Source organism: Bidens hawaiensis, unplaced genomic scaffold, assembly GCF_021521415.1.
Source record: "Bidens hawaiensis isolate Kalapana, Puna unplaced genomic scaffold, B.hawaiensis_p1.1 tig00011541_1, whole genome shotgun sequence".
Taxonomy (NCBI): Eukaryota; Viridiplantae; Streptophyta; class Magnoliopsida; order Asterales; family Asteraceae; genus Bidens; species Bidens hawaiensis.
This window is the reverse complement of record NW_027491903.1, coordinates 577329-721507: the sequence shown is the minus strand read 5'-3', so window position 1 is coordinate 721507 and position 144179 is coordinate 577329. Positions and strand designations below refer to the sequence as shown.

At 38.4% G+C, this 144179-nt stretch overlaps 5 protein-coding genes and 1 non-coding gene across 8 annotated transcripts; 4 read left to right on the top strand and 2 right to left on the bottom strand.

The window, feature by feature from the left end:
* Positions 1 to 62089: 62089 nt before the first annotated feature.
* LOC143538259 (MA3 DOMAIN-CONTAINING TRANSLATION REGULATORY FACTOR 3-like) lies at positions 62090 to 70312 on the top strand. Its single transcript, XM_077031857.1, has 4 exons — positions 62090 to 62277; positions 62337 to 62560; positions 68153 to 68247; positions 68337 to 70312. Exons 2-4 carry the CDS (start codon positions 62353 to 62355, stop codon positions 70107 to 70109), a joined length of 2076 nt encoding a protein of 691 aa, XP_076887972.1. The 5' UTR covers positions 62090 to 62277; positions 62337 to 62352; the 3' UTR covers positions 70110 to 70312.
* A 3070-nt stretch (positions 70313 to 73382) lies between these two features.
* LOC143538258 (protein PLASTID TRANSCRIPTIONALLY ACTIVE 10-like) lies at positions 73383 to 78314 on the top strand. The gene is made up of 12 exons (XM_077031856.1): positions 73383 to 74100; positions 74611 to 74670; positions 74765 to 74794; positions 75022 to 75095; positions 75205 to 75286; positions 75369 to 75442; positions 75566 to 75632; positions 76037 to 76129; positions 76216 to 76392; positions 76476 to 76526; positions 76688 to 76842; positions 77786 to 78314. Exons 1-12 carry the CDS (start codon positions 73387 to 73389, stop codon positions 78174 to 78176), a joined length of 1968 nt encoding a protein of 655 aa, XP_076887971.1. The 5' UTR covers positions 73383 to 73386; the 3' UTR covers positions 78177 to 78314.
* Positions 78315 to 82265: 3951 nt separating this feature from the next.
* LOC143538260 (U5 spliceosomal RNA) lies at positions 82266 to 82381 on the top strand. Its single transcript, XR_013136216.1, has one exon. It is a non-coding gene; the product is annotated as a U5 spliceosomal RNA (small nuclear RNA).
* Positions 82382 to 84687: 2306 nt separating this feature from the next.
* LOC143538257 (argininosuccinate synthase, chloroplastic-like) lies at positions 84688 to 90629 on the bottom strand. Of its 2 annotated transcripts, XM_077031853.1 has the most exons (9): positions 90520 to 90629; positions 90321 to 90416; positions 89551 to 89692; positions 89367 to 89415; positions 89091 to 89273; positions 88953 to 89027; positions 86352 to 86537; positions 85452 to 85540; positions 84688 to 85333 (listed from the first exon to the last, which is right to left on the bottom strand). In XM_077031853.1, exons 1-9 carry the CDS (start codon positions 90581 to 90583, stop codon positions 84772 to 84774), a joined length of 1446 nt encoding a protein of 481 aa, XP_076887968.1. In that variant the 5' UTR covers positions 90584 to 90629; the 3' UTR covers positions 84688 to 84771. The 2 variants fall into 2 exon arrangements, with proteins under 2 accessions (XP_076887968.1, XP_076887969.1); XM_077031854.1 differs by lacking the exon at positions 90321 to 90416 and having other exon boundaries at positions 90520 to 90612.
* A 9981-nt stretch (positions 90630 to 100610) lies between these two features.
* LOC143538255 (uncharacterized) lies at positions 100611 to 130510 on the bottom strand. Of its 2 annotated transcripts, XM_077031852.1 has the most exons (29): positions 130291 to 130510; positions 130042 to 130204; positions 128646 to 128755; positions 128436 to 128546; positions 128136 to 128279; positions 127762 to 128049; positions 127555 to 127679; positions 127356 to 127477; positions 127171 to 127262; positions 126888 to 127086; positions 126726 to 126792; positions 122978 to 123126; positions 122800 to 122870; positions 122552 to 122725; positions 122322 to 122393; positions 122118 to 122216; positions 121948 to 122037; positions 121758 to 121833; positions 121575 to 121668; positions 121426 to 121495; positions 121159 to 121338; positions 120903 to 121025; positions 119954 to 120037; positions 119693 to 119877; positions 110691 to 110829; positions 110529 to 110588; positions 101032 to 101136; positions 100823 to 100945; positions 100697 to 100715 (listed from the first exon to the last, which is right to left on the bottom strand). In XM_077031852.1, the coding sequence occupies exons 1-28, from the start codon at positions 130408 to 130410 to the stop codon at positions 100832 to 100834; spliced, it is 3426 nt and encodes a 1141-aa protein (XP_076887967.1). In that variant the 5' UTR covers positions 130411 to 130510; the 3' UTR covers positions 100697 to 100715; positions 100823 to 100831. The 2 variants fall into 2 exon arrangements, with proteins under 2 accessions (XP_076887966.1, XP_076887967.1); XM_077031851.1 differs by having other exon boundaries at positions 100611 to 100945.
* A 4736-nt stretch (positions 130511 to 135246) lies between these two features.
* Positions 135247 to 139001, top strand: LOC143538254 (SNF1-related protein kinase regulatory subunit gamma-1-like). Its single transcript, XM_077031850.1, has 6 exons — positions 135247 to 135461; positions 136479 to 136651; positions 136759 to 136944; positions 137310 to 137585; positions 137669 to 137829; positions 138566 to 139001. Exons 1-6 carry the CDS (start codon positions 135290 to 135292, stop codon positions 138861 to 138863), a joined length of 1266 nt encoding a protein of 421 aa, XP_076887965.1. The 5' UTR covers positions 135247 to 135289; the 3' UTR covers positions 138864 to 139001.
* The last annotated feature ends 5178 nt before the right edge of the window (positions 139002 to 144179 follow it).

Here is a 144179-nt window from a genome sequence, read left to right as displayed (position 1 = left end):
ACGTTTAAAGTTTGTGTAGAACGTTTAAACATGAACCTTTATTCGGAGCTCAATTGAATGTATTATTCTCCTATTTCATTATCGAGCTCATGATTCTAAAGCCTCTTACACGTCAATTCCATTGATTAAATCATCAATTTTTTTATCAATTTGAAGATCATTGATATTCATTGACGTTTTATTTCAATCTTGGTTTTTGACTTTTGAGATTTCTTACTTTAAGCTGTGATTAGAGTTTAAGATAAATCGACGAGTTCTGAATTTGGATCAGAGTCGATTTGTAATCGATGAATTTGATCGTGAACTACCGTTAGGTTTTTAATAAGAGTGTTGAAAGAGATTTTTTTTTGTTTTTCCTTTTTTTAATGATTCATAATCCAAGTGGTTAGAAAGGAGATACTTAAAGTATTTAATTCTAAAGGAGGTATTGGATTCAAGTGTCACAAGATGATTGATATAAATAATAGATAACGACGGCAATGTTTTAAATCGTCGCCGACACCGCATCACGCGAGCTCCTACTAGTATGTATGTATGTATGTATGTATGTATGTATGTTTGTATGTATTGAACCAACCGGTACCCACCTGTTATAAGCGTAATTGCGTAGACAACTCAAAATAATATCAAGAAAATTATTAATATTATTATTAGAGAGGATCACAGGTGTTTCCCAACCGGATCTACAAAGGAGTATCTCGTAACACGAGGGTGCGGAATCCCCACGTATACGATACGAGTGTCGAGACGATTAACACGTTGAATCTATATAAACACACGAGGATATATGATAATACTTGTTATATTGCAAGGCGTAATAGCCAAAGAAACAAACATGTGATTCAGAGAATCACCCAAAACCAATCGTTCCAAAGTCTTTCAAAAACAGCCGAAGTTAAGAGTTTATAAAACTCGACAACTTCGCCTAACATACTAGGCGAAGTTGTCTTAACTTTGATGACTTCAAGTTCGCTTAAACAAGATGAACATATAAGAACACGTTTAATACAAACGAACAATATAAACGATTACAGACACAAATAAACACGAGATGCTGAACTACTGGCATTATGCACCAACAGACTCTCCCTTGGCAGTAGCTTCATATCTCTATCTTCTTTCTCGTGTCTTGTAATCCAAAAATCTTGTACCAATCGTCTTCAAGCATGAACGCCCTGTCTTACACATACAGAGACCACCCTCTGGTACTTCTTAGCTTCATCCTTCCACGCAGGAATATAGAAATCTTCTTATCATTAAGTACCTGCAAATCAGCTTGAGACAAATTAACCAAGTGCATGGGATCATACACTCTCAGGATCTCTTGTTCATCCTCATCTTCCATAACAGCTTCAGCAGTCTGGCAGTCAACGTACCACCAATTGATACCCTTTAACACTTCCTTGGGCATCAACTTCATCGGAACCTCTTTTACGCATCGAATCGGCTTGTTTTTCATCACCATCCAAGGCTTACCATCAGCCCTCATGCCTCGTTCCTTGCCTTCCACCAACTTCCCTTTCTGAGGCTTCAACAACTCAAATCTTTTCTCTTTCACACTTTCTTTCCACACAATCTTCCCGACCCATCTCGCAAAGTTATCATCACTTCGATTAATCAATCTCAAATGTGTCAAATCTTTCACCTCACACTCAGGCAAGGTGTTGAGCGATCTCAAAGCCTTCTTAAAGTACTGAACCCCATCATATCGCTTTATCACAAACAATTTGACCAAGATCTCTGTTAAATAGTTTAAGAAAAACCCAGGAGGCGAAGTTAGGTTAACTTCGCCCTACAGGTAACATCTCCCATCAGTTAACTTCGCCCGTTATATAACTTGTAAACAAACTTCTTAAAGTTGACCAATGGTCAACTTCGCCTTAAACTTCGCCCAAAAAGATTTAAACTTAACGATCAAAGAACCAAGTAACCAAAAGTTTAAGAGTTTAAACCATAATACAAAATACATAACAAAAATTTGAATAATAGAATAAACGGGATTAAATTTCAGTCTTGACGAAAACCTGCATGTTTTAGAAAAGATCCGAACAGGAATTATACTAATCAAGAGGCTGTCCCACATATCCATGTTCGGCGGTATTATGACATAGAGAAACAGGTTGTAGGCAGGTATAAAACTTAGTATGGTTTTCATCGCTTCTGGGATATGGATTAAGTTCAATTAAGCTCAAAATTTAGATGGACCATCACTTGAGAGATTGTGATGCCTCCTATCTATTCTCAAGGCGTATTAAGCTCAAAATTAAAATTGACGAATATTATTCTACATGCTGGAAAATGACAAATTATAAAAATTGATAAGATTTAAAATAAAATATTAATGGATTTAAAGGATTTTTAATAAACGCTATGTAGTTTAAGTAGGGGTGTTCATGGTTTGGTTTCAAAATTTGACAAACCGAACTGTGGTCGATGTTTGATGATCGTGTCGTACCGATCATGCAAAAACCTAATTTTACATATAGACAGGGTAAGTCAGGTATCGAATCCAGAGGATCATGTGGTCAGTGTCATACGTGTGTTCGTTTATCTAAATATATTTAGAAAACAATTATAAAGAAACACTTATGAAGTTGTGTCGAGTGCTGATCACACTAGCAGGTTTTGTTTGGAAGCAACAAACATTTTTTTTTCGAACGGAAGCAATAAAAACTTAAAAGAGTTTAACAATTAACAAGAACATAATCACACCTAGGGTTCAAGCATGCAACTAAAACAGTAATCTCATGTAAACATAACAGATTAATTGTCAAATATCATATCAGATTGACTAACTAGGAAACCTTAGGCATCAATAATCGCTAACACACGACACCGGTTATCAAGCAGTCCCTGTCAGTGTGACTCAACTAATGGCAATTGTATGCTTCATCATATTCAAACTAGTCAAAACAACTCTATAAGAAATTATCATAGCAACTGGCAAACTAATCATTCTGATCAAAATAAACCTAAACCGACTGAGTGCACAGCAATACCAAACATCAATACTCATAGATTAATCATAAACAATTACAATTAGTTTGTTCATTAGCACATGTGAAAGTACAAAAAAAACTTACAATACTCTACATTCCGGGAATGACTCGGGATGAATCAGCCGCTCATGATCTTCGATTAGTCTTCGGCTATTGATTCAGGATGATAAACCATGTGCCCCGAGGTGATTGGAGGTGATCTGGGGCTCCTGGAATCGCCCCTTTTCGTACCCCAGACGGCTGGAAGTGAATTTCTTGATTAGGGTTCGTAAAATATAACATATAGGATAAAACTCGTTTTTTCCCGTTTTTTATGTCCATCGCGATACGCGATGGACATAAGCCCATCTCGTTGCGTATCGTGACCTAAGATAACAAAATATTCAGATTCCTCTCGTCGAGAAACCAAAAATTCATATATATATTATGGGTCCCGTAACTGATTTTCTAGCCCAGGATATGGATGAGTAGAGGTGGCAATGGGAGTGGGATTTGGGTGATGGGTCAGGATAGGTATGGATCAGGATGGATATGGGGTCAGGATGGATTTTTAAAATAGAGTGTTAGGATGGATATGGTCAAGATAGGTAAAACTAACCCAAATTGACTCAAGTGAAGGTTGACAAAAAAGGGTTTTAAAAACCCCTCAAAAAAATATTCAAAAAAACTATTAGAAAAATAATAACTCAAAATATAAATACAAAAGGGAAAATGTAAAATAACTAAAATGTTTACCCCATCATCCTTCATAAAAAAAAAAAAAAAAAAAAAAAACTTTTTGTACCGGTTCAGGTTCTAGTTTTTCGGGGTTTTTTCGGTTCGGTTTTGTTTTTTTTCATTTCGGTCGGTTTCTATATCTGCTCGGCTTCAATGATTTCGATTTCTCGTTTTTTTTTGTTTCAGTGTGTTTTGTTTTAGTCAGTTTTTTCGGTTTCATTTCGTCTTTTTGTTTCGTTTCGTAACATTTGTTTTATTTTGGTCGGCTACGTTTCAGTTTTTTAGTTTCGTTTTGTTAAGCTTTTTGATTGCATTTCGCTTTATTTTTGTTTCGTTTTGGTAAGTTTTTCAGTTTCAATTCGGTTTTTTGTTTCGTTTAGGTCGTTTTTCTATTTCGGTTCAGTTTCGTTTCATTTTTTTTTTGTTTCGCTTTGGTCGGTTCGGTGTTTTTGATTCGTTTTGGTCCAGTTTTTAAATTGCATTTAGTTTTTTTTTTATGTTTCCTTTTGGTCAGTTTTTCAGTTTGAATTCAGTTTTTTTGTTTCATTTTGGTCGTTTTTCTATTTCGGTTCAGTTTCGTTTCGGTTTTTTTGTTTTGGTCAGGTTTAAGTTGCATTTCGCTTTTTTTTTTGTTTCGTTTTGGTAGTTTTTCTATTTCGGTTTAGTTTTGCTTTGATTTTTTTGTTTTGTTTCGATCGATTCGGTGTTTTTGTTTCGTTTTGGTCGGTTCGGTGTTTTTGTTTTGTTTTGGTCCGCTTTTCAGTTGCATTTCGTTTTTTTTGTTTTGTTTTGGTCAACTTTTCGGTTTCATTTCTGTTTTTTTGTTTCGTTTTGGTCATTTTTCTATTCCGATTCAGTTTTGTTTCGGTTTGGTCGATTCGGTGTTTTTGTTTAGTTTTGGTTAGCTTTTCGGTTGCATTTCACCTTTTTTGTTTCGTTTTGGTCAGTTTTTCGGTTTCATTTCCGTTTTTTGTGTTTCGTTTTGGTCGTTTTTCTATTTCGGTTCAGTTTCGTTTTTGTTTTGTTTTAGTCAGTTCGGGGGTTTTGTTTCGTTTTGATCGTTTTTTGAGTTTCGGATGAGTTTTGTTTCGCACGTGATAGTTTGGGTATTTTGAATTAGATAAATTTTGGATAACTTGGGTATTTTGTTTTGACCCATTTTAACCTATAAATGGAACTCACTTGTATATTTCCAACCCATCCTGACCCACTTGAAGAATTTTTATGATCCATCCTAACCCATTTTACTTTTAAAGTTTATCCATCTTGACCCAAAACAATCCATTTGGGTTGGGTTTGCCACCCTTAAAGATGAGCATGGTACCGTACCGCTACCGACCGGTGCCGGTACCGAAAATACCGATCTCGAAAATCGGAAATTCTTGGTACCGGTACCGGGATGTTACCTGTACCGAGGGTAAAAAATCGGGAAATTAACTCCAAATCAAAAGAAGTGAAAAAGAAATATTATTATTTATTATGTCATCAAACATTCACTTTTAAATTAAAGATTTTTCTCTTAAACTGAATTGGAGACAACTAGTTTAATTTTTGGTCTAAATAAAAAATCTTGTTCTCATATACAAAATAATTGCATCGTTTAAATATGTTTCTATTTACAACATGCTCAATAAAAAGGCGCTCGAAATAGCCGTGTTTGATATATATATATAACTAACTAAACACCACGATATTAGACATTAAAAACACACCATTTTATCCATTTATCAATCATCACATACAGCTAATTCTAATAATCAAATAAATATAGAAGTCTTATCTTTTACAATTACACCATCAACAAAAATCAAACCAAACCTAAATTTGATGCCCAAAAATTAAAACTGATATTGATTTCATTCTTAAATTGATTGATGTGATGTAAGTTTGGTTCAAGCATTTTATCAAACAGCTTGTGTGCGCAAGAAGTTATTATTAGATTAATAGTCAGTCGGTTTGAACAAGTAAGCAATCTAATCTACCGAAAGTAAATTGAATTGAACCAAACTAAACAATAATAATAAGAGCATGAATTCCTTCCTAATTCGTTGACACATTGATTTGTAATTTAATCGAAGAATAAACAAAAATCCCTAATTCATTCACAAACCCTAACAACAGAACAATAGACCGAAATTGAGCACAATTTATTTGGGTGAAAATATAAAATAATATTATTATACAACCGAATGCAATTTTGTGAGAAAATGACAAATTGTGACGAATATTATTCTAGATGCTAGAAAATGACAAATTATGAAAATTGATAAGATTTAAAATAAAATACAAATGGATTTAAAGGATTTTTCATAATTGTTTTGTATTTTAATACGGTCCTAATAGGGACACCCTGCACCCCCTATACGCCCCGTTAAAGGGCTATACGGGGGCCTATATGTTCTGTATTAGGCTATATGGGGCATAATTGAGAGGCCTATATGCCTCATATAGCTCTATACGAGACGTATTGGTGGGTTTTCTTTAGCAAAAATGGGCGGTGTCCTTAGAAAACCCTTTTTAATAAGAGTGTTGAAAGAGATTTTTTTTTTGTTTTTCTTTTTTTTTAATGATTCATAATCCAAGTGGTTAGAAATGAGATACTTAAAGTACTTAATTCTAAAAGAGGTATTGGATTCAAGTGTCACAAGATAATTGATATAAATAACATATAACGACGGCAATGTTTTAAATCATCGCCGACACCGCATCACGCGGACTCCTACTAGTATGTATGTATGTATGTATGTATGTATGTATGTATGTATGTATAGCCTAATACATACATAGTCTGAATGTTTAAGTTTCATAGTCTTCTAACGGTTAAGTGATAACCACAAGTCTGAATGTTTAAAAGTCGACATCTTAATGATTACTCTTAAACATTCAGACTTAAGACTACCCTTTAACCATTAAAATTTTATGAATCATTAAAAAATAAATAGTCTCTTAATGACTATTAAGAGGCTACCAAACAGCCCATAGACTAGACATATAACATTTAATGATTTCTTTTTGAACTTCTTATTAAATTACAACTTTCTATCATATCATAACCACTTATTATATATTCATTATTGTTACATAATTATCAAAAGTAATAGTTATATTTGCATTAATATACTCATTAAAAGGTTTGTTTTTTTCTATTCGAAATATAATAAATAAAGAAAATAATATACAAAATTTGACTATTTAAATGAATCAAGCATAACTAATTCTCAAAGAATAATCATTTTACTTTTGTTTGAGCATACACAATATGTCTAAGTCTACATACTCTTGCTTGGTGCTACTCGTTATTGTTATTGGGGGTTTGTTACTAGTCCTCTTGCTACTTTTTTTTACCATATCATCACGCAAACCAAAACGTGTATCGTTTACTTATCTTGTTAGTGTTTGTTTTTATTTGTTTTCAGCTGGAGTCTCAATGGTGGAATGTGGAACATGCTTGGAGCACCTAGTTGTTGGGCAAGATTGTGTTGGTGCAAGATGTCAGTAGTTCAGTGTCAAGTGTCTGTAATCGTGTTAGTTAGATTTATGTTTTGTATGTAAGCGAAGTTGCTAACAAGTTCGCTGATATGGGCGAACTTGTTAGACAAGCGAAGTTAGGGACAACTTCGCCTGAACATGCCAGGCGAAGTTGTCGCCTATATATACTGTTAGGTTACGGCTTGATTAAGAAATTCCAGTTAACAAGTTATTCATTCAGTTTACGAGAATCAGAGAGTCCTGTATTAGTGATAATCGTATCACGTGTTTACGGTTGAAATACAACGTGTGATTGATTATCGTATCGTGTGTTAGCTCGTATCGTTTTCTATACTCGTAACGTCTTACGTAGGGATTCCGCACCTACGTAGAACGAGATATCTCGTGTAGATCCGGCTGGGAACCTACAATTGGTATCAGAGCTTTTTGCTCGTGATTGTGGTTCGGGATTATCAAGCGGGTGTAGAAATCGTTCCGTTCGACTATTCGCGGGACGAGTTTACTGTGTTTTTGTGTCCTACTCACCTCCTGCAATCATAATCAACCCTTTACACCGTCACAACCCTCGCAAAATCCAGAAATCAAACCTGCAAAAACCATCGTGTTCATCAGGCGAAGTTGCCGTCACTGTTAGTAGGGTTTCAGCGAAGATATAAGGTTAAGCGAAGTTATCCACAACTTCGCCTACCTTCTCAAGTTCGCTTATCTCAAGAGAAGTTACCCACAACTTCGCCTACCTCACAAGTTCGCTTACCTTAAGCGAAGTTATTCACAACTTCGCCAAATCAGGCGAATTTAAGAAAGTGAGCGAAGTTCATAATCAGCGAAGTTCTGACTTAAGCGAAGTTATCCACAACTTCGCCTACAGTACTGTTAAGAAGAAAATTTTTATTTTTCGGGTTTCTTTGTGTTTCGTAAAAGATGACTTCAATAAACATTACGGAACTGGTGAAGATGGAAGTGGAAGCGGGTTCAGCTACTAAGGCCCCAAAGATGCTGAAAGGAACCGACTTTGTGGCATGGAAGGATCGGTTTGAACAATATGTCAAGTACCAAGATGCTAAAATGTGGGTGTGTATACAAGATGGCTACATTCCACCAACTGCTGAATATGAGGGTCGTGATCAGATTAAGAAATACAGCAAGATGGAAGAAGAAGAGAAGAAAATGTATGAGGCCGAAAGCAAAGCTCATGCAGCAATTACAATGGCTCTTCCACAAGAGATTCTGCACACCTTCAGAAAGTATAAAACTGCCAGAGAGCTTTGGGAAGCGCTTGAAAACCGGTTTGAGGGGAATGTGGGGATTCGTGCATCAAAGATTAAACTTCTTAAAACCCAGTTCTCGGTCTTCAAGTATCTGAAGAATGAATCAGTTGATGATATCATCACTAGATATTATCATCTGATGACAGAACTCAGCAATTATTCTATTACTTACAAAGAAGATGAGATTGTTGAAAAGCTTCTTGATGCTCTCCCACCGAAATGGGAGATGTACACCGTGTTGATGAGAGAAGACAAAGACTTTGCCGACTATGATTTGGAAACGGCAGTAAACAAGCTACGAACTTTTGAACTAAACATGGTTCGAAAAGAGACACCTACTGATCAGGTTCAAGATCCAGGAATGTATGGTGCAAAGGTCAACTCAAGTTCAAGTTCGAAGTCTGATTCGTCTGCTTACTACTCAAAGGGAGAGTCGGGCGCTAGCTCAACACATGACGGTCATGTATCTCTCAACATGAATGGTGATGTGTGCTTTGTAGCTGGTGGATCTAATGCTTCTAGCCCTCAAGCAACCAAGAGTAGTTTTTCCTCAGGTGTTTCAAACAACAACTACTCGAAAATGCCCATGAGTGTTAAATTTGCTGAACAGCAGTTTGCTCTCTACGCATCTTTCATTGCTTCGTATGAAAATTACATCAAGGGTAAGATTGTTGATTCTGCAACTTTGGATGAAGATTATGATCAGATCGATGCTGATGATCTGGAAGAGATGGATCTGCAGTGGCAGATGGCGATGATTGTGAGAAGGGTTAAGCGGTTTATGAAGAAGACTGGTAGGAAGTTTGTTGGTGAGAGACCAGGGTTTGACAAGTCGAAGGTTAGGTGTTACAACTGCCAACAGAATGGCCATTTTGCAAAGGAGTGCACAAATGAACGTGTAGAGCGCAGTCAAAACAGGTCTACACAAAAGAGCGGGGGTGTCAATGATAATAGAGCCATGATATCCATACAAAATGGAGAGTACAACTGGAATCTGCATGCTGAAGAAGTGTTCGAACAGGCCAATTTGGCAAACATCGAGACTGCAGATAGTGAGAAAGTGACTGGCGAAAATGAAGCTTACATGGCAGAAGCTCAAAATGAAGCTAACATGGCAGATGTGAAAGACCAGCTCTCCGAGGTAAGTACCAAAATTCACTGTACTAAATGTGAAAATCTGTCTGAACAACTGAAAACTATAACTGATCAGTTTGTTAGTTTGGATGCTGAATTTAAAACGTTAAAAGAAGATCATCATTTCACTAAAGCTAGAGAAAATAGTTATAAAGTAAAAATAAAAGCTAGTGAAAAAGATATTAGAAGTCTGAAAGCAAATTTAGCTGAAAAAATACAAGTTATTGATCTTAGCTATGAAGTCTTAGAAGAGAAAACCAAACTAATAGCTGAAAGGGATAAACAGATAGCTGATCACCAGGTGAAAGTGGTGGAACTGAACAGGAAACTTGAGAAATTTAGAAATTCCTCCGCTATACTTGATCACCTCATTAGTGATCAAGGTTCCCCAGTTAAAAGGGGAGGAATTGGCTATCATGAAGTTCCACCACCTTACAATCATAATTACACTTATGATCCTAGTAATCAGAAATCTGTCGATGTTGATTTTGGTCAGACAGTTCCGGTTAAGGTTACTATTAAAGAACCAGAAGTTAGTAAAGGCGAAACAAGTAAGCCTGTTTCGAGTGTGAAAATTTTTGTGCCTAGTCCTGTCTCATCTAACTCGGACAAGTCTTCCGAGTCGAGTGAGACAAAAGAAGAGGCAGTGTTACCAAAAAGTGGGGAGAAATATAAAACAACTGAAATGAAATCTCCACTAAACCCGTATGTCCCACCTTATGTGAGACAAACGGGCAGTAATACAGCCTCAACATCTAAAACAACTATGGAAAAGAAAGTTGAACACAGGAGTTGTTTCAGATGTAATCAATTAGGACACCTAATTGCTGATTGCCCTCTGAAGCAGAGATTCAGAGGTGTGAGGCCTTCAAAATCTGAGAAAAGAACTAACAGTAATCAATTTAATAGTAAAAATGAAAACCCATCAAAATTCAGAAATTGGACTAATCAAGGTTTTCGAAGAGATAGGTCTCAGTTTTTCACTGCTAACAACCAAACCATAAGTAATAATTCATTTAATTCAAGACGGTTTGGATGGTCTCATAGTCAATCTCCAAGAAGGTTTCCGTTCAGGACTTACAGAAATTATTCTAATGCTAACTTTGGACAGCCAAGGTACGGGATGTATCGACCCACGACCAAGAGGTCTTGGGTCCCCAGATTTTAACCCTCTGCTTTAATCGTGCAGGAACAGTTGAACAGGGCTGCAAACAATCTATGGGTTGTGGATAGCGGCTGTTCCCGGCACATGACGGGTAACAAGAATTTGTTACACGAATGGAAACCTGTTCAAGGAGGAAGAGTGAGTTTCGCTGGAGAGAGCGGTGGAAGGATCACAGGAATTGGGACTGTGACGAATGGAAAGATGACTTTAGAGAAAGTGAACTTTGTTGAAGAATTGAAGCACAATCTGCTGAGTGTTTCGCAGATCTGTGACAAGGATTACACTGTGCATTTTACCAAGAATGAGGCGATTGTGTTGTATCATGGTTTTAAGATACCAGAGAATTGGATTGTTATGAAGGCTCCAAGAGAGAAGAATACGTATATCTTGGACATGAGGTCTACTGAATTGGCCACAGAAGAATCGTGTCTTTTGTCGAAAGCGACTGATTCGGAGTCCGAATTATGGCATAGGAGAATGGGGCATATTCATCTTCGGAAGATGAACTACATTGTCAAGAATGGGTTGGTGTTGGGTGTTCCCTTGAAGAATTTCGACTTCGAAGATCAATGCTTATCATGCAAGAAGGGAAAGCAACACAAGAAATCCCATCACACCAAGAAGGTTAACTCTATAGTTAGTACCCTAGACCTACTTCACATGGATCTCTTCGGTCCCGTGAATGTAAAAAGTCTAGGAGGAACATCTTACTGCTTGGTGATCACTGATGATTTCTCTCGATATTCTTGGGTATATTTTCTGAAGTCAAAGGATGAAACGGTTCAGATGGTAAAGAATTTGATTACCAAGGTTGAGAATATCATGGGAAAAAGGGTTAAGTACATCAGAAGTGACAATGGGACTGAGTTCAAGAACTATGAGATGGAGATCTTCTGCTTACAGAAAGGGATTGAACACCAGTACAGCGCTCCGTATACACCGCAACAAAATGGAGTAGCTGAGAGGAAGAACAGAACTTTAATTGAAGGAGCCAGAACCATGCTGGCTGATTCGAAACTTCCCGTGGTGTTCTGGGCTGAAGCAGTTGCAACAGCCTGTTATATCCTTAATAGAGTGTTAACTGTTAAAAGATTAAATAAAACCTGTTATGAACTTATGCATGGGAGAAAGCCCAACTTGAGTGGTCTTGAACCATTCGGGTCCCCGTGTTCGATATTAAAGACCAATTCTAAATTTGGTGAAGTAGCCGACGAAGGAATCTTAGTCGGATACGTTGTTGGGACTCCCAACAGACGGGTCTTTAATACATCAACCAGCAAGGTTGAGGTGGTGTGTAACACTGATATCACAAGTTACAAATCACCAAAGCCAAGCACGGGACCCGCCGCGGTTTTCGACTATGATAGACTTTTTAAATCTTTAACATGCCTTATTTGGATTTTGCAGAAGTTGAGGAAAGAATTGCTACGAAGATGATATGTGATGAGGAAGACACTTTGGTACAACGACCACAGTATGATGAATGTCAGCCTTCCTCGTCAAATGCTGTCAATACCCCTGCTGCCTCTACTGAAGAGGAATTCATCAATCCGTTTCACTCTCAACATCAATCACCCATTGATGAGCTATCTTCGAACTTGGAAAATAATCTGAATGTCAGTTCGGTTCTGACTACGAGAATTCACAAAAATCACCCTCTGGAAAATGTGATAGGTGATCTGTCCGATGGTGTACAAACAAGACAAAGCTTGAATGAGCACACCTGTGTTTACACAAGCATTAAAGAATCAGGCATAATCAACGAATGCTTGTACACCTGCTTTATCAGCCAGATTGAACCAAAGAACTATCAAATGGCTCTCAAGGACAGCTCGTGGGTCGAAGCCATGCAAGAAGAATTAGCCCAGTTTAAGAAGATGGAGGTATGGAACTTGGTTGCAAAACCAAAGGATGTGCATGCGATTGGCACAAAATGGGTCTTCAAATGCAAGAGAGATGAGAAAGAGATTGTTATCAGGAACAAGGCGAGGCTGGTTGTTAAAGGCTTTAATCAGCAAGAGGGGATTGATTACAATGAGGTGTTTGCTCCTGTGGCAAGATTGGAAGCCATTCGGCTGTTTTTGACATTTGCTGCTCATAAGGAGATGATGGTTTTTCAGTTGGATGTGAAGAGTGCGTTCCTAAATGGTAAAGTCGATGAGGTTGTGTACGTTGAGCAACCTCCGGGTTTTCCTGACCCTGACTTTCCCGATCACGTGTACATGCTAAGTAAAGCGCTGTATGGACTACATCAGGCACCTCGTGCCTGGTACTCAACGTTATCCGATTACTTGCTTGAGAATGAGTTTGAAAGAGGTAAGATTGATAGCACATTGTTCTTCAAGAGAAAAGGGAGCGACTTTCTACTGGTGCAAGTCTACGTGGACGACATTATCTTTGCTGCATCAAAGGTCGCCATGTGTCAGGAGTTTGAGGCCGTCATGAAGAAGAGATTTGAAATGAGTTCTATGGGTGAACTAACTTTCTTTTTAGGACTGCAGGTTGATCAGAAGAAAGATGGTATGTTCATTCATCAGACGAAGTATGTCCATGATGTTCTCAAACATTTCAAGATGGAGGACAGCACTCCATACGATACTCCAGTCTGCTTCAACCACAAATTGGGTGCTGAGTCAGACAACGATGCAGACGTGGACCCAACCCAATATCGGGCTATAATAGGTTCTTTAATGTACTTAACTGCTTCTAGGCCTGATATAATGTTTGCTGTTTGTCTTTGTGCTCGCTTTCAGGCAAACCCAAAGGAATCTCACTTGAAGGGTGCGAAGAGAATATTGCGCTATCTCAAAGGCAAACCTAAGTTGGGGTTGTGGTACACAAGAGGAGGAGACTAGGATCTGGTCGCCTACACAGATTCTGATTATGGAGGGTGCAATCAGAGTCGGAAGTCAACGACAGGAGGATGTCAGTTTCTAGGTGGCAGATTAGTGTCGTGGCAATGCAAGAAGCAGACCTCAGTCGCAATTTCAACCTGTAAAGCAGAATACATGGCAGCATCCAACTGCTGCTCCCAGGTTCTTTGGATTCAACAACAGTTGCGCGATTATGGTCTGAATTTTACTCTTACTCCTATTTGCATTGATAACACTGCTGCTATCTCAGTAACTAACAATCCCGTTAAGCACAGTAAAACTAAACACATTGACATATGTCATCATTTTATATGGGATTGTGCTGAGAAGAAACTGATTGAACTCGAAAAGGTTGATACGCTAGATAATTTCGCTGACTTGTTTACAAAAGCGTTTGACAAAACTAGATTTCAAAACCTTGTTGAGCTGAATGGGATGATCAATCCCGAGTAACCATGCTTTATGTTTGATTAAAAAAATATATAAAAAAAAAAAAACGTCACTATCGCTTAGAAATATGTCGGTTGCCTTAGTTTGAAGGACATATCTTCGGATTTGTTTGGTCCTCATTACTACTTGTAGAATATGAGGATAGCCATTGACCAGATAACTGAAAGTGACCGGGGCGGTTTATGATTTGTTTTCATCCTTTCGCTGAAAATTAGTCGATCATACTTAGTTAGAAGGACACATACTTGTATGTGGTCGGTCCAGCTGATCCATTGGATCTTCGGGACAGCCGTTTACCTGAAAACTTCAATGTGATCGGGGCGATTGAAGTTAAAATTATTTCCGGGAGATGAAATTATTTTTCAAGTCTACTACTTCGTAAGAAGTACCTTTGCTATGTTTAATAGAAAATTGATCCAACCTTGAAAAGTGATAGATATACTGATTCTGTGTTCTTAACTAGTGAAGTTATTAGGCCTAAAAGACTTTAAAACAGTCATTGTATGTCATGGTAGCTTTTTATGGTGCGTAAAAGTAGAAGTGATACTAACTAAATCTACTCGATTTTACGTGGAAACTCCTTAAGAGTTGTGCATGTCTTCATATATATCTTTCCGAATGATAGGCAGAAAAGCGATTACCAGTCATACACGAACCCATGAGTGTTCTGATTCCCGTGAAGATAGCGTGTCAAGACACTGCAGTGATCCAGATTCGGGACTTGCAGTTGTATACTACTCTAAAGTTGTGTAAATATTAAAAAAAAAATGTGTGAGTTATTGAGACATTCTAGAGTTCATAATAATGATACTTATCAATAAAAATGCAACATAGAGTACGGGAAGAAGAGTCTGAAGATCGAAGAGTACTTACTAATTAATCAGACACTACGGGTCGAGGTCAACTCGGGGTGACTTGGGGAAAGCCGAATACGCTTTGAGAATAGATAGGAGACATCATAATCTCTGAGTTGTTGCCCACTTAAGTTTTGAGCTTAATTGAACTTAACCCGTATCACATAAACGATGAAAACCATTCTAAGTTATTTACCTGGTTACAACCTGTATCTTTATGTCATAATACAGCTGAACACGGATCTGTGTGATAGTCACGTAATTAGTATGATTCATGTTCGGATCTTTTCTAAAACATGGTAGTCCCTGTCGAGACTGAAATTTGATCCCGTATACTTTATAGTTAAAATATTTTTCTACTTTTGTAGTTGTATGATTTTATACCTGGTTACTTGGTCTTGATCGTATCATTTAACGCTTTAAAGGATGTTTTAAAACTTAATTGCAAATTGTTCAAATTATGGGGTTTGTTTTGAAAATTTTAATATCAGCGAAGTTCTGCATAACTTCGCCTGATAGGCGAAGTTATCCATAACTTCGCCGGTACATCTGTGACCCTATATAAAGAAGTTTTAAAGGTTAGACTTCATTATTTCTCAAATACAGCGAACTTACTCTCTATCAACCCTAAGCGAAGTTAACGATCGATCATCTGTGTTAACTTTCTTTTGATTCAATCCGATTCCAAGGTGTGTAGGGTTCTTTTATCGTATAATCTCTGTCTATTAAGGTTAATCATCGGTCGTTTCGACTCGATTAACGACCTCGTTCTTTCGAACCTTAAACACCCGATTTCAAACTTGTTATTACGTTGTAGTAATTTACTTGAACGTCTAAAACTTCATAAAATCATGTGTTACGGAGTCCTCGATCTCCAATTTCATCATCTACACGTCGTTCGATAAACCTAACTGTTGCCGATTCGAATTCGGCGAAGTTACAGTTTAGGCGAAGTTATCCGTAACTTCGCCTGAGGTTTAACTTCGCCAGATAATATATTTTGAAACAGTTTAGGAGGCGATGTTGTGGTTAGGCGAAGTTCTCATTAACTTCGCCTGGACCATTTTACTTAACAGTTATCAGACGAAGTTCAAGTTGAAGCGAAGTTGTTTCCCAACTTCGCCCCACCTTTAACTTCGCCTATACAGAATAGATCACAACTTCGCTCATGGTAACAGGCGAACTTGTGATTTGCTTGACGTTTATCTAACTTAGCCTGTTTGTTGCAGATATGGCTGCTGTAGCGGGAGCAGGTGGTGCAGGCGGTGATGACGGAGGTGATAACCAAAGACAGTTCTTCCCGGGTCACAACATGTATATAACATTAGACCCGGAGGCGAGCGGAGTTGATGATTTCCGCGAAATCATCACGTTTCTATTACGCTCGCGTATATTCCACGCGATCACTACAACACTGCCGATATCCTTGCCCAACATTGAGGATTTTTGGCAGACCGTGGAATATGACTATAAAGTCGAGCCCCCGGTGATGCGCGCAACAGTCAACAATCAGATTGTTCAGTTTTCTTCTGAACAAATCCGGGCGGCTTTACGGTTTGGAAATGAGACAAGGGATGACCCGACAGAGTTTGTGGCTCCTTTCCGTGATGGAGCGTTTTTGAGGATGGGATACTCTGGTCCCTTGGGGGATACGCAGAGAAGGAAAGGGTTTTTGTTTGACCAGTGGCGCTTTCTCATGCATGTCATGATTGTATGCATGTCAGGGAGAAAGGCTGGCACTGATGGCATGGGCGCGACCATGCAGTCGGCGATGACTGCTCTGACTTACAACAAGCGATACAGCTTTAGTCAGATGGTCTTCTATGAGATTGATCGTCAGAGAAGGGCGATGGCGCGTGAGAGATTCATCATGTATCCAAGATTCCTACAAATGATCTTGAATCATGTTGCTCCAACGCTACCTCAGCGCCGTCCGATCAGATATGTTGAAAGTGTGAATAAACGGATCTTCGCCCAATGTAGATCTTCGAGTGCGAGGAGCAAACCTGAGCTCCGTCCTCGCCATACTCCACTGTTTGGGTACTTAATCAACCCAGGGTATGTGCCTGCTCGTGGGGACGAGTTTCGGGACCCGGCACCACAACAGGCAGGATCACCTCAAGTTATACCTGCTGCACCTGTTGTGTCACCGGAGGAGAACGTGGACCTTGATGCTGAGTTTGGAGGTCAAGGCTACTTTGATATGGAACGGGTGGACCCTGGAGAGTATGTGCAAGTCTCGGTTGAGAGGGTGTCGACAGTGAATGTTACTAGGACAGCTGCTACGGTGGCTGGTTCTGATGATGAAGTGGCTGAGGCAAGAAGGATTATGGTAACTCGAGAAAGACTACATGGGAAGAGAAAGAGAACTGATGTTGACAGCGAGTCAGACTATGAGGAAGAGGTACAACAGTTAATACGCAGATCAAGAAGGGAACGGATAGGTGCAGGATCGGGAGCCGGTGAGAGCTCGAGGGTGGTACGTTTCACCCCACCCGCACTATCCGGTATGACAATGGTTCCCTCTTAAAAATCTCTATATACAAAAAGGCGTGTTGTCATATTTAACACCTGCAGCGAAGCGAGCGTTTGGTGCAAGTTAATGAAAATTTAATCACTTATGAAATTACTCTTCAATCCTTTAGGGATGCAAAAGGTTTATCTGTTCTAAAACTAATTATTGGCTCTTAATTCATATATATCAATTCCATTATTGTTTCAATCAATATGCCACTAAATTCAAGTCCATCAATTTTAAATTGCAATCAAAGTCACAAGGATTCAATTATAATCAATACGCCATCAATTGAATTCAACGATTATAATAAATAATCAAATGAGTGATCAACTTTTTGGAGGTGCTTAACAGACTCAATTGAAACTTATTTTAAGGATGGGCATTTGCTCCATCAAATCTTCGGTTTTTCTTTCGTTATCTTCTACGAAGACAATCCATATATGAATTTAGAGTATAATGAGCATATATACATTACATAATGAATTGTGTAATTTTGCATGCTACCAGTTGCTTGTTTTATTTATATTTTTTTATTTAGTGTAGAGGGAATACTTTAAGCAATAAAAGATTGAGCAATTTCGTCAACTTCTAAAAGAAAGATCAGTCATGGTGTAAATGTTGTGTTATATAAAAAATAATTTATTAAAATTTGGAATGGTGTCACTTTGAATTGATTGTTTTGCTGAGATTGATGAGTACTTTGAGGATGTTAGATATGAAAGAATCATCATCTTAAATGCTTATTGGAATTTCATATGGAGAATTAAGACGTTGTTAAATTAATGACCACCGTAGCCATGACGACACAATTTTACTAAAAAAATTTGTGTTTGCATGTGCGTTGCACTTGCACCAAAAATAGAATTTTAGTGAGTTTTTTTAAATAATATAAATGTTAATATTTTTTTTAATAATTATTGCATGGTGCAGATGGGGAAACTAGTCTATTTTCTTCATTCATCAAGTTAGTTCATTCTTTTAGATTATGGTTATGTGATATAATATAAGTCAACTTGAAATCTTACATGTTTGATCTATTTCATTTTTTTTTTAATCTTGCATGTCCTTTTACCCAATTTGTCACAGTTTACTATTAATGTGGATTTTGCATACATGAATTTATCATGTCTATGTATGCGTTACTAAGATTCAGCAAAACCTACATACTAAAAAAAGACTTGTAGAAAATCTATGCAGATGGGATCCTTACAAAAATTTCTTTTCTTGATGCATGTTTAGACTTTCAACTTTGCCAAATGTATTTATTTATTCTGGTCATTCTCAACAATTAGAAAAAAAAATGCATAACCATATCAATTTGGATTTTGTTTAATTTTTTACAAAGTGATTTGGGTATTGTTAATTTATATTGACATACTTATGGGTTCATTATTCAAATTCTTATTTCCTACATGAATATTCTTTAATTCATGTCTATTTGATGCTTGTTTTATTTAGTTGCTAAATTTCATAAATGAGGTTTCTTTTTTATGTTTTGTAGACTTATAACATATATGATGAATAATTATTTGATACATATCGAGACACGTTATGTTGCATTGGGTGGTGGGAGTCATACCACTCCCATCGACATTCCACAAACACTTTTTATCTTTTTTTTCACACTCTCACTCATCCACATCAGCGTCACGTCATAACATCCTACAACTTTTCCAATCCCCCCACAACTCATGGAATCATCCAACAAACAATCAACCCTTTTCATCTTTCAACCATTTTTTTTCATTTAATTTAGTTAACTAAATTATTTTTAAATTAAAAAACATAAATATAAAATTAAAATAAAACATATTAATTTTTTAAGTTATAAAAACTTGAAAAAATAATCAATTAGAAATCAATATGGGTATTTTTAGAAAACATATTGGGCTTTTTTTAGAAAAAATGTTGGCCTATGAGTTTTTAAAAAGAAACTCTAAAACAAAACAAAGTGTCGTCATCATATGTAGCTCCACTTCTCCCCCGTCCTCCGTGGTAGTCCACCATCACCACCACAACCACTGATCCACCATGCTTTGCCACCATTAAACACCACAACAACCAAGCCAGTTATGTTTTTTTAGATAAAAAACAAGAATAAAAAGAAAAAGGAGGAAATCATCGACAAGAAGAGCGGCAATGCTCACTGTGCCGGGATGTTTTTGGGTGGTCGCGATAGAGACGACACAGTGATCCAACTGGTCCAAGCCTGTCCTAAATATGCTCCACTTCCTCTCCGTGCACCCTTATACAATTACCTAAGTAGCATAAATTGTAAGCATGTCTACACTTTTTCTTTCACACACAATCAAAAGTGGCGAGCCTGCTTTTACTTATCTCTCATTGGTGGTTGTGGTCGTATTGCCCTTACTGAACTCAGCTTAAACATAATAGCTAATTATTCTTGTCTGATTAATCATGTCTATAAGAATAGAAAAATGAGAGATGCTTCTATGTGAAAGTATCCATCAAATCATGTCCATAAGAATGAAGAAATGAGAGAAAGATATTATAGAGAAAGAGAATGAAAATTGAAACATACGATATGAAGTACGTATGATATGATAGAGAGAATGATAACCTAGATAAAGAGAATGAGAGAGCTTTTGTCATTTCATATCTAATCATTATTCATTAACATTTTATATTAAAAGTTTTTAGTCTTACGTCCTATTGTTTTCTTCATAAGCCTCTCCAAGTCGATATGATATCACAACTGAAATCAATAGTAGCAACCACCAAATACGACGTAACATTACCTTGGAAAGAGTGGCGTCAACTGCTATCCACAACATATTTTGAAAAACAACACTCTTCAAGTCCTTTAGTTAAGACTAACCAAAAATTGTTGTTGATACGCAGGCATGATTCATATGTTTATCCGATTAATGGTAACGTGCACACAAATACCATTCAACACAAAAAGGGAATATGTAAGAACGACTTCCATGTGGTCCAATGGAACTCTATATCAACTTGCATTGTACTTCATCGTTTCAGAGGCTTGGTATGTGTTTACAAAGGTCGTTATTAACTTTCACACGATAATGGAAAAGGTTAAAGAGATAGCCTTCCTTCCTATTCCATCAAAATCAAATTTTAGGGCCCAGTTGGGAAACGTTAACAACTCCTTGCACATGCACCTAACTCATGGAAGCCGGAACATATCATACAACCTATAGTCACTGCTCTGTTATAAGTGAATCCCCATGGTTACAACCCCTACAAACCTATCAATATACTTGCACTTGTGGATCCTCATTACCCATTACGTTACAAACATAAAACTGTTTTTTATGGCTGGCACAACAAAACTGCATGAGATTGCGGTTGTCACCAAAAAATTAGGACATGCCTACCATATGAATTGGTTTACCATTGAAAAGGGGGGCAATTTTTACGAAGACCGTTATCTCTCGCTATTTCAGTATGTTAATGTCGTATGGTTTTCTTAATTTTTATCTCATTCCTACTTGTCAGTTTGTAATACCCCAAATAATAACTTTTTATTTCTACAAGTTAAGTACCAATCACTTTATAACATCATATATCCAATATCTGCATACGTCGGTATGCATGTGCACAATCAATCATGTATGCCTACCACTTATGTTAGGAGAGTTTATAAATTATAAGGTGAGATTTTTTGTTGATTAAAATCACAAAACATATAAACTTACTTTATTAAAAAATATTTCACAAAACATGATTTAACCCCTGCACAAAAAACATCTAACAAACCATATGCACATGTGGCAGCGCGTATGCACTAATAACCTGTTACACACCACACCGAACACTACAAAACAATGCGAGAGGATTATTGTGCAGACTCGCGGCAACGCGCGGGCACTTCTGTTAGTAAACTATTAAATTGTATACTTATGTAGTTATGTTTTGAGGTTGGTGTTTTAATTTACAAAATAATTGGTGGAAAACTCCATGCACACTACAGATGATCGTTGTTAAATAAAATTTATATGAAAACATAAATAAAAACTTCATCCGCGCTTTGTGCACTACATAGAAGAAAATACATAGTGATCTAAAATAGTGTAAAACCATGTCCTATACGAGTTTATAATAAACTAGTATTTTCAACCCCCCCCCCCCCCTCCCCGAGTTGTGGCGGGACTGTGAAACCGTAACAAAAGAAACTAACTACGTCCAAACGTTACCACTAAGTGTGTTGTTGGTTAACATTAGCGAAGTTACAAATCGATGACCAACCAAAGCAAATATGCTTACGAACTTTGATTAAAACTTATCCGAACCGTCAGTTGAGCATTCCAACAACTTATGAGCATACCAAACGTGACCGAAGATAAAAATCTAAAATATATGACGTAATCGGTTAATTGAGTAGATTAATAAGTAAGTTAATTAAAAGTAATAAAAAATAAAAAAAAGGTAATAAAATAAATCAAAAAGTAAATAATAATAATAATAATAATAATAATAATAATAATAATAATAATAATAATCAAAGGATTGTTAGTAAGATGAAAAGCATAAAAAGTTGTATCATATGCATACTAAATTGTGAGAAAATGTTTGCTAATTGTCGTATTTATAGACTTTAAAACTTCATAGACAAAATATCAAGTAAGCACAATGTATAAGACATTAATGGGCAACAATGTGGGCCGCGTACGGAATACCTAACGTTACTTAGTTAACCGTTCAAAAAAAATGGGCAAAACATTAAAGAAGCACAATTTACATGATCTTAATGCATAGCATAGTTGCTATTTGTAATACCTAGTAATGTGACCTCCGTCTTTGAGAATGATATAAAAAATTTAGGCCTCGTGCGAGATAAATTTCAGGTCTCCTCATAATATAAACTCATCAATTATATATCAAAAAACCACAATACGAATACAATTGTTATAAATAAACAAAACAAAATTAGTGTATCTGGAACTCAAAACGAATTTTGAGGCTCTCCTAGCGTTTTGGGAAGCTAAGCTATAGATCAAGTCTTCCATAACTTCTAATATTTCGTTTTCATTATATATCATTGCCTATCCATTAAGTTGATCTTGGGACCTTGTCGATTGTAAATAAGAATTTAACAACTTTAATTTTAAAGAAGCAAATCACCCTCCCCCCCCTGTAGGTTCCCAGCCGGATCTACACAGGTTTATCTCGTAATACGTAGGTGCGGAATCCCTACGTAACACGATACGAGCGTAAGATGTATAATACGTTAAACCGAAACACGAACACACGTTACAATACTAAAAAGACACGTTGTATTGCAACACTTCAACACGTGATATCAAATCACAAATACACGTTCTGGAATCACACCTTCAAAACAAGCCGTATGCTAACCATATATAGGCTTCGACAACTTCGCCTAACAGACTAGGCGAAGTTGTCTTTAACTTCGCTTGTCCACAAGTTCGCTTACATCAGACGAACTTGTGTGACAACTTATCTAAACACAACACAAACAATCTAACTCGATTACAGACACATACAAAACACTAGATACTGAACTACTGACATCATGCACCAACAAACTCCCCCTTGGCAGTAGCTTCATATCTCTATCTTCATTCACGTGTCTAGTAATCCCAAAATCTCGTGTCACTAGTCTTCAAGCATGAACGCCTTCTCTAACACAAACAGAAACCACTCTCTGATGTTTCTTGGCTTCATCTTTCCATGCAGGAATATAGAATATCTTTTTCTCGTTTAGCACCTGCAGGTCAGCTTGAGACAGATTCACCAAGTGCATCGGATTATACACTCTCAGGACTTCTTGTTCATCTTCATCTTCCATAACCGCTTCAGTTGTTTGGCTATCAACATACCACCACTTTAGATTCTTTAAGACATCCTTGGGCATTGGTTTCATCTGCACTTCTTTCAAACACCGAATCGGCTTATACTTCATTACCATCCAAGGTTTGCCATCAGCTCGCATTCCTCTTTCCTTATCTTCAACAAGCTTTCCTTTCTGCGGCCTTAACAACTCAAACTTTTTCTCTTTTATACTTTCTTTCCACACAATCTTCCCAATAATCCTGGCCATATTATCATCACTTCTATTAATCAACCCCAACTTAGCCAAATCCTTCACCTCACACTCAGGCAAGGAATTCAAAGATCTCAACAATCTCTTAAAGTATTTAATCCCATCAAAATGTTTAATCACAAATAATCTCAACTTCTCATCATACAACCAGCATATAATACCCTTCTTCGACTCATCATACCCTTTGATATTGTAACTTTTCTTGAACATGGTCGGAACCGCTGGCTTCTTAGCCTTTACAAACCACTGAGCGTAGCCTTCTTTCCATCTCGGCTGCTCTTCCCATTCAGACTCAACACTTTCCATATCTTGACCCACATTTGCCTTATCAACGTCTGGGATATCGTGTTCAACACTGTCATCAACAATCTCTCCCTCTTCAGTCAATCACGATCTATTCTCTTATCTTCTCAATCTCCTCACAGGTAACACATCGTCATCACCCACAACATCATCATCCACCATTTCCTCATCATCCACTACCACAACATCTTCACCCCCTTGGCCACCTGCTGTACCAGTTGACTCCCCCTGAGATGTGGAAGTCCCAAGAGTTTGTTCAGTTCTTGGCAACTCACCACCTGCACCTTTCGATGCATTGGGATCATCGTCTCTATCATGACTTTTCTTCGTTCTCAACTCATCGCCCTTGCAGCTCGTCTCCCTCTGAGATGCTAAGAACTGCTTTAAAGCATCAAAAAGTTTACCGTGGTCAACCAGGAGGGACGATTGGATCTGATTTTCTGCAACTAGGCGCTGGATAGCTTGAGTCTGGATAAGATTGATTCTTGACTGTTCTGCCACCACCCTCTCAAGAGCTGCTATCCTTTCAGAATCAGATAATGTAGCATCAAAATCAAACCGCATATGAGAAATGTCTTGAGCATACGGTGGAGGAATTCCCAGACTAGCCGGAATATTAGAAGCAGGCTGAAAAGTAACCGCGGGTGGTATTGTGACAGATAACCCCGCAGTAGCTACTAATGTCGACTCAACAAATCTTGCAACAACCTCCGATGGAGTAAGAGTAGGAAGTGGCAAGGAGACTATCTCTGGAGCCGAAAATTGAAATGTGGTAGGTGGAATGCCAAATGATGAGGATGTAGTTATCACGGGAGCACTTGAGATGATCGGACCTGTCACAGTCATCGACGCATGAACCATAGTCAACCCAGATAAAGCGGGTGGAGAAAAACTTACCACCCTCGAGCTTTCACCAGCTCCCGAACCCTCACCGGTTCTGACCCTTTTCGATCGTCGTATCAACCGGTCTAACTCCTCCTCGAAGTCAGATTCACTATAATCCGAGTCTTTCTTTCTTTTTCCATGTATTCTTTCCTGGGTGACTAGAATCTGTCGAGCTTCAGCAACATCATCAGCGGAGGAGTCAGAGTCGGTTCTCTCAGAATCAGCTACAGACGTAGCTACCATCGATACATTTACACCAGACACCTCTGCTACTGAGACTTGAACCTCTGCAGCAGGATCAACTCGCTCCATATCAAAGAACCCTTGGCCACCAAAAGCAGCTTCAAGATCTACCTGTTCCTCCGGAGCCACAACAGGAGCAGCAGGTAATGCTTGCTGTACCACAGGTGGTGGTTGAGGAACATCAGCCTGTTGCGGTGCCAGGTCCCGGAATTCATCACCAAGAGGAGCAACATAAGCAGGGTTTATCAAATAACCAAATAATGGAGTATGCCTCGAACGAAGCTCTGGTTTACTGCGAGCACTCGACGACCTGCATTGCGCAAAGATCCTCTTGCTTACGCTCTCAACATAACGAATGGGACGGCGTTGAGGTAGCGTAGGAGCTACATGATTCAAGATCATCTGTAAGAATCTTGGGTACATCAAGAATCTTTCACGAGCGACCACGCGTCTCTGACGATCGATTTCATAGAACACCATCTGACTGAAGCTGTAAGGCTTGTTGTAAGTCAGAGCTGTCATGGCAGATTGCATCGTCGCTCCCATACCGTCAGTACCAGCTTTACGACCCGACATGCACACAATCATCACGTGCATCAGAAAACGCCAGTGATCCAGTAAGAACCCTTTTCTCCTTTGTGTGTCACCCAATGGACCCGAATAGCCCATTCGTAAAAATGCACCATCTCTGAATGGAGCAGAGAAGTCTGTAGGATCATCTCTAGTTTCAATCCCGAACTGCAAGGCGACCCTTATCTGATCAGATGAGAACTGCACCACCTAATTTTTCACTGTGGCGCGCATAACCGGAGGCTCAACTCTACAGTCATACTCTACCGTTTGCCAGAAATCTTCAATGTTCGGTAGAGAGATGGGTAGAGTTGTTGTAATAGCGTGGAAAATACGTGAGCGAACAAGGAAGGAGATGATCTCGTGATAATCATCGACACCACTAGCATCCGGATCCAACGTGATGTACATGTTGTGACCCGGAAAGAATTGTCGGTTGTTATCACCTTCGTCACCACCAGCTCCCGCTACAGCAGCCATATCCTGCACAACAAACGGTCTAAGTTAGAATATCGATAAAGCAGATCATAACTTCGCCTTTTACCATGAGCGAAGTTATGATAACTTCAAATGTGCAGGCAAAGTTAAACATATGGTGAAGTTGAGTACAACTTCGCCTTGACCTTAACTTCGCCTGATAACAAAATAAAACCTTTAAGTTAACAGGATAAGCAGTAGGCGAAGTTAAGTATAAGGCGAAGTTGAGGATAACTTCGCCTAATCCTAACTTCGCCCCTGAACAACTTAGAATAATTAATTAATTAAAACGCTGGCGAAGTTATGCCTAGGGAGAAGTTGAGAACAACTTCGCCTAAGGCTAACTTCGCCTGAATCTGAAACGGCATAGTAACACAGGTCTGATCAAGGTTTGATCAGAGAATTGGTGATTGATAAGATAAAAGGATGTTACTATGACGATCTAGACGATCAAATTAGTTATGAACACATTAGAAAGAGATTGGTTATCGGGTGTTTAAAGGTTTGTGTAACGATTCCGGCAAAATTAGGTATACCCTAACCGGTATATACTATTTATGTGCTATTTAATAATGAATATGTGAATTATGATGCGTTTATACGAGTATGTATGATTCATAGTACGAATTATACTCGATTATACAGTTAATCGTATTGGAAATACGATTAACCGATTAACGGTTATTGAAGCCCGAACGAATCGAGGATACATTATAGACGAGATATATGATATTTAGTAATGTTTACGAAGTATTAAAGCTTCGGGATAAGTGAATTAAAGCACAGAAAAAGAATTTCGATTTAATGGTACGCCGGTACGTTAAACGAAACCTTTAATACCAAACCGAGCAAGAGACGATCGATCAAGCCGAAAAAGATGCGTAATTATTAATAATATGATGTTTTAAGTCAATGAAAGTCATGGTTTAAGTTTTTGAAGTTTTTAAATCGGTTTTATATAAATTTCATTTTTAAGCCGAAAAACGACCGTTTTAACCTCGTTTTAAGCCGAATTAAACGTTTAACCGAAAAACGAACTGAGCCAGATTATCCAAAACATTATCCAGATTACGGAAATCTGAATGAATGGCCAAGAATGGAGAGGTGGGTCCCACCCCACCCCTTTACCCACACCGATCGGACCTAGGGGTGTTACCCCAAGGTCTTATTTCTTTTTTTCATCAAAGCATTCCAACTTTCATCAATCCTCTCAAGCTCTTAACCTAAAAACCGAGAATTCTAGCAAGAACAACGAGGTAAAGATCGTGTTATGTACGTGTTTATCTTCGTTTCTCGAGTTTAATTACAAGAAAATGAGGTTTCAAGTGAAAAAAGGGTGAAAACCCGAGATGAAACCGATTCTTGCATGATCAAGTGATGTATACGGGTTATACAAGGGATCTTGGTCCAAGAAAGGATTTAAACGAACCAAAAACGAATTTTTACGGTTAAATCTTTGTTTTTATATCATAACCGAAACCATGAAAGAAATGGCTTGATTGTGGGTGTAACTTGCTTGGTGTGGTGTTATTGTGCTTTTAGGTGTTGTATCTAGTTGTTAGCAAAGGCTAGAAAGCGAGATTCTTGCGATTTGAAGCTAGAAACACAAGGTAGTTCGGTTTTTGTATGGTTTATGAATTTTGGAAAGATTGTGATACGTGTAGAGTTAGGTCATGAAATTTTACAGAGGTGTTAGATATATGAAAATATGAGTTCTGTGAATTTTTGGTAATTTTTGGACAAAGGATGAATATTTGGTGAATTTAATGCTCGGTTTTGGCCAAAAATGGTGAAAAATAGTTAAATATAATGAAAAATTCTAGAAAATTTCAGATAAGCTTTTTATAACATGTATAAGTCACACACAAAATTTTAGGTCCATTGGAGAAGTCTAAGTAGGATTTTTGGTAAAACGAGTTCTAGGGTTTTCTAGCTCGGTTTTAGTGAAAACGGCATTTAAAAAGGGATTTTGGTTCTGGAAAACTTACAGGGGACTATGGAGATGGCAGGGGTCATCCAGGAAAAATTTGGGATTTTTCTAAGAACGTTTGGTATTTACGACATATTTAGTGTTTAAATGGTGTTTAAAAATAGATAAATAAATGTTAAATATAAAAATTAATTCTGGAAATATTTTTATAAAATTCCCCACTATCAAAAAGTTATTTGTGCAAAATTTCAAGATCCGAGACTAAACGGATAATTATTTGTGCTAAAAAGAAGATAAAAACAAACTTTTAAAGCTTAAAACGCGTAAACCGGTAAAGTTCGCATAAGCGAGCTGACTGGTGTATAAAAACCCTAAAAATGAACTCTTTTTATATAATTGAGTTAATCAAGTAAAAATAAATCATCCGAAAATAATTCGGATGATTTGAGTAATTTTTACCCGATTTAACAGTTTCCGGTGCATTAAAGACGGAAACGGGTCTCGTGGCCAATCGGGGCGTCTAAACCGAGCTCTAAATTCATGGCTTTAATTAAATTGTCGGTCAACCACTATTTCCGGGTCGTGTGTGACTAGACTCATTTTTGAAACGTAAAAACAGATAACCGTGCTAGGCACGCAAAACAAACTATTAGTAATTTTGACTGTTGAACTCTAAACGATATCACAATCTGAGTCCTGAGAAGTGTTTCTGGGTTAACATTGCCCCCGGAATGGTTACAGTACGGGGTTAACAGTGTCCCAAGATGTACCGGTTAACACGGTTAAAGTTATGTTAATAGTGATTGTATAGTAACGAACTTAGGGAATCGTATTACAGATCCGGACTATTAGCTGGTGTACTGTGATACCTAATTGCCTACGATAAGGTGAGTTTCACGAGCCCCTTTTTCTGAATTGTTTTCAAATATTTTCCCGGGGCGGAAAGCATGTTACTATTGAAATGATTAAATACATACTGAACGCATGGATTTGCGTGTATTTATAAATATTTGATTGTACGGGAATCGTATGGAATGGGTACATTACTGGGTTAACTGTGTCCCCAGATGTCTTTGGAAGTGTTACTGGGTTAACTGTGTCCCCAGATGTCTTTGGAAGTGTTTCTGGGTTAACGTTGCCCCCAGAATGAGTACAGTACTGGGTTAACAGTGTCCCCAGATAATATTATATTATGATATGGATTTATCATGGTTTATTCAAATTGTGAAACTCACCAACTATTCGTAGTTGACCCGTTTTCTTTACATGCTTTCTAGGTACTCCCAAACTGGAATAAGTGCTACATGCTTGATGATGCGTGCTTTTGTGGAAGCTTAGTGATCATGTTGTATTAATATGTTAATGTACTATTGGTAAAACTTATGTGATGTCGCCTAGACGATAACTAAACTCGGAACAATGTAATATGATGTGAATTAATGTAGTGGTGTTTTCTTTATAAGCAATGCTGTTGATATCAGACGTGTCTGTTGCATCCCGTTTACGTTTCCGCTGCGGTTTCGGGGTGTTACAGTTTGCATGAACGAGGTCACAACTCGGACCAAAACGACATCAGATTAACAACATTGACAAGAATTATAAGTTATACCGAGCCTACACACCTTTAACACGGATTGAAAACAACTAATATCAAGGATTGATTCGAGGGTTAAGTTCGCCGTGAGTTAATTGAGGATAAGTTCGCTGGGTTTGTGAGAAATGTAAAAGGTTTGACTAAGTTGACCTTTATATAGGTTTGAATATACACAGGCGAAGTTAAGGTAAACTTCGCTTACCCTTAACTTCGCCCCAAGACAACTTCGCTTACTATTAAACTTCGCTTAGTATTAAACTTACAAAACAGGCCCTTATAAATTTGAACAAAATGCAACTGTCTTTTAAAAACTTCCGTCAAAGATGTAAACGTGACAATCAAAGAACCAAGTAACCAAGTTTTAAGCCATAAAACGAAATATGCAATGAAAATTTTAGAAATTAAGTAAAGCGGGATCAAATTTCAGTCTTGACGGGGATCAACATGTTTTAGAAAAGATCCGAACAGGAATCATACTAATTAAATGGCTGTCACATAGATCCATGTTCAGCGGTATTATGACATACAGAAACAGGTTGTAAGAAGGTATTCAACTTAGTATGGTTTTCATCGCTTCTGTGATACGGATTAGGTTCAATTAAGATCACATGAGAGATTGTGATGCCTCCTATCTATTCTCAAAGCGTATTTGGCTTTCCCCAAGTCACCCCGAGTTGACCTCGACCCGTAGTGTCTGATTAAACAGTAAGTACATATCGATTTTTAGTGTCTCCTTCCCGTTCTCTTTCTTGCCTATTGATTGATAAGTATAACAATATAAGTTTCAGAAGGCTTAACAACCAATTTTTTTTTTAATTTTTTAATACTAAAGATATTAATACAGCTTCAAATAGTAGACGACTGCAAGTCCCAAATCTGGATCACTGCAGGTGCTTGACACACTATCTTCTCGGTAATCAGAACACTCACGGGCTCGTGTATGACTGGGTAATCACTTTTCTGCCTATCATTCGGAAAGATGTATATGGAGACATGCACAACTCTGAATGAGTCTCCACTTTAAGTCGAGGAGATTTAGTTAGTATCACTTCTACTTTTACGCACCATAGAAAGCTACCATGACATACAATGGCCGTTCTAGAGTCTTTTAGGCCTAATAACTTCACTAGTTAAGCTCACAGAAATAGTATTTCTATCACTTTCCAAGGTTGGATCAATTTTATTTTAAACATTGTATTGAAACTTCCTATAAAGTTATAGACTTGAAAAATTATATCATCTTCCAAAAAAAATGTTAAATTCTATCGCCCCGATCAAGTCGAAGTCTTCAGGTAAACGGCTATCCTGAAGATCCAATGGATCAGCTGGACCGACCACATACGAGTATGTGTCCTTCTAACTAAGTATAAACGACTATTTTTCACCGAAAGAATAAAAACACATCTTAAACCGCCCCGGTCACTTTCAGTCATCTGGTTAATGGCTATCCTCATAATCTACTAGTAGAAGTAAGGACCAAACATATCCGAAGATATGTCCTTCAAACTATAGCAACCGACATAATTTTAAGCGATAAAGGTTTATTTTATTTTATTTTATTTTTTTCATAGAAACGAAAAACATGGTTACTCGGGATTGATCATCCCATTAAGCTCAATAAGATTTTGAAAATGAGTTCGGTCAAACGCTTTAGTAAAAAGATCGGCGAAATTATCCAACGAATCAACCTTTTCTAGCACTATTAATTTCTTCTCAGCACAATCCCATATAAAATGATGACGAATGTCAATGTGTTTAGTTTTACTGTGTTTGACGGGATTGTTAGTTACTGAGATTGTGGCAGAGTTATCAATGCAAATAGGAGTTTGAGTGAAATTCAGACCGTAATCGCGCAAATGCTGTTGTATCCAAAGAACCTGGGAGCAGCAGTTTGATGCTGCCATGTACTCTGCTTCACAGGTGGAAATGGCTACTGAGGTCTGCTTCTTGCACTGCCATGACACCAATCTTCCTCCCAGAAACTGACATCCAGCGGTTGTCGACTTCCTGTTCTGATTGCAACCTCCATAGTCAGAATCCGTGTAAGCTACCAAATCCAGTTCTCCCCCTTTCGTGTACCACAATCCCAACTTAGGCTTGCCTTTGAGATACCGCAATATTCTCTTCACTCCCTTCATGTGAGATTCCTTTGGGCTTGCCTGAAAACGAGCACAAAGACAAAATGCAAACATAATATCAGGTCTAGATGCAGTTAAATACATTAAAGAACCTATGATTGCTCGATATTGGGTGGGGTCCATGTCTTCATCACTGTCTGATTCAGCTCCCAGTTTGTGGTTGACGCAAACTGGAGTATCAAATGGGGTGCTATCTTCCATCTTGAAGCATTTGAGCACATCATGGACATATTTTGCTTGATGAATAAACATCACATCTTTCTTCTGATCTACCTGCAAACCCAAAATGAAATTTAATTCGCCCATTGCGCTCATTTCAAACCTCTTTTTCATGACTTCTTCAAATTCCTGACACATGGCGACTTTTGATGCAGCAAAAATGATGTCGTCCACATAAACTTGCACTAGTAGAAAATCTCCCCCTTTTCTCTTGACAAACAGCGTGCTGTCGATCTTTCCTCTTTCGAACCCATTCTCAAGCAAGTAATCAGACAAGGTTGCGTATCAGGCACGAGGGGCCTAATGTAGCCCATATAACGCTTTACTCAGTTTGTACACATGATCAGGAAAAATCAGGGTCAGGGAAACCCGGAGGTTGTTCAACGTACACCACCTCATCGACTTTACCATTAAGAAAGGCACTTTTCACATCTAACTAGAACACCTTCATCTCATTGTGTGCAGCAAATGCCAAAACTAGTCTAATTGCCTCCAATCTTGCCACAGGAGCAAACACTTCATTGTAGTCGATTCCTTCTTGCTGATTAAACCCTTTTACGACCAGCCTCGCCTTATTCCTTATAATTATCCCTTTCTCATCTCTCTTACATATAAAAACCCACTTTGTGCCAATAGCATGTACATTCTTCGGTTTTGAAACTAATTTCCATACTTCCATCTTTTCGAACTGTGTTAACTCTTCTTGCATGGCTTCAACCCACGAGCTATCCTTTAGAGCCATTTGATAGTTCTTTGGTTCAATCTGGCTGATGAAGCAGGTGTACAAGCATTCATTTAGGATACCCGTTTCTTTAATGCTTGCGTAAACACAGGTGTGCTCATTCAAACTTCTTCTTGTTTGAACACCGTCAGACAAATCACCTATCACATTCTCCAACGGGTGATTTTTGTGAATTCCAGTAGTCGGAACTGGACCGACCTCCAGATTGTTTTCTAAGTTCGAAGACAGTTCATCTATGGGTGATTGATGTTGAGAGTGAAATGGATTGTAGAATTCTTCTTCAGTCGGGGCCGCTGAAGTATCAACAGCACTTGACGAAGAAGGTTGACTTTCATCGTATCGCGGACGTTACACAACATTTTCCTCCTCGTCATACAGAAACTGTGAAGCAATTTTCTCATCAACTCCTGCAAAATCCAAGTAAGGCATATTAAAAGATTTGAAAAGTTTATCATAGTCGAAAGCTTCAGCGGGTCCCATGCTAGGCTTTGGTGAATGTAGCTTGTAATGTCCGTGTTACATACCACCTCAACCTTGCTGTTCGATAAATTAAAGACTCTTCTGTTGGGAGTACCAACAACATATCCGACCAAAATAACTTCGTCGGCTTTCTCACCAAATTTTGAGTTTGTCTTTAATATCGTACATGGGGACCCGAAAGGTTCGAGACCATTCAAGTTTGGCTTTCTACCATGCATAAGTTCATAACAAGTTTTATTCAATCTTTTAACAGTTAAAACACGATTAAGAATATAACAGGCTGTGGCAATAGCTTCAGCCCAGAACACCACGGGAAGTTTAGCATCAGCCAGCATGGTTCTTGCTCCTTTGATTAGCGTTCTATTCTTCCTCTCAGCTACCCCATTTTGTTGCGGAGTATACGGGGCGCTGTACTGGTGGTCTATCCCTTTATTTAAGCAGAACATCTCCATCTGGTAATTCTTGAACTCTGTACCATTATCACTCCTGATGTACTTAACCTTTCTCCCAACAATGTTTTCAACCTTGGTAATCAAGTTAATTACCAACTGAACCATCTCATCTTTTACCTTCAGAAAGTATACCCAAGAGTATCGAGAGTAATCATCGGTTACTACCAAGCAGTATGACGTCCCGCCTAGACTCTTTACATTCACGGGACCAAAGAGATCCATGTGAAGTAGGTCTAGTGTACTGACGATTGAGTTAACCTTCTTGGAGTGATGAGGTTTCTTGTGTTGCTTTCCCTTCTTGCACGACAAGCATTGATCTTCAAAGTTAAAATTCTTCAAGGGAACACCAAGCACCAGCCCATTTTTGACAATGTAATTCATTTTACGAAGATGTATATGTCCCATTCTTCGGTGCCATAACTCGGACTCGGACTCAGTTGCCTTCGACAGAAGACATGACTCTTCTGATGTCATCTCAGTTGACCTCATATCCATTACATACGTGTTCTTTTCTCTTGGAGCTCTCATCACCACCCATGCCTCTGGTATCTTGAAACCAGGATAAAGGACGATTGCCTCGTTTTTAGTAAAATGCACTGTGTAGTCTTTGTCACAAATCTGAGATACACTCAACAAGTTATGCCTAAATTCTTCAACAAAGTTCACCTTTTCCAACTTCATTTTTCCATTTGTTACTGTTCCAATACCAGTGATTCTACCTCCACTCTCTCCAGCGAAACTAACCCTACCTCCTTGAACAGGTTTCCATTCATGTAACAAATTCTTGTTACCAGTCATGTGCCGGGAACAGCCACTGTCCACAACCCACAGATTATTTACTGCCCTGTTCAACTGTTCCTGCACAGTTAGAGAAAAAGATTAAAATCTAGGGACCCAAGACCTACTGGTCTTGGGTCGATTAAATCTGTGAAACGGCATCCCGTACTTTGGTTGACCAAAGGCAGTTTGAGGATGATTCATGTAAGGTCTGAAAGGGAACCTTCTTGAGGATTGACTATGAGGCCATCCAAACCTTAGTGAATTAATTGAATTATAATTGTTGGTTTGGTTGTTAACTGGGAAAAACTGAGATCACTTTCTTTGAAATCTTGGATTAGTCCAATGTCTGACCTTTGGTGTGTACGTATTCTTACTAGCATAATAATTACCATTCGTTTTATACTCAGTTTTCGGAGGACTCATACCTCTAAATTTTCTCTGATTTAGAGGACAATCGGCAATAAGGTGTCCTACTTGATTGCATCTGAAATAGCTTCTGTGTTCAACTTTCGTCTCAACAGTTGTTTCAGATGTTGAGGTTGCATTACCACCCGTTTGTCTAACATATGGTGGGACAAACGGATTTAGGGAAGAATTCTTTTCGTTTGGCTTATATTCCTCCCCTCGTTTCAGTAACACTACCTCTTCTCTTATCAACTTCAGGTTCTTCAGTTGAAATTTTGACTGGAACTGTCTGACTAATCTCAACATCAGCAGATTTCTGATTACTAGGATTGTAAGTATAGTTATTGTTATACGGTGGTGGAACTTCAGAAAATCCAATTCCCCCTTTGTTAACTGGGGACCGTTGAACACTTATGATGTGATCAAGCATTACTAAGGAATTTCTAAATTGTTCAATTTTTCTGTTTAGTTCCACCACTTTTACCTGGTAATCAGCTATCTGTTTATCTCTTTCAGCAATTAGTTTGGTTTTTTCTTCTAACACTTCATAACTAAGATCAATTACTTAAATTTTATCAGCTTCTGATATCTTTTTCACTAGCTTTTATTTTTACCGAGTAACTGTTTTCTCTAGTTTTAGTGTAGTGGTGATCTTCTTTTAACGTTTTAAATTGTGTGTCCAAACTAACAAACTGATCAGTTACTGTTTTCAATTGTTCAGACAGATTCTCACATTGCATACAATGAAGTTCAGAACTTACCTCAGAGAGCTGATCGTTCACTTCTGCCATATATGCTTGATTTTCTCCCGTCTCTCTCTCTCGCTCCCTCCAGTTTCGATGTTGACCAAATTAGCCTGTTCGAACACTTTCTCAACTTGCAGATTCCAGTTGTATCCACCATTCTGTCTAGATACCATAGCCCTGTTCTCACTACCTCCCCCATTCTGTTGTGCAGGCCTGTTCTGACTGCGTTCGACTCTCTCATTTGTACATTCCTTGGCAAAATGACCATTTTGTTGACAGTTGTAAAAAAAGTAGCATGCTAACTACTATCAAAAAATTCAAGGCGTAACTTCATTCATCCTTTGGGCTTTATGTGCTCTCATTCCTTCATACTCTTTTCCTATAATTAATTAAAAAAATATATATATGTAAGTACACTTATACAAGTACAGTATTAAAAAAGTCAAATCTAAAATTTAGAACATAAATTAAATATTTACCTCATCATCATCATCATCATCATCATAGTCATACTCAACTGTTTGACAATATGTTTCGGTTTCTTTTGAACAAGTTGCAATATTTATCAAAAAATACAAATTAATTAATACATAAAAGTTCTAAAATTACTATAGATTTAAGAAAATGAGTTACCTCTTATTTCATTTAGCAACCAACTTTGAGCACACATCAACGCTTCCAATGTACTTGGATGAAGGCGACTACGATGAGGAGTTACCAATCTACCACTTGTGCTAAAAGAAGACTCGGAAGCAACAGTTGTTATTGGGATTGCTAATATATCTCGAGATATCCTTTGAAGTATTGGGTACTTCAAACCACTTGTTTTCCACCAAACTAGTATATCAAGATCCATGCTTGGTGGGCAAACTTTCTCTTCAAGATAATGATCAAGCTCCAATATAATGCCTCCGATGATATTCAAATGCAAGTTTTAAGTGTAAGTATAACAATTGAAAAAATATATACATATACAATAATACAAAATGTGGTAAAAAAGTAATACCCAATGTGTTTTCCTCAGCCACATATGATGAATAGTCATCAAACAATCCACTTTCACTCTTATCGTTATTTGAAGTTGACTTCGTATAATCATGGTTCTTTGCTTTATCACAACCTTTTGTTTTATAGTCTTCAAATAGTTAATATATAAAGTTTTTGTGCTTCTCAATTTCAGCTTCCGCGCCTTCCTTAGAACCATAGAGTTTTGGAAAAGAAAACTTCATAATCGTCAACTTGTAATGGGGATCTAAAATGGCCGCCACTCCCATAAACCCATGAATAATTGACCAATATTTCTCATACTTTATAATCATCTTATTGGCCATCTCTTTTATCACTTTCTCATCATCTCGGCTCCATTTGTCTAGCAAAAATTTTATATCATATACAGATTTGAAAAATATATTTGCCGTGGGATATTTTATGCTAGAAAACAACTCAGTCACTTCATGAAACACTTTCAACTTTTGACAAATATTGTTAGCTAACTCCCAGTCTTTCTCAGATGGCAAACTATTATATTGAGTTTCACGTTGCTTAAGACATTTGAAAACATCCTTGTAGATAACAGCAACGCTCAACATCAGGTATGTTGAATTCCAACGGGTTTTGCAATCAAGAGGCAACTTTTTTGATGATGAAATTGCTAAATGACGAGTTGCAGCTTCAAACTTTTCAACTCGTTTAGGTGTTGCTGTCCAAAAACTAACACTATCCCTAATCTTCTCTATCCCATTAGCAATAATTGACAACCCGTCTTGGACAATTAAATTCAGAATGTGCGCACAACATCGCATCTGAAATAACCCCCCCCCCCCAAAAAAAAAAAGAAGAAGATCACTCAAAGATAGTTTGTCTAGTAACAAGTTAATCAACAAATTATTTGTTGTGCAGTTGTCAACCGTTATTGTTGATACTTTTCTATCTCTATTCCAATCACATAAAGACTCGTATAAAACATTAGCAAGAACTTCAGCAGTATGAGGACAAGGAACATAAATGAACCTAGTTAATCAAAGTGTAAATTTTAAACATTAATTACCAACTAGTTGACCAAAGTATAGAAATAAATACACCATTGTACCTCATTATTCGACTTTGCATCTCTCAATTATCGTCGATGAAATGAGTAGTAATCGCCATAAAACCTTTCTTTTGATTGCTTGATGTCCACATGTCCGTGGTAATTGCGACTCTACTTGCATTCTTCTCCAAAATCCTTTAATAAATATCTGTTAGTATAAACATAACATAATAACTATTTCAATAAAAAAATACATAACTCATTGTCTTCTGTTTTTCATAATCAAAAATCTTTATTATGTCACTTTTAAGGGTATTTCGCGAAGGAACCTAAAAAAAGGTTGAAGACCCCTCACAAACTTTCTAAACCCATGGTGCTCGACAATAGAAAGTGGATACTCATGCACAATTACCATCTCAGCGAGATCTTTTCTTGACTTATCACCATCAAAATTATAACAAGAGATATCTTAATGACCTGATGTGTTTGTTTGACTGGTAGATAACACTTGTTGGCGTATGTCCTTATTTTTTCGTTTAATGCATTTATTCATATGTAAAAGTAAATGGTTCGTTCCATTTGTGCTCTTCGCTCCTAATTTGCTTTGCAATAATTGCACTCCACCTTTTGCTCGCCATTGACCACCATCTTTGTGAAATGCTGCCATGCTGGTGAAGTTAATTTTCTTTTTCTTCCGACGGCTTCTTCACCTTCTTCATGAGCTTGTTGATCTTGTTCTTGAGATTGATTTGTGTTTGTTTGTTGATCGTCTTGCATGTGTTGATTACTATCATCAATTGTTTGTGTAGAACTATCACAGCCTATAACTTCTTCCCCATCCATATCCGATGCAACTGCAACTCGCAGACTATCTTAGATGATATTTTTAGCCCAACACTGAAATTATATTATTAGATCAAACTTAAACTTTCAAAATCCAAACATAGTCATTACCTTGAATATAAACAATGTGTTAAAAAAATAATAAAAACAAAAAACTGAACTGATGAAGAAAAAAATTTAAACTAGTTAGAAAGATGAATACTATATATGTACCACAAAAAAAAGGCTAAAAAACCAAAAAAGTGAACACTAATTTGTTCTGCATGATAGAAGCAACGAATAATTCTTGATTCAAATATTAACTATATGTAGATACAATAATAGAAACCATGAAGCATTGCATAAGGTATTAACCAAACAAGAATATTGAATATGTATTGATGTCTCAACGTACCGAACAGTCGAACACCGAAGTTTTCCTCTATATTTGATGTGTGATGGCTGATTGTGTAGAGGAAGTCGTCAAGAAGAAGAGAGAAAATAAAGAGGAGGTTGGTTGAGTGGAGGACTGGACGACGGTGGACGGCGTTTGGGTTTAGAAACATAGAAGATTCGAGGCTGTGATTTTTGATAGACACAAAGATGGTTGGAGGCTTGGAGCGGTATTTTGAGAATTGAAAGGCACATTTAGGAAACTCAAAAGTCTTCCTTTTCTATTAATTTTAATAAATATGGTAATTACAATTTGCATTAAAGTAATTATATAATATCTATATAAAACACACACACACGTATATATATATATAATGTCGGGTATATAATCGAGTAAATGGGTTTATGTTATCAAGTAATCGGGTCGGGTATTCGGGTATATTAGAAATCCCAAACCCGTCCCAAACCCGCGAAAAATTTTAAAACTAATACCAAACCCGTCCCAAACCCTAATGGGTCGGGTATTACCCGTCCCAATTATGTCGGGTTTCGGGTTTTCCCATCGGGTTCGGGTTTCACTGCCATCCCTACTTCTAATCAAGAAAATTCCTCCAAGATGGGGAAATTTTCTGAAAAGTAGAATCCCAGAGCTTTCAGAATCAAGGTATCACAATTTATTATTTTACTAGATACTGTATATAGAAAATCTCTTGCAGGTACCTACTTGAGATGAATTGAAGATCCAGAAATACAAGAAGTGTTTAAAGACTTCCACGAAGGTGACTGTGGTAAGCATACAAGGGGCAGAGCACTATTTTCTAGAATACTTAGGACATGTTACTTCTGGACAACAATGAAAAATGATTCTATGGAGTACTCAAGGAAATATGATGCTTGTCAAAGACACGACAATATTATGTATCCTATCTCTTCTTCATGGCCTTTCATTAAATGGGGAATGGATATTGTAGGCAAGCTACCCAAAACACCAGGTGGAAAAGTCTTCCTACTTGCCATGACGGATTACTTCTCAAAAGGGATCGAAGCAGAAACATTTGTTCAAGTCCGTGAAAGGGAAGTTATATCCTTGATGTGCTGTAAAACACACTTACTTTCCGTACCTTTTTATCATGTTTTAAGTGCTTAATAGTATAATAAATAACAGTTATGGCTTGTTTTTACATGATCTTTCAAAGTTTAATAATTGTTATACGTTATGAGTATTACAAAAGAAAAGGTCCGGGTTTTTGAAGACAAAAGAAGCCTTTATGATCAAGTTTGAAGACTACAACTCAAAGCCCGACCCAAGCCTTTCATGTATTATTATTATTATATAATATATCATAAAAATAAAAAAAAACCCTAACAAGTGGGCAGCCCCTATCCCGATCGGAATTTAACAAGGAAGAAAAAATCAGTTTGGATAGTTGGGTATTGTGGTCGGCTATGAGGGTTTAGTGAGTTGACTCCTTTAAGGAAACACGCAAGACTAAGTTGTGTGGCTGTAGAAACTCACGTGGGCAGATAGTATAATATTAAAAACTCAACCAAAACCCTTATAACCTGGTCCGATCGGACAACCCCATTGCAAAGGGAAAAATTGTTTTTTTGTAATTGTTGAGCCAAGAGGATGAAGAAGATTGTTAAGGACAACATGGTACAACAGCTCGGGGTATTTTTCATCAATAAACTCAGCCATATAGTTGAGTATTGCATCCATAAACTTTGTGTTCTTGTTCAAGATTGATAACTTGTTGATTTGATCTTTTAACTTGAATTGTTTTGCAATTAAATTGAAGTTGAATTGTGCTTGATTGATATTGATTATTGAATGAGTTTAATTATGTTTTGGTTGAGTTTTATGACGTTTACATTAAGTATTTGCTGTTGTCCAAAAATCATGTTAGGCTAAACTTGTAAGTTCTACCTAGGTTAGACGGATATTGTTAGGTTTTAGTGAGTTTTATGGATTGTTGATCATCATGACTTGATTTGTTAATGAAAGTTTGGTTTAATATTGAATTAGGTTGTGTTTAGTGGCTGTGTTTTTATTAATTATACTCATATACCTCTTGCTTTGATTGATTGAATCAGTTTTGATTGATTTTAGCTTGTTTGAACTCTTTACTTTGTGTTTAGATATTGTTTGCGGGGTGTACAACCGTAGGGTTTAAGTGGGTATGTTAATTGATTAGATTCAGTGGGTAAGCACCTTCTTAAAGACTGAGAGGTGATAGGAAGTAAGGTCGTCTCATAGCTTTTACTTGTTAGAATTAGGATCACGCGAGAGCGGGTTCGGTTCTTCTCGGGTTTGGGTTTGTGAGCGGTTAGTTGATCTAGTTTAAGTTAAACCAAATTGCTCCTCTATCCTTGGTGCCGTAGTATTCGTTTCTATTAGGGTCGTGTGTCGGTGAGTCCGAGAGGAGAGTCGACATTAGAACACTTTAGCAACTCGTTTCCCGGTTTGTTCTTAAAATCAATTAAGTGTAATTTAGAGTTTGTTGTTGAAACCGAGAGGTGATCTAGCTTTCTTGAGTAAACCTTAGTTGTGTCATCCTTAGATACCGGTGTCGTGAGATTCTTCAATCCATTAGCTTATTATACCTTCAATATGATTCTTACCTAGGTAGACGTTTTCTCCAATTGCAGTTAAGTTTCTGAATTTCGTTAATTGTTAAGTTAAGTGTAGTTAATTAATTTAGTTAAAGTAAGTTAGGCCAAGTAGTTAATTATTAAAAATCATTAAAAAAATATCATTCTTAGGAAGGTCTTGTCTAGGGTTTAGTGATCATAAGCGTTTTCACGTGTCCTTGTGTTCGATACTAGGACTTCCTTAGTTCTATACTACTTAAGATCGGTACACTTGCCGGTTGTGTGTGGATTCATTAGGAGTTTCGTTTAATAAATTTAAAGCTTAGTTGTGAGTTACTTAAAAAGAGCATTCATTAGACAGACATCAAGTTTTTGGCGTTGTTGTCGGGAACACGGTTTGAGGCGTATTGAGAATGACTCGAGTTAGGGACTTTCCTATTGTATTCTGTATTTATATTTAGATTAGATTAGTTATTTTAATTAGTTTAGTTTATTTTAAGTTTATTTTTATCTTTATTATTATTGTTATTCTTAACTATTTTATCTATTTTTATCTGGTGCCCGTGATCCATTTCTTTTGAGTGTTCTTTACAGGAAAAATGTTCATATTACAAGTTGGAGAACCATGGTGCAAAATTTGTGGTGGAAATCATTTGGTGCATGATGCTTATGAGAGGAGAAATATTGAAGTCGAGGCACAGAAAGCTCCATGGGAATCACTTTTAGCAAAGCCTCCTTCATACCGATTTGCATATGATCAAATGGGGAACTTTTTAGGGTATAAAGATTTGTCAGGGAATATATTAGAGCCCGCCCCAGAATTGGAAGCAATAATGGATGATGTATTGTTTGCTATTAGAAATGGTTTGGAATATATTCCACCTTTGAATCCACCTTTGTTTGAAACCCTGAGTGAGATTGAAGATACCGTAATGGAGGAGCAGAGAGTAGAGGAGTATGTTCTCTCTTGGGAGGAAGAATTTAAGGATGAGTTTGGTGAAGAGTTGATGGACTTTGCCATTACGGATGAAGGCGAGTTTGACCCACTTGGTGATCTAAAGCTGCTTGAAGATTTAATATATAACGAGCCAAGTGTGGGGATCGAGAAGGAGCTTTGTAAGGAGAGCCATGAAGTAGTTAGTGATTCGGTCATTCCGACACTTCACATCGATTGTGAAAAACCAAAACACGAACCGTGCTCAATATCCATTCGGGACGTGTTAAGGTTTAAAATTTGGCTAAAAGAATTAGAAGGAGGATTTCTGGGCGAAGAAATTGTAGTGTGATGAAGAGATTGACTTCCCCGTTTCACTTCATTGAACCATTTTTGGGGGAATTCAAGAGTTGGTGGGCCGAGTTTAATTCATATGGTCGGGCCCATGAGAGTTGTGCAATTGGTTTCTTCCCGACCAATTGTAAAAGGAGAGTGTTGAGGAGTATCGATAGGAAGAAGATAAAGGAGAAGCCTCCTGATTGAGGTTTCGGGAGCGAGTCTGGCTGAAGACTATTCAATAAACTTAGCGCTTCCCGGGAGGCAACCAGGTAATATCTTTCATTATGTTAAGTTTTGTCTTTTCCTTGTCTCACATTGAGGACAATGTGAAATTTAAGTATGGGGATGGGGAACTGACGTTTTCATTTTTAAGAAAAACAAAAGAATATTGAAAATCTTGGGAGTTAATATTTTTGAAAAAATATACTTTCGCTGAAAATTATGTCGGTTACTCAAGTTTGACGGACATATTCTTGGATATGTTTGGTCCTGTTATCTACCTGTAGGCATACGGGATAGCCATTGACCCGAAAACTGAAAGTGACTGGAGCGACAGAATTTGAAAAAAAAAATAAAAAGTTTTAAAGAGAAAATGTCCATTGAAAATTTTTTTTTCTTCTACGTTAAGCAGGAAATGATATTATTACCGTTGTGTTAACGAACTCTCGAACTTTTGAAAAATATAATATAATAATAAAAGAAGAGATGATTTACATATCTGATTTGGGATGTGTCGGTAGGCCCAACTAGCTTTGATAGCCCTCTTTAGCAGATTTTATATTTCTAATAACTTGAAAAATGGTGAAACCGAATTTCGATGCTTAGGGAGGATTACCATAATCTAAAAACTTTGAGATGATAATACTTAGATGCACTCAAACCAGCAAACCACCACATGTCCATCTTTTTACGAGACTAGAAATAGTTATATATTTTAGGGTGATATAAAAAAAGATTGAAAAAAAGAAGTATGTGTTGAAAGTTATGTGTATTATCGAATATAAATACTTATATAATATATATATAGGTGACCAAGACAAGAGATTCTAAACGAGTTGTTCAATTATGCGAAGGTTACCATCTAAAATCAAGAATCCACTCCATTTTAACATTGATAACTAATATTTGGACATGTGATAAACTTGCCATAGCAATATATGATAGATAGCTCCTTAAACCTTAAGTGAGCATCTTTGGCACTAAGGAGATAGTATGCGCATTTTAAAGTCCACCATTTCCAAATGTCATACCATCTCAATGATGTCAATTTAAGTTGGCAAGTAGTTTCGTAAAGTAGAAAGATTAGGATTGACTTCGATTTCTCAAATACCAATTCAAACAACTTCGGGTGGTTGTAGTTCATCACACAACCTCCCCTTGGTTGATTTATGTAGGTTATAGTTACACATTCCGTTACCATATGGTTTCTTTAACTAATTTGATATCCTAAGCAAAGCCATTTTCGGATTACCAAGGTTTAGAAAAATACACCATAACTTATATCTCATCATTTCTAAGTACAATATAAGGATCCATGTTTCGATAATGTATCAAAGTATTTCTATCTTTCAAGAACATGAATCGATCATGAACGATTGCCAATGAAATTGACAACCACCAACTTTGAATTAGTGATTTAAGATGGTGAAACATTTCTCATCAAAAGATAATTGTAATATAACCATGTACTTTACTAGACTACATCACATGTCTTGATTAATTATCAAGTAAAACAAAGCTTCTTCATAGATTTTAGATGGTAAAAGGAGTTTAGCTCATAATGAACATGATGATAAACATTAAGATGATTAATAATAACAAATACATGATTAAACTTGGAACAATCTAACCAAATGTAGATGAATCTTTCTTCTTAATGATGGTAATGATGGTTTGATGATGATTATTAGTGGTGATGATCTCCAAGCCTACAAACTCTTCACTAGATCTTCAAAGTGAGTGTTAGTGTGTGTTTTTATTAGTGAAAACCGGAGAGAATTCTTTTCAAGGCACACCAAATGAGTGCAACATGAGCCACTATTTATAGGCAATCTGGATGGTGAGGCACGGCCCCGTGCTTGATGAGCACGTCTCGTGCATTTTTATGACATGTGCCAGATTCGTTTTGTCTTTTCTGTGAGGTGGCAATGGCCCCGTGGTTGGTAGGCACGGCCCCGTGTTTTTTAGTGACATGTGCTCAATTCTTCTTTGTCTTTTCTGTACTCTCGTCCACGGCCCCGTGCATGATGAGCACGGCCCCGTGCTTTTACTTCCACATTTTGTCTTTTCTTGTGTCAGAAGCATGGGGCGTGTTTCTTGAGGCATGGGGGCATGTTTCTTTGTTTTCTTGTGTTTTCTTCTGTTTTTCTTCGTCTTTTTGCTTGTTTCTTCGTTTGGGGCTTGGATTCACCTGAAATTATGTTTTATTATGATAAGTAGCCTTTTATGCTATGTTATTAGATAGAAATTGCAGCTTTTAGAAATTATTTGATGCCGAAAATATGCATATTTCTATGTACATCAAACATCCCCACACTTGAACATTGCTTGTCCTCAAGCAATCTTCTTATAAATATCCTCTAAAAACAGCAAAGTTAGATTATAGCTATTCCTTAAGTGAGCTCCAAGAAGATGAAACAAAATAACCAATCTTTATGTTAGTGATAAATAGGAGAGAACTTTTGTTTTTATGAGCTTCCGTTTATGCAAAACGTCACGTTCTCACAATGTTCACTCACACTCGGTTTTATATCTTATCATACATGTGATGTATGTATGTGAACACTCTTAGACAAAATGCGACTTGTGATAAATAAGCTTGTAATCAAATCTCCACCTTTTGAAGGGTTGGATAGATCAGAAGGTAAAAAGGGTTTCGGTTTAGTGTGAGTAGGAATTGGTATTTTGTGGCGGTTCAAGGGTTAATGAGGATGGTAAATACAACTTCCACTGATTGTCGGGAGTTTTGAGATGTCTTCAATGGTTAGCTTCTTTTCTTCGAGTTTTTTTTTATATACCTAATGACTCTTTTAAAGTCAGATCGTCAAGACCAGTTTTATCGAGGATGTGGATCAATTCTTCCTCAATCCTGTTCTGAATATAACTTCCAACTCTAATGGATCATTCGTCTTTGAGCCTAATAGCCCCCACCCTCATTAGTTCGGTATATTCATGCTAAGACTGAGTTTGACTTTTTCTACATCTTCCTTTGTGGGACCAGTTTCCGCAACCTAAGCATCGTTCATATCTTTTTGCTCTTCTCTTCATTGCGTTCTTGGAAATTCCACAGAATGGTGGCCTTTGTTCGTTTTGGCGCCACTTTTTCCTCACCTCATTGCTAAAGAGAAAAATTATCTTCCTAAGTTCTGGAGGCAACCTAGGTTTTGCGAAGTGTGTGCAGCAAAGGAAATTGAAATCGAAAGAATGCATTTCCAGTTCTTTAGGGTCTGCCGGTAAAAGACCAGTGTTGTATTTTACTGGTGAAAATGAATAAAGTTATCGGGTTTTTAGGGTTTTGTAATTTGGTAGTGGGTTTGTGTAAATATTACCTTCTTCCTTATACAACGCTTCGTGTGGTCTTGAAATGAATAATTACGACAAGTTCTAAATCACACGAAACATATGACTCACTCAAAGCTTCCGAAAAAAATATATTTATATGGCAAGAGGTTTATCTCACAGTAACGGAGGAATTGGGTATTAACGCCATATTTTGCATAAACTTATTCTCAATATTACAAAACTTCTTCTTACTTTTTCACTTTTATGTAATGATTGGTTATTTGCAAAAAAATTCTTGTTTTTCTCTTTAGGTTTTTAAGTAATCTTTGTTTACTGCAAAAATATTTGTTTTAGAAAATTTTTATAATTAGTTGGACAATCAATTGGTCAAGTAATTCCCCTCCCCACACTTGAATCTCACATTGTCCTCAATGTGACAAGATTCATGAAAATATAAAAATTATAATTGAGTATCTTTGGTAAAAATGGAGAGTTACTTCCCTACGGGTTAACGAAATTTCGACAGAGCGTCCCCTGTTTTTCGTCTGTTTTCCTGTTTTTGTACCTGTATAATATAAAACTGCAAACATTCACAAACAACCAAGCATAAACTGCTGAAAATTGGCTATAGAATCATCCATCCCTTGCCCTATCGGGCTAAATTAGTACCTAGCATAATGTCTTTGGCACCCACGGCCATAAAAATCTCCAAACCAACATAAAATCAAACAAACAAGTGCGACGAAAAATAAATTGTTCAAAACACACATAATAAATTCATAAAATACTACCAACCAATGCTCGTGCCCGACCTACCAGTGCCGCCAGTCATCAGTTACCCGTGTCCGGGTCAAATGGTCCCCACTGCCTGTCCATGCGATAGCCCAAACGATCAATCTCTCGCTTCGTCTCTGCATATTCGGCTGCTCGTTGTGCATCTGAGGCAGCCATCTGCTCTGTAATCCTGTTAAATGAGGTGGTAGTGTAAGCTGAGAATTAATCAATAAGTCCATATATACCCTCGAAAGAGTATCGGCTATCGTGTGATGAACTGGGGCCGGCCCTGGATGAAGATGGGCCTCCTCTCTGATGGTAATTTCGGCGGCGTTGTTGTCTGGGTGGTGATTGTCGTCTCTCATGCACATCCTGTATCATCATCTCTAACGGGTCTTCTGGGTCCCAAACTTGATTGTTCTTATCACAAAATCTCCACACACCCGGGCTGATTTGCTGAATCATCTGCATGCTTTTACAGTAATCGAGGTTGAGAGCTATCGGGTCTAGGCTTGGAGTTCCTTCTGTGTCTGCACCATAAGCCCTGTAGAGGTTGTAGATCCAGGGACCACCGAAGATCGGGGTATTTCCTCGGGCAGTAGCATTTTACATGAAAAGTTTGCAAAATAGCATAGTGGTATTGCATGGTAGTTCGTTTTTCATGTAGTACAATGCCCAAAGATCCCTCAGGTTGACAACCCCTTCAATCTGTCCTCGAGCTGTGACGGTATGACTCAGCAAACGGTGGATGTACCTCATGAGCGGGTCACGCAATGTTGTGCTTTTTGAAACGCTCGGTCTATACGTTGTTATTCCATAACTCAACTGTTCCCAAGCTTCTTCCCTTATGGCACCTGCTTCAGCTTCATCATCATCACCTTCATCTGTAAATGTTGTTTTAGCCTCGAACCAGATATCTGTGTCAGTTTCCTCGGTCGTGTAAATTCCCAAATCAACTCCCAGTTGGGGTGACAGAAGTTGTATGCCAAATACCCCCACATCAGAACTCGATTGCCTTGTTATCCCACATGTCAAACTTTTTCTTCTTTATGTTGAACGAGGCCAGGAATTCTTTTGTAAGTTCCGTCACTGAATCCCCTGTCTGGTTAAAAACCCGTCTCCAAGGTCCCTTCACAATGTTCTGATAGCGGTCTCATTGGTTGACGTGTCTTAGGGTTTCTTCACATGCATGGAAGTGGGCTTCTGGATATCTGTTGTTGAGATAAGTTAATCTTTCGTTTGCCAATCGGTCCTTTGTCTTATGGTTTACGAAGACTAGGCATGCATGAACTTCTTCTCCATACTCGGCCATCTGCAATTTACACTCAATTTAGTCAAAAATCATGAAAATTTGCAATTTTGCTGAAACAGAGAGCAAAGCACGGCGGCGTGCTTTCAGAAGCATGGCCCCGTGTTGCTGCTTCTGGTTCAGTTTCCTTTGATGTTTGACATTTGGTTGACCACGACTCGTGTTGTTTTGGGTACGACTCGTGTTTTTAATATCGATTTCTAACTTACTCAGACTCGAACCCTCGTTTCTAACCGATTATATCAATTGGGTTTAATGGTGTGTCGGGTATTTATGCTAACACCCAAAACCCGAATTGTTTCTTTCAATTAAACCCTAACCATCAAACATTTACCAATCTATTCATCATATGCAAGAAAATTAACCCATACCCCTTTCGGGTTTTGACCCGATTTGGTCGATTTGAGCGATTTTTGGGTTAGACTAAACCTAAAATGACGAATTTGGACAATGCAATTGTTAAATTAACATACCTTAGGTTTAGAATCGAATATTTGATGAAGAAATTAGCAAAATATTTGAAGGTCGGCGGTTTTCGGTTCAGAATGTAGTGATATTAGGGTTGGAGGTTGGAGAAAGTTATTTTATTAAGTTAAAACTCGTAACTGCTCTGTGACCAAAAACACGGCCCCGTGCTTTTAGAAGCACGGTACCATGCTGCTTAGTGCAGACAGTACTGTTTTTAAATTTTGTTTATTTGTTGAACTGGTTAGCTGGTTTGTTTTTAACTGAGTTTTTATTATTATATTAACATGGTAGTTAAAAATCCTAGATTTCATTAAAACATAAAACTAAAGACATAATTAAAGATAGATGAAATGAAAAGTACAACAACAATTCTCGGGTCCTAACACATAGTATTAGCGGGAACAACTTAAACACGAAACGAAGTCATAACTTCAACGGCCACCACTCTCGAACAAGTCCTGGATGTGTGGTGGTGCTCGTTTAGCTTCCAAAAGTTCGTCAAGCTTCTTGTTGAGCGTAACGATTTCTCGGTTGAAGTCACATCTTTGTGGTGGCCATCCACAACATGGAAGTTCTCGAACCTAAGCAGGTCGACTTTGTTAATTAACTCGACTACTCGAGCCTCGGTTTGCATGTTGCTTTCAACTTGATCTCTTACGATGCATTGGAGTCTCATGATTTCCTCCTCACGAAAGGAAGATTCATGTTGTTTCCCCTTCTTCAGTGGCCTCCATTCAACCCGTTTTCCTTCCATTTAGGTAGTTTGTGTTTGGTGTGAATAGAATAGTGAATTTATGTATGCATTATATAGAGACTGGAAAGTTGAACACGGCCCCGTGCTTTCAAAAACACGGCCTCGTGCTGCTAGAGGAATAAATGTTTCTGAGTCAGAGAATTGTACGGAGTCAGCGCGTATCATGCTGAAGATTCTGAGGTGACCACGGCCTCGTGCTTAGGAAAGCACGGCCCGTGCTTTTTGTCACAGTGAATTTTCTTTTAATTTTCAACACGATTCAAGATCCGGAATTTTTAGAATGACGTTTATTGTGATAATTAGGAAGTTTGGTCATCTAAAAATTACTTTTCATTAAATAAAGATCCTAGAACAATTACGGGATAAGCCCGGGTTTCCTAAGAAAAGGAAATAATCGGGTTAAGCCCGAAGTCCTAACACATTGTGCTTAATGCACTTGTTTACACATGAAAACGGAAAGTTAAGTTTCCTAGAATTCCCCGAAAGGCTCTCCTCCTCCGAATGGTCCTGGTGGTGGAAAATACGTGAATCCGAGAACTTGAAACTGGAGTTGCTCGTTGATGTCTTGGAGTTCCATTTTCATGTTTTCCACTGATTCGGTGAGTTGTACGAGACGCATCTCCGCAAGGAGATTTATTTCGGTGAGTTCTTTCACGAGTTCATGAAGTTTCAAGAGAAGCTCGTTTTTGGACACATGGATGTCGGGAAACGGGGATTGCTTCACTCATCTCAGTTAGCATGCTGAATTATCAGAGGTTTTTGGTTTTGGTTTTGGTTTGTGCAAGGAATGAAATGACACAAGGTGCCTTTTAAAACCAAACAGGAAACCGAGCACGGTACCGTGTCTTTGGAAGCACGGCCCCGTGTTTTTGCTCTGACAATTCTGTTACAAACCAGTCTGACTGAGATTTTTGCAGCGTAGATGCCGGCCCGCATTTTTAGGCACGGGACCGTGCTTTTGAAAGCACGCCCCCGTGGTTTTCTAAAATTAATTTTTTTTTTAACAAATATTTACAGGGCCTAGTTTTGTAAAGGTCTGGGCCAGACCTTGTTTCCTTAATTTCTTAGTTAAAAAGTTTGGAGGGTTAATACCTCCAACACTTCTTTAAGTGGACCTTCGATGTATGGTTTTAATCGATGTCCATTCACTTTGAACTTCTGGCCGTTTGAATTTGAAATTTCGATTGTCCCATAGTCAAAAACTGATTCGACTACGTATAGACCTGTCCACGGGATTTCTGTTTTGCTGGGAAAAGACGTAAACGAGCGTAGTATAACAGTACATGATCGCCAGTTTGAAAATTTTTGTTTCCTTTTAAATGAGCATCGTGTATGCGTTTAGTCTTTTCCTTGTAGAACCAGGAATTTTCGTAGGCCATTGTTCTCAGTTCCTCGAGCTCACGAATTTGGTCTTCCCGGTTTGCTCCGGCGGACGTTAGATCAAAATTCACTGCTCTGAGGGCCCAATAGGCTTGTGTTTTAATTCTACTGGTAGATGACACGCCTTCCCGTAAACGAGCTTGAAGGGTGTCGTTCCTATGGGAGTTTTGTAGGCCGTCCTGAGGGCCCACGATGTGTCATCGAACTTTTCTGCCCATTTTTTGCGATTCATCCCTACACTTCTTTCCAAAATTCTCTTAATTCCTCGATTCGAGACCTCTACCTGCCCATTGGTCTGAGGGTGATATGGTGTTGCCAGTCGGTGATGGACCCCATACCGTGCTAAGACCTCTCCATCAGGGTGTTACAAAGTGGGTACCTCTGTAGCTGATTAGGGCTTTCGGAGTACCGAATCTCGAAAATAACTCTTTCAGAAATCGTATAACTACTCGAGCATCGTTAGTGGGAAGAGCTTGTGCTTCTACCCATTTAGACACGTAGTCGACTGCTACAAGGATGTATTTATTTCCGAATGAGTTAGGAAACGGCCCCATGAAAGCTATTCCCCATACATCAAAGATTTCACAAATTTGAATGCCCTTTTGAGCCATCTCATTTTTTGATGAGATGTTCCCGGCTCTTTGACAAGCATCGCATGCTTAGATCAAAGTATGTGTATCCTTATATATAGTGGGCCAGAAAAATCCTGCATCAAACACTTTCCTGACCGTGGTGGCGGTACCATGGTGTCCTCCTGTTGGTCCTTCATGGCAGTGTTTGAGAATGTCAAAGGCTTCCTTGCCTACTACGCACCTACGAATGACTTGATCCGCACCTATTCTAAATATGTATGGATCTTCCCATAAGTAAAACTTAAGATCGGAGAAGAATTTCTTCCGCTGTTGGTGGCTAAGCCCTTTTCTAAGGATCCTACAAGCTAAGTAGTTTGCGAAGTCGGCATACCAAGGACTTTCATCTTTTTCTTCTATGACTCCTTGAATGCGCAGAGGATTTCATATGGAAAATTATCATTGATACTTTCTTCGTGAAGTTCTTCGGGAGTTGGACAATCTAAACGTGAAAGATGGTCTGCGGCTACATTCTCTGCTCCCTTTTTGTCCTTAACCTCGATGTCGAATTCTTGGAGTAGTAGGATCCATCGGATGAGTCTGGGTATGGCATCTTGTTTGTTGAATAGGTAACGTATTGCTGCATGATCGATGTAAACTATGGTTTCGGAAAGAACTATGTATGATCTAAATTTTTCAAAGGAAAATACTACTACTAGTAACTATTTTTCTGTTGTGGTGTAATTCTCTTTTGCATCGTTAAGAGTTTTACTGGCATAGTAAATTGGGTGAAAGTGCTTTTCTTTGCGTTGTCCGAGTACGGCTCCAACTGCAAAGTCACTTGCATCGCACATGATTTCGAATGGAAGGTTCCAATCGGGTGTAGCAATCGGTGCGTTGACAAGTTCGTTTTTTAATATGTTGAATGATTCAACACATTCTTCAGAAAAGACGAATGGTGCGTCTTTCTTCAGAAGTTTGGTCATAGGTCTAGCAATTTTGGAGAAGTCTTTTATGAAGCGGCGGTAGAATCCTGCGTGTCCTGGAAAACTTCTAATGGCCTTGACTGAAGTTGGCAGCGAAAGTTTGGATATGGTTTCTATTTTGGCCCTATCAACTTCTAGTCCGTCCTGAGAAATCTTGTGACTAAGAACAATGCATTCCTTTACCATAAAGTGGCATTTTTCCCAGTTGAGCACTAGATTTGCTTCTTCGCACCTAGCTAACATTTTGTCTAGGTTTTTCAGGCAATGATCGAAGGAGTCTCCAAAGACTGAGAAGTCGTCCATGAAGAATTCCATAGAGTTTTCGATCATTTCATGAAAGATGGCCACCATGCAACGCTGGAAGGTGGCTGGAGCATTACATAGTCCAAATGGCATTCTTCGGTAGGCGAAGGTTCCGTATGGACATGTAAAAGTGGTTTTCTCCTGATCTTCAGGAGCAATGGGAATCTGAAAGTATCCGGAAAATTCATCAAGAAAACAGTAGAACATTTTTCCAAATAATCGTTCGAGCATTTGGTCTATGAAATGAAGTGGGAAATGATCTTTTCTTGTGGTGTCATTAAGCTTTCGGTAGTCGATGCAAACTCGCCAGCCTGTGATGGTTCTCATTGGTATTAGCTCGTCCTTCTCGTTCATTACGACTGTCATTCCTCCCTTCTTGGGTACTACTTGAACGGGACTAACCCAAGGTGAATCCGAGATCGGGTAGATTAATCCGGCATCAAGCAGTTTGATTACTTCCTTCTTCACCACATCTTGCATGTTGGGATTGAGACGTCTTTGATGTTTGACCACGGGTTTGTATTCCTCCTTCATGAGGATTTTGTGAAAGAAGGACTGATGCCCTTGATATCCATGATCTTCCATACGATAGCCTTCTTATGGTTTTTAAGAACCTTAAGAAGTTCGTCTTTCTCTTCTTTAGAAAAGTTAGATGAAATAATTACTGGAAGTTGAGAATCTTTTTCTAGAAAGGCGTATTCGAGATGTTTTAGTAGTTCTTTTAATTCTAAGGCTGGTGGTTCTTCGATTGATGGTTTTGATTTTTCATTATTTTCACTGATTTCGTATATCATTTCTGATTCTTTGTGGTAGTTATCATTGAAATTTTCGTTCTCTAAAATGGGTTTGTTGAGTGTTTTATCTAAGACTTGTGTTTCTAAGGGAGTGTTGATGGAGGAATCTCGCATATATCAACTTACGATGGAGTCTATGATGTCAACACAATATAAGGTGTCATCGTGCTGTTGCGGATATTGCATAGATTTTCCTATGTCAAAAGTGATTGCCTCGTCATTGATCCTGAGAGTGAGTTTACCGATGCAAACATCAATGATAGCCTTTGAGGTGGCTAAAAAGGGTCTTCCTAAAGTTAGAGGTACGCTTTTGTCTTCCTCCATGTCTAGAATCACAAAATCTACTGGGAAAACAAACTTGTCAATTTTGACAAGCATGTTTTCAACAACGCCCCGAGGATATTTAATGGATCGGTCAGCTAACTGAATGCTCATGCGGGTGGGCTTTGGTTCTCTTATCCCTAGTTTGCAAAAACCGCATAAGGCATTAAATTAATACTAGCTCCTAGGTCAGCCAAGGCATTGCTAACAGATAAATTTCCTATAACACAAGGGATAGTAAAGCTCCCTGGATCGGTCATCTTTTTCGGTAGCTTGCTTTGGAGGACAGCTGAACATTCTTCACTTAGGGTGACATGCGAGAGCTCCTCCAGCTTCCTTTTGTTTGTTAGCACTTCTTTGAGAAACTTGGCATATTTTGGCATCTGAGCAATAGCCTCGACAAAAGGGACGTTGATATGGAGTTGTTTAAAGAGTTCTAGAAACTTCCCATACTGGGCTTCCAATCGCTCCTGCTTCAGTCTTTCAGGGTATGGAATAGGCGAAACATAGGTTCGGAATGGCTCCTTAGGCTGTACTGTGCTTGTTGGGGTCAGCCTTTCCTGCGTTTCGTCAGGAGACTTTTTCTCCATAACCGGTTCTGAAGTTGGTGAGACAACAGTGGTTGTACCGCTCCTGAGTGTAACGGCGTTAGCTGTTGCATTCGGGTTGGTGATTGTGTTGCTTGGAAGAGTGCCAGGTGGTCTTTCGGATAATTGTCGGGCAATTTGTCCGATTTGGGTTTCTAGGTTCTGAAGTGATGCTTGTTGACTTTTGAGATCGGCTTCATGTTTTAATAATACTCCGCTGATATCAACAGCTCTTGAGTCGGCTTTCTTTTCTGCTTCATTTGTTTTGGTCATCAGTTGGATTAACATTTCTTTGATCTTAGAGTAGCTTGGGTTTTGATGGCTACTAGAACTTTGATCTTGAAATTGAGGTTTAGGCTGGAAGGGTTGATTCATTGGTCTTTTTTCGAATCCAGATAAAGGTTGAGTGTTACCTTCGTCTTTCCAGCTGAAATTCGGGTGGTTTCTCCATCCTGGATTGTAGTTATTGCTGAAAGCGTTGTTCTGTCGAGCGATGAAATCGACTTCTTCCATGGCCATAAAGACTTGTTTACAGTCACTTGTCTTATGATTTCCCCACAAGTGTCACAGGTGAGTCTGGTTTTTGATAGCTCGGCTTGAAGTTGTTCGAATTTTTTAGAAAGGGCTTCAAGTTGTGCTGTGACATGAGTGTTGGAATCAACGTGGTGTATTCCTTTATGGGTAGGTGTAGATCTTGGTGGGTTGTAAGAGAAACTTTTCTTTGCGGCCTTCTCCAGGACTTCAAATGCTCCGTTAGGTGATTTGGATCCCAGGTCTCCACCAGCGATCTGGCCGATGGCCTGTTTGTTTTGACTGGATTGTGCGTCAAAGAAAGTTTGAACTTGTAACCATACGCTCAGTCCATGATGTGGGCATCTTCTCAGAAGACTTTAGTATCTTTCCCATGCTGCGTGTAACGATTCACCATCATCAGTCCGGAATCCGGTAATGCTGGCTCGGTATTTGGCAGTTTTATCGGGCGGAAAATATTTGAAGAGAAACTGTTCAACCATCTGGTCCCAAGTGGTGATGGAACCAGAAGAAAGAGATTCTATCCATTCTAGGGCTTGGCCCCTTAGAGAGAAAGGAAAGAGTTTAAGATTGATTTGATCTTCTGAACAGTTTTGGATTTTAAAGGTTCCGCGGATTCGTATAAATCGAGATATGTGAGAAAGAGGGTCTTCGTCGAGGAGACCATGAAATTGACCTGAATTTTCCACCATATGAATGGTGCTAGATTTTATTTCGAAATTTTCGGTGATTTCGGGTGGAGCCACTCCATTGCCGTAGCCTTCGAGAGATGGCTTGGCGTACTGACTCATGTTCGGCTCATTGTTCTGGGCTGCCATCATTTCTTCGGTTTGATTTTCTCCTGATGTAGTGGCGTCTACTGATTCGTCTTTGATTGCTTCGGCCGTTTCTGTTGTCCGTTTACGTGCTCATCGACGAAAGAGTCATTACGGTTCAGAAATTGGAGAAACAAGCTCAGGCTCAAAAGTAAAGGACATACATGGGACTAAATCAAAATTAAACACTAAAGTAAAAGTTAGCTAAAGTTAGTCTAAGTTAAAGTATAAGTTAGGCTAAGCTATTTTAAACTAAACTAAGGTCTAGGTTAACTAAGCTAAAGTAAGGTAAGGTAAATAAAGGTAAAAAGTAGGCTAGCCGTAAAATTATATATTTTAGTATTTAATAAAATAAAATATAAGTTAAAAATTTTGTACAGTTATAAACAATGATTAAATTAAGATCGTTCTTAGAAACGTACCGTGTCCCCGGCAACGGCGCCAAAAACTTGATGCGTGTGCGCGTATAGTAGTAAAATATAAAAGGATTGAATGATTTGTTTTTGCACAAGATCATGTTTTAAATTTATAAAAGTGATTTCTACAAAGACTAAACACACACAAAATAGGCAAGTGTACCTATCGTATATGGAGAATAGTATTGGTAAGAACCAAGTATCGATCCGTGGACACAAATGTTTCTAATGATAAATCGTTGTTTACTTCAATCGGAGGTTTTGTATTTTCTGTGAGGTGGCAAGGCCCCGTGGTTGGTAGGCACGGCCCCGTGTTTTTTAGTGACATGTGCTCAATTCTTCTTTGTCTTTTCTGTACTCTCGTCCACAGCCCCGTGCATGATAAGCACGGCCCCGTGCTTTTGCTTCCAGATTTTGTCTTTTCTTGTGTCAGAAGCATGGGGGCGTGTTTCTTGAGGCATGGGGGCGTGTTTCTTTGTTTTCTTGTGTTTTTTTCTGTTTTTCTTCGTCTTTTTGCTTGTTTCTTCTTTTGGGGCTTGGTTTCACCTAAAATTATGTTTTATTATGATAAGTAGCCTTTTATGCTATGTTATTAGATAGAAATTGCAGTTTTTAGAAATTATTTGATGCCGAAAAGATGTATATTTCTATGTACATCAGGCTTGATAGGTTAGTAGCTGTGTTTAAGTGGACAACAATACCGGCAATCACGGTCAATATGTCGAGCTGTTTCTTGTGATTTAATAATGATAAATAATCTGGGAGTTTGTTGTTTTTCACTTGGTTATGATCATGTGTAGTTTCCCTTTTCAGGGATGAAAAAGTCTTAAGTGTGGGGATGTTTGATGTGCTGTAAAACACACTTACTTTCCGTACCTTTTTATCATGTTTTAAGTGCTTAATAGTATAATAAATAATAGTTATGGCTTGTTTTTATATGATCTTACAAAGTTTAATAATTGTTGTAGGTCATGAGTTTTACAAGAGAAAAGGTTCGGGTTTATGAAGACAAAAGAAGCCTTTATGATCAAGTTTGAAGACTACAACTCAAAGCCCGACCCAAGCCCACAAGAACCAAGCCTTTCATGTATTATTATATAATATATCATAAAAATAAAAAAAACCCAAACAAGTGGGCAGCCCCTATCCCGATCGGAATTTAACAAGGAAGAAAAAATCAGTTTGGATAGTTGGGTATTGTGGTTGGCTAGGAGGGTTTAGTGAGTTGTCTCCTTTAAGGAAACACACAAGACTAAGTTGTGTGGCTGTAAAAACTAATGTGAGCAGCTAAAAGAAAATAGTATAATATTAAAAACTCAACCAAAACCCTTACAACCTGGTCCGATCAGACAACCCCATTGCAAAGGGAAAAATTGTTTTTTATTTGTAATTGTTGAGCCAAGAGGAAGAAGAGGATTGTTAAGGACAACTTGGTACAACAGCTCGGGGTATTTTTCATCAATAAACTCAGCCATATACTTGAGTATTACGCCCATAAACTTTGTGTTCTTGTTCAAGATTCATAACTTGTTGATTTGATCTTTTAACTTGAATTGTTTTGCAATTAAATTGAAGATTGAGTTGTGCTTGATTGATATTGATTATTGAATGAGTTTAATTATGTTTTGGTTGAGTTTTATGATGTTTACATTAAGTAATTGTTGTTGTCCAAAAATCATGTTAGGCTAAACTTGTTAGTTCTACCTAGGTTAGATGAATATTGTTAGGTTTTAGTGAGTTTTATGTATTGTTGATCATCATGACTTGATTTTTTAATGAAAGTTTGGTTTAATATTGAATTAGGTTGTGTTTAGTGGCTGTGTTTTTATTAATTATACTCATATACCTCTTGCTTTGATTGATTGAATCAGTTTTGATTGATTTTAGCTTGTTTGAACTCTTTACTTTGTGTTTAGAGATTATTTGCGGGGTGTACAACCATGGGGTTTAAGTGGGTATGTTAATTGATTAGATTCAGTGGGGTTTAAGTAGGCACCTTCTTAGAGACCGAGAGGTGATAGGAAGTAAGGTCGTCTCATAGCTTTTACTTGTTAGGATTAGGATCGCGCGAGAGCGGGTTCGGTTCTTGTCGGGTTTGGATTTGTGAGCAATTAGTTGATCTAGTTTAAGTTAAACCAAATTGTTCCTCTATCCTTGGTTGCGTAGTATTCGTTTCCATTAGGGTCGTGTGTCGGTGAGTCCGAGAGGAGAGTCGACATTAGAACACTTTAGCAACTCGTTTCCCGGTTTGTTTTTAAAATCAAGTGTAAGTTAGAGTTTGTTGGTGAAACCGAGAGGTGATCTAGCTTTCTTGAGTGAACCTTAGTTGTGTCATCCTTAGATAGCGGTGTCGTGAGATTCTTCAATCTATTAGCTTATTATACCTTCAATATGATTCTTACCTAGGTAGACGTTTTCTCCAATTGCAGTTAAGTTTCTGAATTCCGTTAAGTGTTTCATTAAGTCTTGTTAAGTTAAGTGTAGTTATTTAATTTAGTTAAAGTAAATTAGGCCAAGTAGTTAATTATTAAAAATCATTTAAAAAAAATATCATTCTTAGGAAGGTCTTGTCTAGGGTTTAGTGATCATAAGTGTTTTCACGTGTCCTTGTGTTCGATACTCGGACTTCCTTAGTTCTATACTACTTAAGATCGGTACACTTGCCGGTTGTGTGTGGATTCATTAGGAGTTTCGTTTAATAAATTTGAAGCTTAGTTGTGAGTTACTTAAAAAGAGCATTCATTAGACACACATCAATCCTTTATCAAAAGAAATATTATAACTAGATTTGGTATCCCGTCTGAAATTATTTGTGATAATAGATCCTAGTTTATTAGGAAAAAACTACTAACTTTTGTGACAGTTGGGGTATAAAGATGATCACTTCTACATCACTCCATCCACAAGCTAATGGTCAAGCATGGTCAAGTAACAAAATCATCATCAACAACTTGAAGAAGAAACTAGGATCCAAGAAAGGCAAGTGGACTGAGGAACTTCCTTACGTTCTTTGGGCTGATAGAACAACACTCAAGAATGCAACTGGTCAAACACCCTTCTCATTGGTGTTTGGAGCAGAAGTTGTGATTCCTACAGAGATGGTGGTTCCTAGTGCCAGAATAAGCATCTGTGATCCTCAGGCAAACAACGAAAGTCTTATCCAGGATCTAGACACTGTTGATGAGATCATAGACTTAGCAAAGATTAGAATGGCTGCATATCAACAAAGGATGGCTGGGGCATATAACAAGAACATCATAATTCGAAGATTTCAAGAAGGAGATTTGGTCCTAAGGAAGGTTTTCCAAAATACAACTAATCCTGCAGAGGGAAAGTTAGCACCCAAGTAGGAAGGGCCCTACTTGATCGAGTCAGAAGCAGGAAAATGGGCATACCACCTACTTACAATGAAATGTGATCGACTACCAAGAGCCTGGAATGTCATTCATCTTAAAAAGTACTTCATGTAATCATGATCAAGGATCCTTAAAAGATCAAAGATCCCTAAAGTTGGTACAATCTTATCTTATTATTCCTTTCGGATTTTCATTACTAATTACTAACAGAAGGAAATAATATTCTTAGCATTCACTTTTGTCAAGCTTTAAGTTTATGTAGACAATGCAGATTTCAATAGAGAATACAATGGTTAAGGGTTTGGCCACCTCTCTCCCACATTTAAGGTATAATCTCAATGACTATACCTTCTAAGGTTTTAAGGTTTTCACCTTTCTTACGAATTAGAGTTTTGACACTCCCGCCTATAGCGCATGCTATCCAAAGTATAGTTCAAGGCAATGAGACCGATATACGCTTAGTGGCTAGCAATTTCATTGATTTCGGCTATATGGAGGATCCTAAAAAAATAATGGTAGATGTACCATATAAAAGGTTTCTAACATTTTCATGTTAGCTAAGGTTTTGGCGGTTTCACGTCACTTACGTTTGGGCTAGATCCCAGTTTGGGCCAGACCCCCAGTTTAACATCCGTATCTTTGGGCTTGACCCCAGTTTCCTTAAGTTTAACATTCATATCTTTGGGCTTATCCCTAGTTTGTTGGGCTTGTCCCCAGATTTTTGGGCTTGTCCCCAGTTTCTTGGGCTTGACCCTAGTTCATATGATTATTTGACTTAAAATCCTAAAATATTTGCATCAGGTATCTACAAGCGTTGTGAAAGTATTTATGGTAACTTAGGTCTAATCAGACCTTATGGTATGATCTTTACTTATCAAGTTGTATTCATTCAAATTATACCTTTGGAAATCATTATATTCAAGGATCCAAGATCTTAATTTATTTTTGAAAGGATAATTATCTTTAAAACTTAAAAAAAAAAAAAAAAAAAAAAAAAAAAAAAAAAAAACTAGACTATAACAACTATGTTTTCATAATGATAAACAATCAGCAAATAGATAAAAGATTAGAGTTATTATTAAGTCACCATGATTTACCAAAAACATTAACCCGGATTTCACCATTTAAACATGGACCCTCCACCCATGTTTAACAGGTGTTACTAGATGTTCATGATTTGCAGTGAGAATAAGATGTGTTGGATATATAGCCTGAAGGGAAGTTCTCAAGAAAACTCTATAGATACATGATAATTATATCTAGCTTGTCAAATATCATCTATTTTTGCAGGAAGTTTGAATTCGAGGGCAAAACTGTGATTTTATCACAACCGCCGTTTTGGGGGGCAATTGTTACGGCACGGAAATTTGACAATGCGGATAAATTATCCTAGCATATGTTCTGGATCAGCTATCCTTAGCATGTGTTCCTGATCCTTTTAGGATCAAGGATCCTTAGTACTTATTATATACTAACAATTGTTCTTTGTGTTATATTGATATTTTGGCCGACACAACGGATAAAGACTAAGTCTACCCTACTATTTCATAGTCCAAGAGGGTTAGCACGTGGTCAAATGCATGCAACTGCTCCATGGAGGAAGTGGCATAAAAATAGAACTTATTATTATATTATTTTTGTATTTAATGAGCCTTGATCACCTAGGTTAACACATTACTCACGACCTACATTCATTATCATTGTAACTTTAGCAACACACACAACACATCCGATTTACATCTTTTTCACTGTAATTCCAACAATATGCACAAACTTAGTAATCATTGTATTCACTGATCAAAGCTTCAAACCTTATAACCTTATTTTCTTGATTAATATTGTGGTGATAGACGATTTGTCATCACACGGGGTTTTTGTGTCGGCGATCATCAACCGATCAAGGGTTTTTCCTCATAACAAATCCTTATGTTCATCCTTATTTCGTTTACTTAATTACCATTATTGTTCAAGCACTCTACCTCACAAAACCATATTTGATTACATTATCCTTAAACCGCTTTGCCCCATCAGGTTTATCCAAATATTACTCAACTTAAATTTCTTTTCCTTCTTATATGTTTTATAAAAATGTGATTAAAAGTATTCAAGTTATATATACATTTAAAATAATTAAACAAACGTGAGTCAGGCTCGATATGAAGTTCGAGTCAAGCTAGAGCTATCCCTAGCTTGGCGTGCTAACAACTTTAAATATTGTTTTCCGCTACATCGTGCGGGCACCTGACCAATATTATATTATTATATTATATTCTTTTTACAATTTATTATTTTTACTTTTTTTACCAACATGTGTATTCACATAATATAACCTAGTATGTTCATATTGTAAAATCAAGGGCATTTTCGACTTTTCACAGAAACCCTAGATTGGTTGAACCTTTTGTTTAACAAATTAGCCATCATCTCATCACAAGACCAATGAGGACGGTGGTGTACGGTACACCCCACATGAGCCCACCCGCCACGTGTAATGTGGCTAATAGACGGTGACGTGTCGACATAACCGTATGTACTTCCTCTCCATCCATCCTCATCCATTTCCATTTTATTATTAGCCTTTCTTTCTTTCTCATAATATTATTATTATTATTATTATTATTATCATATCAAATCAATCAACACACACAGTCACCGTCTAGTAGTAACTGTGTGTTCTTGTTCTTACCATTTTCAACTCGATTTCAGACCAATTTGAACCCTGTTTCCGATTAATAATAATCGTCTGTCTTGGCTCGATATCCGGGCCAAGAACAGAGGTAATCAGTTCCATCTTCAAATTCGGTGATCCGGGTATCAAAGAGAGGTAATCAATTGATCTGGGTTTCAATTTAATTTGGGTTTTATTGAGTTTTGTGAATTTAGGGTTTTGTGAGTGGAAATGGCGGCGCCACTTGAGGGGTTTTTGACAGATGAACAGAGGGAGATGTTGAAGACTGCAGCAGCTGCTCAGAGCACGGAGGCGTTGTTGTCGCCGTCGCGGCTGATGGCTGAGCATCAGATTAAAGCTCCGGCTGGCGAACGGGTTGGGATTGCGGTCAGGCATGTGCGCCGATCGCATTCGGGCAAGTTCGGTAGGGTCAAGAAAGGTGTGTATGTGGTTTTGTTACTATTTGGAGTATGGTTTTAGGTATTTTAATTTGTCTAGTCTTTTTGAAAGATGTAAACGTTTTCCCCTTCCTTCATTCACAATAATATATTACAATATATACAGCAAGGAATCCCTTATTTTAGGGATAAATATCAACCTTTCAAATAATAAGATAAACATATTATTTATCAGAGCCTTAGGGTTCTGTCCTATTTCTGTCTCTTCTTCTCGTTCTCGTCCTACCCCGGGGATGTTTGTACATATATATAATTGGCTTCGACCGCCGGTGTAGATTACGATCTACCGCCGCCATAGACTAAGGGTCTACGATCTATCTTTGGTCGCCGCTTTTTATCTAACACTGACACACCTACCGACAAAAGTAAAAGCCACTGCTTCCTCATGCGTCGCCAACTATCCGGTTCTATGTTTCGGTTCCGAGCGTAACGCATGTGTTACCACGTTTTAAATCCGGAGAACCACTTTTGATTTTGAATTATTGGTTTTTTTTTTTTCCTTTTTTATTTAGTTTTTGTTTCATTATTTTACATGGTATTAGAGCCTTAGGGTTCTGGCCTGTTTCTTTTTCTTCTTGTTCTTCTCCTGCCCCGGGGACGTTTGTACATACGTAATATATTACTTTCTGGTTGGTGTTCTATCTCAGATTTACGCGCCTACGGGCCATAGTAACCGACACCGATGCCGCCGGTTTTCTTCCCATTCAATTCCAAGTCACAAATTGCTTCGGCAACCAGCGATTTCTTTTATTTTCACTATTTTTATTTTGCTTTCTCTAGTTTTCTTTTGTTTTGATCAAGATATAAGTGGCCTACGGGAAACAATTTTTAAATAATCTATTGATCTTTAGCTTTCTTTTTCTTTGTATATCTAGTTTTTTTTTCCATTCACTTAGATTCTTTTCCTTCGTAATTTTCTAGCCATTTTTTTCCATCATTAATTTCATTAAAAAAAAGTAGTTTTTATTTATTATTATGTTGTCGTTGTGCTGTAAAGTCGTTGCTTCGGCCGACTCAGTTTTAGCTCCTGCAGTTGCAGTCGAAGCTCAAATCATCATGCCTATCAGCTGCCTGACTACGGTCAAGACGCTGCCGATCTTCTTAGATCCTACAACCGATCTAGCTCCTGTTCTACGTGACAATCGATCGTGTATCTACACAAGCTTTGCGCTCCAGTCTGAGCGTCTGATTTCCTACCGCTCTGACTGCGGGGGAATATTAGAGAATATTATAGAATATATTATTAGAGTTTTAGTAAAATAGTGTTACCATAGTTAGGAGATTGTATTTGATTTGGTTTCCTTGTATTTATCTCAATTGTACTCCTATATATAGTTGATCAATAATAAATTACACATGACGGGGTTTTTATTTTTGTGAACCGTTGGTACCACGCCCGTGGTGCCTGTTTTAACCCGTATAAAGATTTCGTTAATCGGCAGACATGATCAGGATATTGTGGGTTACGAAAACCCATGGGCTGATACATATACACCGTTTCATTCAAATTGCCATGTAAGAATGCATTTGTCACATCGAGCTAGTGTATGGACCATGACTGGGTCAAGGCTAGTGATAAGACGGTGCGTATGGTTGCCGGTTTAACCACCGGGCTGAAGGTTTCACCACAGTCTACCCCCATTTGCTGGTTTCTTCCGTCACATACCAGCCTCGCTTTATACCTTTCTAGAGAACCGTCCGATTTAAACTTGTGACGGAATAGCCACATGCTTCGTATTATGTTCATATCGTGTGTACGCGGAACCAATTCCCACGTCTTATTCTTAATAAGTGCATCAAATTCAACAGTCATTGCATGGCGCCATTCCGTTATGGACAAGGCAACGGTAGGATTGCGGGGAATGGGTACGGGTGAGATAGTATTGAGATTAAAAGTTTGTCTCGGTTTGGATATGCCGTCCATCGACCGGGTTCTGATGGTTCGGCTCGAGGTGGGTGGTGCCGAGGGAGTGGGGGCTGTTTTGTTTTGCGTTTGTGAAGTGGGTTCGGGCTGAGGGGTGGTGATTTGAGACGGAACAGTGGTTTGGGCAGGCTGTTGAGATTGGGCCACTGGCTGTTTGGGTCGTCTCGAGTAGGTAATAGTGGTAGGCTGGTGAGTTGTGTTGGGAGGGGTACCGGGGACAGGTGTTGGTGGTGTAGGGTGCTGGTTAGGAGTAGGATGGGAATTTGGGTTTGGATCAATATGAGGCCAGTGAGAGATATGAATTGGATCGGTAAGGAAAGTATAAGTTTGTAGTTTCGGTTGGTTAATATTGCAGAATGGGAAAACGTGTTCGTCAAATCTTACATGACGACAGATGATTATTTTATTATTAGAGAGATCTAGGCATTTGTACCCACGATGTTGAGTAGGGTACCCGAGAAAAACACTCGGTTTGGATCAGTGTTGTAGTTTGTGTGTCGGTGTTAGGTGATATAGAAGTTGGGTGGGGGTTTGATTGTTGATTGTTTTGGAAGGTAGGATATTCATTAAATATGTTGCAACCTCTAGCACGTGATGCCAAAGGTTGTTGGGTAGACTGGCTTGGGCTAGAATGGTGCGAATGATGTTGTTTAAAGACCGAATTTTACGTTCAGCCTTCCCATTTTGTGAGGATGTGTAGGGGCAAGAAAATCGGAAGAGCATTCCGTGTTTTTGGCAGAATGCTTGAAAGGGACTATTGGAGTATTCCTTTCCGTTATCGCATTGTATTTGTTTTACTGATCGTTCAAATTGGGTTTGGATTAATTTGTAAAGTTGTTTGAAAACATCAAGGACGTGAGATTTATGAGAAAGAGGAAAAGTCCATAAAAAATTAAATTGGTGAAATCATCGATAAATAGTATGTAATATCGATGTCCATCGGTACTTATAATTGGGGATGTCCACAAGTCACTATGTAATAAATCAAAAGGCATAAAAGTAGAAGTAGTAGAATTAGTAAAGGGAAGTCTAATACTTTTACCAAAAACACATGACTGACAGAGTTTAACGTTTGACTTATTACAAGAAATATGATTGGAATTTTTGAGTGACTGTAAAGACTCAGGACCCGGATGACCTAATCGTTGATGCCACACGTCTCGCGAGATTGCAGCAAACGAAGATGGTGAGCGGATCTTGGATAGTATCTCCGGCGTCAAAGGATAGAGGTCCCCGGTGCTATTGCTGCGGAGGATACACACCTTGGTCTTGAGATCCTTCACAAGAAAACCATAAGGGTCAAATTTAATAGAAACTTGATTTTCGGTTGTAAGGCGACGAACCGACAATAAGTTTTTAATTATGTGTGGGGCTAGCAGAACGTTATTAAGTTTAAGTGGCGGAAAGGGTGGTGGTAAGGTTTGATTGCCATGTCCAGTTACCGGTATGGTAAATACCGTCGCCTAAAACTATGTTTCGTGAGATACCCTTATTAGAAAAAGACGAAAAATTACCTGGGTTATTTGTCATATGGTTTGAAGCGCCGGTGTCCATGAACCAGGGCTGCTCCGGAGGGTGGAGCGACATAGTGTAGAGAGCCTGGTCAATATCTGTAGGTGTGTACCCCATGGGGTATGCTTGTGTCGGCCTCGGGCCTAGAATACCTTGTCTTGTGTTCTGTTGGGGCTGCTTGTTTGAGGTCGGATAGGGGCAGAGGGTGAAGTGGCCCAGGCCTGCCAGTTTGTATGGGCTTGAGTTGTGTTGGGCCAATGACCCAAGAAGGGAGCCCAAGGAGCATAGTATCCAGGTTGTTGCTGGACTTGTTGTCCATGGCCTCTTCCAGTGTAACCTCGGCCGCGACCGCGGCTACGTTTGCGTGTCCTACCACGTCCACGTTCACTAGATGCATCAGCGCGGCTGGTAGAGGAGTCGGAGAGATATGTATCTGGTTTTGAGGAAGCCGCAAGGGCCTGACCGGCCTGTGTTGCGGACTGGAGTGACATGGCCTCCCGTTCCGACTCTTCTTGACATAGCTTTGAACGGACGATATTGAAATCTGGGAGCGGCTCTGTGTTCCGAATAATGGCGGCGATGGTGTGATATTGTTCAGTTAGCCCCCCAAGCAGCTTTAGGACTAGTTGAGTGTGAGTAAGCGGGACATCAACGTTTGCGAGGCGGTCGGCGAGCACTTTAACCTCTTGGCAATAAGAAGCCATATCCTTGAACGATTCCAAACGTGTATTAGTAAGTTTGGATTGTAGATGAAGAGCACGAGAGCTCTTGTTGTCTTGGAACAGGTTCTCTAGGGCGACCCATGCATCATGCGCCGTTGCGTTCTTCTTCATGATTGTTTGGATTAGGTCGTGTGAGATCGTCCCGTAAATCCATTGTAAAACAATGGCGTCAATCCGTCTCCATTGTTCCTGATCTGTGGCAGCACCTACAGCAGCCTTGTCTTTTTCGGTGGAAGTAGAAGATTGTGTGGCCGGACGTGGAGCAAGGTGATCGTCTACAAGATAGGCCGTGCAATGGATCCGGAAGAGTTCGGACCATGTGTTGTATTGAGCATCTTCGTTGTTGAGGGTAATGGGGACGAAGTGTTTAATGTTGGACACCGTTATGGCTGGATGGAGTTTGGCCTCCATGTTCAAAGGATTAAGGGAGACTGAAGGGATACGAGAAGAACACAGAAGGAGGGGCCGATTGTAGAAGAATCGGCTAGGGTTAGGAGAGGGGATAGGATCTTAGGCTATTGATACCATGAAAGATGTAAACGTTTTCCCCTTCCTTCATTCACAATAATAGATTACAATATATACAGCAAGGAATCCCTTATTTTAGGGATAAATATCAACCTTTCAAATAATAAGATAAACATATGTCTTCTAAACTAATCGGGATTCTATTACTTTTTTAAGTAATTTTAGAGTTGATGTTGTAGATGACTGAATATAGTTGAAACAGTAGGTGCTGCCCTTTGAACTTATGTTTTCCTGCTTTGTTTCTGCATACAGCTTTTGATAAATGTGTGCTTTGGTTTTGGAACTTGTGCAATTACATTTGGATGATTGGTTAATTATTAGGAGTATCTTTCTGTCTAGTTAATGTTTTAAGTGGTTTATTCAGTCTGCAACTTTCGAGTCAGTTATGGGTTGTTTGTTATAATTGTTTTTTTAATACATGAGAAGTTGAAACCAGATTATGGTATTTGGATGAGGGGTGATAATGTTGTCATGAAGATGTTGATTTAAAATGTGTTTTAAGCTTTATGTTTGTATGAATGGCAGTAATGTGTTTCAAGATTACAGTCTAAACTTATTTCCAAACTTAATCCTGTGAAATTATGGTGTTTATTTGGTATCATACAAGTACAACCTTTGAGAAAGATTATATATCATTGCTTCATATGTAGACCTTGATGACCGGTGATGTGTTTAGGCTTGTATCATGTTAATAAGAACATAATGCTTAATAGGAAGAATAAAATAGACTGTATACAGGTATACTGTTATTCAATTATGTCTTCTTGCCTCTTTATCAAAGTCTTCAGTCTTCACATCCCACTTTACGTTTGAGTCTGTTTTTTACTCTTTTTATGGTTTCATCTTTATCTTTAAATGCTTATATTATACTTCAAACTTGAAATCAGATGGTGGTGGTGGTAAGGGTACATGGGGAAAACTGCTTGACACTGATGGTGATACTCGTATCGACCGCAATGACCCAAATTACGATAGTGGCGAGGTATTAATTTTCATCACCAAATCCAATTCATGTTTTGAATTGTTTTTATAGTACCCATATTTGTTGTTATATGTTTCTTGAAATTTCAGGAGCCATATCAACTTGTGGGGTCCACTGTTTCCGATCCGTTAGACGAATACAAGCGAAAAGTAGCTTCCATCATTGATGAATACTTCACCACTGGTGATGTGGACTTAGCAGCATCTGAACTCAGGGAACTCGGGTCAACTGAATACCATTCGTACTTCATTAAGAGACTTGTATCAATGGCAATGGACCGACACAACAAAGAAAAAGAAATGGCTTCGGTTCTTCTTTCAGCTTTGTATTCTGATGTCATCAGCTCTACACAAATCAAGCAAGGTTTTTTTATGCTTCTAGAATCTGCAGATGACCTGGCAGTTGACATACTTGACACGGTTGAGATTCTTGCTTTGTTTGTTACTCGCGCGGTTGTTGATGATATCCTTCCACCAGCTTTTGTAACCCGAGCCAAGAAATCGTTACAAGAATCATCGAAAGGGTTTCAAGTTCTTCAAACCGCTGAAAAAAGTTATCTTTCGGCCCCACATCACGCAGAGCTAGTCGAGCGGCGATGGGGTGGTACCACCCACGTCACGGTGGAGGAAGTCAAGAAACGGATTTCTGACCTGTTAAGAGAATATGCAGAAAATGGTGACACGTCAGAAGCGTGTAGGTGTATCCGCCAGCTAGGCGTTGCATTCTTTCATCACGAAGTTGTCAAACGCGCCCTTGTTTTGGCTATGGAGAATCGTGCAGCCGAGCCACTTATTTTAAAGCTGCTAAAAGAAGCATCGGAAGAAGGCTTAATCAGCTCGAGTCAAATGGTCAAAGGGTTTAACCGTTTACGTGACAGCCTTGATGACCTGGCGCTTGATATCCCATCTGCCAAGTCGTCATTCGAGTCGTTAGTCGAATTTGCAGTTACCGACAACTGGCTTGATCCGTCATTTGTGAACCCACATGGAGACGGTGTGGTTACCGAGGCTGAAACTGATGTAAAACTGAAACGTTACAAAGAAGATATCGTGAGCATAATACACGAGTATTTTCTATCGGATGACATACCTGAACTTATCAGGAGTTTAGAGGATCTCGGGTCACCTGAATACAACCCGATTTTTCTAAAAAAGTTAATCACACTTGCGATGGATAGAAAAAACAGGGAGAAGGAAATGGCGTCTGTCTTACTCTCGGCGCTCCACATCGAAATCTTTTCGACTCAGGACATCGTGGATGGCTTTACCCTCCTTCTCGAATCCGCAGACGACACCGCTCTAGACATACTCGACGCATCAAACGAGCTCGCACTTTTCCTCGCACGAGCCGTGATCGACGACGTTCTGGCTCCGTTGAAATTGGAAGAAATCGGGAGCCGGTTGGAACCGAACTGTAACGGGAGTGAGACGGTTCACGTGGCTCAGTCGCTTATAGGCGCGCGTCACGCGGGTGAGAGGCTGCTAAGGTGTTGGGGCGGCGGGACCGGGTGGGCGGTGGAGGATGCGAAGGACAAGATAGTGAAATTGCTTGAAGAGTATGCAACCGGGGGCGTGGTTGGTGAAGCGTGTAGGTGTATACGTGATCTCGGGATGCCGTTTTTTAACCATGAGGTGGTTAAGAAGGCTTTGGTGATGGCAATGGAGAAGAAGAATGAGAGGATGTTGGACTTGTTGCAGGAGTGTTACAGTGAAGGGCTGATTACTACTAATCAGATGACTAAAGGGTTTGGTAGGGTGAAAGATGGGCTTGATGACCTGGCACTTGATATTCCGGATGCTGAGGATAAGTTTAAGGCTTATTATGAGCATGCTGTGGTCAGAGGATGGCTGGTTCCTGTGTGAAGATTTTAAGAGGTGCACATGAATGAATGAAATGGTTGGTTTATATGTTTTCATGGATTTGTTTGTTTACTTACGTTACTACTGCCAGATGTATAAAAATGGTTGTTTTTAAAACCTAGTTTAGTATGGTGGGAAGACTGGATCTTGATACACTACTGTTCTCTGTTACTCATTTTCTTAGTTACTTTTTCTCATATTATATCCTTTGTGGTGTTATGACTGTGGGTTGACAATTTAGCCTTTTATGTGTTATTTTTTTGTACATGTACGCATGAATCATATTACATTTTAATACATACTTAAAAACGGAAAAAAAAAAATTGGTTCAAGGCAGTTGCAATGTTAAAACTGTTGATATGGCTGACCCATGACCCGTTTTCTTGAAGTAAGTTGTGGTTCCTTAAACTAAAAAGGCAGATTTATTCGTTTTAAGTCCGTCTATGTTGTTGCACAATACTCTGATTTTGACCTCAAAAGTCAAACTATCATCAAAGTTGACCTTAAAAGTCAAAATGCGTCATGGAGTCTTGTTCTTGTCAAACAAATATATTTAAGTTTTGTGGGTCATCTATGTTATTTTTGAATTAGATAAACGTCTCAAGGGTGGATTGCATATTTCAATAAACCTTGTAATTGTAAAAAGTGGTTGAATCTCATATTTAAATAAACCCGTAATCGTAAAAATTGTGTTTCATATTCCAATAAACCCTGTAATCGTAAAAAGGAGTTGAATTTCATATTTCAATAATCCTCATAATCGTAAAAAACTGAGGTGACTTATTGTATACTTTCGGTTGTATTTGTATAAAAATCATAATAGTAAGTTTTTGCAATCATTAAGTAAGCATTCAGTTGTATTTGTATGAAAATCACAATAGTACCAAGTTTTTGTGGTGTCATCAAGTAAGCATTGCCTTGCCAAACCATATCAAAATTGATTGCCATGAGTAGGGTTTAACATAAAAGTGGAACGACGGAGTGACTAGTTAGGTCATTTTGCATAAAAATGTTTAATGGAACGAATAGTAGGGAGTTAAGGTTATTATTAGTGCTAATGAACTAGGCATGTGTCACTAAAGACACATGTTATTTATGCGGACTAAATAGATATTTGATTAATCCTAACTAATTTGAAAGTTTTTGAAATCCATATCCGAATTCGAATTAGTTATTTAGATTGGTTTATTTGGATTTCAGTTTCGATTTTTCTCACCCCTACAACCCATGAAATTAGACGCTCTTAACAAAATAACTTAAGCTAACATGTTCAATAACTTTGTGTTCACTTTGTCTAGTCTCAATTGAATAAACAAACAAGCATGAATTCAATATCATGAGATTAGGTCTAGTCTAGGATTTAATGTACACAACCCATTAACGAACTCATCTTCAAAAAAATCAACTAAACACATCAAAAGGATGGATTTTATACCTCTATGGTTGATCCAAACAACCACGAACAACACCCTCAGGCAACCACGCAAATGATTACAATGGGTTTGATTGAATCTTCACGGTTGATCACACCAACCACACGCTGATCATAGCGATTCTTAAAAACCAAACCCATCTCCCACCGTCGATCCCAACAACCGTGTAAAGCGACCGCTGACACTTCAAATTGAAAAGTCCATAATTTGCTAAAACAATATTTTATTCAATCTCATTCAAATCTTAGAGCATTCCCAACCGACCCCTAAATATTTGTGAGATGACTAGGATTAATAGTGGTTGTGAGTGGGGTATAGAGAACAATTTAGGGTATATTTGGTTGAAGGTAATATAATGAAGAGACAATGGAACGAGAGAATGAATGAAATGGAAAAGAAAATGAAATGGGTTATTACCATTCTTTTGTCTTGTTTGGTTAACCTATGAGAATGAAATGAATTATTACTTTATGTTGTTTTGTATCCAAAAAAAACTGTAATAATGAAATATAATAAAAAAAACTCATATCTCAAAATAATTTTTTTTATGAAAAAAAAACTGCAATGGCGACGGTGGTGGTGGCTTCGGCAGCGAAAATAGTGGTGATGGTGGTGGTCAGGCGGCAAGGGCGGTGGTTGTGGTGGTGGGGGATGGTAGACAATGATTGCGGTGGTTACGCGACGATGGTAGCAATGGCGGTAGTGATGGTGGTAAGGTGGTGGTGGCGGTCAAGTGGTGATGGTGTTATAGAGAAAGTAAGGTGAATGAGAAATGAAATGAAAAAAAAAAAAGAGAGAGAAGGAGGGTATGAATGAATGATTTTGATGGAATTGGATTCCATGTGTAATAGACGATTTTATTCAATTGAGCAACAAAACACCATTTTTTTCATTTCAACAGAATGAATCATTCCATTCCACATGTCATTCATACATACCAAACGCTACGCTATCTTGGTGTTTTTTTGGTAAATCTGAGAAGTTTATTTGCCCTATTTATTTTTTAATATTTGTTGAAATTGATTGTGAGTAGAGGAGAACAAAAATTGTAAATAAAACCGTAGAGATATACGTAGTATTTATTATTGTAATTATCGAGATTGAGACCTAAGACTAAAACGGATCGAATCATGTTAATAATCTTTTAATTTAGGCTTTCTCTAATCATACACCCAATTTGCTATCTACACACCCTGCTCTACCTATACTACTCGTATAGCTTATACGAGTAGTATAGATGTCAGCTTTATGTCAGATGCCGTTGACCATATAATACGAGAAGGTTTATACGAGTAGTATAGGTCATACGAGATTATTTGAATTCTCATATAACATGACAGATTCCTACTTTCTGCCATGACACATTTTTTGAGACTGCCTATACGACCATGTCCCATATGAGTTACACGAACTGTACGAGATAAATTTGTAGATAAGTGGTATTAATTTGTATGACGTTGATGAGGTATGTGTTAACTACCGGCGTCATATGGCTCATGAATTATATAAGTGGCGCGTGGAACCCGACCTTGTTTAGCGTTTGTTGTATTGACATCATATTGTAGTACCTCTATAGGCTATACCAGTCGTAAAGAGGGTGTATGAGGATTATACGAGTAGTATAGGCTATACTACTCGTATGGATACCAGCAATGTCTCGTATAATAATTTGGTCAAACACCTTTTTCGAAAAGCTGGTAGTTGTCAGTGTACGAATATCTATACGACTCGTATAAACTATATGAGTTCTATTAATTATTTATTCCTACCTCTTAAGACACTGGGACTACATTAAGTATATAAAACCAATAACTTTATCCACTCCACAGTCACACTGCAACTCCAGAATGCAAAGCCTCTTAAACCCTCATCCAATCTCCTTCCTACCACCCAAACTCCCTCTTAAACCCTTATTATCACAATCCAAATCCCAGACTCCACAACCCTTCAATTTCACCACCCTCAAAGCCTTCTCCACCGACGAATTCCCAGTCGACGAAGACTTCATCCAGAAATTCGGCCCCAAAGACGTCGAAACCGAAGACCAAGCTCGCCGCCGCAACTGGGTCGAAGGCGGCTGGGCCCCATGGGAGGAAATCCTCACCCCCGAAGCAGATTTCGCCCGAAAGTCACTCAACGAAGGCGAGGAGGTCGAGTTACAGAACCCCGATACAATTGAGGCCTTCAAGATGCTGCGCCCGAGCTACCGGCGCAAGAAAATGGAGGAATTGGGGCTAACGGAAGACGAGTTTTACGCCAAACAGTTTGAGTTTAAAGGGGAGATACCCGACCCGTTGCGGACGGTGTGGGCCGGGCCGATGGTGGTGCGGCATGTGGCCCCGAGGGACTGGCCGCCGAGGGGGTGGGAGGTGGACCTGGAGGAGTTGGAGTTTATTAGGGAGGCTCATATGTTTAATGAGAAGGTGGAGCTTGATCAGGTGTTGAATGAGGCTCGAAAGGATACTGATGGGTTGTGTTTGGATAGGTATAAGGTGTTTTTGAAGCAGTATAATGAATGGGTTGAGGCGAATAGAGATAGATTGGAGGAAGAGTCTTATAAGGTTTAGTTTTAACACTCTGGTTATTGTATCGGTTTTGGTAGGGGTGTGCACGGTTTGGTTTGGGTCGGTTTTGGGCTAAAAACGGAACCAAAAACCGAAACTTTGGTTTTTGAATCTTTGAAGACCGTTCTGTTTCAATTTGTCGGTTTTCTGTTTGGGTTTGGTTCAGTTTCGGTTTTTATGGTTTTGCCGCCATTTGAGCTTGAAAGTTTTGGGCTGAAAATAAAATTTGGCCCAAAATAATGAATTTGGTTATTTTACATTTGTGCTAAAATAATTGGGTTACATATTTATTGATTTATTATAAATTACTTAAAATAAAAAGTAAAAATAAATAATGTTTTGGTAGTTTTAATAATATGTTTGAAATTATAGAGTATTAGATTTGTTCTAAAACTTGAAATGTGGTTAAGTTTAAGCATGATTATCTGGTGATTTGACTTTGATATTATATCAAGTGATTTATGTTTATATGTACTAATAATAATGTTATTGATAATATGTATGCAGTATGATCAAGACTATTTCCCTGGTAGGAGGAAAAGAGGGAAAGATTATAAAGAAGGAATGGTAGGATTGATTGTTCTCTTTTGATTTGTATAATGCAATTTATATAGTTTATTTATATAGTGTTCTTACTTATCTTACCTTTTATTTTTTGCAGTATGAGCTACCATTTTACTACCCGGGACAAGTAAGTGCTTTACACATAATTTTTTTTTAGGATTTATATCTCAAATATTTGTTGTGGAAGATATTTAATATAAATTATTTTGCATTCCTCCATTGCAATTTATGTTTTGGTTTGTGAATAAAGAGACATGTTTAATTATATAAGTTTTCTTATATCAAAATGTGATTCATGTTACACAAACATAAAATATTTCATATAAAGAAGTTAATTTGGAATTTATTATGCAGATTTGTGTTGGTAAAGTGACTACTGTGCATCTTTATCAAGGTGCATTTGTTGACATTGGAGGTGTACATGATGGGTAAACATCCTCTTCCAAATCTTATTTTAGCAATTTTAAAATTTAGTTATATTTTAGTTAGTTATGAAATTCCAAAGAGAAGATAAACTTTAAGCTCTGGCTATTTCAGGTGGGTCCCCATCAAACGTAACGATTGGTTTTGGATCCGACATCATATAAAAGTCGGTATGCATGTAATTGTTGAGATTCTGGTGAGTTTTAAGTTAATCGTTTAATTGCATTTGAAAATACAGTATTATGCATTTGTTTTCAACCTTAATTTCTTTTTTGCAGGCAAAGCGAGATCCTTACCGTTACCGATTTCCTATTGAGATGCGCTTCGTTGACCCCAATATTGACCACCTTATGTATGTTTAAACTCTTTTGTTCAACTTTATATTGTTATAATAGTTAGAGGTGATGTCATTTTTAACTAAAAGCGATATCAAATTTTTTTAATATGTGATGTCACTCTATTCTTTTACTTGCAGTTTCAAGAGATTTGACTACCCACCAATTTTCCATCGCGAGGAAGATACTAATATGGATGAGTTGCGTGTAAGTATTATTGGGAAAAAATATTGATTTTTAATTATTTTGTAGGAAGAAAATCATGAAATAGTAAAATCATGTTGTCAACTTTCAATATTGTTTCATTAAAGTCGCTCAAACTTTGTTTAAGCTCTAGAACCACTCAAGTTTCTACATTGTTTCTTTATTTATACAAGGTTAAACAGAGTGATCTAAAAAGAACAATTCTGAAACTTGATTACTATTTATTGAATTATTTTTATTTCAGAGTTACATGTTACTTCCGTCTTCCGATTATACTAGAAATTAATAATCACTAAACAATTACCAAGTTCTATAACTGTTCCATTTATGTTACTTAGTTATTAGGTAATATTAAGAAGCTTGATTTTTTGAAATGTTGTGGTAAACACCCTGTTTGATAATCTCAGCGTGATTGTCGAAGACCGCCTATTTCTATAGATGATCCAGGAATCAAGGTGGAGGAGGAACCGCTAGTATGTAATCACCCTTACGTTAATACGGTAATCCTCTCAGTCAGTCTCTTCTAGAACAGAGATTTTATATTTATTTCGTGAAATAAAAATAGTTATATAATTTTGGTTTGCAGTTATGGCAAATACATGTTGCTGAACAAATGATTATGGATGATATGGAGATTAATCCAGATAAATACAAGGGTAAAAAGCTATCAGAGTTAACTGATGAGGTGGAATTTGATGAAGAAAACAGTGTTCAATATACAGAAGATTATTATAAGGAGAGTTTGCTGCCCAAAACAATTATGGTGAGTAACCTTTTTGCTCTATCCACTTTGCTTGCTAAATTTTCATTAACTTATATATTTTTTGTTTATTTTATATGCATCAGAACGTGAGTATAAAAGATCTCGACTTGGAAGCCGCATTTGAAGAGCGCCAGGTGGGTAAAAAGTTTCTTGATTCAAAAATGTTAAAAGTCTCACTTTCTTTTAATTTGTTTTGGGGGTGTTTGGATTGGTATTTATTTCCAAACACAACTATTTTTTGTGGATTATAAACCGGTAATTTTTGCATATAAATCTAACATGTATTTTGGCGCAGTATCATAATGCATTGAAGAAGCAAGCGATGGAACAAGGTGCGACATCTTACCGAATAGAGAAGTTGAGGCGAAATCATGAAATGGATGAATATGATTTAGTTCATTGGCGTCGGTCAGTCGAGGAGAGAGAAGCTTTACTTAGAGACATAAGCTGGTAAGTTGCATGTAGTTTCTCTAGTCATTTTGGTAAGCCCAATGTCATACCCAATTATTAAGGTTGTAAACGAGCCAAGCAGAACCCGAGCTCAGATCGTTCAACTTAAGAGAGCTCGAGCTCGGCTTGTTTAATATTTATTAGTTATTTAATTAATTTATTTAGACTTAGTTTCTCTAAGTTTAGCTACTTGAGTGCGAGCTCTCTTTTTTTCTTAAACCGTGGCTTGTATTTTAGACTATTAAATCATTTGATTCTTTTTGACCAACACCATTAGATTTTTCTGTAAAATGGAAGGGTGTTTCAGTCTTTTACATATGGGGGGCTGTTTGTGTAAATTACAAAGATTATTGAATAGAGGGCTGTTTCTGTAATTTACATAAAATAATAAAATGGTAACTTCATTTTCGCTCACCGTTTTTTAATAAAAATAGTCGCCCTTTCTTGAAGAACACTTGTAATTTATGTTGGTAGCCGTCATATGTAAAATGACTGGAACACCCTTCTATTTTATAGAAAAATCTAACGGTGTTGGTCACAAGCACTCCAATGGTTGAAAAATTGAAAACCCTAGCCATACGAAAAGCGAAATTAACTCTTTTATTTATTTATATACATTTATAATATCTTTTAGGTATGTTTATTTATAAATTGTATGTATAACATAATATATATTATATATTATTTTATCATAATTTTTCATATAATAGTAATTATGATGTAATTATATTAAATAAAATTTATAAAAATAATATGCTTGATATGTGAGATTCAGGCTCAAAGCTTGTTTACTAAAGGAGCTCCACTATAAGCTAAGGCTCGAACTCATTTAAGTTCCGCTTGATTTGAGCTTTTAGCGAGCCGATCTCGAGTAGCTCACAAGCAGCTTGAGTGCTTGACTAATAAATCATCTAGCATAATAACTAATGTGAATTTGTGGCAGCCGAAGAGTGGTTGGTCTACCAACAGAAGAGCCTGGAAGGTTCCACGATCCAAGCACAGTGGCAAAAGACAAATATGACCCAGAAAACCCGTTATATAGATACGATTATTGGGGGGAACCGAAGAGTTCAGAAAAAACGAAACAAGACCGATTGAGAGATTTTCATAATAAAGGAATTATAGGAAGGGGAACGGTGTGGTATGAAACATCATATGAAGATGCAATGAATAACCGAGATGAAACACGTGCCAATGAAATGAAGCAAAGGGAACAGGTAGAGGAAGATGACGATGATGAGGTGGATGATATTATCTATGAGATTGTTTCAGAGCCGCAGCCGGAAGTTAATGGTGTTCAAACTAATGTTTTTTCGGATGAGTATTATGATTAAGTGGTTATTGTTGTTGTAGCATGTATGTATACATTATTATTGTAAGACATTAGGGTGTTACCATGAGTGTTTTTGAATGTTGTGCTGAATTTAGAAAATTTTGATATGCTTAGTTATGAAAAGTGAGTTGAGTTTTTACATCCTTCAGCAGGACCATGAGACCCTGCATAGCAGATTTGCGCACAGATCCAACGACTCAATAAAGAATATAAACTAAAGTGAAACAAATCAACATTTGACAGTGAAGTGTCGATAGAGGTGGTCAAAAAAACCGGTTACGGAACCGGTTTGGCCGGTTTAACCGAAAACCGGTTTTTTAAAAACCGGTTTTTTTAAAAACCGGTTTGACCGGTTTACGTAACCGGTTTACGTATCGGTTATAAGTTTTGGACCCAAAACCGGTTTTATAACCGGTTATAAAAAAAACCGGTTTTTTTTAATAACCGGTTATTAAAAAACCGGTTAACCGGTTTTTAAAATAACCGGTTATTACCGTTATAAAAAAAACCGGTTAACCGGTTTTTTAATAACCGGTTAACCGGTTTAACCGGTTTTCGAACGTTACCAAACGGCCTTATAGCCGTTTTTTTGTGTTTTTGACCGTTTTTTAGCCGTTTTTTTTTGGTTTTTTTACCATTTTACCCCCACAAACATCTATATATAGTTTAGGTTGGGTATTGGTTAGATCACACTTGATTATACAACTCCAAAAGCTCTAAACGTTTATTTCATACGCGATTATACAACTCCAAACGCTCTTCTTTCGTAGTCGTTTATTTCATACTCGAGTATACCACTCTTAATTCGTAGTCGATTATCATGGCCTCCCAAAGTGCTGCTTCATCGGTCAACATGGGTGCCTCGAACACGGGAGAAACCGTCGTTCGGGTCATCCCCACGAAACGAAACCAAGATATTTGGCAACATTTCGACCTATGCGAAATGTCTAACGGAACCCAAAAAGCTAGATGCAAACATTGTTTGAAGTTTTATAACAAAGAAGCAAACTCCAGTTTAAGAGCTCATGTAGAAAAGCCCTCTTGCAAGGTCTTGAAGGACGAATCCGGAAGTAGTTCGCAGCCGGAGATGACGAATCAAGGAACGGTGTTTACGTACGACCTTGAAGCGGTACGTCAACAGTTTGGCAACTTTGTGATTCAACAATCACTTCCTTTCAACCACTTCGACAACCCTCAATTCACGCAGATGATGCAAACGTATGTTCAACCACGCTACCAACACGTAAGTCGTTCGACCCTTAGAAGAGATATGCTTAAAGCATGGAAAAACGCTAAATCCGAACTAATTTCATACTTTTCAAACTTACAAACTGGTGTGAACTTAACCACGGATGTGTGGTCGGTACCTAATGGTTCGCCCGACTCATACATTTGTGTGACGGCTCATTGGGTTGACCCCCGGTCGTGGCAAATGATGAAACGAACCGTTGCGTTTCAATTGTTTGATTACCCGCACACGGGTAGAAATATTTTTAAACTCTTGGATAAAGTCATTCGACAATACAAGATTGAAGATAAAATCTTTTCAATATCGTTTGATAACGCGTCCAACAATACGGCCGCGGTTGGCCATTTAAAATTAAAGTATAAACCTATCTGTGATGGAGCGTTTTTTCATAGCCGATGCATTGCACATATTATCAACTTGGCCGTGCAAGATGGGTTAAACGTGATCGAAACGCAAAGAAACAATTTTAAAAGAATGTTACGAGATGTTTTTAGCAACAATTCAACATTTTCAAGATACAAAAAATTTTGTGAAGAAGCTAACTGTCAATGGTTGGGGCCTAACTGGGATTGTCCAACAAGATGGAACTCGACTTGTGAAATGTTTGAGAAAGCCATCCAACAAAAACAATCGTTAATTGCGTTTCATCAAATTTTGTCAAATAGGGGTAAATGTGCACCGTACGATCCTAGAAACTGGTTATTGATTGAGATCGTTACGGAGGTTCTTCAAATTTTTAAATCTTGCACAAGTAGTTTATCCGGGGTTTACTATCCAACAAGCCCCATTGCTTTACCAAAAATTGCTGTCATGTGCACAAAGTTGAGTGACCTTCATTGTAGGGGTGCACCTTATTTTGATATGGGTGTAAAAATGAAAGAAAAATTTAAAAAATATTTTCAAGAACTACCCGCTGTTTTGACCTGTGCTGCTGCGTTAAACCCTTGCATCAATGTTGGTGGTGTTGAAGCTTTAATAGAAAAAATTTGTGATGAGCTAGGGTTAAACGACGATCAAAACCCCTATTATAGCCAAACTTTAAAGAATGATTTCAACACCACCTTGGCAAACATGTATGATGTTTACCTTACAAGATACGGGTCGTCTTCCCAAATTCATGACTCGTTAAGAGCTGTTGCCCAATCCCAATCCCAAACCGACCTTGAAATGGGGATGTACTACATGATTTGGGAAGACGCCGGTAAACGTCAAAGGGTAAACACCCCAAGCAGTGAACTTGGAAGGTATGGTGGTACCAACTTTGTGAAACACATGACTCCGGATGAATTTAGAAGTCTTGATTTGCTGGCTTGGTGGAGAGGTAAGGAGGATGAGTTTCCGATCCTCGCCGCCATGGCCAAAGATTTACTAACGGTCCAAGCTTCCACGGTAGCTTCGGAGTCTGCTTTTTCTGTTTCTGGCAGGGTTATATCGATTAGGAGGACTCGACTCACTCCACCAGCTGTAGAGATGTCGATTTGCTACAAGGATTACTTGGACTCTTTAGACAGGGCACAACATCAACGCTCACTCGAGGGGGAAATGGACTATGAGGCGGCCTTGTATGAAGACGAGGTCAATCAAGGACACACTCAACCAATGACCGATGAAGAAGCCGCGTACGACGATTACCTAAGGAATAGCTCGGGATCGGGTAGCGAAGAAAATGAGTAACAAACATCAACTTGTTAATGTAATCGTGTCTAAACATTCTTTAATGTTTGTATTTTTGAGTTACGAATATGCGATAACGATTTAATGTTTGTATTTTTAATGTAAAAGCTATAAATGAAAGTTATGTGTTTTTAATCTTCCAAGCAAAGAATGCTAACAACGAAACCCTAAACCCTAAAGCAAAAAAAAAAAAAAAAAAAAAAAAAAAAAAAAAAAAAAAAAAAAAAAAAACCGGTTAACCGGTTAGACCGGTTTTTAAAAACCGGTTATAAAAAAACCGGTTTAATAACCGGTTCTAACCGGTTTCTAAACCGGTCCAAACCGGTTTGGCCGGTTTGAGTTTTCAGCAATAATAACCGGTTAATAACCGGTCCGGTTATTAACCGAACCGGTTTTTTTCTGGATAAAAAAAACCGGTCCGGTTAAAAACCGAACCGGTTTTTTCAAAAAAACCGATTTGTGCACCTCTAAGTGTCGAGGCCTAATTGATGGGAATTGAGATATGGTAAAACCGGAACCATAACCAAGTCCTAAGTCCTGCCCTGTGTAAGAACGGACCAGGGACTTCATTTCCGGATCACCCAGAGATTATAAGTAGAAGACAGATGAAACGGTCAGCCTGTATGGCTGGGCTATACACACATGATGCCCGCACAACCATTTTATACTGATCACCGGAGGTAAATACTTTCTGTTGGAGATAAGAAGAGCGTAATCAAACATGCAGAATCATAGCAAAGACAGGGCGGACTACACCTACACATTTAATGCATGAAGATATGCGACCTGACAAATGACAAGAAGATTCACTGGGATGTCGCCTGACTGACAGGCAAGGGACCGCAAGACATGTCGGTCAATAGGATGATATACTAGAAATTAGAGGCTTTATCCCAACATCATCTTGTAAAGCACTTAATGCTTCACTTCTAGTCCTCATGACAAAAGAATTCTTTCTATTACAAGGAAACATCGAATGAGTCTAACTGCTCTTCTAATTGATTTTGTTTTCATGATTATGAAACCCACAAAGGAGGTGGAACTGTGACATTAGAAAAAAAAAACAAACAGTTGGGTCTGGGCTCCGTCCCACATCGGCCAAGTAAAGAAACCAAATGGGTTGACCTCAGTATTTAAAGGAGCAGGTGTAGGGTTTGAAAACCACGCAGCCATGCAGTGAGCACAAAGCGAATTATTCTTTCGCCTTTTACTAAAGAATACTGTGTGCTCGCTGTTTATTGTGGCATACGCCTATTTTTGGAGAGTCCGAAATGGAAGGGCTCCAACCAACACCGAGTAAAAAGTTTTTTGTTTTTTTTTTACTTACATCAGTACATGTTAAAAAAACCTATGTTTTTTGCTTCTGTTTTACATCCATACATGTTAAAAATCCTATATGAACAACTAAAACTTAGCTTGAATGCTTAGAATATGTTGTATGTCGATACCGGTTAATTCATTGTATAGGTTCATCTCGACCGTGAAATATGTGGTTTGGAAAACTTAAAACGTGTTCAACTGGTTTGGACTCATTATATTTTGAGTTTTATAGACTTCAAGTAGATCACATTAAAAGTGGAACAAATTTGTAAAAGCTTGATTTGTTAAAACTTAAAACTTTTATTTTGACGGTTTTGATATTCATTTTCCAGATCCAGGGGCAAGGGCTTGCAGAATATAAAGAAAAACTTAATCGATAACCACAAAAATTTACAATAGCATTCACGGTCTCAAGAAATGAGAAAAAAAAAATGCCATACCAAAAGGTCCAAAAACATCTCAAGTTTTTGAAGTTGAGACTATGAAATTCATGCACGAAATGAACCTAACATGGAAAAACACATGTTTAGGTTTAGTTTAAATGGGTTCGGGTTAGTGTCAAATGTGTTTGCCCGTTAATTTTCATGAATTTTTAAACTATACATTTTACGTCATAATTTATTATAGGTTAGTATTTAATGTCATAATTTTAAAGATACAATAGAAATGAACATGAAGTTTTGAAGTTTATATGCAATATATGCATTTGCATGTTTTGTTGTTAGTTTTATAATTTTTTATCTATATGCTCAAGTTAATTTAAAGCGTCTTGTTATCTCGAAAACTGTGTTGTGTTTGAGTTCATTTGTCGACACTATTTTCAGGTTCATGTCGTATTATGTCATACTTTCAGCTTCATGTCGAATTTGACTGGCCGCCGACAACTCATTAACACCCATATGAACAAAGAAAGCAGATAAATCAATCAATCCTCACCATATTTTAGTAAAAAGACTTATATGTGTTAAAAGGTGTAGCTTAACAATAAGCATGGCAAGATTGTACATGTGTACCCGTTGGTGAAAACAAATATTTAATCTATGCTTTTGGAGGCCTAGATAAACATGTTAAATGGATTGATGAATTACAATAAATGGGTTACAAGTATTGACGGGTTGGCCTATTTAGGTAAGCCTTGGGTTATACACACACCAGGTAGGTTATTCAAATACCAGGAGAGCTTATAAGAGTCGTATAAGTGCATAGTCAAGTAATTTTCAATCAGGAGTGTCATGTTTTATTCTTTTGTATCGTATAGCCCCTATACGGCTCGTATAGGGCTATACGACTTGTATAGGGTCTATTTGACTCGTATAACGCCTTTTTTTTCAATTGTAAAATTACAAAATATTAAAAATAACACCCGAGTTGGTTGCAAAATAAAACACGTAACTCAAAAGTAAATATTTTGCTTCATACATAACAACCTACGCACAACATGAGCGCTTCGGGGTAACGAATTTTTAGATGTGGTATTGCAATCCATTGTTGACACATATATGAGTTATCTAAGCTTTTGAAATATAATTGCTATAAATATAATATTTTGTACAAGCGGCAACTTGTATTCATATGTGTTGTACGTCTCATCTTCGGTGTAGAACCCAAGTGCAACTGCAAACCGTGGTAGAGTAAGGTCAAACACCCATATAAAGTTATCCTCCGTCTCTTTCGATATAGAAGACAACGCAATCGTAATCGTCTTGCCGGTCGAAGCTACACCAACGATTGGTACAGGCGGCAACTTGTATTCGTTTGTGTTGTACGTCGTGTCAATAATCAACACGTGAGGGAATGACGCTTGCACTTTTTACACTAAAAATGAGTTCTTTTCTAAAGTCGTGATCGAAGATGTTATGAATCGTTTTTAAAACATGAAAACATGTAAGGAACAATTATAACATGTAATAATTTTTTTAATTAAATATGACATTGTATATTATTTAATGTTGACGATGTATTTTTGATATGATAGTGATATTGTGTTTTAATTATTTGGCCTAATGACCTACCGGAACCATCCTGACCCGAAAAATTTGACACAAAAAATAAGTCGAATACCGAAAAATTTCAAACTCATAGGAAAAGATTTCTAGCTTCGCCACTTATCCTAAACATAACTGTTTAATTAAACAAGCTTGAACACAACATGTTTATTTACCTAAGACATCTAAAACCTTATTATTTTTGTTTCATACTCGTATTTTAAGATTGTTCTGATATAAGAAATGATAATTACATAACTTAAAACATTTAATAGTTAATAATGAAACAGAGTCTAACTGATATTTATTCAATCTTAAACCCCAATAAAATCCCTCAATCCAAATACAAGAACCTAACCAACAAACCTTCACAGTTTCCCCTTCTCCTTTTCAAGCATGGCTCGAACCCTCATTGGCAACCCATACAACCTTATGAACCCAGCCGCATCCGCCTGATCATAAATCTGCCCGCTTTCAAAAGATGAAATATCTTCCCGATACAAGCTAAACAGGCTCTTCCGGCTAGCCACAATCACTGAACCCTTGTACAACTTAAGGGTCACCGAACCCGTGGTGGTCTTGGTTATATTCTCCATGAACGAGTCCATTGACTCACGAAGTGGGTCGAACCACCGGCCCGCATAGACTAGCTCAGCATACTTAAGAGCCATGATGTCTTTGAACTGGATGGCTTCTCGGTCCAGAGTCAGTGACTCGAGCTCACGGCACGCGGCGGCTAGGATGGTCCCACCGGGGGTCTCGTAGACCCCGCGGCTTTTCATTCCGACTAAACGGTTTTCCACCATGTCGATACGACCGATACCATGACGGCCACCAATGTCATTTAGCTCGGTTAGTAGAGATGCCGGGGAGAGTTCTTTCCCGTTTATGGAAACCGGGAGTCCCGAAACGATACCAATTTCTAGGTATCTGAAATAATAATAATATTTGTAATATGAGAAAGTTATTCAGCATAATGAATAAATAACAACCTTTATGATACAAACATAAAGATGATGACACTAACAATAATAATAATCAAACTTACTCAGGTTTGTCGGGTGCATCTTCTGGGTCAACTGACATCATGTACATATCTTTCTTCGGCTCGTTAGCAGGATCTTCCAAGATATCACCCTTCAAAACCACACCAGAAAAGCCAAAAATAAGATAAATAATAACAATAATAATGATAGTAATAATAATAAATACCACTTGGAGCAAAACATGTTCAGGTTGAAACAGTCATTTCTGACACGACACGAAGATAAATAGGTTTTGGGTTGTCATATCGAACTCGTATAACAAACGGGTTGTATTTGGGTTTGAACTTACTAACAAAATTGGGTAACCAGCTAACCGGTTTATGACATGTTTAACCTGTTTATTACAATCCAATTAACACATTTACAACTTGATTACTACCCGACAACCCATTTGACACGTTTAGATAAACAGGTCGTGTCCAGGTTAACCCTTTTAACTAAATAACTCGACTCGCTAACCCGTTTAGGACCTGTTTAACCCATTTATCACAACCCAACTACCACGTTTACAACTTACAACTTAATTACTACCCTTTAACCTGTTCGACACGTTTAGACAAATGAATTAAACGGGTCGTGCCTAGTTAAACAATTTTAAGTGCTCATGTATTAGGGTTGATGTTTTCGAGTTGAACAATTCAACCCACCAACCCGACATGATTGACAACTGTAAACACAAGTAGGACCGAGTTGGGTCGACCCACTAATACTTTTGTGCAAAATTCAAGTCTTTTATAAACAAGTAATGCGTTAAATATGATTACAAAAACAATACATCTACGATTAGAGACTTTGTATGACTTTTAACCTATTCACTTATTAGCTAACTTTATTTTATTTAACCGATTTGAATAGAAGCAACCCAAATCAACTGTACATAATAAGATGAAAGGAAAACATACCTCGTGACTGAGATGCCATAGATTCCTGTCTCGGCTATAAATAGATTTCTTTGTAACTGGAACGGGAACATTGTGTTTTTTGGCATATTCAATAGCATCTTCCCGCCCTGTTATATCCCATTCCCTCCAAGGCGCCACAACTTGAAGATCAGGATTAAGCGAAAAGAAAGTAAGCTCAAAACGCACCTGTAATTTAAAAACAAAACAAAAAATGGAAAACTATCAATCAATCAATCATACCTAGTAAAATCCCACCGACAGCAAAGCTATAAGTAGGGTCTGGGGAGGGTGGGATGTAGGCACACCGTACCTCTATCCAAAGGAATAAAGAGGTGGCTTCCAGAGAGACCCTCGGCTCTAAGTACATGTGTATGAAGCAAAATAAAGGAAATCAAAGTTTAACAGCTATATAAAAACTACTACTAAATATAATAATATTAATAATAATATTAATAATAAGATCACAGTTTAACAGATATATAAAAGCTAATAATAATTATAATAATAATAATAATATATGTAAGGGAAATACCATTATGGTATGTGACCTAAATAAGTTAAGTCTAAGCCCTAAGGTATTCAATTCTCTCTAAAAATCCTTAACTTTAATTCTACTTCTCCACGAATTCCTATCCTCAACCATGTCCTCGGAGAGGTTTAGGTCTATCAAATCATGCCTAATCCTCTCATCCCAAGTCAATTTCGGTCGTCCTCTACCCCTCCTCCCCTCTATAGTAATGTTGTCTATGGATCTAACAGGATTCGTCGTCAGTCTTCTCTTTACATGTCCAAACCATCTCAATCTCCACTCTCTTATCTTGTCTGCTATGTTCGCCACCCCTAATCTCTCGCGAAACACAACGTTTCTTATTCGGTCTAGCCTTGTGTGCCCACACATCCAACGTAGCATTCTCATTTCTGCTACCTCCATCTTCCGCACTTGTGCCTTCTTGATGGCCCAACAATCTGTTCCATATAGCATTGCAGGTCTAACTGCCACCCTATAGAATTTTCCCTTTAGTTTAGTCGGGAAACTCTTGTCGCACAATATACCTGTGGCTGCTTTCCATCTACACCATCCTACCTGAACTCGGTGGGTCACATCACTGTCTAATTCCCCATCGCTCTGTACAAAAGATCCTAAATACTTGAACTTCGTTACCTGCGGGACCACTTGCCCTTCAATTGTGATCTGTGCGTCTTCATTGTCGTTTATCCCACCAAAATCACAGTGGAGGTACTCCGTCTTAGATCGGCTAATCTTTAAACCTTTTGTCTCTAAGGATGTTCGCCACTCCTCAAGCCTCATGTTTAGATCTTGTTTTTTCTCAGCAAGTAACACAATATCGTCTGCGAACATCATGCACCACGGGAGAGTCCCCTGAATCGACTTTGACAGCTCATCCAAGACTACTTCAAAGAGAAACGGGCTCAACGCTGACCCCTGGTGAAGACCTACCTCTACAGGAAAGAAATCAGTATTCCCCACTGGCGCACGGACACTTGTTTCACTCCTGGTATACATATCCATAATTATCTCTATGTATTTCCTGGGCACTCTTCTACCCTCCAAGCACTCCCAGAGCACCTGTCGTGGCACACTGTCGTAGGCCTTTTCTAGGTCAATAAACACCATATGTAGATCACGCTTCTTCTCCCTATACTTTTCCATTAATCTTCTTATAAGGTGTATTGCCTCTGTGGTGGAACGCCCCGGCATGAAACCAAATTGGTTGACCATAACCTGAGTTTCTCGTCTAAGTCTAACCTCAATCACTCTTTCCCATAGCTTCATAGTATGACTTAGTAGTTTGATTCCTCGGTAATTACCACAACATTGGGCGTCTCCTTTGTTCTTATAGATAGGAACTACAACGCTGCTCCTCCACTGGTCTGGCATCTTACCTGATTTGAGAATACTATTGAACAGAGTAGTTAACCACATGACTCCTTCCTCCCCCAGACACTTCCACACCTCGATGGGTATGTTGTCTGGGCCAACCGCCTTAGACCTTCCCATCCTCCTCAGTGCATCCTTCACCTCTTCTCGTGTGATCCGTCGGCAGTAGCAGTTATTCGATTGTTGTCGTTGAAAGTTTGTGTTGTCATGTTCTTCTTGATAAGCTCTCCTATTGTTAAAAAGATTGTGGAAGTAGGTTTGCCATCTTAGCTTGATGTCCTGCTCCTTGACCAGTACATGCCCATCTGTATCCTTTATGAACTTCACCGGTCCTAGATCTTGCCTTCTACGCTCCCTGGCTTTGGCAATCTTAAACATAGCTTGTTCCCCCTCTTTTGTTTGTAGACTTTCATACATCCGTTTAAAGGCCGCCTTCTTTGCTTCCGCCACTGCCTTCTTCGCCTCTATCTTGGCCGTTTTGTAGTTGTCCCTCAATTCCACTCGCTCCTCCTCATTCGTGCACCTCATTAGCTCCCTAAAACATCCTTGTTTGTCCCTTATCTTGTCTTGCACTGCGTCATTCCACCACCAAGACTCCTCATGCCCACTTGTCTTTCCTGTTGTGACCCCGAGAGTCTCCTTTGCTACTAGTTATACTAATATCCTATTAATCCGGCCAGAAAGTAAGGTTAGAAACATGCCTGATCATTTCCCTTTCCTGTGCATCCATGAGCAACAGCATCTGCTCCAACTTCTTTTGCCACATCCACCATTGCCTGTTAGTATTACAGGTGATAAGATTGGTGGGCCGAGTATTCTAATATGTATTTGGGCTTTACCTTTGCAATAACTGGTCGGGCCATTGAGGTACCTAGCAAGTACTTTCTTTCATATACTGCACCAGCTCGTAAACAAGGGTATACATAATCCTTCACGAATTCTTCGGTCAAATCTTTGACCACCAATTGGCAGGCCCCACTTGCTTTAGCCTTTGCTTCCAAACCTTCCAGTTCTGAAATCCCCTATAAAATAGATAACAACCTTCTAAAGTTAATATGGAAACATGATTATAATACCATAATAATAAAAATCCAGTTTAACTATAGAGAACTTACTTGACCAACATCTGCAGTAAAGCAGACAACTTCACAGCCATAATTCTCCCTGCAACAAATAAAAAAAAGTTAGTAATTTAACATACTTTCTGCATCTCGTTAAGCAAAAAGAGGATCATAAGAAGTTTAAGACAAGTTCCTATTTTTTTTCTTTGAAGAACAGGTCTAGCTTTTAGCATTTTACCTAAGCCACGGAACAATTACTGAGGTATCCAATCCACCACTGTAAGCAAGAACAACTTTGTTCAATTTGCCCCGTAGACCTCTTCCCTTGGTAGCATTTGATGCATCAGTTTCCTTATCACTGGCCAACACTGCTTGAATTCCTATTCATCAAGCAAATCCCCTAATTTAGGTCCCACAAATATTTTACTTGTGTGTGTGCTCCATTAACACATATTAAAATGCACATAATGTATCCTAGATCCAACTTAAAGAATAACACATATAATATAAAGATTGTGTGTCCCAGAGCATATGTTAAGATGTACTTAATGTGTCCTAGATTCTACTAGACAAACAACTTCCCACTGTTCCGTATCAATCCAATTTTCAACAAAGCATTAATAAAACAATCCACTTTATAAAAACGTGTCAGGACGTTAATGCAATTGCACATCGGAGTCAACATCGGTCAAAATTAGGGTATGTAACAAAAGGAATGAAGTGAATGAAGAATTTATGGAATAATGATAGGTTTACATGATAAAAAGTAAGAATGAAATTATTAAATTAAGTAGATTCTAGGGCACATTATAGTTACACTAGCATATGTCCAGTGAAGAGAATCACAGATGTAATTATATTATAAATAATAATAATAATAATAATAACAAATGCATAGTAATATCTGACAAGGCATACTGGAGCTCAAAGTAATTGACCTAATTAATTATGAAATAAAATTCTTGAGAAAATGCAGAAATATGATTAAAATGATGAAGGCAAAAGTACCTTGAGGTTTACAAAATGTCTGAGACAGATTCCTAGGGCTATGATGCACAAATGCAACTCCACGAAACTCACTTGCTTTACCTCCTAATTTACACTCTATAATAACAAACAAATATTCAATCGTCTATCCAACGAACAAAACCAATCACAACGCAAATAATATTCAATCGTAACGAATATGTGAAGATAGATTAATCACCTGAATTTAGAGAAGGAACAAGTGGCTTTGTTGAAGATGAGGTGGCCTGCAAGTGATGAGCCATTTGAGTGTTAATGGCGGCTTCAGACGTACACTAGTTTGTAGGACAGTTGTTGAAACTGATGATTATTAGGGTTTTATAAAGACAAAACCAAGATTATTTATACTAGTGGAGGTCTGTGAATTTCTACACGTGACGTAACGTCGATGTTAAGACAATTTTATTTTAGTGTGTAACGGTTTGTAGCTTAAAATTGCCTAAAATCGTTCAATGATAACAAAATTTCCAAGTTGAACGTCGACACGTATTTAGCCCCCCCCCCCCCTCCCAAAAAAAATCGTCCTAAAATTGCCTAGGAGTGATATGGAGTAGGGAGTGCGAGGTGCGGTTCGATGCGTTTTAGTTAAAACCAAACTGGAAACCAAAATTTCGGTTTTTGGAGTTTTTGAAACCGTCCGGTTTCGGTTTTTTCAGTTTCAGTTTTTTGGTTTTCGTTTTGGTTTCGGTTTTTTCGGCTTTTGTCATTTGAGCTTGAAAATTTTATACCAAAAAAAGAAAATTGGCAAAAAATAATGAATTTAGGTATAAAGATTTTTGTTAATTGTAAAATAATATACAATTATACATTTAATAAAAAAATATTTGAGTTACATATTTATTAAAAAAAACAAAAATTTTATTTTAAAATATATACAAAATAATGAATCTTATAAATTACTTAATATAAAATATAAAAAAATTAGGAATTCGGTTCGGTTAGGTTTTTCCGGTTTTTTTACATGCAAAACCGAACCGTTAGTGCGGTTTTTACAAAAACATGAAACCAAACCGTCGATTTTTGTTTCGGTTTGGATTACTCGGTTTTTTCAATTTCAGGTAGGTTTTTCCGATTTTTTGTACACCTCTAATGTGAAGAGCGATTTTCACTCAAAATCACCCAACTATACAAGGCGTTATATGGTCTAATAACGGATGTGATTTGTGTATTGAAACCCATTAAGATGTTTCAAAACTATAACTTTTTATTTTATTATTTTATCTTGTTATACAAATGCATTTATAAACTTTAAAGATTCTAGCGGGATATATGGTTATAGTGGAAAACCAGTCAGCACTCATTATGAAATGGAATCAAGGGATACTGATATGTCACATGTGTGACACAAATGTAGTTTTCAGTTTGATTTATTTAATAATAAAGTAGTTTAGCTAAGGTGGAATTCATATATATGGTTTTTGGAATCATAGGGAACGATCAAATATCTTGCCTTGTTCATTCAAGTCTTATATGGACGGACCAAATGTGTTATACACCTATCATATCAAGTACTTGTGACCCCTTGCACATTACTTGTTGCAATTTCTATTAACCAAAACCCGATCTTAAACTCATACGAAGGGTTTTATTCATTAGAAAATCATCTGCATTTATATTGCGTTTAAGCTTTTTATAACTTCAAGTTTCGTACAACTGAAAAAGATTATAAAATATCTTTCGAAGATTATGTGTTTTAAAATAATATATTTCATTTTGGTGAATGTATGAATCGATTACAGTAATTAAATGGGTATATACTAATACTATACACCTCGAAAACTTGTGAAAAAAACTATAGCAAGGCACGACCATATCTCGTACACATCTTGTCAAATTGAGGTTCTTCTACTATCCCTATATGTGGATGCCCCTGTTGGAAGAACCAACACATGGACCTTTGGAGAAAGGTTCAAAAAGACTACCACTCAGGTTTAAGCAACTTTGTCTATATACTGTCTCATGAAAAAACAGTGTAAAACGAGTTTTTTACTGTTATTTTTTCCACCAACTTTGTACACAACTAAATATAATTATTATTTATTTCCACTTACGTTCTCCCGGATGAGAGCTTCGTAAATAGTAACAAACAATGTTTTGTTCAAAATTAGAGTTAAGATGAATTGAAAGCCCGAAAGAAAAGGGAATGAAAAGAACAACGTCTTGTGGTTTATGGATAAAGATAATATTTTTGGCATGATATGTGGTTAAAAACTCCTGTCAAGTAAGCCTTCAATGACGCTAAAAAATGTTTGAGGTTTTGTTCATGGATAAGATTAAGATAAATAGGTGAGGAACCGTAAATAAATTATAAGTTAACTCATAGTCATTTCTATTTAGCTAAAAATAAATCATTGTACTCATAACTCAAGCAATGGGTGGGAACTTACACACATAAGATGAAGTATAAACTTAAAAGAAATATAAGTCTTTCTTAAATATTGTTTTCTTAGTAAAGAAAGATAAATAAATAAGTGAGAGCATGCACACGTACAAACATGTTGTGACTGTGGACAATGGGAACAATGTGACATTTTTTAATGAAAAAGAAATAATAATATAGAGTATTCTATTAATATAAATAAAAAAATCGTAAATAATAACTTCTTGTCAGATGACACATTGTAGAAACTAGGATCTATTTGATATAGGATAATGGAATAAGCAATAGAATGGAATGAGTGAGGGAATGATATGGACGAAGTAAGGCCACCCATAGTGGGCGATGGCCTTGGGCGACTTTTGGGCGAGAACACTGCCCCCCGGCCAAAATGTGGGGCGATGGGGGGGGGGGGGGGGGGGCGAATACCTTTTGTCGCCGTGCTATGTTGGAAAATAATAATAAAAAAATAATTTAACCGTTGGGAATGGTCAAAATTTAAAAAAAAAACAAATTTAATTTAAACAATATATATATATATATACACACACATATACCCTTCTTCTCCAAACTCATACATTTCATACACTACACATAACCAAGTTCTTCAAAAATACAACAAAAATGAATCTTGGAAACAACCCGAACCAACCGAAACACCCATTCCCTTCTTTCGAAACCCATGTCGTGGATCTCACCGCTACCATTAGAGAAACCATCAAACAACACGAAAAGATTGCGGTGGAACTCACCGCTACCATGAGATAAACCAACAAACAACAAAAAAAGATTGTCGCTATGTTGAAATTGCGGGAAATGAGTAAAGAATACGAATCCCTCAAAGCGGTCGGATTACACGAAGAGGCTGCATTATTGCAACGACGATGAGTTGAAAAATGCACGAATATTATGGATATTAGTTTTTTTTTGTTATGTATTTTTTAGTGTTTCTTTTTTAATTTTAATGTCTTTTTATTTAATTATTAATTTAATGGGTTTTTATTTGTTTAGTTTAATTATTAAAAGAAAATAATAAAAAATGGTGACGTGGCACTGGAGGGGGCTACAACACCATTACACCCAAAAAACAAATTCCTACAATTTGCTGACTGAGCACCATGTGTCGCAATTCGCCCAATTTGTAGCCTCTCCACTACACATAGTCTAATGTAATTAATCATTACCATTTCATTGACATGTTTGGTTACCATGTGAGAGTGACATGAATTATTAGTTTTTATTTTTTGGTAAGCTAGAAAAAGCCAGAATAAAATAAAAATGGTAGTGAGTGGCGGTGGGATGGTGGTTGTATGCAGGTGGTGGTGGTGATGGATGGGAGTGATGGTTGGTGGTGGCGGTAATGATAGGTAGTGGCGGAGGCGGGTGTTGGTGGCGGAGGCGGTGGCGGTGGGCGGCAAGAGCGATTGTTGATGGATTGTTGTTGGTGGGTGGTGGTGGTAGGTGGTGGGCGGCAAGAGCGATTGTTGGTGGTGGGTGGTGGTGGTGGTAAGCGGGGGGTGATGGTGGTGATGGATGGGAGTGATGGTTGGTGGTGGCGGTGATGATAGGTAGTGGCGAAGGCGGGTGTTGGTGGTGAGAGGGCAATGGGTAGTAGTGGTGAGAGGGTGGTGGAGGTAATATAGTGTGAAATAAGGATGGAATGAAAAAAACATGGGGGTGGGTGGAATAAATATGAGGTGTTTTAGAGGAAATGAAATAGACATGGTAATTGGTGATTCAATTCCATTAACCAACTAAACACGTTTTTTCATTCTTTTATAGTGGTCCATTTTATTCTGTATCTCGTTCATACATAACAAACGCTACTTAATATGCATTTCGTATTAATATCGTCGTTCTAAGAGCATTTGAAACTTAAGAGTTACGATATAAATTTTCTGAAATACTTAAAAGACAAACAAACCAGCTTGATGTTTTTAAAAAAATGACATTTGAATATTATTAATTTGAATTTTGAGAAAATATTGATCATTTTATATATAACACAAACCGAACTACATCTGGATAATGGGTAAGCGAGCAACAAGCTGCGCCGCTATCCCCTTTTGATCGCAAAGCCTATTCTACTAAATATAAATCATTGGTTCCTCGGGCTCAGCGAGTCACTGTGGACCACCTTCTGCACCCGCTCCAAGAAGCGAACCGCCTCGGGAGCTAGGGATCCAAAAGTGTCGAAGGCAAATGGAATGAACACGTGCTGATTCTCCAAACACAATGTCTCATGCTTAGCAACCTTCCTAGACTCCGCTCTCAAAACCGCCTGTCCCGGTAAGAAGCCACTGTCTTTCAGCCCCACCGACGGGGACACCCCAGTGAGGTCAACACACGCATGCTTACCCCCTGCCCAGCCAAACACAAGAACATCCGCAGGACGTAGGGTAGATCTTCCCTCACGCGGATCAGTCAAAAAGTTAACAGGTGCCTCTTTCTTGGCTGAGATCCCGGCACGTCTAAGCACATCCGATAACACATCTCTAACCCAGTCATGACGATACTTAAATCCCGGCAATTTCTTACAGTGGAGGGCATGCACCAAATTTGATTAAATGCCCGCCATGTGTTTGATTAAATGCCAACACCAAATTTTATTATAATTTCCTTTGTTTCCAAAAACAAAAAAAGTTTTAATTTCTTAAGTGATTTATGAGGGCATGTGGTGGAGAGCCCGGTCCTAGCTCGGGCACGGGGATTTGGCGTTGCCCCCTTAAAAATTTTCATGTTTGCAAAGATGGTATCCCGGGATACAAGGGGTACTCTAGGTTACTCATGCATTTTCAGCGGGATCACTTCAATGTAAAGGAAATGAGAGATTAGTTATAGGAGCGTCTTGCTTTGGACTTGGAACTCTACAATGACGTTGTCGAAACCTTGCGCTTGCTTAAGAACTGGTTATGCGGGGAGTGCATGGCCCTGCATGCCTTGAATAGGCCTTGTCTGCACGGAAAAGAAGTTGTTAAATGCACCCCACGTGCAGGAGGCGACTTTGATTTTATTGTGGGGATCCCTCAACCCCGCGATTCGCAGGTGGAACTTGGGAGTGGTCAGTCTGAGACGTTTGTGGTAGATGTCGCTCTCCTTGAGCGCGTCCTCGCCATTCCTATTTGCCACTATCAAGAGTATCCCGCCCGCGTGTCGCATGGCTTTTGCCCAGGCTTTGTCAGGGGGCTCCGTAAAGTGGTGGATGCCCCGAGGTCTATTGAGGCTTGGGTTAAACTTTTGTTGTTGCCTCGTTGCACGTTACGTGTTGTCAAACCGGCTACTAGGCAAGAACGAAGGTCCGGTAACAGGAAATCGCTTCAATGTAGCTCCATTATGCGGGCTTTGGCTGTTTGGAAAGATCGGGCAGGTTTAGAAGAGTTGGTGCTACCGCTCCTTGAACTTCCAGTGATGTGGGATTGCCAACATAAAGAAGAGGGAGGGGGCAATATCAAGCAATGCCTCCGGAAGTTAGCGGACGGCCATTACACAGCGGCGATCAAAGTCATGTGTTCATCCGGGGTCGCGCCTGCCGGGGGGGATACTTTGAGAGCATTGATTGATAAACATCCTGTGGTGGACCCCCCGACCATGCCCTCCGTCGTGCCATCGGAACCAGCCTTGCAGGTGGACGATGATTGTGTATTGGAATGTATTAAACCTTCCCGAAAGGTACATCTTGTGGGAGGGATGGTTTGCGGGCCCAACATATTTTAGACGCTTTCTGTGGCCAGGGGTCTCCGACCGCCTCCGGGCTCTTAAAGGCCATCACTGATGTTGTCAACTTGTGGCTTGGGGGGCTTTGTCCAAAAGTTCTAGCGGAGTTCATTGCTTCGGCACCGTTGACCCCCCTGTTGAAGCCTGACAATGGAATTAGACCCATCGCAGTGGGGGCCATTTGGAGAAGATTGGTGTCGAGAGTCGCTATGAGTAAAATAGGGAAAAAGGTGGCTGCTTATCTACGGGATTTCCAATTCGGGGTTGGGATCCCTAATGGGGCAGAAGCGGTATTGCATAGTGCTAACAGATTTTTGAGCGCGTTTCATTCTGACGGGTCCCTGGCTATGCTCACTGTTGATTTTTCTAACGCCTTCAACGAGGTGGATCGGACGACCCTTCTCAGGGAAGTTAGCTGCATATGTCCATCCATCTTCCCATGGGTCCAGTTTTTATATGCCCGTCCCGTCCGTTTATATGTGGGGGGGATACTCATATCGGGGCTTTTACTGGGGTGCAGCAAGGGGACCCCCTTGGCCCTCTTCTTTTTGCGTTGGTCCTTCATCCGCTCATCCTTAGGGTGCAGGGGACCTGTCCATTGCCCTTCCATGCTTGGTATTTAGACGATGGCACTATTATTGGTAAGGCTGAGGAGGTCGCTAGAGCGTTGGGCATTATTCGCTCAGAGGGGGCGTCTCTAGGGCTTAGGCTTAATATTCGAAAAACATAGGTTTTTTGGCCGTCATGTGATGATTCGAAGAAAGTGTCGGGTTTATTTCCTGGAGAGATTAGCAGGCCTGCGATGGGAGTTAAACTCTTGGGGGGGAGCGGTTAGTCGGGATGCAGGGTTTATTCGGTCTTTGGCAACTAAAAGAGCTTTGAGGGCGGTTGAACTTATGAAACGCCTGCCGGACCTGAGGGACCCCCAAAGTGAGCTCCTTTTGTTACGCTCGTGCATGGGGGTTGCTAAGTTAGTGTTTGGGCTCCGGACCTGTCAACCTGAACATGTCAAAGAGGCTGTGTCCATCTTTGATGCGGGCCTGCGGGGGGCAATTGAAGATATTGTTGTGTGTGGAGGACCGCATTTTGGGGACCTCCAGTGGAGGTTGGCTTCCTTCCCTATGCGTTGCAGAGGCTTAGGAATTTTCTCGGCTGAGGATGGAGGCATATGCATTTGTGGCTTCCAGGTCTCAGTCGTGGAAATTGCAAGACCACGTCCTGCGAAACGCTGGTGTTACGGGGGGTAGATCCTGACTACTCTTTTGCACTTGGTAATATTGGAACAACTCTCCCGAACCTTGATATAGGCGGTTTTACTGATAAGGAGACCGCCCCCAAGAAACCTCAACAAACCTTGGCGAGTGCTCTTTATGGTAAACACGTACATGATTTGGAGGAGCGATTCGATATGACCCCGAGACAAAAGGCAGTTTTAGCTTGTCTCAAGGGGGCTCATGCCCAGGATTTTTTAACTGTTGTGCCCATTGAAGGTCTTGGGCAACGGATGTCAGCAGTTGAATACAGAGTCATCCTTAAATACCGGCTTATGATTCCCCTTTTCCCTCCAGATGAATTATGCCCCATTTGTAAAAAAGCTTGTTTGGATAGATTCGGTGAGCATGCCCTCCACTGTAAGGAATTGCCGGGATTTGAATTTCGTATTTTGAAATAGATGGAAATAGTCTTCCTATCATGTTGTACGTATATGATCCAAAAATATAAGATCACTCCCTGTATATTTTCACTCGTCTTTGTTTAGTGATAATTTAAGTTTGGAGTTAACTGTAGCTATGGTTTATGTGGTAAAACCTAAAACGCAGCTTTCAACCCGTAGTGACCCTTTAGTAGTCCTTTTTAATTTGTGCAATTGGGACTCAGTCGTGAACCCAAAGTTTGTTTACTGTTTTTATACTCTTTCAATTTGCAACCATGTTGTTTTAAATACATGCAATTTGGACCCTCAATCAGTTAACATATATTCCCTACAACAATTTACCAGCCGAATGTTGACTTTTTAGGGTTGACTATCTTTTATCCGTTGACCTTTATTGTAAGTTGGTTATTACAATCTACTAAATGTAAATAATCATAATCTTAACTATCTAAACTGATTATTTGTATATAAGTATTATTTGTATAAAATTAATCAAATTCACATGAAATCAACAATTTACATAATTTGATAATATACATACACACTACACAGAGTCCTAAGTCAAACGGTGACTTTACACAACATTAACCAATTGCAACACAAGGTTTTACTTTCCTAAGTAAAACTATGATTTTCAACAAATTCAGTTGCCTAATATACTCAAAAGCATATAATACATACCTATACACGAATAAATACATATACACATACACATACACATATACATGCATACATACATATACACAAAAACAGATACACATACACATATATACATAAATACATACATACATACAAATACACACATATATACAGATATACATACACATATTTATACAAAGATACATGCATGCATATACATAAAGATACACACATACATGTATACACACACATATATCGAGATACATACATTTATATACTCACCAATTAATACACAGCTACAAACACACATATATACACAACCATCACATATTTCTCCACATATGCATACAATTATACATACACACACAACCATACATACATATATGCACGGATACGTACATAAAAAGATTGTTATGCCACTGCATAAATACACATGCATACATTGCAAGCACTTGATTCCTTAACTAATTAGTTTGTTGTTGTCGTTCTACAAAATCAAGTCAGCAGATGCATACTAATTGTACATACATACATCTAATTATACATACATACATCTAGTTATTCATACTATACATACATACACCTAATAAAATCAAACAAAACACTTGACTCCTTAATACAGTCACACATACATCTAGTTATGCATACAAAAAATAAATACATATAAGCACACAGTTTTACAAATTCATATACACAAAACACAAGCATACATAGATATAGACACAATCACACCCACATTAATCATACATATGTGCACACGTTGATCAAATTGACGACATTGCGATAACTAGATTATTACTTAAGTTAATACAAAATGCTCTAATTAGTTGATATAATACAAAACACCAAAACCACCAACTACTTAAACCTTACTCGAGTTGATCCTGGCCACCTGCTTGAAATTGGAAATTGTAGATCCTGTATGGTCGGGTTTTCACAAAAGCCACCAACTCAAGTTTTAGGTGGTCAAAGCTAACATCTAGCCAAATCGTGGCTATAAAACCAATAACATAATCGTCTCATTTATAAAGCATCGACCTAAAACTGAATTTAACTGAACAAACGAATTAACTGGGAAAAATGTGAATTCTGATACCTGTGAAAAATGTGGTATTAAGGATTGCATATCCAAGCCATATCTATGATCGGCAGGAAGACGGAAGACAACGGCGGGATACAATGGCGGGAAGGAGAATTTAGGGTTTTAAGTTGCGAAGTGTGTGTGTGTGGGGGGGGGGGGGTATATTGAACCGGGGTTTGGTTAGGGGGTGAAAATACATTGTTACCCTTGAAACTAACTAGTTAACTAACGACTATGACCGATTGCCACCACATGATCCATATATAAGATGGCCACCGCAGGTTGAAAGATGTGTTTTGGGTTTTATCACATGGACCATAATTGCAATTAACTCTTAAATTTGTTTAATAACTTTACAGATGTGTTACAAGTTGGATCGAGCATTTCACGAGCCAAACACGTCCTCAACATTTCTCATCAAGATAAACATGGAGCAAACGATAGCGTAGCCATATCTTATACACCATCCATACACTTAACTCAAATTTTTATAAAGCTTGAATTACTTTTCTTACTTTTAAAAAACTTCTAGACCTTTTTGACCATATTTTCTTATAAACGTTTGGTCTTTTCTTATAAACCCTTATAACTTTAATGCTTTTAATCTTTCTTAACTTAAATACTTATCTAAAATTTAGGTTAAAAGCTTTTAACGCTCCAAGAGATGCGGTAACCTGACTCACCTTTTTCTCTTAACAAGATAACCTGTCTGTTGGTTTGGTTTCAACATGAGAAAATAACGTCAATTAACAATACCACAATATTAAATGACAGAAATAAACCATTGTACAAGATATCCATAACACTGATATAACTTTTATTTCTATCCCAACTTATGTCAAATAAATTAAACAAAAAAAAAAAAATCTTGAAAATTACTACAAGAGACTTGGGTGAGGTGGGGATAACAAACTAACAAACAAATTGCGAAAAAAGAAAGATAATTAATTATTAGTTAATAAAAATAAATTAAAAAAAAAAGAGGCTATACTTGTACAAAGATGGCTTTGATTTATAACCATCTATTGTTACATGAAGTAGCTAAGAGCCTTCTTTCTTCTAGAACCTCCCTCTCCATACAACTCATTCCATTGCACAAGCTCATTCATGTTTACAGACTCAGATGACACACTTGCACATACCTATCAAACAATAAATTACCCTTTTAACCTCCTAAACATTTTAGCAACAAAATATGACAATATTATTGAGATAACGCGTTCTCAACCTGTTCATGAGCAAATTTAAAGTCATCAAAGTTTAAAGGCCGGATATCAGAACTTTCACTTAAAGCCAGAGCCTGCTTTCCATCCGCTATAGCTGCAGCATGCTCCTGCCATTCAATTAAACTTATTATAAAATATTCTTATAAAATTTAGAGAAAATTGCACAAATGGTTCTTGCGGTTTGACCATATTGCAAGTTTGGTCCCCAGATTGAAAGGGAAAACGTCACAGAATAGTAACCAAGTTTCAAAAGTGTTCCAATTAGATCACTCATGCAATTTTTGCCCAAATCGGGTCACTAATTCTTCAAATCGAGCCACATCAGATTTTTTATGCGTCAAGAAAGCAATGGAGGAGAAGATGTGGGGGTTGGAATTTGAAATATATCTACTTATATTTAAAAAAATAGAAAACGAAATGTTAACTATATCAAAAATTTTAAAAATAAATTTCACGTTACCACTTCACATCAATATCAAAAAAATGATAAAAAGATTTCCTCATTGAAACAAAAAAAAATGCTAAAAAAATGTTAAAACCTATAATTTAAATCATAAATGAAAGTTGAGTGACTTAATTGGAACACTTTTTAAAACTTGAGTGACCTAATTGTTAGGAACAAAGCGGCGCGCGGAAGCGAAACAGCACACACATGCACAACGATAAACACACATAAACGAAAATATAAACGACACAAGAATTTAACGTGGTTCGGTCCCCGCGAGGGGACCTACGTCCACGGGCTGCAACTAGGTTTTCTTATTAGCTCAGAACCAAGATTACAATTACATGATGGGATATATATAATAAACAAGATTAGGGTTAAACATAATTAGGAGCCAAAACCGGGCCTTCTAATAAAACCGGCCCAAAGGCCTTCATAACCCAACAATCTCCCACTTGAAGGCCTTGCGATAAATTCCAGCCTGCCATCCAAGTAAATATAACAATCTCATTCATCCAGTAACTCTAGTAATCTTCAGTAATAGAAATCAACCAAGCCTCCAGTTCCAAGAACAAGCTAAAACTTCAACAAAAGAAGTTCTCCAAGCCTCCAGTTCTCTAGGAACAAACTAAGATTTCTACCAATCCACACCAGTTGCAGCGCCCCTTCCCATCAGTTACCTGAAAGGCCCATTGAAGCTCCCGAGAGCTCCAATCCGGTCATCACAGACCCAGCCATGACAAAACCCGCCAATGGCTCATCCTCAATCTTAACCGGCCCTCACTTACTCACACTACCGGCTCCAAAGACTTCCAGAGGATAATCACTCTCCAAAAATCAGCAGACTATACCAGGAGAGATTTTCACATTCGGATTTCCCAGTCTTCCGAACTCAACGTCCCTTTGGAAACAAACCTAGAACACACCGCGTGCTCCCACTGTTACCAAAACCCCGAACATGTTCAGACCTCCGAATACGCTCAAGCTAACATCACTGTGGCTCCAGGCTTCATGTCTGCAAACTGAAACCCCTTAGCTCTACCCGATTCAGCGAGCCAAGACCTTATAACTCGGAAGTTGGTTCACTTCTTCCGACGATACAGAGACCGTATCTTCCAAAAGTCTTTAACTAAAAGATTCAACAAATGCTTCATTGAAGTGAGTAACAAGAAATAAAGCAAACTAGAATCTTGAACCCAAGAGTCTTCACCGCCTTCACTGAGTCTCAATGCATCAACCCCAGATACATTCTCAAAAGCAGAATTCCAAACCTTTCGACATCGACTCTTAAAATGTCTCACCTCTACGCAACCTACCAAGTCGACTATGCCCAGCTCCCACTGTTCCTGTTATCCCAACCCATGCCACACCAACACTCCATGAGATGAACCCCACTCGTACTATCCCGGCAAATAACTTTACCCAACACGAGATTATGAACCTCTCAAATGGTGTACCACTGATCACCACCAAACAAGATATAACTTCACAATTCCAAACGAACAAGAAGTAATAATCACAGTTTCGAACCAGCTAACAGGCAAACAGCTATAACAACAGTAGAACTTTCATGAAATCAAGCGGGTACCAAGGGTTCTATGACCGTACACACGATCAGTTAACTCAAACCCTAACCGAAAGATCATCCAAACGAGCAATAGTTAACATGACTTGCCACTAACCTCATTTTTTTTCTTTCACTTATGCCGTCACCAGCACACCCGCTGGTTCCATTTTCTCCAAGTTTATCCATCACCAGTACTATATCCAAGTTCACATGACAAACCAATCAACCAAAATCCAAACCGTCAAACATTCCGATCATAACCACCTCGTCTTCAGTTATAACAATAACAAACGAGAACAAATCGAAAACAGTGAACAGACACAACAAGGGCACGGGCCTAAACTTGACGATTGTTCAACAGAACACTGCCAAATAAACCGATTTGCTCTTGCAATAACCGATAAATCAACTAACTGTAAATAAACTATATAAAGTTACCTCAGACTAATCTCTTGCAAACAAATCTGAACCCGAACCTAAATGGTCTTCACAAAACCCGGTTCCCTGAAGCCGAGCAACCTCCAAAGAAAAAACCCTAAAACCCGAAACACCCGACCCGGTGCTTCACCTGCAACGCCCGAGTGAAACCTGCAACTCCAAGAAGTCCAAAACAGGAATTCTAATTGCAAAATCACCCGGAAAACCGTCCCAAACAGCCCTGAAAAACAGCCCCGAACAGCCCTGTTAACCAGAAAAACGAAGATCTCTGACAATACTGTTCACCGCCGGAATCACTGTTCACGGCCGGAAACACTGTTCATGCCGGATACTGTTCACCGCGGCACTGTAGCGGCGGCACTGTAGCAGCCCTTCTCAAACCAGCCTCTTCTACCTTTTTTTTTTTTCGATCGATACCCGTGCAAAACCGTGTGTAAACAACGAGCCAAAGCTCTGATACCACTTGTTAGGAACAAAGCGGCGCGCGGAAGCGAAACAGCACACACATGCACAACGATAAACACACATAAACGAAAATATAAACGACACAAGAATTTAACGTGGTTCGGTCCCCGCGAGGGGACCTACGTGTAAGGCCCCGTTACCGGAAGCCCTACTTTCGCGTCGGATTTACTCATAAACACAGTTCTTCAAATCAGAGTTTATTAAAACTTTTCGCGGAATATAAAACATCAATCATTTGTTACAAGTCATTCAATCTTTTCTTTGATACCATAACACGAAACTTTATATTTAAAACATCTTTACTTCTTTCTTCAGATGCCAGCCGTTCAATCCATGCCGTGTGTCATCCTCATGCTAACTCTATAATCAGCTCACCTGCGTGCATACTAAAAGTCAGCTACGCTGAGTGAGTTCTAGTTAATCAAGCAACTTATCATACAACCACTTCATACAATATATATATACGTATCCGAAGACACATAGTCCACTGTCTAACATGCCACTGTTTAACCACTTAATTACCCCTACAGCTTAGCCACTTAATTACAACGGCACGTATAGGCTTTCCCTATCACGCACTCACGCTATGCCACTTAATAGCGAAGGCACGTATAGGCTTTCCCTATCACGCACTCACGCTATGCCACTTAATAGCGAAGGCACGTATAGGCTTTCCCTATCACGCACTCACGCTATGCCACTTAATAACGAAGGCACGTATAGGCTTTCCCTATCACGCACTCACGCTATGCCACTTAATAACGAAGGCACGTATAGGCTTTCCCTATCACGCACTCACGCTATGCCACTAACACCCTTACTAGACTCCTGCTACCTCTAACACACTCTACCTCAACCTGCCTTGGTCACACTCATATTAGTTTAGTATTTACGTAGTGAACAAGTCACATCACATCATTCATACACACTATCAACCACTTGGCAATCGCTATCCTTGGCGATACGTGCAATATCCGAAGATCGTTCACGTACCGACAAGCATTATAAATATATACCTCATATAACATCTATAGCATACACTTACCACTTAAAGTAAGTGGATTCACACTTCACATCGAGTATGCACACAGCCCCGAAAACATAACAAGGAAATGGGGCTAGAAACTCACCTGAATACGGTTACGTTCTCCGTTGATTGAAATTCCTTTCTTTAACTGGGCTCGGCTAACTGTATAATATTTACACATATCAATTAACTACTACTACTCGTTTTCGATAACTGCCTTAACACATTTTCCATTAGGTTTTTAATTCATTTTATAAACGAACTTCGCTTCAGGCGAAGTTAAACCTTAGGCGAACTCGGAAACAGCTTGGTTCTGGCTTGATTCGATCGAATAGGAACACGTTCGATCGAATAGGAACACGTTCGATCAAACAGGAACACGTTCGATCGAATAGGAACACGTTCGATCGAATACAACACTCATTCGATCGAATACAAAACTCATTCGATCGAATGAGTTGGAGACTATTCGGTTGCTTCCCTATTCGGTCGACTGGACTTGTTCGATCTACGCATTCGATCGAATGGACTGATTCGATCGACTGGTTCGATCGAATGAGTCTGATTCGACTCCTTCAAGCTGGGCGACGGAGAAACCCACGGGTTTTCCAGATTTTCCAGATTTTTGACCCAAAATCGAAGTTTTTGACATGGAAATGCTCGGGATTGAAAGGGCTATCGATTCCTTGTACTTTTAAACACAAAAGCTTGCATTTTGACATCAAAACAAGGCGGTTTTTGACCCGAAAACTCAAGTTACGAAAATAGGGAGTTTTTGCTCGATTTGAGCTCGAAAATGGTTATGAAAACGGATGATTTTCGAGAGGGACTTACCAAAAACGATTAGGAACTAGATTGTGGACTCGGATTTGTGATTTGAGAACTTTCTCTCTCTAGCTTCTCTCTCTAGAAATGAGAGTGTTTGGGTGGGTGTAAGTGAAGGAAGATGGTGAAAATGGTGGAAGTGTCAAGAACTTTCGTTTATATACTACGGGTTTGGTTAGGCTCGGGTTGGCTTCCTACGGGTCGAGACAGGCCGAGTTCATAAAATAACTAAGCCCAAGACCCGTTCCTTACTCGACATTAAATAACTAAAACGTGAAATTACTAAACATAACTTTCTTTTATTTATCAATATAAAAATTTCGGGATGTTACAAGTCTTCCCTCCTTAAAGAGGTTTCGCCCCCGAAACCTAACTTATTCCCTATAAACGGAAAACTTCTTATATTTACACGCTTTACCATCACACAACTATTTATTATAACCAACATGCATTCAAGTTAAATTCATAGATCGTTCATACTAAAGCACAAGAAGTCACAAGTACTTCATAACATAAAAGGAAATCATTCAAGCTTGCTAAACAACATAGGTTCAACTGTAACATAAAACACTCTTTAACTACTAAACATAAAACAACTGTGACATGCCACTTATTCTCCTGCAACCTCCTCAGCAGCTAATAGACCATCCCTTCACGCGTTTCCTCTTCCTTCCCTCACTGCCACGGCTTCTCTACACTCCCTAGCTATGTGACCTGACTTACCACACCTATAACACTTCTGGTCCTCGGTGCATTCACGGGAGAGGTGCCCCTCCCTCCCACATCGGTAGCACTGGTTTGGACCAGCCTTGCATTCCCCCAAGTGCATCTTTCCACACACCTTACATGCTCCACTCCCTGCCATCTTCTGTGTCCTTCTCCCTGCATGTTCCACGATATCCCCAGCTCTTTTAGTTCCTTTCCCTTTTCCCTCATCTTCCACTCCCACATCATCCGCCGCCAGATCATCATAGACTATCTCCGCCAACTCGACCGCAGACTCAAAGGTAACAGGTTTGTTGGCCCTGACCAACATGCGGACCTTCTGGGGAAGTCCTCTAACGTAGCACTTGATCCGTTTCGCCTCAGTGTTCACCATGTCAGGTACCAACCTAGACATGCGGTTGAATTCAGTGGTGTACTCACGATGTGTCATCTTGTCCGCCTTTAGATTCAGAAACTTCATCTCGGCCCTCTCAACCTCAGCATCAGCACAGAACCTTTTCATCACTAACTCCTTAAGGTCATCCCACCTCATGGCCTTAATCTCCTCTCGGGTCTTCCTTTGTTCGACCGTTTCCCACCAGTACATGGCCTCATCTTCAAATGACTGAGTGGCATAACCCACTGCTTGGTCAGGACGACACTCGCTAATGCGGATAACCTTATCCATGGCGGTTATCCACTGAAGAGTAGCGATTGCGTCTCCCAAACCAGTCAACTTAGGCGGGTCACAACCTTTGAAGGACTTATAGTTGCAACCGCCTCGGCCCCTCTTCCTTTCATCATCTTTCACAGACTTTACCTCACTCGAGTTATCCCTTTCCCTCTCGTCATTCTTTCTATTATTACCACCTGCCCCTTCAACGGTTCGTTCACGGCTTCCAGCAGACCCTTCGGGATTCAGGTTCTTCACAGCAGCAACTACAGCTTGAACAATGGCTGCTTGAACTGCAGGGCTAAGTTGAACTTCTTCGTTGTTGTTCTGGTCTCCTCCAGCTGCGCTTCCTTCATCTTCGGTGTGGGAAACTTCTTCCACCGAGGGTTGCCGGACAAGACGAGGCCTGCCACGACGCCCAGTGCGACCCCCAGTTTCAACAAATTCTCCAGCTCCAGCCATCGTAATCTAAAAGGGAAAACACAAACATCATCACTCAAGGATCTATCTAGTACAAGGATAGTAAGGCTAACAGGTAATAACAGTGGCCAGTTGTGATTAGCTGATCACGTTACTTTCCGTGTCCTATACACTTCCCTTTATGAGTCCATTTGTGCTGGTTCTACATAAGCAGTTTGTCAAATCAAACAATCAATTATTCCTATCCCTAACGTTCACATATCTTTCTTTTCTCATTAACATATATCATTTAATCATACACCTTACCTTTACTGATCTTGCTTGAGCGACACATGGCATTCTTGAACTGGCATCTTCTTTCCTTTCTTACTTAAATCCCATTTTCTGTTCGAGTCTAAGCATGTAGGATGCTTAAATCTCTCGAACTTATGCTCTGATACCAACTTGTAAGGCCCCGTTACCGGAAGCCCTACTTTCGCGTCGGATTTACTCATAAACACAGTTCTTCAAATCAGAGTTTATTAAAACTTTTCGCGGAATATAAAACATCAATCATTTGTTACAAGTCATTCAATCTTTTCTTTGATACCATAACACGAAACTTTATATTTAAAACATCTTTACTTCTTTCTTCAGATGCCAGCCGTTCAATCCATGCCGTGTGTCATCCTCATGCTAACTCTATAATCAGCTCACCTGCGTGCATACTAAAAGTCAGCTACGCTGAGTGAGTTCTAGTTAATCAAGCAACTTATCATACAACCACTTCATACAATATATATATACGTATCCGAAGACACATAGTCCACTGTCTAACATGCCACTGTTTAACCACTTAATTACCCCTACAGCTTAGCCACTTAATTACAACGGCACGTATAGGCTTTCCCTATCACGCACTCACGCTATGCCACTTAATAGCGAAGGCACGTATAGGCTTTCCCTATCACGCACTCACGCTATGCCACTTAATAGCGAAGGCACGTATAGGCTTTCCCTATCACGCACTCACGCTATGCCACTTAATAACGAAGGCACGTATAGGCTTTCCCTATCACGCACTCACGCTATGCCACTTAATAACGAAGGCACGTATAGGCTTTCCCTATCACGCACTCACGCTATGCCACTAACACCCTTACTAGACTCCTGCTACCTCTAACACACTCTACCTCAACCTGCCTTGGTCACACTCATATTAGTTTAGTATTTACGTAGTGAACAAGTCACATCACATCATTCATACACACTATCAACCACTTGGCAATCGCTATCCTTGGCGATACGTGCAATATCCGAAGATCGTTCACGTACCGACAAGCATTATAAATATATACCTCATATAACATCTATAGCATACACTTACCACTTAAAGTAAGTGGATTCACACTTCACATCGAGTATGCACACAGCCCCGAAAACATAACAAGGAAATGGGGCTAGAAACTCACCTGAATACGGTTACGTTCTCCGTTGATTGAAATTCCTTTCTTTAACTGGGCTCGGCTAACTGTATAATATTTACACATATCAATTAACTACTACTACTCGTTTTCGATAACTGCCTTAACACATTTTCCATTAGGTTTTTAATTCATTTTATAAACGAACTTCGCTTCAGGCGAAGTTAAACCTTAGGCGAACTCGGAAACAGCTTGGTTCTGGCTTGATTCGATCGAATAGGAACACGTTCGATCGAATAGGAACACGTTCGATCAAACAGGAACACGTTCGATCGAATAGGAACACGTTCGATCGAATACAACACTCATTCGATCGAATACAAAACTCATTCGATCGAATGAGTTGGAGACTATTCGGTTGCTTCCCTATTCGGTCGACTGGACTTGTTCGATCTACGCATTCGATCGAATGGACTGATTCGATCGACTGGTTCGATCGAATGAGTCTGATTCGACTCCTTCAAGCTGGGCGACGGAGAAACCCACGGGTTTTCCAGATTTTCCAGATTTTTGACCCAAAATCGAAGTTTTTGACATGGAAATGCTCGGGATTGAAAGGGCTATCGATTCCTTGTACTTTTAAACACAAAAGCTTGCATTTTGACATCAAAACAAGGCGGTTTTTGACCCGAAAACTCAAGTTACGAAAATAGGGAGTTTTTGCTCGATTTGAGCTCGAAAATGGTTATGAAAACGGATGATTTTCGAGAGGGACTTACCAAAAACGATTAGGAACTAGATTGTGGACTCGGATTTGTGATTTGAGAACTTTCTCTCTCTAGCTTCTCTCTCTAGAAATGAGAGTGTTTGGGTGGGTGTAAGTGAAGGAAGATGGTGAAAATGGTGGAAGTGTCAAGAACTTTCGTTTATATACTACGGGTTTGGTTAGGCTCGGGTTGGCTTCCTACGGGTCGAGACAGGCCGAGTTCATAAAATAACTAAGCCCAAGACCCGTTCCTTACTCGACATTAAATAACTAAAACGTGAAATTACTAAACATAACTTTCTTTTATTTATCAATATAAAAATTTCGGGATGTTACACTACGTCCACGGGCTGCAACTAGGTTTTCTTATTAGCTCAGAACCAAGATTACAATTACATGATGGGATATATATAATAAACAAGATTAGGGTTAAACATAATTAGGAGCCAAAACCGGGCCTTCTAATAAAACCGGCCCAAAGGCCTTCATAACCCAACACTAATTGGAACACTTATAAAACTTGATTACTACTCTATTAACGAAAAAAGTATGTCATCTTTCAAACTCCAAAACTCCTCATGTCAAAGGCACATGACATCACTTTTCCACTAAAAACTAATTGGGATTAAGGATGGAAACTAAACGTGCAACCCTCTCACAAATGTTTGAAATAATTTTGCAATTTTTAAAACCTGGGAACCAAACATGCAATATACGCAAACCACTGAGACCATTTGTGCAATTTTCTATAAACTTTATGAATACCTTCTTTTCCTTCTCTATGATCTCTCTGATTGGGCGATGTGCAGCGGTTACACACAAATTCTGCAATAAAAAATATCAAAAGACTAGGTCACTTACAAGTTACTAGTTACAACACTTCCCATTATTACAATTTTAAAAATGAAAAGAGAGAATATAAAAAACCTTAAGGTCACTTCCGGAATATCCTTCCGTCATGTTTGCCACTGCATCCAAATCTACATCGGGAGACAAGTCCTCTTTGGCTAGAATAACTTTTAGAATCTTTGCTCTATTTGGTGCGTCAGGTAAATTCACCATCAATCTTCAAAAGGAAAAACATAAAAAGTCTTGTTAGCATACAAATGGGTCGAACCTGTAAAGTTAAAAATACAAGGTTAGCTAGAAAGGAAGCGGGTCAAACGGGTAAAAGTTGTTCACTGTGTATTATTAATACATTAAAGTATTAAACCTCCTAAATCATTTTACTCAAGAAAGTAGATTACTATTTAGTATGGAGGATAGAGACTAATTACTCATAAAAACTTCAAACCAAGTAGGTGTATGCATGTGTCAGTTTGCCTTGGTTTTGGGCTCAAACCAAACCAAACCAAACACCGAAAATTCGGTTTATAGGTTTTTGAAAACTGTCCGGTTTCAGTTTCTACAATGAGTTCGGTTTGATTTCGGTTTTACCATTCGGCTTTGAGAATGTTGAGTCAGAATAAAAATTGGCCCAAAATAATGAATTTCAATCAATCAATCATACCCAGTAAAGTCCCACCGACAGCAAAGCTATAAGTAGGGTCTGGGGAGGGTGGGATGTAGGCACACCGTACCTCTATCCAAAGGAATAAAGAGGTGGCTTCCAGAGAGACCCTCGGCTCTAAGTACATGTGTATGAAGCAAAATAAAGGAAATCAAAGTTTAACAGTTATATAAAAACTACTACTAATAATAATAATATTAATAATAAGATCACAGTTTAACAGCTATATAAAAACTAATAATAATTATAAAAATAATAATATATGTAAGAGAAATACCATTATGGTATAGACCTAAATAAGTTAAGTCTAAGCCCTAAGGTATTCAATTCTCCCTAAAAATCCTTAACTTTAATTCTACTTCTCCACGAATTCCTATCCTCAACCATGTCCTCGGAGAGGTTTAGGTCTATCAAATCATGCCTAATCTGTAACATCCCGAAATTTCTAAAGTAATATTTAATATATTATTTTGTCGGGTGAAATAAACGAGTTAGTGGAACGATAATAATAATAGCAAAATATGAAGACTTAGTAGGATAGTTAGATGGGATTAGATAGGGACCAAAAGGAAATATAGGCCTTCGGTCCATGGGCTTAAGGGAGTATAAATACCCCCTTAAACCCCAATCATTTCCATTCCATCCATTTATCCATCCTAATCTCTACACACCCCAAAACACACAACCCGAACCAAGATCCAAAGGCGAGGACCCGAGCTTGTTGGTGCTAGATCGTCGTGACGAACCAAAGCAACATCAAAGACCAGCTCGTGTTCGTAGTTCGACTCATTTACGGTACGTTTATATCGAGAACTTGTTCGTTTAGGTTTGGATTAGTATAGAAATGATAGATCTGTGTTTGTATGGTAAAAACGAATCCAACAAAGCTAAACTTACTGAAAATGGTTAATTTTTGATGGGTTAATCGATTGATAAAAGAACCCGTAACCTATATGCCTAAATCGCACCCCTTAAACATCGATGTTAGGTCGATTTGATGATTGGGGTTTGTAGGCGCTGGTCAGACGATTCCGTGGATACCTAAATCGAGTTATTTGGTTAAGAAACGAAGATGATTAAGGACGAACAGTAGCTGCAGCCGACAACTTCGCCTGCAAGCTAAGTTCGCCTGATGAACTTCGCCTGCAAGCTAAGTTCGCCTGATGACAACTTCGCCTAAAGCTAAGTTCGCCTAAGGTTTAACTTCGCCTAAAGCTAAGTTCGCCTGATGACAACTTCGCCTGCAAAGCTAAGTTCGCCTAAGGTTTAACCTCGCCTAAAGCTAAGTTCGCCTAAGGTTTAACTTCGCCTAAAGCTAAGTTCGCCTGATGACTGCCCCCGGACCGCCGTTCGTTGTGGGTAGTAATTAAGATTAGAAAGATGATATAAGTAGTGATAGTTAATTGATATGTATACTTGTTATACAGTCAGCCGTGCACAACTGAGGAAAGGGATTACGATTAACGGTGAACGTAACCGTGTTCAGGTGAGTTTCTAGCCCCATTTATGTGTTATGTTTTCGGGGCTGTGTGCATACTCGATATGTTTGTTAATACGCTTATCCTAAGAGATAAGTGTATGCCTTATGTGAATAATGTGATATGTATGAATGATGGCTTGACGGTACGTGAACGATCTTCGGATATTGCACGTACTGTCAGGTTGTAACGCTAAGTATAAGGTAAGTATGATATGTATGCTTATGTGTATGAATGTGATAAAGTTAATAAAAGAATGAAAGGATGGTTGTATGGTTACGAAGAGGGTACCGGGCCCTAATAATACTCGAGGTATGATGTATGGTTGTATGGTAACGAAGAGGGAATCGAACCCTACTAATATTCGAGAACTAGGGAACCGAACCCTACTAATATTCGAGGAAAGAGGGACCAGACCATTATAATATCTGTGATGTTAGGGACCAGACCCTTATAATATCTGTGAGGTTATAGGGCGAAAGGCTCTTTAAAACGTATGATTATGTATGTAAAGAAAGTATGAAGGTAAGAATGAAAGTATATGCAATTATGTGTGTATGAAAGAAAGTTAAGAGGTTAAGTATGAAATGTAAGAAGGTATTGTATGATTATGTGATTAACTAGAACTCACTCAGCGTAGCTGACTTTTAGTATGCACGCAGGTGAGTAGGAGGAGGCATCTCGCTTGAGGAGACACGTGGCACTGAATAAGAGGCTGGCATCGGAAGACTCAAGATGTTTAAGTTTAATGTTTCATTTATTTTGAAAGGCAAAATGATGTTTTAAGACAAGACGTGTTTTGATATGAAATGTTTTAAGAAAGTTTTTATATTCCGCGAAAGTTTTAATGAACTCTGATTTGTAAGAACTGTGTTTATGAGTAAATCCGACGCGAAAGTAGGGCTACCGGGTTCGGGGCCTTACAAGTTGGTATCAGAGCAAAGTTCGAGAGATTTAAGCATCCTACATGCTTAGACTCGAACAGAGAATGAGATTTAAGTAAGAAAGGAAAGAAGATGCCAGTTCAAGAATGCCATGTGTCGCTTAAGCAAGATCAGTAAAGGTAAAGTGTATGATTAAATGATATATGTTAATGAGAAAGAAAAGATATGTGATCGGCAGGGATAGGAATAATTGATTGTTTGATTTGACTAACTGCTTAAGTAGAACCAGCACAAAGAGACTCATAAAGGGAAGTGTATAGGACACGGAAAGCAACGTGATCAGCTAGTCACAGCTGGCCACTGTTATTACCTGTTAGCCTTGCTATCCTTGTACTAAATAGTTCCTTGAGTGATGATGTTTGTGTTTCCCTTTTAGAATACGATGGCTGGAGCTGGAGACATTGCTGGAGCTGGAGGTCGCACTGGACGACGCGGCAGGCCTCGTCGTGTCCAGCAACTTTCGGTTGAGACAGCTTCTAACACCGAAGATGAAGGAAGCGCAGCTGGAGGAGACCAGAACAACAACGAAGAGGTTCAACTTAGCCCTGCAGTTCAAGCAGCCATTGTTGAAGCTGTAGTTGTTGCTGTGAAGAACCTGAATCCCGAAAGATCTGCTGGAAGCCGTGAACGAACTGCTGAAGGGGCGGTTGGTGATGGTAGGAAGGATGGGGAAGGAGAAAGAGAGGCCTCGAGTGAGGAGAAGTCTGTGAAGGTCGATGATAGGAAAAGAGGCCAAGATGGGTGCAACTATAAGTCCTTCAAGGGATGCGACCCGCCAAAGCTGACTGGTTTGGGAGACGCAATCGCTACTCTCCAATGGATAACCACTATGGACAAGATTATCCGCATTAGCGAATGCCGTCCCGACCAAGCTGTGGGTTATGTTACTCAGTCATTTGAGGAAGAAGCTATGTATTGGTGGGAACGTGTGGAGCAGAGAAAGACAATGGATGAGATCAGGGCGTTGAGATGGGACGATCTGAAAGAGTTGGTGATGAAGAAGTTGTGCAGATGCCGAGGTTGAAAGGACGGAGATGAAGTTCCTAAATTTAAAGGCCAGTATGATGACACATCGTGAGTACACCACTGAATTCAACCGCATGTCTAGGCTGGTTCCTGACATGGTGAACATCGAGGCGAAACGGATCAAGTGCTACGTTAGAGGACTTCCCCAGAAGGTCCGCATGTTAGTCAGGGCCAACAAACCTGTTACCATTGAGTCTGCGGTCGAGTTGGCGGAGATGGTCTATGTTGATCTGGCGGCGGATGATGTGGAAGTGGAAGATGAGGAAGAAGGGAAAGGAACTAAAAGAGCTAGGGATGTCGTGGAGTGTGCAGGGAGAAAGACACAGAAGATGGCAGGAAAGGAAGCATGTAAGGTGTGCGGAAAGATGCACTTGGGGGAATGCAAGGCTGGTCCAAATCAGTGCTACCGATGTGGGAGGAAGGGGCACATCTCCCGTGAATGCACCGAGGACCAGAAGTGTTACAAGTGTGGTAAGTCAGGTCACATAGCTAGGAAGTGTGGAGAAGCCGTGGCAGTGGGGAAAGGAAGAGGAGACGCGTGAAAGGATGGTCTATTAGCTGCTGAGGAGGTTGCAGGAGAATAAGTGGCATGTCACAGTTGTTTTATGTTTAGTAGTTAAAGAGTGTTTTATGTTACAGTTGAACCTATGTTTGTTTAGCAAGCTTCAATGATTTCCTTTTATGATATGAAGTACTTGTGATTTCTTGTGATTTTGTATGAACGACCTATGAATTTATCTTGAATGCGTGTTGGTTATGATAAATAATTGTGTGAGGGTAAAGCGTCGCCTTAGGAGTTAGCGTTATTATATAAAACAAGGTTCCTCGGGAAGGTGAGATGAGACTTGGCACATTGAGGGCCTCATGGACAAGCTACCTTAATAGCTAAAACACATGATCACCGCTCGATGACTACAAGTCAGGAGTAAGAAGGATAACTCAGAAAGCAAAGGTGATTCAATAAAGTGTGCGATTATAGAGAAAAAGGTATTCCTTTTACAAAGGTATTCCTTTTAAAGAAATAAGCTAGGTTTCGGGGACGAAACCTCTTTAAGGAGGGAAGACTTGTAACATCCCGAAATTTCTAAAGTAATATTTAATATATTATTTTGTCGGGTGAAATAAACGAGTTAGTGGAACGATAATAATAATAGCAAAATATGAAGACTTAGTAGGATAGTTAGATGGGATTAGATAGGGACCAAAAGAAAATATAGGCCTTCGGTCCATGGGCTTAAGGGAGTATAAATACCCCCTTAAACCCCAATCATTTCCATTCCATCCATTTATCCATCCTAATCTCTACACACCCCAAAACACACAACCCGAACCAAGATCCAAAGGCGAGGACCCGAGCTTGTTGGTGCTAGATCGTCGTGACGAACCAAAGCAACATCAAAGACCAGCTCGTGTTCGTAGTTCGACTCATTTACGGTACGTTTATATCGAGAACTTGTTCGTTTAGGTTTGGATTAGTATAGAAATGATAGATCTGTGTTTGTATGGTAAAAACGAATCCAACAAAGCTAAACTTACTGAAAATGGTTAATTTTTGATGGGTTAATCGATTGATAAAAGAACCCGTAACCTATATGCCTAAATCGCACCCCTTAAACATCGATGTTAGGTCGATTTGATGATTGGGGTTTGTAGGCGCTGGTCAGACGATTCCGTGGATACCTAAATCGAGTTATTTGGTTAAGAAACGAAGATGATTAAGGACGAACAGTAGCTGCAGCCGACAACTTCGCCTGCAAGCTAAGTTCGCCTGATGAACTTCGCCTGCAAGCTAAGTTCGCCTGATGACAACTTCGCCTAAAGCTAAGTTCGCCTAAGGTTTAACTTCGCCTAAAGCTAAGTTCGCCTAAGGTTTAACTTCGCCTAAAGCTAAGTTCGCCTGATGACAACTTCGCCTGCAAAGCTAAGTTCGCCTAAGGTTTAACCTCGCCTAAAGCTAAGTTCGCCTAAGGTTTAACTTCGCCTAAAGCTAAGTTCGCCTGATGACTGCCCCCGGACCGCCGTTCGTTGTGGGTAGTAATTAAGATTAGAAAGATGATATAAGTAGTGATAGTTAATTGATATGTATACTTGTTATACAGTCAGCCGTGCACAACTGAGGAAAGGGATTACGATTAACGGTGAACGTAACCGTGTTCAGGTGAGTTTCTAGCCCCATTTATGTGTTATGTTTTCGGGGCTGTGTGCATACTCGATATGTTTGTTAATACGCTTATCCTAAGAGATAAGTGTATGCCTTATATGAATAATGTGATATGTATGAATGATGGCTTGACGGTACGTGAACGATCTTCGGATATTGCACGTACTGTCAGGTTGTAACGCTAAGTATAAGGTAAGTATGATATGTATGCTTATGTGTATGAATGTGATAAAGTTAATAAAAGAATGAAAGGATGGTTGTATGGTTACGAAGAGGGTACCGGGCCCTAATAATACTCGAGGTATGATGTATGGTTGTATGGTAACGAAGAGGGAATCGAACCCTACTAATATTCGAGAACTAGGGAACCGAACCCTACTAATATTCGAGGAAAGAGGGACCAGACCATTATAATATCTGTGATGTTAGGGACCAGACCCTTATAATATCTGTGAGGTTATAGGGCGAAAGGCTCTTTAAAACGTATGATTATGTATGTAAAGAAAGTATGAAGGTAAGAATGAAAGTATATGCAATTATGTGTGTATGAAAGAAAGTTAAGAGGTTAAGTATGAAATGTAAGAAGGTATTGTATGATTATGTGATTAACTAGAACTCACTCAGCGTAGCTGACTTTTAGTATGCACGCAGGTGAGTAGGAGGAGGCATCTCGCTTGAGGAGACACGTGGCACTGAATAAGAGGCTGGCATCGGAAGACTCAAGATGTTTAAGTTTAATGTTTCATTTATTTTGAAAGGCAAAATGATGTTTTAAGACAAGACGTGTTTTGATATGAAATGTTTTAAGAAAGTTTTTATATTCCGCGGAAGTTTTAATGAACTCTGATTTGTAAGAACTGTGTTTATGAGTAAATCCGACGCGAAAGTAGGGCTACCGGGTTCGGGGCCTTACAAGTTGGTATCAGAGCAAAGTTCGAGAGATTTAAGCATCCTACATGCTTAGACTCGAACAGAGAATGAGATTTAAGTAAGAAAGGAAAGAAGATGCCAGTTCAAGAATGCCATGTGTCGCTCAAGCAAGATCAGTAAAGGTAAAGTGTATGATTAAATGATATATGTTAATGAGAAAGAAAAGATATGTGATCGGCAGGGATAGGAATAATTGATTGTTTGATTTGACTAACTGCTTAAGTAGAACCAGCACAAAGAGACTCATAAAGGGAAGTGTATAGGACACGGAAAGCAACGTGATCAGCTAGTCACAGCTAGCCACTGTTATTACCTGTTAGCCTTGCTATCCTTGTACTAAATAGTTCCTTGAGTGATGATGTTTGTGTTTCCCTTTTAGAATACGATGGCTGGAGCTGGAGACATTGCTGGAGCTGGAGGTCGCACTGGACGACGCGGCAGGCCTCGTCGTGTCCAGCAACTTTCGGTTGAGACAGCTTCTAACACCGAAGATGAAGGAAGCGCAGCTGGAGGAGACCAGAACAACAACGAAGAGGTTCAACTTAGCCCTGCAGTTCAAGCCCTTATAATATCTGTGATGTTATAGTATGCACGCAGGTGAGTAGGATGAGGCATCTCGCTTGAGGAGACACGTGGCACTGAATAAGAGGCTGGCATCGGAAGACTCAAGATGTTTAAGTTTAATGTTTCGTTTATTTTGAAAGGCAAAATGATGTTTTAAGACAAGACGTGTTTTGATATGAAATGTTTTAAGTTTTTATATTCCGCGAAAGTTTAATGAACTCTGATTTGTAAGAACTGTGTTTATGAGTAAATCCGACGCGAAAGTAGGGCTACCGGGTTCGGGGCCTTACATAATCCTCTCATCCCAAGTCAATTTCGGTCGTCCTCTACCCCTCCTCCCCTCTATAGTAATGTTTTCTACGGATCTAACATGATTCGTCGTCTGTCTTCTCTTCACATGTCCAAATCATCTCAATCTCCACTCTCTTATCTTGTCTGCTATGTTCGCCACCCCTAATCTCTCGCGAAACACAACGTTTCTTATTCGGTCTAGCCTTGTGTGCCCGCACATCCAACGTAGCATTCTCATTTCTGCTACCTCCATCTTCCGCACTTGTGCCTTCTTGATGGCCCAACAATTGGTTCCATATAGCATTGCAGGTCTAACTGCCACCCTATAGAATTTTCCCTTTAGTTTAGTCGGGAAACTCTTGTCGCACAATATACATGTGGCTGCTTTCCATCTACACCATCCTACCTGAACTCGATGGGTCACATCACTGTCTAATTCCCCATCGCTCTGTACAAATGATCCTAAATCTTTTAATGAATTTAGGCCTGAAATATTGAACCTGAATCTTTTAGTTTATTAATTATTAATTGATCATTGCACATTTTGATCTAAAGTTTTAGGGCTAGAGCATTTATTAATTTAATCAGTTTTTCAGTTATGTTTTTACAGGTTTTGATTGATAGCAACCAAACCAACGGTAATCTGATTAATGTAAAACTGTATATATTACAAGAGATGACCCACTCCTTATATGGAGAGAGGCCTTTAAGCAAATAATAATTACAATTGATTGGTGCCTAGCATACATGCAAGGACCTACAGTTAAATACCTAGGTTGCATGCAAGGGCCTAGATAAATAACTTATTAACACCAACAAATCGGTTTTAAAAAAAACATATAGCCAAACTGTCTTTTTTTAATGAATTGAGTTGCGTCAGTTGATTCGGTTACAGTTAGGTTATATTTCGGTTCCATGCACACCCTTAGAAAAAAGTATTTCTTGTCATCCCGACCAGATTTAAACTGTGCAAAAACCTACCCGTTTCCGGTGACCCACCATACAGAATTTGGAGCATATTATACCTGCGGGGAAGCCTTCTAATCACAGCCTCATCAAGATCAAAAGGTCTGTTTGTGGCCGCAAGAACAAGAACCCGTTCGGTATCTTTTGTGCGAAGACCGTCCCAATTCACCATGAACTCGTTTTTCATTTTACGCATGGCTTCGTGTTCTCCAGGATTCTCCCTCCTCCCCAACATGCTATCCACCTTGAAAAAAATAATCAAGTTATGCTTTATCAATTAGTTATTCAATACGATTATAAAATAGAATAAATAATCATACTTCATCCACGAAGACAACACTGGGAGATATTTTGCTAGCCAATGTGAACACAGCCTTCACATACTTCTCACCCTCACCAAACCACTGAATAAGAGAACATAGAAAGAAAAAAGTGAGCAAAAGCTTTGTAAAAAAGGCAACTTTAATACTTTATATAGAGATGGCAGGTTAGAGTATGAGTCAAACGGGTTCAAGTTCAGACGGGTCATTTTTTACAATAGTCGAAATGCCTTCAATAGTCCCACAACACTTTTTTGTTTGTTTCTTTAGAGAAAAAAAAGTAGGAGTGTGCATGAAACTGAATTAACCGACCCGTAACCTAATTAAACGAACCTAACCAAAAACCAACAAATCGGTTTAATATTTTCTTTTGAAAATCAAAAGTAATGGGTCGGCTATGGTACCGACAAAACCGAGTATACTAAATGCATGGTTAACCAAACCGACCCAATACGCCTTAACATTAATATTATGGATTATATAATTTTTCAATGCTATGAAATACATACAAATGTGAAAAGGTAAAGCTCAAATTATTCAATCCCTATTCATTAAGTAGTTCAAAATTTCAAGCCCAAACTTTCAGGCACAATTACATTGTTTTGAGTTACTTTATTCAAGCTCAATCATTTTATGACCAATTCTAGTTCACGGTTAGCAGAACTAGAACCGAACCAAATCAATATGTGAAGCCAAGTGACCATAACCGATCGGTTAGCGTTCTATGGTTAACCAAATGTTCAATTATGGTTATGGTTTTGGGCCAAAACTGATCTGATCAAAACCAACCCATACACCCCTAGAAAAAAAACAAAAACAAACTGTAAATTGTTTGGATGTTTCTATGAGAAAACAAATAATGTGCTTGAACTGTATTAGTTGGGGAAAAAAACCACTTGATTAGGCTTGTTTACTTCATATGCAGAAACTTGTGAAATTAATGTGTGACCTTTGATGTGATGCTTGACATGGATATATTTATAAAGTTAGCACCAGCTTCAGTAGCCACAGCTTTAGCCAGCATAGTCTTTCCGGTTCCAGGAGGCCCAAACAAAAGAATGCCTTTGCATGGCTGTAATTTAACAACTTATATTAGATATCAATTTTGCTCCAAATATATATATTCAAGCTTGGACATTTATATTCATGCCAGCTTGTTATGTAGAGTAAAAATGTATATAATATATATTCAAAAAGAGCTCAACCTTGGTTAATTGGCCTTTGCAGAAAAGTTCAGGTCTTTGTAGAGGGAGCATAACCAACTCCTTTAATGTATCTTTGACCTTTTCAAGTGCTCCAATATCATCAAAAGTTACTCCAATGTCACTAGGAGGTATGACATCACCCAGAAGTCGTTTCTCAAATTCATTTTCCGTCACAACATCCTATAATTGTTTAATATTATTATATCAGCAAAATTGGTATGCAACGGTTTCAAGTAACAATCAACAAACATAGATCACCGAAATCACCTTGAGAGACTTCTTCAAACTCTTGGATTCATTTTGAATTGCTTGGAGCATTTCAATACCGTACTGTATACTGTCAGGTAGCAGTGTATAGAAATAAGAAACAGGAAACACTAAAGAACAAAAACAACAGACTTTTGTAATTTAAATACCTCTCATTTGATAGAAAAAGTTTTGCATCGGCATCGGCTTGAGCATGTTGCATTAAATGATGGCTTAAAGCCCATCCGACCACTTTCTCAGCGCCTTCAATTACCCAAAACATTTAATTAGTTTAAACAATAATTTCTCTTATAATATATGTAATGTGATTGAAGAAAAAAGACTCAGCATACTTTCATTTGTAAGCAACTGATCCTTGATGCACAATGTTTCCAGCACATTACATTCTAATCCACTGCGGTTAAGAACCTGCATAGTAATTGTTGTATCATTATGCATTAAATGTTGTAGATTGCAGTACCCACAAAGTTGGAAACACGTAATGTAACATTGGTAATTAACTGTAAATGAAAACTTGCTTACATTACGTAAATGATTAAGATTCCCTTTCATCTTTAAGGTTTCAGCATCTCGGTCCAAATGTTGTTTCCAACTAGCAAGGAGATTCTCATCCTGCAGAATCTCACAAATTCATAAATGTGTGTGTATGAGTGTATACGAGACAAGAAGCCAATGGAACTTAGGGCACAAACCTGAGGAATGTGAATGGCCACTTTATTAGGAAAAAGTCTTGTTAAAAGCTTAGTTGCCTTAGGAACTTCCTTCCCCCTTTCATGTAATCTTCCAATATCCTGAAAAATGTTTTTTCTTTAATTTATTACACCAAGGTTTCATATAAGGATTAACTTATAGATACTTTTTTACACGGGTGATATACCGAAGGCAAAAGTCATTACCGGAAGATTAAAGTCAAGCAGAGCGGTTTGGTTGCTGCCAAATTTTGTGAAAAGTAAACCACCAGGATGTGACTGTAATAAAAGCATACTGAATGCAATTATTAACAAAGATAACTCAATACACATTCAAAAAAGCTATAAATCTAAAAAACAAATAAGTGTAAAAGAAAATTAAACATAAAAATGGTACAGTGTCCTCTCAAAATAAACAACTATGCGATTTGATTTACCTTTTCTTTGCGACTATCGGTGTGAGTTTGTGAACCGATTACAACAACATTGTCTGGGAGCTTTTCGAGCCAGTCTTTAAATGTGGAATATGAATCTGAGCTCCCGACAATAGACTTCTCTGCATCTTTCATGGACAAAATGAAAGGAATAGTCCTACTCTCACTGGATACAACCTGCCAGAAAAAAAAAGAACCACTTACTTTGGAAGCTATGAAAAATATAACTATGCTAAAAAGCAAAAGCCTACCTCAAACAGCGTGCTGATGAGTACTTTATCAAGATCTTGTGTGCCTGTGGAATCCAAGCGAAGCTCATTGGCTGGTAGAGATAACATGTATAATGAAACACCACGTTAGATGGAGTAAAAATGTCAATGAAAACAAGATACTTCAAGTTTATGTGCATGTGGAAAATTATTAAATTACCAGAGCAAAAGAATCCATAACCACCATCACAAAGTCCACCTAAGTCAACCCCATCAGAAATTGGTTTATCAAATTTTACACCGATTTTCGAGAGAAAATTGTCCTCAAAAGGTAAAAGAACCCTCCCACGAGCCCCAGAAGTTGGACCCCTAAGGTCAAGAAAACATAGCAACCGTGAAAATAACTATAAAAAACATTTGAATAAAAAATAAACCATTTTTTTAATAAAATACTTTAGAAGATTGTATGATACAGCATATAAAACATGTAACTGGAGGTGGCAAGATGTGTTAAATATGATATGTAAAAGCGCTCTCATAATAAACATTTTTTTAATAATACGACTTAGAAGGTGTATGCTGTTGGGTTCGTAGGCCTTGTTGGCCCGGTTTATTATATGAAGTCAAAAGAGGAGACGGGTGTGGGCGGTCGGGCCCAAGCCCGGCCCGGTTTAGATTTCTTGCATAATAATTTACTAACCCTAGTTCAGTCTCTATATAAACAACATTATGTACTTGTAATATTTGTCACTCAATAAAGATATACCTAGTTGCCACCCGTGGACGTAGGTCAGTTTAGACCGAACCACGTTAAATCCTCGTGTTCGTTTATTGCTTTCGTGTCGTGTTCGGTTTCGTGTGTGCGTTTAATCCTAACAAGTGGTATCTAGAGCTTAGGTTCGGATCACGCGAAGAACACGTTGAACCAGCCGAGTCGCCGCCAAACCATCCAGCCGCCGCCACCCTACTGCGCTAGGGTTCCGCCGCCGCTACGGTTCTCCGATTGTCGTTAGGGTTTACGCCGCCGCTGTTTCGCCGCCACTAAACCCAGCCCGACGATCGCGACTAGGGTTCAGTCCACCGCCATACACCACCGTAAGCCAACGCTTGTTTTTTTTTGAGTTGCAGAAGATAGGGTTGATCTAGGGTTTCGTTTTTTGGCAGCCGCCAAATTAACCCAGCGGTCACCGGGTTCGTCTTGTTGGTCATCAGTTCGATTAGGGTTTGCCGGCAGTAGTGCCACCCTATTACCGATTTGTTCGATCGTCATTCAAGAAGCATCAACCGCTAAAAGTCGTGTCGGGCAGTCTAGCCGACAGAACTGAGTAACCAGCTGCCGTTACGGGTTTGTGGTCAAAGTATAAGTGTGGTAGCCGAGCAGTGAAGCCGGCCTGATTACCTGTTATCGCTGATCAGCCTAATCAAACCAAGAACAAGTTGAATCAGGATTCTATTTTTCATTGAAGAATCGTTGTCAAGTCAGAAGAAGCGTTAAAGAAACGGAGAACCAGTGCCAACCGCGTTTGTCAGGTTTATCGTTTCAGTTTAAAGTTTTGGTTTCTGATTTTCAGTTCGATATTCCGCTGCGTATAAATAGGTTGATTTTTTTAACAGAGTTCAGTAGAACAGTCGTTAAGTTCAGGCTCGTGCGATTGCTGTGTTTGTCTCTGTTTTATCCAGTTTTTCGTTTTAGTCATTGTCATGGCAGAAGACGGAAAAGTTTCGATACAGAAGTTTGACGGACAGAAGTTTGGTTGGTGGAAGATGCAGATTGAGGCACTACTTTGTCAGAAAGACTTGGATGTAGTGCTTGAGGATGAAAAACCAGAAAAGATGTCAGAAGCAGATTGGAAGAAGTTAGACAAGAAAGCTAGGGCTTGTATTACATTGTCGTTGTCGGAAGATGTGGCGTTTAACGTCATGAAAGAAACCACAGCCCGTGGTATGATGGACGCACTATCCAACATGTATGAGAAGCCTTCGGCAGCGAATAAGGTCTATCTTATCAGAGAGCTAGTGACAACTCGAATGAAAGAGGGTGGGTCAGTTACAACTCATATCAATAATCTTAATTCGATCTTGTCCCGCTTAGTGTCAGTTGACATTAAGTTTGATGATGAAGTTCAAGGCCTCTTGTTATTATCCTCTTTGCCCGACAGTTGGTCGCAAACAGTGACTGCAGTTTGTAGTTCGTCTACAAATATTACTTTCGATGGGATTCGAGATCTGATTCTGGGAGAAGATTCAAGACGCAGAAGTTCAGGTGAATCATCAGGCAATATGCTAGTCACAGAAGGTAGAGGTAAGGGAAAACAGCGAGGCAGTGAGAGCAGGAAGAGGAGTCAGTCTAAGACTCGTAAGGATATTGAATGTTGGGGTTGTAAAGAGAAAGGACACTTCGGGAATCAGTGTCCGAATGGTAAGAAAGAGGTGAACGTTACAGAAGACGACACAGATGACGGGGGTCAGTAGTGATGAGGCTTTGGTTTGTAGTGTTGAAAGTAGCGTTGATGCTTGGGTGATGGATTCTGGTGCATCGTTTCATGCCACTCACTGTAGTAAAACGATGAAGAATCTTAAATTTGGGGATTTTGGAAAGGTTCGACTAGCGAATGATGATATTTTAGAGGTTACGGGTATGGGAGACGTTGATTTGATAACTTCAGCCGGTACTTCTTGGACTTTGAAAGACGTGAGGGTTATTCCAAGTTTGAAGAAACGTTTGATATCAGTTGGGCAGTTGGATGACCAAGGGCACGATGTTAAGTTCGGGATATGGGCAGTGGAAAGTAGTCAAAGGGAATCTCGTGGTTGCTCGTGGCAAGAAAATGGGTTCGTTGTATATGGTCAATATGTCACCGAAAGGAGTGGATCCAGTTTTGGTGAAAGACAAAGTCCGGTTCACAGAATCTCGTGGGCAGAAGAAGGTTCGTTTTGCAAGTAACAAACCCAGAGCCAAAGTGAAGATTCAGGATGAACGAGCTAGGAAGGTTAAATCAGTTGGGGGACATCGTGACAGTGGGAGCACAGGTCGTGTTTCAGTTACAGTTCCAGGTCGACAGTGGATTAAGAAAACCAGTATTCCAGCTGTAAAAGTCTCTCCAGTGAATTACTTGCTGAATATGGAGAGTGTTTGTTCTCAGAGTATCTCGGGATCCGGTAGTTTGTTTCAGTGGGAGCCGGTAGGGACAGAGAACGGGTCAGGGGCAGTTTTAGCCGTGACTGACGTGTTGGAGCTCCGGGGAGCTTCAACGGGCCTTCAGGTTAATTGATGAGAAGGCGGTGGCAACTAGAAGAAGTTTAATGTTCAGATTACAGAAGTACAATCAGGAGTGCAGACGAGAGTACTCAAGGCCTCCGAGTGGGAGATTGTTGGGTTCGTAGGCCTTGTTGGCCCGGTTTATTATATGAAGTCAAAAGAGGAGACGGGTGTGGGCGGTCGGGCCCAAGCCCGGCCCGGTTTAGATTTCTTGCATAATAATTTACTAACCCTAGTTCAGTCTCTATATAAACAACATTATGTACTTGTAATATTTGTCACTCAATAAAGATATACCTAGTTGCCACCCGTGGACGTAGGTCAGTTTAGACCGAACCACGTTAAATCCTCGTGTTCGTTTATTGCTTTCGTGTCGTGTTCGGTTTCGTGTGTGCGTTTAATCCTAACATATGCATTAATGATACACTTCGGGTGACTTTCCATCCATTTGACCATTCCATTTTTGAGATATAACACAACCAGTAAGCGGCTCATTCATAAGAAAACGGTTCAAGATTGCCATCTCTGTACCAATAAGATATTTGTTGTCTAAAATATGACTACAAATACTATATTTTTACAATAATAGTCTAAAATGCACATCAACCAACTTTTAAAATTGGTCAAAAATTGCGACCTCACAAATACTCAGAATTTAAATTTAGCTTTCACACAGACAAACAAACGAGTTGAAGTAACCAAATTGCACCTTAAAGAAGATGAAGACGGGTATATGCTTCCTCCAGATGCAGAACCTATAAACTTTACTCTATCACCTACACATTTGTACTTCATTTGTGTTAGAAAAAAAAAAGAGAGAAACACATTAATCGAGCAAAGAATAAACAGTAATTCTGTTAACAGAACGTACCCAGTTTGAATGTGGGACTTTTGGAGGTTCCTGCAGTAGGTGTAACAAAGTCAGCCTCCATTTTCTGTTGTGGGTCATGAGAAACATTTTCATTTCCGGTTACATCTAATTCACTATTGGTACTTGCAGTTCCAGTACTTCGCTTTGAAACATTGTTAGTACTCCCCTCTTTCAATAGCTCAGCTTTTGATGATAAACCCTACAATTCAATTGAAAGACTTAATTTTTGTAAAACTAATTCTAAAATAGATTAAGTGTAGAATGCTGACAGATTAAATCTTACACCCAGAAACGAATGGCTATCAAATATAAGCAATTTAGCGCCATAATAATGTGCAAGCGCTTTTGTTAGCATCTCCTGATAAATTTCAGAACCTGAAAAAAATGTTTAGAAAAATATTCATACAAAAAAGAAAGATCCAAACCTTAATTTGATCAGATGATAAAAAAGGAGTATTAGTAACATACTTGCAGGACCAGAAAGCAAGATTCTAGGATACATTGTAGGGAGTTCAGAAGCATATTTAGCTTGGTCTCTATGCTTCAAGTGTATATAAGATGCTGCAATAAGCACATTTTTGGTGTTCTCGCTGCATAAAGTAACAGCATTTAAGTAGCACGTCCTTGCATGCGTTTTTAACATAATCGTGCTGATTAGATATAAAACCTTAAATAATATGGAAAATCATCAAAAGAAACATCAACTTCACGCCCATCAATAATCGCAGCAAGAATCTCTTCCTTCAACATTGCAGATCTTACAGACATTCCTGGTGCCACAGCAGGCTGTGCCTGTTCAAATATATATATGCATAATAACCCAACCACAGCTGTTGAAAAACCTTAAAAATAATTAGGTGAAAATCATACTTACATTTCCTGTTTCGGTAGCTCCAATTTCAGATGCACTATCTTTACCTGTAATTGTCGCTGAATTTACTTCTAGACCATCAGTCTCATCATTATCAAGATTAGTTGCCGTTTGCACAGCTTTCTTCAAATGAGACAAATCTGGCCTCAGATTAGATAAAGATGCCAATATAGAAGCACCTGTAACTGCTGATGTGTCCCCTGCACGTCTTTCAATATGCAGCCTTTTCAGGTCTCCACCACAAACATATGTACGTGGTCTTATCAAATCGTTTGGTAGTTTCTGAAAAATCTATTTGGAAAGAAGTTAAAGAAAATCTTGAAAAGGAAAATAACAAACAATGCATTTAACATGATATTTTGCTAAAAGAAGGATACATAAGCGTGATTCCCAGAACCAAAAACAACTTCATCCCCTGGATTCAAAACACAGCTTGTTCCTTTTTTAACAGTCTTCCCATTAACAAGAAGAGATCCCTTGCTTCCTTTGCTTTCAAGAATAGCTACAGGGCCGCCATCGCGCTGATCATGTCGACAAATAGTAAGTATTCATACTGCAAATAGAAAATATGGAGTTCATCTCCAAAAATCCTAATAATCCACGTGAACTATTTTCGTGCTTAATGTAATGTGAATCCCTTAAATGGTGGCATGAAATTAAAAACTGTTACTCAATACCTCATCGCACTTGATACTGCAAAGAACAGCACTTATATCCTTAACTACAAGACTAGAATTCTTGCTTGATCCAATTATAAAGGTGCTTGTATAAAGAGTTATTGATTGGTTCTACAAGAAAACAATGCATATCACCATATCAGCTTCATAATATTAATCACTCATAGCATGTAAGTATTCAGTGAATCAGTTCTAAAGGTGAGCACAAACCAGTGAAGTCTGAGAAAGAAGCCTGCACCAAGGTGAAGCCACCTCACATCTTTGACCTTGCTTCCATGGATGAAACACTCTCGGTTTCTCTGCTAAAACTGGCGCTGCACCTTCATAGCAACCAACACCGTGTCATTGTTAATCCCAGTTATCTTATTATTTAAACATTTAAGTAATTGATTGCATCTTTGCAGGTAAACTAAGCAGATATAAAGTTAAGCAGACAATCATGCATTTATGTTGACTTATCTAAACCTAATTTGATTCTAAACCAACACAATCTCTTTCTTTAATCCCATTTTTCTTATTCAAATAAACATTTTAGAAATTGATTGCATCTTTGTAGGTAAACAAAACAGATATAAAGTTAAGTAAACAATCATGCATTTATGCTGACTTATCCAAACCTAATTTGATTCTAAACCAACACAATCTCTCATTTTTAATCCCATTTTTCTTATTCTACAAATGTATTAGCAATTGATTGCATCTTTGCAAGTAAACAAAACAGATATAAAGCTAAGCAAACAATCATGCATTTATGTTGACTTATCCAAACCTACCTTGATTTTGTTCTAAACCAACACAGTCTCATCTTTAATCCCAATTTTCTTATTCTTTAAACATTTTAGAATTGATTGCATCTTTGTGGGTTTGCAAAGCAAATATAAAGTTAAGCAAACAATCATACATTTATGTTGACTTATACAAACCTACCTTGATTTCGATTGTAAACAAGCACAATCTAATCTTTAATCATTTTAGAATTGATTGCATCTTTGTGGGTTTGCAAAGCAAATATAAAGTTAAGCAAACAATCATACATTTATGTTGACTTATACAAACCTACCTTGATTTCGATTGTAAACAAGCACAATCTAATCTTTAATCCTGTTTTTCTTATTCTTTAAGCATTTTAGCAACTGACTGCATCTTTGCAGGTAAACAAAGCAAATATAAAGTTAAGTAAACAACCATGCATTTATGTTGACTTATCCAAGCCTAACACAATCTCTCATTTTTTATCCCATTTTTCTTACTCGACAAACGTATTAGCAATTGATTGCATCTTTGCAAGTAAACAAAGCAGATATAAAGTTGAGCAAACTATCATGCAATTATGTTGATTTATCCAAACCTAATTTGATTCTAAACCAACACACTCTCATCTTTAATCCCATTTTTCTTACTCTTCAAACATTAAAGCAATTAATTACACGCACAATCATGCATTTAATGTTGACTTATCCAAACCTAATTTGACTAGTTCAGTAACTACACACATGCACAGTCAATCATTTCAATCTCATCAGACTAAATCCAACAATGCAGAACCATAAACGCATCCAACAACACACATGCAATCAATTCACATCACAAACACTCAACAACTCACCTTGAGCTATCGGAGTAACAACAACCGAAGCAGCGGGAGCAACCGCCTCGCCTCCGTCTTTCGGTCCACAGCTCGGAACCGCATTCTCCGCCTGATCCGGACTCAATTCTTTCTCCTTCTCCACAACAGGCGTCGATTTCTCCGATGCACCTCCATTATCAACCTAACAAAACGAATCAATTCAAAACCTAATCAATTCACATGAAATTAATTCAATTAAATTAAGCGGAAAATAGCGTTACGGATTACCTTCTGGCGTTTAGGAGACGGTGGTTTCTGATCAGAAGAAGATGATGAGCGTTTGTTATTATTATTGTTATTGTTATTATTGTTGTTGGATATGGATCCACTGCGACGCGTAGACACCATATCTTCTGTGTTCGTCTTCTTCGTCCTCTCGTAGAGAGAGAAACAGAAACACAAGGAGGTTCTAGAGAGAGAAACCGAATGTGACCAAGAGAATAATAATTATTATTATAATTATAATAATGAATATATGAGAGGAGAAATTATTTTTTCCCGAAAGAGAAAAATAATGATAAGTTCTGGGTTATGGCGTTTAAACGGTTTTCAAGTAGGAGACGTTGGAGTTACCACTTTGGGTCAACTTGCACACTTTGGAGTATCTAAGTTTTGAATTGTTGTACTTTGTACTACCATTGTTTGATTTGATTTATCATGTGCAAAATGTTTAGGGTCAGTAAGCTTAGCAAACCGGACGGGTAGAGTGATAAATGGGTTGAGTTAGAGTTGGTCGTGGTTCGAACGGGTTTATGTTAAAATAAAAAAGTGACAGCTTGGTTATGGTCAAAACGGGTTTTGACAAAATAGACTCGAGTTAAAATAAGTTGTTTATTGGATTCACTTGGTGGTTAGTGGTGACGGATGGAGGTGGCGGTAGTTGTGGTCACGAAAATGGTGTCGATGTGAAGGTGGCAGATATGGCGAGACAGGGTCAGGGTCGGTGTGGTGTGTGGCGGCAAAGATGGCAAGGTTTTGTTTGGGGTCGAGTGAATGTATTGTTACTCCTGCTTTTGAATAACCGATATATGAAATTTTCCTGCATATGGTATATACAAATCATCAATGAGTCTTTAGACTTACGTGCAAGCTAAAATGATCCAACGTTAAGCCTTTCAAATGATTAAAAGATATTCATATTCGACAAGATTCCTCTAACGTTTTCTTTGGGATATTATTTATCAATATGTAATTCTGCCGACTTATTTATTTTCTTTTTGCAAATTCAATATAATTTTTAATCAAGCATTCGAAAATCTTAAATGCAATCCAATAACATTGAGGATTCAAAAAGATAACGGAATTAACATCATAAATGGAAAACATTTACTTCCAAATTCCAATAATGTGTTTGGTTTGTAACGAAGAAAAATAAAAAATGAAATTGCAAAATATTCCCTCATTCATGAAATATTACCTATGAAATTTAACACATTCAATTAGAATGTTTAAACATTACCATAAAGCCCATTCTCATAAAAAATAATATTGTGGTCAAAACGAAAGTATTTTTTCATTTTACTTTTCGTGTTGATTTTCAACCGAATGCATCTTAAAACATATTCCTGTAAACCAAAATAAATTTTCTTTTCTAATTTCTTCTTGTTTTTCTTTCTTTCCCGTTTGTTATTTTACAATTACATAAATATTGATCGGATTAAAATGCATATTACTTCATGATCTGAAATTCAAAACTAAACTTACTAGAGAAAAGGTAATGCCTTAAAGTAAATCGATTGGAAATAGTAAAGTAATTGATTCAACACGTTAATGAAACTTTGTTTTGTTTATCAATATTTTTTTTTGTTTTCTAGATTGTTTATCTACAAAGACGAATTTTCTTTTAGTGTTGACGGTCGGCGCCAGTTTATTGGCTCATGGATAGTATATCATAGAAAGATCATTTTTTTTCTTTTGCATTTAGCACTTATAAGACGTATCACGTTTGAAGAAATTATGTGATATAGGAAGTAATTTTGTCAACTAAGTTTTTTAAAATTTCTTGCCATTTTACAAACAATTCACGATACAATATTTCCTTATAATTAATTCGAATTTCCTCTACTTCCAATTCCTTGAAACATTCTACCTTCATCAAAAACATTTTACAACCCAAATGGCCATGATGGTAAGTCAAAAGAAACCAAAATGTGAAAATGATAATTTTATGTTTTTTTATGGTTAATCGGTAATTTACATATACAAAGCTAGCTTATACAAAAAAATTATCATTCACCTAAAAATAGCACACAAATTCAGTGTAAAGTCACCCAAATGGTTAATTACTTAATTATATACAAATCAAGGAATTTTTAAGTAATCTTATAAGTTACCTTTTAAAGGAAAAAAAGGTGATCATTTTTCCTCTAGTTAGACAATTTAAGGTATACATCACCCTAAAAAGTTTTATTTACTCATTTTGACAAGTTAGGCTCATGTATAAATTTTTTTGTCTTGTTTTAGTTGTTTCTTATAAGTCAACTCAACCATAGCTAATGTGTGTATATATATTTTTCGAATGGAAAATTTCAGAAAACAAACATGACTAGCAAGTTGCTAGACATAGAAAAAAAACAAAGTAAATACACTCAAACAGCAAAATTGAAAACACAATTTACACCAATCCAACGATTCTATATGCAAACTTGTTTCACCCGTATTCCTTTGTAGTAGTGTATTATTGTATTTGTTTGAATAAAGTTACACATAAACATCTACATGATTATTCCATCATAATTGTTCTAGATTAACTACATGTGTTTTTTTTATCATGTTGAGACTAAGAATGTTAAAAACCTGTTAAAACAATTTGACCGTCAAAACCAAGTCAAATAAGCCGGTTTAGTTTTGTATAATAGTAATAGCACAGTTTGGGTGGTTTGAAAAACCGTTTTCACTCTTCGACCCACAATTCTTCTTTAGTGCAGATATACCGTAAAACTGAAGTGGCCAGATATTAATATATACGGGAAAAGTGTTTTTCCCCCTAAAGTCTGGTTATTTATGTCACCAAACTTTTTTTTTCAATGGAGCAAGAGGTTTCACAGTCTTGTCAATTCGTCCAAATTGTTAATCTCGTCTATATTTTAACATTAAGTCAAGGTCACTTTTGTCATTTTACCTATTTGAATGTAATTGACAATTGTGACTAAACCTTAAAAAACAAAAACTTTTGTTAAACTCTTAAACCAACTCCACATTAATCTTCAACCTAGTCGAGGGCATCGCTTTTTAGACATTTTTTTTGTAGCCTATTGGCAGTCATTAAGATGTTACCTCTTAATGACTCATAATCTTTAATGGTTAGGAGGTAATCTCTTAATATTCAGACTTAAGGTTATCTTTTAACTATTAAAATGTTATGAGCCATTAAGTGGTAGTCTCATAATGACTGTTAAGAGGCTATCGAACAATCCCTTAGTCCTTGTTGCTTATCAGTTTCGCTATCTCCGAAGACCCATAGCTTAAGGATTTTACTCCTAAGATCATCTTGAACTCAAACAAATGTACATATGATATCTCCTGACTTATTTAATGCCAATTAAGATTCACATTGTTCGACAAACCAATAATAATACTAAAATATCTAACAATCAAAATGCAACAAACCAATATAATAACACTAAAATATCTAAAATCAAAATTATATATGATTCAACGGTAGAGCACTCACTTTACTAGTGAGAGGTAAGGGTTCAAACCGTATTGTCACCAATTTATATGGAAGATATGAGGGATGATTATAACTTGCCAGAGTTCGAGTCCTTATCTCACCCGGTTTTACCGGCTCCTAGCTGTCGTGTCGTTTGGCGGACGTGGGGGTCGGTTTACCCGGGGAATCCCTCAATAGGTTGACCGCTAAGGGCTCCGTCCGTCCGGACTCATGGCCGGCTCAGGCTACCTTAAGCCAATGAAAGTCGCGTACAAAGTACTAGACGTTACTTAATTGATCGCTAAAAAAACAAATCAATAATAACACAAAATATTTAACCAATCAAAATATAACCATATTACTTTCACAATCCTTATCACTATAAAATTATTACATCGTTACTTTCCTCTTCCTTAGACTGAGGGGTGTGGGGCTTCAACGGGGGCGCTAGAGCCCCTCCGCTCGCGCCCCCAGGCGCTAACACCACACCACCAGGGCGCTAGCGGGGGCGCTAACGCGAAAAACAAGGCAGGCGTGACCCGGTTAGCGGGAGAAGAGAGAGAGCTGCACAACTTTTGATGATTTTTTGACCGTTGGGAGCCGAACAAACCAAAAAAAAATATTTTTCCTATATAATTATACCCCATTTCACCCATTTTTATATCAAAACTTCAAACCTTCACCCAAAATCAATTCATCTTCTCAACTTTTTTTTAAAAAAATGGCTGGAAATTGGTTCCCAAACCTTGATTCAGATTATCTTGACGACGATTTATGGTCGTCACCGCACCAACCGATGTTTTATTCGGAGCCGCAAGAATCATCCGGCTTTCAACCATCCAACACACAACCGTTTCTTTTTAGTACTTTAATTTTATTTTATTTTTAGATATTAATGTGTTTTTTTATTAATGTGTGTTTTTTTTAATAATTTATGGGTTTTTTTAATAATACGTTGTTTGAATATATTTATAAAAAAATAAAAAAAAAAATTTTGCTGGAGCCCCTCCACACTAGGGGCCAGGGCTCCAACGGGGGCTCCAACACCCCCTTATCCAGTTTCTCTCTCTGCCACACGTCATAATATTATTGGTTAGAGCTCTCACTAAAGCCCCCCACACCCCTTAGTCTTAAAAATATACACTGATTGCGTGGAAGTTCGGATAGGTATACACTCCTATTTCCAGGTCACATCAGATGTAAACTAAACATGTCACCACCCGGCGCACGTTAGCAACATCAGCCCTGCAGTCAGTGCATTATTAAAAACTCTCATGCATACGTGTCTGCCCCAAACAAAATTATAATTTTTGTTTTAAATCACCAAGTTTTGGATCAAGGTCCATCATGGATAAGATCAAGAGAAAAAGTCAACAAACATTGACTCTCATCCTCACCCTCCACGTGTCACAGACCACTAATCAAAACAACATCAACGGCTCCCATCTTATCCTTCAAAACCAGGCGCTGTACCGTAACATTTCCCGTCTGTGTGCGGGCGCCAATAATAATAATAATAATGCAAAACGAACTGCTGGTAGTCATCACATTTAGAGAGAGAGAGAGAGATCAAGAATGGTGGCGGAAGAAGAAGGTGTTAGTCCTCGGAGTCCAGAGGCGAAGCTAGGGATGGAGGTGGAGGAGCTGTGGGACGTACAAGAGTTACAGCTCACTCCTACCGAGAAGTTGAATGCGTGCTTCGAGAGTATTCCAGTCTCTCAGTTTCCTCATGCGTCGCCTTCACAAGGTTTGTTAGGTTTTTTTTCTTTTTTACTTTGATTGCACAATTCTGGTGAATATTTGCACCTGTCAGTTTAGATCGTTTTTTTATTGTTAATTCTGTTAGTTGATGCTTACCGCTAATTTTGTGCTGAATTATTAAGAGGTAGCCTCTGAATCATTCGTGTGTTTCTAAAACTTAACCACTAAAAGGTATTTTTAAGAGGTATTTTTTTTAGTGAACCAAACACACTCTTATCTCTTACCGGTTCAGATCAGTTCGGAGGTAGCCTCTTAATGGAATCATGAGGCTACCAAATAGCCTTTAGTTTGTTGTAATTTGTATCAGATTTTACTTGATCGGTATTGGAGTTACGAAATAACAGTCCAGTGTAGTTGCGTGTCTCCGATCGTTCGTGATATTTTGAAAACTGGCTTCATGTGGCCCGCAGGTTATATTTGGTGTGATTTGTAACTACGAATTTCATATAGTTGACTATGATTGTGTAGTGTGCTGGTGTGCTTCCGATGGTTTCGATATTTGAAAGTTGATTTGATGTTGACTCTGGTTTAGGTCAGATATTTAATTTTGAATTGATACATACTTCTTGTCATAAATTCAGAATTCCTAAATTTGTTTGCATGATTCGTCATTACAAAATTTATGAGAGTGATTTATTAATTCATATAATACTTTCGAGCAACTGTAGATAAAGCTTGCTATAGCTTCTCCCCTCATGTTTTCATATTTTACAAAATCATTGATTGGATTTTACAACTTAATTTTGATGTTCATGTGTTTGATCAACTATTTGTATTAGAAGAAAGAGGAAGATTATAAAAGAAACCTAATTGAATCATATCTTTCTGATTATGCTAGATAGAATTACGATAAACCATAACTAAGAATTTTGTTGTTCATATGTTTGATCAGCTATTTATGGTAGCATAATGAGGATATTTATGAAGGATACCTAATCAAAGTTATATCTTCCTAATTAAGAAAGAGATACAATAAACCCTTACTGATATCTTATAAATTCAGTTATTGAGATCAAATCAGATGCAAGTCTGGGTGAAGCGGTCCGATTGCTAGCCCAAAATAAAATTCTCAGTGCGCCTGTTGTGGATGTTGATGCACCAGAAGATGCTAGTTGGATTGACAGATATCTTGGGATGGTTGAGTTTGCAGGCATTGTTGTCTGGATTCTACATCAGGTTCACACACTTGATTCCTTAATTTTGAATAAATAGAAGGCTATAAAATGCTTCTTGATTAGTTACTAGATTAATATGTTATTATTTTTATTATATTACATGTGCAGTCGGAAAAGAATGATGGATTAGATGCATTTTCAAGCGCGATTGAGGACTCTATGGGCCCTGCAGTTGTTGCAGCAGCCAATGGGATGGGTTCTCCAAGATATAGAAGCTCACAGCCTGGATCTCCCAAGATTGATGGAAACTTTTTTGAGTTGTTGACTTCCTCTGATTTCTATAAAAACACAAAGGTTTGACTATTGGCATTCTTTCTTTTCTTCTTACATTTAGAGTGACAATACATGATAGGATAGTATTACTTGAAAATACATAATCAAGTATTGGGTTGTTATGTCTAGCTATTCAATAAACAGGTCGTGTTCGGGTCGACCTGTTTGGTTAAACAAGTTGCCTAGTTTAGCGAAACAGGTCAACCTACCAGCCAGTTTAACACGTTTGCAACTTGATTACAAACCATCAACTCCTGTTTTACTTGTTTAAATAAGTTGACAAGACAGGTTGTTTTTTGAATTACACAAATTAAAACCGCCAACCTGACACGATTGACGCCTTTATTTGATTCTCACAATTTTATTTTATTTTTATCAAAACACAGGTTAAGGACATTTCAGGATCGTTTCGGTGGGCCCCATTTCTTGCACTGCAGACATCAAACTCATTTCTTACCATGCTTTTACTACTCTCAAAGTACAGAATGAAGAGTGTACCAGTAGTTGATCTAGGGTCCCACAAAATAGACAACATCATCACACAGTCCGCTGTGATACACATGTTGGAAGAATGTGCTGATCTTCAATGGTTCAAAAGTTTGGGTTCCAAGAAATTATGCGAGCTCGGTCTTCCCCTCATGAACACCAATCAAGTTATTAAGGTAGACGGTTAAGTTTGATCTCTAACAGGTGAAAGGTCAAACTGGTTGAAAGTCAAAACATTCTAAATCATATAATTTTGCAGGTGGACGAGGATGAACCGGTGCTGCAAGCGTTTAGACTGATGAGGCAGAAAGGAGTTGGTGGTTTACCGGTGGTTAGTGGCGGTAATAAACCGGTTGCTAACATAAGCATTAGAGACATTCAGTTTCTCTTAATTGCACCTGAAATATACAAAGATTACAGGTTCGTTACATAATTTTGGATAAGCTTTATATTAATATATGGATATATAAAAACAGATCACAGCAACGTGTTTGAACTTATATAGTGCATTACATTTTGACAAGTTTTTAATTAAAGAAAAAAAATTGTATTTGAGTTTATTACACGGTTGGTCCATGTGGTCCTATCACATATTGCTGATTTGGTACATTATTAATGAAATTACATGTTTAGTCTAGTGATTTTCAAGTGACTAACTCAGCGATCCGGTCTTGGTTAAGGTTCTCTCTTTTTTTTTTTTTGAATTTTTTAAAGTGACTAAAATACCCCAATGATAAAGAATCATAGATATAAATATTATCTCTTTTTCAATTAATTTGTTAGGTTTCTATTTATTTGTTATTATTCGGGTATTTTAGCCATTTTAAAATTTTAACATAAAAAGATAGCCCTTCCAAGGGCGGGCCTATGTGTGCTATTTTGCTTATTAATCACCAGGTTAAAGGTGTAATTCTGTAAAGCATGTATCAAATCCGTAATATGGGTAAACCAAAGGGATTAACCATATAATTGATCTACTATATTTTAATAAAATGTAAAGTAGTTTTGTAGTAATAAAGAACATAACCAGAAGTCCAGAATAGAACCCTAGATATGTGAAGAAGGCAAATTAGCCCCCTCAAGTTTGACACCAGATATTAATATATTATCATCCAAATGTTTTTTTATTTTTTATAATCATGGGATTTGGGTGCAGATCCATCACGGCGAAGAACTTCGTCACGTCAGTTAAAAGGTATCTAGAGAATAACAAGAAGGCGTCACCGTTAGTAAGTGGCATGATTACTTGTAGCAAAGAAGACACACTTAAAGACGTGATCACAAGGCTTGATTCTGAGGAGATTCATAGGATCTACGTGGTGGATGATGAAGGGAATCTTGAAGGCGTGATAACGCTTAGAGATATAATATCAAGGATCGTGCATGAACCTCGTGGATACTTTGGTGACTTCTTTGATGGTGTGTTGCCATTACCCGCCAACAGTCGGGTTTGACCTTCTCACTTAATTTATCGGTTTTGGTTTTCCTAACGTGAGACTGTTTTGAGTTTGACTTGTATATATCTGAATGAATAAGTTATGAATAAGTTGTATCTGGTTGTAAGTTGTAACTATAAAGTGGTATGTAGTTGAGCTTGTACGTTTTCTACATCGTTATTTTACTATATACATATGAAGATTATATTGAAGACTATAGTGGGTCAGTGGCAGACCCACAGGGGTTGGAAATTTTGAGGGTTGGTTGTCTATTGCTGAATATTCGATATTAAATGTTTTGGTATCTTCCTGCTCTGGTCGAGTCAAATAAAAAACATAAAACAAAATTAAATTATAAATACTGTAGGTCCCCCGGGGGCGTCGCCGATCGATACGAGATCCGCACGAGGTCTAGGAGTGCGGAATCCTCCTAGACTCGTTTATTGATGTAAAGATGAAGATCACAAACACGTACACGAACAAATACACAAACAAATACAAGAACGAGATAAACAAATCTGAAGATTCTTTATAATAATAATTAAAACACGTTACATACCGTAACATAAACAGAAACACGTCCGACCTGAGGTGAGCTCTACCTCGGGTCGTCCCTAACGACACTCTCTCTCTGTTTGTTCTCTCTCGACACTCAAACTGTAACACACAACTCTCTGAATTACTGGATACAAACCTAAACAAGACACATAAATATATAGATAAAAACTTCACGGGCTTGGGCTTGGGCCAGTAGGCGAAGTTGTTCTTAACTTCGCCTAACAACTTCGCCTCAGGTGAAGTTGTTCCAACTTCACCGTTGGCGAAGTTGTTCTTAACTTCGCCTAAGGCGAAGTTGTTCTAACTTCGCCTATAGCATCTCCGCTGGTCAGAATTGCATAGCGACGGTCACAAAATGCACCAACGGACTCCCCTTTGACCGTTGCTCTCAATTCTAACAAACACGAAAGATCATCTGTTACAAAACATGCACCAACAGACTCCCTCTTAACTGATGATCTTCTGTTTGCTCATCAACCAGCCGTGTCTGAAACTGTCCTGTAGCTTCACAAATCTACCAATCACCCAGCGTCTTCCATATCAGATCTCCCCTTCAGTGTAAGCTTCTCCGACTATAATGATTGAGGTCTTTGAAATGCATGCATCCTCGTGCCAATAGATCATCTCAACCAATCACGTGAGTCCATCTGACTTCACCAACACGTGAAGTTGGGCTTCCTCCACAACTTCACCAACTCGTCGGCATACGATAAGGTTTAATCTTCAACTACTCAACATCAAGTGATCAATTTCATCACAAAACCACCTTGACAGAATCTAACACATGACCATTAATTAATCCGAAGCATCTTCAATCACCAGGGATAACGATCAAGAACATAAACACTTTAGTTTCCGATTAAATCCAACTTGTTCCAGAATTTTCACTCTAATAAATAAGCATCACGTTTTAGGATCCAATTCTCGAACGCCTTGAAAGTAACATAAATAATATGCTCTGACCGCAATCCAGTAATGACAAAAACCTTCAGTTCAATTTGACTTTCTTCAATTGGTCACCTCGAACAACAACAATTTCATTGCCCACAAACACCCAACTATGTGTCAATATCCAGTTTCAATCAATATCCCATTCACAAAGTCAACTCCATATCCAGAGTTGACACGTATTTGTTCACACGTAAGACCCAGAGATAACAAGTTTCACTCGTTGACGGAACAACATCTCCGGTCTCACAATAATCGTGTACACCTGGCCATACAGACGAAAACACCAAAATACTTTTTTTTTTTTCTCGTTAACTTCGCCTAAAGTTAACTTCGCCTGTCCATAACTTCGCCTGGCAATAACTTCGCCTGGCTATAACTTCGCCGAGAAGTCAACTTCGCCTAAAGTCATTAAAGGTTTTAATCAACAAGAGGGGATTGATTATAACGAAGTGTTCGCTCCTGTCGCCAGGTTGGAAGCCATAAGATTGTTTTTAGCGTTTGCTGCTTATGAAAAGATGAAGGTGTTTCAGCTAGATGTGAAGAGTGCGTTTTTGAATGGGAAAGTTGATGAGGTTGTGTATGTTGAGCAACCTCCGGGTTTTCCTGACCCAGACTTTCCAGATCACATGTACAAATTGAGTAAGGCGTTATATGGATTACATCAGGCACCTCGTGCCTGGTATTCAACTTTATCAGATTACTTGCTCGAAAATGGTTTTGAAAGAGGGAAAATTGATAGCACGTTGTTCTTCAAAAGAGATGGAAGCGACTTCCTGCTGGTACAAGTCTACGTGGATGACATTATATTTGCTGCGTCAAAAGTCTCCATGTGTCAGGAGTTTGAAGCCGTCATGAAGAAAAGGTTTGAAATGAGTGCTATGGGTGAACTAACTTTCTTTCTAGGATTGCAGGTTGATCAGAAGAAGGACGGGATGTTCATTCATCAGACGAAGTATGTTCATGATGTGCTCAAGCGCTTCAAGATGGAGGACAGTTCTCCATATGATACTCCAATCTGCGTCAATCACAAATTGGGTGCTGAATTAGACGGTGATGCAGATGTGGACCCAACTCAATATCGGGCAATAATAGGTTCTTTAATGTACTTAACTGCATCTAGGCCTGATATAATGTTTGCTGTTTGTCTTTGTGCACGTTTTCAGGCAAATCCAAAAGAATCTCATTTGAAAGGTGCAAAAAGGATACTGCGGTATCTCAAGGGCAAGCCGAAGCTGGGGTTGTGGTACCCGAGAGGAGGAGACTTGGAGCTAGTCGCTTACACAGATTCTGATTATGGAGGGTGCAATCAGAGTCGGAAGTCAACAACTGGAGGATGTCAGTTTCTTGGTGGCAGATTGGTGTCGTGGCAATGCAAGAAGCAGACTTAAGTCGCAATTTCAACCTGTGAGGCAGAATACATGGCAGCATCCAACTGCTGCTCTCAGGTTCTTTGGATTCAACAACAGTTGCGCGACTATGGTCTGAATTTCTTACTTACTCCTATTTGCATTGATAACACAGCTGCTATCTCAGTAACTAACAATCCCGTGAAACATAGTAAAACTAAACATATTGACATACGTCATCATTTTATACGGGATTGTGCTGAGAAGAAATTGATTGTGCTTGAAAAGGTGGATACGCTTGATAATTTCGCTGATTTATATACTAAAGCGTTTGACAAATCCAGATTTCAAAACCTTATTGAACTGAATGGGATGATCAATCCCAAGTAACCATGCTTTTCTTGTAGTTAAAAAAAAAAAAAAAAAAAAACGTCACTAATCGCTTAAAATTATGTCGGTTACCTCAGTTTGAAGGACATGTCTTAGGATATGTTTGGTCCTTATAGAATATGAGGACAACCATTAACCAGATGACTGAAAGTGACCGGGGTGGTTATGATGAGTTTTTATTCTTTCGCTGAAATTTAGTCGATCATAATTAGTTAGAAGGACACATACTAGTATGTGGTCGGTCCAGCTGATTCATTGGATCTTCGGGATAGCCGTTTACCTGAAGACTTTGAATCGATCGGGGCGATAGAATTCAAAAATTTTCTGGGAAATGAAATTATTTTTCAAGTCTGTTACTTCGTAAGAAGTTCGTTAGCTATGTTTAACAGAAAATTGATCCAACCTTGGAAAATGATAGTTATACTGATTCTGTGTGCTTAACTAGTGAAGTTATTAGGCTTAAAAGGCTTTAGAACAGTCATTGTATGTCATGGTAACTTTTTAATGGTGCGTAAAAGTAGATGTGATACAAACTAAATTTACTTGATTTTACGTGGAAACTCCTTAAGATTTTTGCATGTCTTCATATATATCTTTCCGAATGATAGGCAGAAAAGTGATTACCCAGTCATACACGAGCCCGTAAGTGTTCTGATTCCCGTGAAGATAGCGTTTCAGGAAACTGCAGTGATCCAGATTCGGGACTTGCAGTTATTTACTACTCTGAAGTCTTTGTAAATTTGTGAGTTTAAAAAAAAAATAAAAAATAAAATTTTTTTTGTGAGTATTGAAACATTCTAGAGCTGAAAATATCAAGACTTCTCAATCTTAGAGTAAGAAGAAGAACGGGAACCAGAAGAAGAGTACTTACAAAATCAGACACTATGGGTCGAGGTCAATTCGGGGTGACTTGGGGAAAGCCAAATACGCTTTGAGGATAGATAGGAGGCATCAAAATCTCTGAGTTGTTGCTCACTTAAATTTTGAGGCTTAATCGAACCTAACTCGTATCACAGAAACGATGAAAACCACTTTAAGTTATACCTGCTTACAACCTGTCTCTATATGTCATAATACAGCTAAACACGGATCTATGTGACAGTCACGTAATTAGTATGATTCCTGTTCGGATCTTTTCTAAAAACGTGGTAGTCCCTTACTAGACTGAAATTTGATCCCTTATACTTTAAATTTTTTAAGTTTTTGTACTTAGATAGTTTTATGATTTTTTAACTGGTTACTTTGAATTGATCATGTCATTTATTTCTTAAAGGGAAGTTTTAAAGAGTTAATTGAAAAATGTTCAAATTATAAGGTTTGATTTTGTAAATATAGGCGATGTTGTTAAACAGGCGAAGTTGTGAATAACTTCGCCTAGGCGAAGTTATCCGTAACTTCGCCTGTATAACCCAGACCCTATATAAGGATGTTCAAGAGTCAAACTGTTCATCACTTTTCAAAAACAGCGAACTTATCCGTATTCTCCGGCGAACTTACTGATTTTCTGGCGAACTTATTGTTTATTTCGATTCCGAGTTATTTTTCCCAGATTTCATTAAGATTCAAGGTTCGAGATGTCGATTTATCATATATTCCATGTTCATTCATGCTAATCAGGGGTCGTGAACAATCAACAGGTTCAGTTCAATTCTGAACAGATTCGGGTGGCGTTACGGTTTGGAGAAGAGACGAGGGACGACCCAACTGAGTTTGTGGCTCCGTTTCGTGATGGAGCGTTTCTCCGAATGGGCTATTCTGGTCCATTAGGCGATACACAGAGACGGAAGGGTTTTCTGCTTGATCAGTGGCGCTTCCTCATGCACGTTATGATAGTTTGCATGTCTGGGAGGAAGGCGGGCACTGACGGTATGGGTGCGACCATGCAGTCCGCAATGACTGCACTGACTTACAATAAACGCTATAGTTTTAGTCAGATGGTCTTTTACGAGATCGATAGACAGAGAAGGGCGATGGCTCGGGAGCGGTTCATTATGTATCCACGTTTCATCCAGATGATATTGAACCATGTGGCTCCGAATCTACCTCAGCGACGACCAATAAGATACGTGGAATCTGTGAGCAAGCGTAT

Coding starts and splice junctions, on each gene's coding strand:
- LOC143538259 (XM_077031857.1), top strand. CDS start 62,353: ATGGCGGCGCCACTTGAGGGGTTTTTGACAGATGAACAGAGGGAGATG. Junction 62,561..68,152: donor GTTCGGTAGGGTCAAGAAAG/GTGTGTATGTGG, acceptor ACTTGAAATCAG/ATGGTGGTGGTGGTAAGGGT. Junction 68,248..68,336: donor CAAATTACGATAGTGGCGAG/GTATTAATTTTC, acceptor TTGAAATTTCAG/GAGCCATATCAACTTGTGGG.
- LOC143538258 (XM_077031856.1), top strand. CDS start 73,387: ATGCAAAGCCTCTTAAACCCTCATCCAATCTCCTTCCTACCACCCAAA. Junction 74,795..75,021: donor CATTTTACTACCCGGGACAA/GTAAGTGCTTTA, acceptor TTTATTATGCAG/ATTTGTGTTGGTAAAGTGAC. Junction 75,096..75,204: donor ATTGGAGGTGTACATGATGG/GTAAACATCCTC, acceptor TGGCTATTTCAG/GTGGGTCCCCATCAAACGTA.
- LOC143538257 (XM_077031853.1), bottom strand. CDS start 90,583: ATGGCTCATCACTTGCAGGCCACCTCATCTTCAACAAAGCCACTTGTT. Junction 89,416..89,550: donor GTAATTGTTCCGTGGCTTAG/GTAAAATGCTAA, acceptor TATTTGTTGCAG/GGAGAATTATGGCTGTGAAG. Junction 85,541..86,351: donor TATGGCATCTCAGTCACGAG/GTATGTTTTCCT, acceptor GTGGTTTTGAAG/GGTGATATCTTGGAAGATCC.
- LOC143538255 (XM_077031851.1), bottom strand. CDS start 130,410: ATGGTGTCTACGCGTCGCAGTGGATCCATATCCAACAACAATAATAAC. Junction 128,050..128,135: donor GTTCTGGGAATCACGCTTAT/GTATCCTTCTTT, acceptor CTTTCCAAATAG/ATTTTTCAGAAACTACCAAA. Junction 122,038..122,117: donor TGGCCATTCACATTCCTCAG/GTTTGTGCCCTA, acceptor GAGATTCTGCAG/GATGAGAATCTCCTTGCTAG.
- LOC143538254 (XM_077031850.1), top strand. CDS start 135,290: ATGGTGGCGGAAGAAGAAGGTGTTAGTCCTCGGAGTCCAGAGGCGAAG. Junction 135,462..136,478: donor TCATGCGTCGCCTTCACAAG/GTTTGTTAGGTT, acceptor TTATAAATTCAG/TTATTGAGATCAAATCAGAT. Junction 137,830..138,565: donor GAAATATACAAAGATTACAG/GTTCGTTACATA, acceptor ATTTGGGTGCAG/ATCCATCACGGCGAAGAACT.